At 31.6% G+C, this 116,626-nt stretch overlaps 9 protein-coding genes and 1 long non-coding RNA gene across 15 annotated transcripts in view; 4 read left to right on the forward strand and 6 right to left on the reverse strand.

Annotated features, from left to right (window-relative positions):
* The first annotated feature begins 1,699 nt into the window (after window positions 1-1,699).
* LOC101500876 (endoglucanase 5) lies at window positions 1,700-5,914 on the forward strand. The gene is made up of 11 exons (XM_004505659.4): window positions 1,700-1,997; window positions 2,203-2,415; window positions 2,520-2,720; window positions 3,003-3,089; window positions 3,171-3,335; window positions 3,718-3,841; window positions 3,961-4,124; window positions 4,371-4,704; window positions 4,810-4,854; window positions 5,138-5,194; window positions 5,294-5,914. The coding sequence occupies exons 1-11, from the start codon at window positions 1,794-1,796 to the stop codon at window positions 5,581-5,583; spliced, it is 1,884 nt and encodes a 627-aa protein (XP_004505716.1). The 5' UTR covers window positions 1,700-1,793; the 3' UTR covers window positions 5,584-5,914.
* A 1,652-nt stretch (window positions 5,915-7,566) lies between these two features.
* On the reverse strand, window positions 7,567-11,199 carry LOC101501205 (ubiquitin-fold modifier 1). The gene is made up of 4 exons (XM_004505661.4): window positions 11,076-11,199; window positions 10,906-11,003; window positions 8,322-8,354; window positions 7,567-7,911 (listed from the first exon to the last, which is right to left on the reverse strand). Exons 1-4 carry the CDS (start codon window positions 11,141-11,143, stop codon window positions 7,826-7,828), a joined length of 285 nt encoding a protein of 94 aa, XP_004505718.1. The 5' UTR covers window positions 11,144-11,199; the 3' UTR covers window positions 7,567-7,825.
* A 3,486-nt stretch (window positions 11,200-14,685) lies between these two features.
* On the forward strand, window positions 14,686-15,127 carry LOC140920944 (uncharacterized). The gene is made up of 2 exons (XR_012163708.1): window positions 14,686-14,824; window positions 14,930-15,127. It is a non-coding gene; the product is annotated as an uncharacterized lncRNA (long non-coding RNA).
* An 817-nt stretch (window positions 15,128-15,944) lies between these two features.
* On the reverse strand, window positions 15,945-20,569 carry LOC101501718 (enoyl-[acyl-carrier-protein] reductase [NADH], chloroplastic-like). The gene is made up of 13 exons (XM_004505662.4): window positions 20,335-20,569; window positions 19,111-19,424; window positions 18,546-18,655; window positions 18,358-18,413; window positions 18,190-18,274; window positions 18,031-18,078; window positions 17,623-17,697; window positions 17,429-17,540; window positions 17,064-17,115; window positions 16,923-16,974; window positions 16,758-16,815; window positions 16,514-16,612; window positions 15,945-16,417 (listed from the first exon to the last, which is right to left on the reverse strand). Exons 2-13 carry the CDS (start codon window positions 19,385-19,387, stop codon window positions 16,263-16,265), a joined length of 1,179 nt encoding a protein of 392 aa, XP_004505719.1. The 5' UTR covers window positions 19,388-19,424; window positions 20,335-20,569; the 3' UTR covers window positions 15,945-16,262.
* A 6,761-nt stretch (window positions 20,570-27,330) lies between these two features.
* Window positions 27,331-32,034, forward strand: LOC101502047 (uncharacterized). Of its 3 annotated transcripts, none has more exons than XM_073370147.1 (18): window positions 27,335-27,504; window positions 27,601-27,649; window positions 27,988-28,136; window positions 28,243-28,590; window positions 28,693-28,782; window positions 28,957-29,043; window positions 29,129-29,230; window positions 29,426-29,527; window positions 29,632-29,697; window positions 29,837-29,926; window positions 30,017-30,064; window positions 30,155-30,246; window positions 30,327-30,435; window positions 30,549-30,710; window positions 30,832-30,923; window positions 31,052-31,233; window positions 31,288-31,356; window positions 31,736-31,854. In XM_073370147.1, the coding sequence occupies exons 1-18, from the start codon at window positions 27,472-27,474 to the stop codon at window positions 31,762-31,764; spliced, it is 1,899 nt and encodes a 632-aa protein (XP_073226248.1). In that variant the 5' UTR covers window positions 27,335-27,471; the 3' UTR covers window positions 31,765-31,854. The 3 variants fall into 3 exon arrangements, with proteins under 3 accessions (XP_027191583.1, XP_073226248.1, XP_004505720.1); XM_004505663.4 differs by having other exon boundaries at window positions 27,337-27,504; window positions 28,243-28,368; window positions 28,474-28,590; window positions 31,052-31,356; window positions 31,736-32,034; XM_027335782.2 differs by having other exon boundaries at window positions 27,331-27,504; window positions 31,052-31,356; window positions 31,736-32,034.
* A 1,997-nt stretch (window positions 32,035-34,031) lies between these two features.
* Window positions 34,032-49,562, forward strand: LOC101502578 (uncharacterized). Of its 4 annotated transcripts, none has more exons than XM_012717251.3 (25): window positions 34,032-34,193; window positions 35,452-36,051; window positions 36,149-36,273; window positions 36,402-36,496; window positions 36,606-36,860; window positions 37,365-37,452; window positions 37,765-37,816; window positions 39,372-39,437; window positions 40,714-40,865; window positions 41,057-41,127; window positions 41,227-41,421; window positions 41,558-41,596; window positions 41,816-41,923; window positions 42,565-42,654; window positions 43,025-43,100; window positions 45,981-46,077; window positions 46,163-46,232; window positions 46,321-46,497; window positions 46,597-46,719; window positions 47,224-47,307; window positions 47,660-47,844; window positions 48,057-48,195; window positions 48,463-48,522; window positions 48,790-48,861; window positions 49,090-49,562. In XM_012717251.3, the coding sequence occupies exons 2-25, from the start codon at window positions 35,480-35,482 to the stop codon at window positions 49,201-49,203; spliced, it is 3,105 nt and encodes a 1,034-aa protein (XP_012572705.1). In that variant the 5' UTR covers window positions 34,032-34,193; window positions 35,452-35,479; the 3' UTR covers window positions 49,204-49,562. The 4 variants fall into 4 exon arrangements, with proteins under 4 accessions (XP_012572705.1, XP_012572706.1, XP_027191016.1 ...); XM_027335215.2 differs by lacking the exon at window positions 34,032-34,193 and adding an exon at window positions 34,265-34,417; XM_073370039.1 differs by lacking the exon at window positions 34,032-34,193 and adding an exon at window positions 34,398-34,455.
* A 1,413-nt stretch (window positions 49,563-50,975) lies between these two features.
* LOC101502895 (MAP3K epsilon protein kinase 1-like) lies at window positions 50,976-70,109 on the reverse strand. The gene is made up of 24 exons (XM_004505665.4): window positions 69,852-70,109; window positions 69,040-69,174; window positions 68,438-68,458; window positions 67,137-67,210; window positions 66,930-67,020; window positions 66,761-66,844; window positions 65,591-65,692; window positions 65,080-65,211; window positions 64,806-64,877; window positions 64,215-64,318; window positions 62,761-62,848; window positions 62,231-62,605; window positions 60,565-60,906; window positions 60,426-60,470; window positions 59,253-59,432; window positions 59,063-59,146; window positions 57,200-57,291; window positions 57,029-57,112; window positions 55,801-56,630; window positions 55,062-55,450; window positions 54,843-54,977; window positions 53,525-53,931; window positions 52,351-52,465; window positions 50,976-51,427 (listed from the first exon to the last, which is right to left on the reverse strand). The coding sequence occupies exons 1-24, from the start codon at window positions 69,909-69,911 to the stop codon at window positions 51,266-51,268; spliced, it is 4,203 nt and encodes a 1,400-aa protein (XP_004505722.1). The 5' UTR covers window positions 69,912-70,109; the 3' UTR covers window positions 50,976-51,265.
* A 6,221-nt stretch (window positions 70,110-76,330) lies between these two features.
* LOC101503230 (GTP-binding protein BRASSINAZOLE INSENSITIVE PALE GREEN 2, chloroplastic) lies at window positions 76,331-80,692 on the reverse strand. Its single transcript, XM_004505666.4, has 4 exons — window positions 80,532-80,692; window positions 78,038-79,459; window positions 77,722-77,889; window positions 76,331-77,274 (listed from the first exon to the last, which is right to left on the reverse strand). The coding sequence occupies exons 2-4, from the start codon at window positions 79,271-79,273 to the stop codon at window positions 76,891-76,893; spliced, it is 1,788 nt and encodes a 595-aa protein (XP_004505723.1). The 5' UTR covers window positions 79,274-79,459; window positions 80,532-80,692; the 3' UTR covers window positions 76,331-76,890.
* Window positions 80,693-84,710: 4,018 nt separating this feature from the next.
* Window positions 84,711-90,567, reverse strand: LOC101503546 (phosphoribosylaminoimidazole-succinocarboxamide synthase, chloroplastic). Its single transcript, XM_004505667.3, has 13 exons — window positions 90,376-90,567; window positions 89,899-90,222; window positions 89,697-89,798; window positions 89,152-89,281; window positions 87,673-87,765; window positions 87,511-87,599; window positions 86,802-86,882; window positions 86,623-86,712; window positions 86,440-86,529; window positions 86,287-86,337; window positions 86,159-86,205; window positions 85,155-85,212; window positions 84,711-85,079 (listed from the first exon to the last, which is right to left on the reverse strand). Exons 2-13 carry the CDS (start codon window positions 90,214-90,216, stop codon window positions 85,020-85,022), a joined length of 1,209 nt encoding a protein of 402 aa, XP_004505724.1. The 5' UTR covers window positions 90,217-90,222; window positions 90,376-90,567; the 3' UTR covers window positions 84,711-85,019.
* Window positions 90,568-105,221: 14,654 nt separating this feature from the next.
* Window positions 105,222-116,626, reverse strand: part of LOC101503873 (uncharacterized) — a 26,118-nt gene continuing 14,713 nt past the window's right edge. The window contains exons 8-15 of the mRNA XM_027335771.2: window positions 114,600-114,718; window positions 108,608-108,731; window positions 108,441-108,509; window positions 108,241-108,367; window positions 107,911-108,025; window positions 107,578-107,768; window positions 107,374-107,486; window positions 105,222-105,681 (exon numbers count right to left, since the gene is read on the reverse strand). Of these exons, the coding sequence (XP_027191572.2) occupies window positions 105,415-105,681; window positions 107,374-107,486; window positions 107,578-107,768; window positions 107,911-108,025; window positions 108,241-108,367; window positions 108,441-108,509; window positions 108,608-108,731; window positions 114,600-114,718 (1,125 nt within the window). The 3' untranslated portion in view covers window positions 105,222-105,414. The remainder of the gene's footprint in view (window positions 105,682-107,373; window positions 107,487-107,577; window positions 107,769-107,910; window positions 108,026-108,240; window positions 108,368-108,440; window positions 108,510-108,607; window positions 108,732-114,599; window positions 114,719-116,626) is intronic.

Raw genomic sequence — 116,626 nt, forward strand, 5'->3', positions numbered from 1 at the left:
AATAAAAGTAAAAATATATATATATATATATATATATATATATATATATATATATATATATATATATATATATATGTGTGTGTGTCTGTGTTTGTGGGGTGGGGGGAATAAATAAAAACACACAATATAAAATATTTTAAATTTTTATTTTTAAAAAATTTTGATACATACATGTGTTTTGGAAAACTTGAAAAATAAATTCTAAACTCTAAAAGTTCAAATTTTTTAAAACACACTTGTGTATTGGAATTTTTTTAAAAAAATTTCTGAATTATATTTATTTACCGAAAAATCTAAATACATAAAAAATTCTCACATATTTTTTGATTTTTTTTTTAAGTTTTCCGATATTCAAATTGAATTTAGTAGATAAAAAAAAATAAACAAATTAATTTGTATAAAATATATAGTAAGTGTACCCTAACAATCTATTAAGTAACCAACAATCTTGTAATTCCTAAGATACCTCTCTCAAATTTTATTTTTAAAATTTTTGCATTTATAGTAAAATACTTTTTACGAATACAATATTTTTCCAAAAAATAATAATGTAAAGAGAATTTTTACAGTAACAATCATAAAGATTTATAACTTTTACGTTTGTTATTGTACAGATGGCTTTTACATGAAAAAATATAAATTATAAAGATGACTTTCATGATATATTTATTTTTTAAAAATGAAAGTCACTCTTCCTATATACAATTTTTTTAATAACCAAAACATTGCAAGAGGTGTTTTTATCTTTCGCACGGTAAGGTTGGGGTTGACAATTTTCCTTGATTTATCTTATATCAATATTTGTGTTACTCCAATTCAATATATCTTTCATTTTATGTTTATGGGTAAATACATCAAAGATAATTCAATAAATGTATTATTATTTTTATTTTATTTATACAATTTTTTATCAATATTAAATAACTAAATAGGTCAATAATAGTATTGGGCGTGAATTTTTCTTTTTCCGTCTTAACCCCATTTCAAGGAAAATAACTTCAATAACTTAAAGTTCAATTAATTTTATTTTAACCGAAAATTGATAATCACTTAAATATGATCACTTTAAATTTAAATTTTTTATAAATATTTAATCTCATTCTAAATTTCTTTTTAAAAAAATGACATTTGAACAGCTAATCTAATTTTACTGTTTTTGAGGGAGCAAAATTAAAAGACACCTATGTTCACATAGTAAATTTATGAGAATTAACTCCCCAGAAGTGTTAAAAGCCAAGTAGTTGTGTTTATCAACAAAAAAGAAATGTCAAGTAGTTAGACCCATTTAAAATATTGGACTACCTATTATTGCCGGCAAAGGCAAAAGCACCAATCTAGTTATTTATTTAATCTTCGACCAAAAAAAAGCTATTTATTTCATTCTTATATATATAATTTAAAAAATTGTGTTTTCTCCATAGCATGATATATATTCAATCAAAATAGATTTTTAAATTTTTCCCCTGATATTGGAAAACAAAAATAAAGAAACATTATTGTAAAATCCTATACTATATTATACTAAATTAATTCTATGCAGTATACACATTGGCACGTCAAAACGTGGGAGCCTCTTCCAACTTCCTAATGTTTTTATTTATGTCAAATGTCAACCCAAACGTGATGGCTACCACATACATACTTGAAAACTCTTTCTTTCCTCTGGTTGTTACATAAGAGCTTATATATATTGCAATGTATGATACATAAGTGAAATCATAGTTTATAAAGTCACATTTTCTGAATTTAATTCACTGAGGCATATAAGCTAGCTTCAAAATTAATTAACCATCATGAAGAACATGAACATCTCTTTCTGCATGCTTCTCATGGCATTACTAGTTCGCTTAGGTGGAAGCATACCCTACAACTATGGTGATGCCCTTGACAAAAGCTTGATGTTCTTTGAAGCACAAAGGTCTGGTAAATTACCATTTCAACAACAGCGAATCAAATGGCGCGGTGATTCCGGTCTCAAGGATGGAATTCAGCAAGGAGTGAGTACCCTTTTGAGATTCAATGAGTATAAGGAACTATTTGAATTGAGTTATTTGAATTTATCTATTGACATAAACATCTGTGAGACTGTTTGATAGAACTTATAGAAACAACAACTTTTGTTATATAAATAGCTTATACATAAATGTAATTTCCTTATTCCAATGAGGGTTGTTTTGAACTTGGATTTTGTGATTGTTACAGGTAGACTTGGTGGGAGGGTACTATGATGCAGGTGATAATGTGAAGTTTGGGCTGCCAATGGCTTACAGTGTCACAATGCTTGCATGGGGAGCTATTGAGTTTAGTAAGGAAATTACAGACTTAAACCAAATGGGACACACACTTTGGGCTATTAAATGGGGAACTGATTACTTCATCAAAGCACATACTCAGCCTAATGTTCTTTGGGGACAGGTAAAACTAGTGCAACAACTAAAAGAGTATCCATTACTTCATCAAACCAAAACCTCAGCCTAATGTTGTAGTAAAAATTATTGAATTTCTCTGCAAAATTTCAGGTGGGGGATGGAGCTTCTGATCACTACTGCTGGGAACGTGCTGAAGACATGACTACTTCAAGAACTGCTTACAAAATTGATGAACAACATCCTGGCTCTGATCTTGCAGGTGAAACTGCAGCTGCATTGGCTGCTGCATCCATAGCTTTCAGGCCATACAACTCTTCTTACTCTAACCTCCTGCTAGTTCACGCCAAACAAGTGAGTAGAGTACTAACAACACACACTCATTAGTCATTATATTAAAATTATTTACAACACTTTAGAAAAATACATGACTAGAGCAAAAAACTCTAGATTGTAAGAGGCACTTTCTTGTGGGAACCGAAGGGTTAAGACTACAAAAAACTCAAAATATGATATTTAAAGAAACTAAAGGATAACCGTTTTTGCTTGAAACTTTTATCAAAACAAGACATGATGTACAATTCTCTGATTTACACTCAATGTTTTGAGTTATTGACAATCTTCTATCTGTTGCAGCTCTTCACATTCGGTGATAGGTACAGAGGTCTATATGATGAATCCATAACTAGTGCTCGGCAATTCTACGATTCTTCTGGTTATTCAGTGAGTACACATTTATCTTTCATTTCTTTTCTTTGCTCTTATTAGTATCCATACATATCTAAATCTACTTCTTTGATAAAGGATGAATTGTTATGGGCTGCTGCATGGTTGCATCGAGCAACCGGTGATGAATACTACCTAAAGTATACAGTGGACAATGCGGTGTATATGGGGGGAACTGGCTGGGCAGTGAAAGAGTTCTCTTGGGACAACAAATATGCTGGTGTGCAGACCCTCCTATCAAAGGTAATCAATTGTGACTTGCTTCCTAACAAAATACAATAATGTCTATTTTTGGATAAATTAAAGTATCTTTGCATGCAACTGCCGAGACCAGAGATCCATTTAAGGGATTAACTTCTTCCAACATACAATAATTTCATTTGATTTGAGTAATGGAGCTGTTTAGTGAACAAAGAATTTTGTTGTTGTGGTTATGAATCCATGAATTTGTATATGTGTGATTACTACCTTTTAGAAACTCATTCTGCAGAAAAAATTTATGTCACCCCACACCAAAGTTAAATTAATTTAAGCAATGCAGTGGCTTAAACTATTTACTGTATATTACAAATTATGGTTCAAAGAATTATGCAATAAAAAATAAATAATCAAATCCAAATTGCAGGTATTACTAGAAGGGAAAGCTGGTCCATACACCTCTACACTAAAGCAATATCAGGCCAAAGCAGATTATTTTTCATGTGCCTGTTTGCAAAAGAATGATGGTTACAATGTCCAGAAAACTCCAGGTTAGTTGCTGTAAAACATTGACTTAATTCAACAATCACTTGAACTCCTTTTCAAAGTAAAAGTAAGAGAAAAGTATAATCATATGATTTTATTTTTTTGCTTGTGTTTTTACTACCAGGTGGCTTATTATACGTGCGTGAATGGAACAACATGCAGTATGTTTCCTCAGCTACATTTCTTTCAGCTGTTTACTCTAATTATCTGTCAGCTGCAAAATCACAGCTCAACTGTCCTGACGGTCAAATTCAGCCTCAGGACCTCCTCAATTTTGCCAAGTCCCAGGTATCTATTGGAATCTTTTCAAAGTTCAATGCAACATTAACTGTTGTTTTTTTCAATAATACGCTTAACATTCTATTGCAGAGAGAGAAGGTATTATAAAAAGACAAAATTTCATTAAAAGTAACAAAATTTATTTGTCTTCTTGGTTTGTAAACAACCTTAAAATGACATATAAAAACGAACAGAGAGAGAGTAGTTTACTGCATGATTTAGTATAACTGAAACTGTGAATTTTGGTTGACACAGGCTGATTATATCCTTGGTAAAAACCCGAAGGATACGAGCTACTTGGTTGGATATGGACCGAAGTATCCTATTCATGTTCATCACAGAGGTGCTTCAATTGCTTCAATCTCTGTTGTCCGCTCTCAGGTTGGTTGCACACAAGGATTTGACGCATGGTATAACCGTCCGGAGCCAAATCCAAATGTCATCTATGGAGGCCTTGTGGGGGGTCCAGATAAAAATGATGGCTTCTCTGATGACAGATCCAATTATGAAGAAACTGAGCCTACACTTTCAGGATCTGCTCCCCTTGTAGGCATCTTTGCTAAACTGCAAAGTTCATATGGTAATATAGGTGAGGATTGCATATGAATATCACCATTCTGTACTAATATCCTCCTTTTGTCAGCTTTTTTCTATATGAAACCTCAACCACTCTTCTCCTACTTGCTTTACACAGGTTCCTACCATCAGGAATCACCACTGCCCCATCAAAATACACCAAGTGAGTAAGAGAAAGGGTCTATACTAATATTGTCAGTTGTGTATCGGGAAAAATAGCAATTTGTTCAAATACTATTGTGCAACAGTGTTATAGTGCAACTATAACCACTAATTGACAACCTTTTGTACTAAATAGTGTATCGTGAAACAATAGCAATTTGTTTAAATTTAGAGAAGCTGTAGCACTATAGCACCACTATTTAACAACATTGGTCTATACTTTGATTTTGGAAGTTTCTAGTTACAACCTTAGCTCTACTAATTTGACATCCATTGCTTGACAGGTACAAGTACAACAGGCCTTTGGAAAGAGCCAGCACCTAAAACTAAAACACCAGAAGGTGAGATCCACTAAAAAATATAATACAGGCCTTCAATCTCGTTGATTTTCAATTTTCTTGATGCAAACAATGGCTTGGAATGATAAGGTACTATTGCAGGTGCCCCAGTTGAATTCCTTCACTCAATCTCCAGCTCATGGACTGTTGGTGATACAACATATTACCGACACAAAGTGATAATCAAGAACACTTCTATAAAGCCAATATCAGATCTTAAGTTGGTGATTGAAAATCTCTCAGGCTCTGTATGGGGATTGTCTCCAACTGGAGAGAAGAACATCTATGAACTTCCTCAGTGGCTCAAGGTCTTGAATCCTGGTTCTGAATGTATCTTTGTTTATGTTCAAGGTGGACCTCAAGCAAAAATCTTGATTCAAAGCTTCCACTAATCATTTTGGTAGACATCATAAAAAGCCTTTTTTTGCACACTATGACAGTTAAACTTCTGTCATTTCATGGTTGTAAATTTGTAATACCAACTTGTCAATCAAAGTCTATTCCTTAGGTTCTTTGCCTTATGTTGTTAGAAGGAAATCAATTTTTTATGACAATGAATGTTGGATAGTTGGGTCAGCCATCAGGTATGGGAGACGAAAAGTAATTTCATGCAGATTGGTTGCAAAATAGGAAAATGTTTTTGTAGAAATTTCTGAGTCTTTTTAGTACTCAAACCTTTCTCAATCAAACATGGGAGTTGGTTACATTACCTCCTGTTGGTAATTTATAAAGTCGCCATCTAAGTATGAAATTTGTTAATATGTTTAGTAACAATAGTAAAAGTCTCATACAAATTACAAACCGAAAAAATACAAGGCAATGGACTCATTTAGTCCTGCTTTCAAAAAATAACTCTTTTATTCTTTATTTTTGGCTGAACTTCCTTTTTAGGTTATATGCTTTAGATTAGATAAATAAATATCTATCTTCAAAAGTTTTCCCTGTTGATTTAAAAAATTTAATATGTATTTTAGTATGGGATCCTTAAAAATACAGAGCTAAAATGGGGCTTTAAAACTCCCGGGCTACTTTAGTATTTTAGTACTTTTTTTTTTTTATAGAAAAATTAGGAGAAAAAAAAAGCCGCTGTTGGATACGAATAATACTAGCTTATTCCTCTATTGATTCATTCTTCCACGAAAAATCCCATTGTTGAAACTTTCTAAACATGGATCGAGAGACGTGAAACCAAAAAAGGAAAGTAGGCACATAGGAGAGTGAATAAAATGGCACGTGCAAATCAAGGAATTTAAATATAATAGTTGTCTTTTAATGCTCTCAACTCGCATAATAGCACCTCTCCACTTATTTACTTGTGCCTTGTAATTAAGACTTATATTTTAAGAGAAAAACATACAACAACAAAATAATCCTCTCTTTTCTATTATTTGTACATTTGATTAATTTCACAATATATATATATATATATATACATTATGATATTATTGTCATCTTGACGGATCTTCTTTGGAGTAAAGACTACGACATCTCCTATATTTTTTTAAATTATTTTTTTTATAGATTATTAAAATAATAGTGATAAATTATTAAAATATCTTCTCACCTCCGTGGTTTTGAGAAACACTTCGTTTCTCCCTTCTCCACTCTCTCTTATCTTAAAATTAATACTAACAAAATATAAGAAAATTAATACAACAATTTTTATATATCGATAAATTATATAATATCAAAGGATAAACTAATTAATAAGATAAATTCTAACACTTTAGTTAACAACTCAACTATTATCTATTAACAATTTTTTACATATTAACAATTGATATATGATATAATGGGATACTATATTTTAATTGTGAATTTTTTTAATTAATTTTTGTTTTTTTTTAGAAATGACACGATGTTTGAACATAAAAAAAAATTGATGCGTTTTTCAAGAAGAAAATTTTCAACAATGACGAAAATCATAAAATAGATATATCTTATTTGATTAAATTATGTGAAATTCTAAAAATTTATGTGAATTGTGTGACTGAAAATTGTAAAATTTGTAAAAATAGAAATTTTAACTTTTCAACTTATCGACTATGTATAAATTGTGTAAAATTCTAAAAGAAATATATATAACTTTTAAAAAATTCAATTATAATATTTTAGTTAATACTTGTTGCGCACCAGGTCTCCCGATATCTTGTGCAAAGATGCGCCACTGATTGTCATGATATGGCCATGTCTCTGCACTTTTCCTAAACTACCATCTAGCTCATTCCTACTATAAAAAAAATAAAAAATAAACGGAGTAATTCTTTAGTATTCTGAGTCACAACATGCCTTGGCTATGCTCTCATCTGGGAAGGAAAATGGTAGGGTTCGTGGGTGGGATATAGTACCACGAAGTTTAAAACTTTAACAACGAGTTAGAAAAACATTATATTGCAGATCAGATGAGAATCTTTGAGAATAGCTAGATGATATATTTTCGCCTATTTCCATTACAAAGTCACTTGCTGAATAATCTTGCACAATCCTCCATTACAAACATACTCGCCATGCTATTCATTATTAACTAAACTTTGTCAGTGAAAATACACCATTAATATCAATTACAGGGATATCAATACAGCACTGGTGTTTATTCAACTACAACAGTCTATATAGATAGATAAAGTGGTTAACTCAGACTTCCAGTAACATCTCAGATGCACCAACTCTATCACGCGGAATCAGACGAAGTTCTGAACCATGCTTAAGGAAGACATTTCCTGCAGAAGTGTCACAATACAGCATGTTAGATAAAAAAAACATATATATTCCTTCTAAAGAAATCCATGAACTGCATTACAGAACATAACCAACCATTTGAAGGATAGTACCAAAACCAATGTCAAAATGTTGGAACAGGATATCAAATTATTCCAATTCCGGATATTTAATCAAATCACAGAGAAAAAAAGAACTGGGAATGCAACATTCTGCTTGTTTTTGGTTGGTGGAATAATGACCTAAATTAAGATTTTTAGAAGAAAACTGGTAACAGAAAATATGATGAATTTTTTAACAAACTTCGATAAAGGTATGCAATGTACCAAAATAGAAGAGGTATGCAAACATATTAGTAAGCACAACAAAAATAAAAAAGCAGGCACAAACAGAAAACCATCCAAGGATATACCTGCACTCTGCTGAGGATTTATCCCAACACCATCTGCAAGCATAGTAACAAGTAAGAGTTATAGCAAATCTGCATTTAATAACACTACAACATAAATATGAAATAATAGAGTAAATTATCTCCCTCTCTTGCATTGTGTGTTCAACATATAGATAAACTCCCTCCGTCTCACAATAAGTGTCACTTTAGCAAAAAAAATTGTCTCAAAATGAATGTCATTCACAGTTTTCAATGTAACTTTAATTATCATTTTCCTACACTACCCTTCAATGATTATTATATACACAACTTTCAAAACATTATTATACTTTGCATTGATAATAGTGAAAAACACACCAATAGTTAAGATGGGTAATTTAGTAAAATGACTTCTCTTTTTCTTCTAATTATTGCATTTATTAATGTGTGCAAAAATCTTAAACGAGGCTCATTGTGAGAGAGTACCATCAATTATTAAAACACCCACAAAAATCCCTTGCATTTACGCAATGCACTAGGATTAACTCCAAAAATACTGTTAGTCCAATAGATTGGTTAATGATAGAGCAGAAATATTGAAGTAGAGATAGAACACTGATATGGATGAAGGATTATTATTGATGATGATGGAATATGGAAAATGAAATACAATTCCAGAGCAAAAGCTCCTCAGCGGAGAAAATGGTTATTCTCTCACTGCCTTACCATGACGGTACTGATTTAATGATTAGTTAATTCTACCATCCCCCCCACTCACCCTCTTTATTTGGGAGTATTATAACAGTCACACACTCACATTTTTTTCCTGACTTTCTTTCTTCTTTCTCCTCTCATACACTTTCCATGTTTTGGGCCTAAGCCCACTAAGACCTCCCTATTAATTAACGTCATTGAACCCTCTTTTTTAGTTACGGTAATTTATGGGGAGCATTGAGAATCACCAAGAGAGGAAAAATGCCGCTAAGCAAGACATTCATAGTTATTCATTGCTGCTTAAAAGGTTCATTTACATTATTAAAGATCAACACATTCATCTCTTAAGGAGGGGAGCATAATTATTCAAAACAGTGAAAAAGAAGCATGATTGATCATCTGGTACGGAAAAGGAATGTAATTGTACCCTAAAGATTTCAATAGAAGTTGCTTATATTAACTCATTGAAAGAATGGAATTTCTTGTTTAGGTTTAATCTGTAATCTAGAATTGTTTATATTGAATTATGAATGACAACAAGAAATAACCTCAGTATCTCTCTTTCTGCCCACGGAGAAGCAAGTTAAGTCATAAATCAAACAAAATAAACAGCGTACCTAGTTTAGTCATTATCAAGTTTTAAAAGTGTACAAATGCAAAAACAAAATGACATGTATACAGAAATTGACATGCCAATCTAGAGATGACAGTAATGTCTAGGGAAAAAAAAGATATATTTAGATTTATACACTACTTTTTCGAGAAACAAGACAACCCAAAGAATGGAACATTAAAACATTAAGATGTATAACAGATCAATATTTAAAAAAATTCAGTACAAATTCAGTACAATCGGAGATCTAACTAAAAGTTTTGACGAACCTATGAATCATGATGTTCTTTTCATCTTCACAACAAAGTTTACCTTCTTTTACTTCATTTTCATATTATTAGGGTTCAAGGGATTAAAGAAACAACTTCTCCAAAATAATGATCAAGTTTATTTTTCCACAGAGGAATAGAGCATTTGCACAAATGGTTTCATTTCATACACCTCAGGTTGTACCCAGTGCACTTACAAACACCTAAATATTAAATCATTCCCACCCCCAAAATGTGGAATAATTACGGTTTCTACCATACTAGAAAAAATCATATTCCTAATTTGAAAAGCTTCCAACGAATATAAATGTACTTCAATGTAGTCAAATAACGGTTATATAGGCCGTATATTGCTATAGCATAGCAGATTTTGAACAAATTATTGGATTTGGCTCTTCTAAAGTGGGTAGTTAGTAAAGTGAATAAATCAAATATTAAGATTGTAACCAAAATTTAGATAACATTTCAAAAGGAATTTCATGATTATTTCAAAAACTTAGTTTTTTTTTCTTTCAGTTTTCCTTCTCTTTCTCAATTAATGAATTCTTAAAATCTAAAACTCAAGTTAAATCCTAATAAGTTCATAACAGTGAATTAGTAAATCAATCTTTTCAAACAAATATCACAACACCCTAACAAGCACGGCATCACGATTTCTAGCATCAAAAAATTTTGTAGGTTCTCCCTAATTGTGTGACCTGTGCTAAGGTTCTGATTAGACATGTTAATTTTCGGCCCTATTTAGGGATATACTATGTGGTACAAACTATTATCAATTCGTTAGCTATAAGTAGCATAGCACAATGGAATTGGAACAAAAGCTATTCTCCGCAATTCACAAGACAAATAATCCCTACGTCAGATAAATCAATCTCAGTAATAATCAAAAAAATGAAATAGTCCATTCAATAATCAAGTTCAAAAAGCTTAATCTATCAAAAATCACAGTAATAATAATAATAATAATAATAATAACTTTATAATTAAAAATCCCGATGAATTTGCAATTGGAAATGATAAAAGCAATTACCATTGGTGATAATAGCGCTGGTTTGTGGAGGAACCTTGAATTCTTCAGCTGCAAATTTGAGAACGGCGGTGAAAGGTGCAGCTTCGGGAACGCTGAACCTGAAATCGTGAAAAGAGGGAAAATTAGAAAATTTGATAACGGTGTAATAAAAAAGGAGAGAAATGACGTACACTTTGAAGGGTAGCTTTGGATCGGAAGTGAGAGTAACTTTGAACGACACCTTTCCACCGTTCGACATCTTAATTATTTCACCACCAAAAACAATGACGCTACCTTGTAGACCCAATTTTAATACTTTAAAAAAATAAAAGCAAACTTTAAATTTTGTTTAGTTGAGACAATTTAAAAGATTTATGAGACAAAATTTATTTTAGTTTTTGAGAAAACTATTAAACCCTACTTAGTATTTGAAAAAAATAAAAGCAACTTTAATTTTTATAAAAAATAAGATGGAATAATTTAATCTTTATTCTTTTTATATTTTGTTTGATTCATCAAGAAAGATGAAAGAAAAAAAGGAAATAAAAAGAATAGAAAATAAATAAAAAATAAAATAATCGTTTAATATTTGATATGAGATAAAATAAAATAAGATTGTGATGAAAAAAAAAAATATGTTTATTTATAAAATAAAATAAATGTTTTTAAGAAAAAATAAATATCATAAAAAAATATTTAAAAATAAAAGTATTATATTATAATCAATAAAAAATTATAAAGTATAACAGAAAAATAAAGAGAATAAAAATAGAAAATAAATTATGTAACAATCAAAAGAAAAAACTTCAATTTGATAAACTTTACATACCATGAGTAAACAAATTTTAAAAAAATAACATTAATAGATAAATTACCGATTATAGTTTTGTTTTCTATTCTTTTAAGGTGAAATACTTTGAATTGAGGGAAATAATTTAGAAAATTATGCATTATTTGCTAAAATAAATTGTGCTTTTACATCTTCCTTTTATTTCCTTTTATTTTCTCTTAGAAAACTATGTTTTCAAACACAATATTTATTTTTCACTCAAAGCACCATTTTAAAAAAGTGAAAACTTAATTAACGGGGTAGATTAATTTTTCAATGACTTATTAAAAAAAATTAAAACGGTCAAATGATATATTAAATTAATAAAATACAACAAATTAGACAAAATCACGAGAATAAAACTTCATCTACACACTAAAAAACCCAATAAAACCACAAAAAATTACATCAAGCAATGAATCGGGTTAGACCATCTTTTATTAAAGGCATACCCAAATGCATTTCATTTATAACGAAATCAACACCAATAAAATAGTTTAACACGTTTTATCGTCTCAATAGTGTTGAACTTTTTCTGTCTGAATATAATATGATTCATCATTTTCTATATAGTCCATATGCACGCTAGACAAAGAAGATTGAAAAAATGTTGATCATTTCTGTCAAGATCACCTAACCCCTCAAATTTTTGAGCATGATGTAAAACAACATTAGACATAGGACTATCAATGTTCAACTAGGTAAGAATGTTTCGTCAAATCAAATAAATAAAAAATAGATGCCCACCCATGCAAAAGCTAGAAGAACCATCCAAAATACCTCTTTTTCAGCAAATTGTCTTACCTAGATAGTCGATTGTGCAACAACCTCAAAGCTAAGAGAAACAAGCACCTTTAAGAGTATCATTTTATTCCAAACAATATCACCAGAGGGAGAGTGATTTACAAAAGTGTTTTGCATCAATCTTTGATAAACAACTTTTATAGAGTACACCTCACATGTAGTACTTTTCAATTACTTGAATCGTCAACTCGATCCTGCAAATAAACATTATCAAATAACGAAGCACACTCTTCTACCAACTCCTTTTACCATTAAAATAGACTACGACGCCACCCATAATCATCTCCCCCAAATTCTCACCCTCAGTCTAAACAGATATGCCACTGTTATAAATTTAAAACGCACAACTCCAAATAATTTATTAAACCTACTACATAGCGGTCCACCTTCCAATCACGGATCATACCAAAACAAAGTATTCTCACCATTACCTACTATTCTTACTAAGTTGTCCGAGAACCATTGATCTCAACTACCCCCACCTCGAACATCTAGACGTCTAATATCATTCCACCACGACGAATCTTGAAAAGTACTACCTCCCACTACCCCATTCAAACAACCATACTTACAAGAAAAAACCTTAAACCACAACCTACCCGTATCCATTTTAAACCTCCAACACTATTTACCCAAAAGTGCCACATCGAACACATGCATATTACACACATCAATCTCACCTTGCTCACACTCACAACAAATTCTATCTCACTTGACCAATGAACCTTGCGGCCCTCCTCACTACCACCATAAAAAATATTTAAATAGAGATTCAATTTTAGAAATGGTACCTGGCGGAGCCTTGAAGAAAGAAAGAAAATAAGCCGACAACGTAGACATGACAACTTTAATGAGAACAAGGCGGTCACCAATAGACAAATTGCAGTTCCTCCATCCAAATAACCTTCTTCGAATTTTTTCAATCACAGGATTCCAAAAGGATAGCTTTCTCGGATTGTTACCAATAGGTAATCCAATGTATTTAAACGGAACCTTCCCAACTTTGCAATTCAATAACTTCTTTGCCTCTACAAACCATGATTCATTAACATTCACACCAACCAAAAGACCTTTATGAAAATTAACCTTCAGACCTGAAGCCAATTCAAAGAGTAGTAGGTTGGCCTATGTGGAAATATATGTGTGATTACTACCTTTTAGAAGCTCATTCTGCATAAAAGATTTATGTCACCCCACACCAAAGTTAAACTAGTTTAAGCAATGCAGTGGCTTAAACTATTTACTGTATATTATAAATTATGGTTCAAAGAATCATGCAATAAAAAATAAATGATCAAATCCAAATTGCAGGTATTACTAGAAGGCAAAGTTGGTCAATACGCCTCTACACTAAAGCAATATCATGCCAAAGCAGATTATTTTTCATGTGCCTGTTTGCAAAAGAATGATGGTTACAATGTCCAGAAAACTCCATTGCTGTAAAACATTGATTTAATTCAACAGTCACTTGAACTCCTTTTCAAAGTAAAAGTCAGAGAAAAGTATAATCATATGATTTTATTTTTTTGCTTGTGTTTTTACTACCAGGTGGCTTATTATACGTGCGTGAATGGAACAACATGCAGTATGTTTCCTCAGCTACATTTCTTTCAGCTGTTTACTCTAATTATCTGTCAGCTGCAAAATCACAGCTCAACTGTCCTTAGGATCAAATTCAGCCTCAGGACCTCTTTTCAAAGGTATTTATTGGAATTTTTTCAAAGTTAAACGCAACATTTAATGTTGTTTTGTCAATAATACGCTTAACAATTTATTGCAGACAAAAAAATAAGTAGAATAGGATAATAAATAGTTAAAGGTATTATAAAAAGACAAAATTTCATTAAAAGTAACAAAATTTATTTGTCTTCTTGGTTTGTAAATAACCTTAAAATGACATCTACAAAGGAACATATAGGGTAGTTTAATGCGTGATTTATTATAACTGAAACTGTGAATTTTGGTTGACACAGGCTGATTATATCCTGGATAAAAACCGGGAGGATAGGAGCTACTTGGTTGGATATGGACCAAAGTATCCTATTCATGTTCATCACAGAGGTGTTTCAATTGCTTCAATCTTTGTCATTCACTCTCAGGTTGAATGCACACAAGGATTTGACACATGGTATAACAGTCAGGAGCCAAATCCAAATGTCATCTATGAAGGCCTTGTGGGGGGTTCAGATAAAAATGATGACTTCTCTGATTACAGATCCAATTATGAAGAAAATGAGCCTATATTTTAAGGAGCTGCTCCCCTTGTAGGCATCTTTGCTAAACTGCAAAGTTCATATGGTAATATAGGTGAGGATTGAATATGAATATCACCATTTTGCACTAATATCCTCTTTTTGTCAACTTTTTTCTATAAGAAACCTCAATCATTCTTCTTTTACTTGCTTTACACAGGTTCCTACCATCAGGAATCACCACTGCCCCATCAAAAAACACCAAGTGAGTAAGAGAATCGGTCTATACGAATATTGTCAATTGTGTATCACGAAAAATAGCAATTTGTTTAAATATTTTTGTGCAACTATAACAGCTATTTGACAACATTTTGTACTAAATAGTGTATCGTGAAATAATAGCAATTTATTTAAATTTCGATAAGTTATAACACTACTATTTAACAACACTGGTCTATACTTTGATTTTGGAAGTTTCTAGTTATACAACCTTTGCTCTACTTCATTGCTTGACATGTACAAGTACAACAAGCCTTTGGAACGAGCCAACACCTAAAACTAAAACGCGAGAGGTGAGATCCAATAAAAAATATAATATAGGCCCTCAATTTCATTGATTTTTAATTTTCTTCATGCAAACAATGGCTTAGAATGATAAGGTACTATTGCAAGTGCCCCAATTGAATTCCTTCACTCAATTTCCAACTCATGGACTATTGGTGATACAACATATTACCGACACATATGATAATCAAGAACACTTCTATAAAGTCAATCTCATATCTTAAGATGATGATTGAAAATCTCTCAGGCCCTGTATGGGGACTGTCTCCAACTCGAGAGAAGAACACCTATGAACTTCCTCAGTGGCTCAAGGTCTTGAATCCTGGTTCTGAATGTATCTTTGTTTATGTTCAAGGTGGACCTCAAGCAAAAATCTTGATTCAAAGCTTCTACTAATCATTTTGGTAGACATCATAAAAAGCATTTTTTTGCAGAGTGATTTGATAGTTAAACTTCTGTCATTTCATGGTTGTAAATTTGTAATACCAACTTGTCAATCAAAGTCTATTCCTTAGGTTCTTTGCCTTATGTTGTTAGAAGGAAATCAAATTTTTATGACAATGAATGTTGGATAGTTGGGTCAGCCATCAGGTATGGGAGACGAAAAGTAATTTCATGCAGATTGGTGGCAAAATAGGAAAATGTTTTTGTAGCCCATGTATATCCCAATAAAACCATAGAACAAACGTTTTTATTCCGTTCATAAATATATGACCTACACTTCTGAACACATAACAAATAGATAGAAAGGTTTAAAGTCTACAAGACAAAAACTGCAAAAAAATAGCCTACAAAAAAGCAAACCAAATACTCAGTGGAGACTACATTATCTTAGTGTGTGTTTGAAAAACAATTTTTCCACGATCACAACTCACGTTCGTACAAAAGCTACATATTGGAGAAGTTGGTCAACGTGCGTTCAGCACCATACCACCATATTTCTAAACATACTATTAGACGGGCAGTGAGTAAGGAGTGAGACTTGCTACTTAATGCTGGTCCTTGGGAATGTTCAGGTCTTCAAATATGGGACTGTCAACTCCTACGCCCATAGCATTCAGACCATTGTCAACATATAGAACCGTACCCGTGATAGCCGATGCTAAAGGTGACACTAAGAAAGCAGCTGCATTTCCCACCTCCTCTGTTACACACGAAAATTTGACTCAGATGTGCAAATAATCAAAGATTGAAGATGAACTGGATGTGTTACAAGGAACAATCCTTTTGGAATTATTACCAGCTGATAGCTCCTTCTGTAGAGGTGCATTGGCTATTGAATAATCAATCATCATGTCAATGAATCCAATTGCTTTAGCAGCACGACTTCTTAGCGGACCTGGAGGAAAAAGACACAACATGTTAACCACAGGAACTAAATTCACCAACATGTAAACAATCAACCTTGTAGGAAATAATTAACTTCAACACACAAATTCATTATCTATTAACACTTATAGATAAAAAGAGAAGTCACTAGTTACCAGCAGATATAGTATTGACTCTAACTTTGCGCTTTCTACCAGCTTCAAAAGCAAGCACCTGAAAAAGCATGAATTATGCCGTGATTTTAAATACTCGGTGACGGGAAAAACTGACAACTAAAAATTAATGTGTCATAGTGAGTTTGAAAAAAGGTTGAATCTTACTCGTGTATCACTTTCTAGTGCAGCTTTTGCAGAGCTCATGCCGCCACCGTATCTGTATTATCATTTAGTTCATGAAAACAGACAATATAAACTTTATGATATATTGAATTATAAGGACTTGGTAAAGCATAATCAACATACCCAGGAATGATCCTCTCTGAAGCGATGTATGTGAGAGAGAGTGAAGATCCACCTACAAACAAATCAGAAAGGTAAGATAAAATGAAAGACTAAATAAGTTACTTAATTAGAATTTGGACTAATAGTGTGTTTGGAAAAATTAAATATCACCATGAGTGTTTAGTTTGCAAGACTGAAGATTTGTACTAGCCTAATATCAGATGTAGAATAGGTTTTGATACCATATTAACTCAATCTCAAAATCTAACTCGAGAAATGAAGGTTATCCAAACCTTATAAGGATTACTTCGGTCATTTCTCAAAACAATTGGGATCCAACCAAATGGAAGCAATAGAACGGAAGCATTATTAGATAAGGTACATGCCTGGGTTCAAGATTGGAAGAAAATGCTTGAGTAAGGAAACATAGGAGTAACTAGATGCAGATAATGCAGCAAGATATCCTTTCCGAGATGTCTCCAACAGTGGTTTGGTCACCTATAACAAAATTAACAGCATAATAAAGGTGGAGTCTAAAGTCATAAAGAAACTCCAATGCTTATTACTCTATTTACCGTACCTCTGGTCCATTGGCAAGTGAGTGCACAAGGATGTCTATGCTGCCAAAGTCTTCCTTAACAGATTCAGCAACTTCCTGAAAAGTAAGTGATGAACATAAGTGATAACAAGGCTAGTCTTCTGCAGTAGGAGCCAAAAAAGCTCAAGAACCAGTTCATATTTATATACAACGCTAAGCTTAATACTTCATTTTGAGTGACTGGATTCTTCAAAAGCCAGAAAGAAAATACTCTATGCTTAATTGCCCAAATGAAAATCATGTATTACTTAGAAAGTAATGAATCATCTCTATGACTTGAGAATGGAAAAGTATCATAGGTTCAGGCTTGGTCGAGCACAGAGGTAAAGAAGAAGACGTTAAAAACAGAGCCAAAGAGCAATTTGACCAAGCATAATTAAGTCTATATACCTGAACTGTCCATTTGCTGGATCCAGCATAGCGCTTATTTGCTTTTATCTATACAATTGTCCAGAAAAAAGAAAAACAATCATTACGAGGATAGAAATTATGACATGCATGTACTTCAGGTCTTTATTAAAAAAATGAAACTAGATATCTCTTGTTTACATCTGCTGGTACATCCTCAAGATTGTCAAAAACAGCATCCAAGGGATAAACTTTGGTAATTTGCATCAATGATCCATCGGGTAATCTGGAAAACATTGTTTCTTATTAGCAAGGTGATACGTCACATTGTCTAACAAACAAAATCAATAGCAGTATTTAATGCCATACACGCGTGATTCATCAAATTTCCCACGTCGTAAGCTGGACTCAAAGATATTCAGTGCCTACAGCAATGGTTCACAATTAATAAATGCATCACTTCAAAAGGACTGGAATACATACACAACAGGTATGACTCAAAAAGTCGGCAAACAGATAGGTACCTATTTTTTATCCAATATAAAGTAATGACTTACAGGTACCCATGTGCCGAGAAGAATTTCGGCTCCTGCTGCAGCAAGAGATTTTGCAATTGCCCATCCATATCCATTGTCATCAGCCACACCGGCAATAAAGGCCCTTTTACCTATAAATAACGCTATTTTCCGTAAATCGCTAGTTCTCAATAGTCAATGACAGCAATATCTATGACAAGACAGCCAAAAAGAATTTGACAGTGAATATGAAAGAACACTTGCTTAATTTGGCCGAATTTATCAACAAAAAGAGATACATCGATATTAGCTTGCTGTTTATATTTTGTACTATTATATACATGCGCCTCAGTTGCAAAGGCCTACTTTAAAAAGTTTTTACAGTATAAGCAATGGTTCTTGAGAGACTCGGAGAATATATTTATATTATGTATTCTGAAATCTGACTTGCACACCAATTTTGGGCATAGTATAAAAAAAATTGGTAGTTAATGGGGAATAAGAAAGATAAGTTCTATAACGTCTAAACAGTAGTTAGACGTCGTTGAGACATACATTTAAGTAAAAACATAATAATTACAGTGACCATAAATAACTGAAAAATAACCTTTCAAATTAATTGGCAATCCTGAAATTGGACTTTTTTCACTAGACTCGGACATTGCCTTCGTTGTAACTTTGATAGATTTTGTGGATGATGACGTAAAGCCCCGTTGAAAGGGCTGCACCGATGCAACATGACATGCACTTGCAAATTTATTCCATGATCCAACCTTGGACTTGCCACCAAAAACCACAGTGCTCGCATCGGCAATTCTTTGTGATGAAGGAATGCATGATCTTGACATTGCAATTTGCAAGCTAGAAAACGATGTTGTTGCCATTTTCAATGTGTGTAGTATGGCAGAAGTGACCCTAAATCTACATAAGGAAACTGCATCAATAGTTGTACCTTTAAAGCACCACATCAAAGACTTAATTGATTTCTCATTCTTCAAATCCAACACTTAAAGATGAAAATATATAAAGAGGAACAGGAAGTTCCAATACCAACAACTTAGGGGTCCATTTACTTTGTGAAAATATTTCCTACTTTTCATTTCCTGAAACTTGTGAATGTATTACTTTGTTAATAAGGATGTAAGAGGCTTTTGAAGTAAACAATTGTCTGCATTTCTAGAAACAGTGAAAATGTCAAAAAAAAATTGTTCTCATTATTTCCAGAAATGTATCTTCATTAATTAGCATTGCATCATCTCTTCGTACCAATTGTTATCTTCAAGAGTCTCTTGTCAAAGTAAAATGAGCGTAAGTTTTAAGAAATGAAAACAGAAAATGTTTTGACAAAGTAAACATAGCATCAATCAATACCTTAAAAACATTATAGAAAAGACACAACTGATTTTTCATTTTTCAAATCCAATACTTAAACATGAAATACATGAACAGAAACAAGAAGCTCAGGTTATATTCTATCAAATAAATACATTGCAAAGCACAAATTAAAAACCACAATTAAAACCTTTTACATACAACCAGGGAGAACCACAATTAAAAACAAATAACTTCTAGGGTATTCAGAGCCATCTATTGATCAAATAATTTCCGAGATCCACAATTTTGACTAAACTGAAACTAAACCAAAACAGCAATAAAGCTTAGTACAGTACAGAATGCAGCAAAATGCACCTCGAATCCAGAAAAATAACAAAACTTTAGCTCATATTATATCGTTGAAAGACAATTAAAAAATACCCAATTAAGCAAAGTGAATAAAAATTCAATTTTTGGATAAAACCCCAGAATTCGAAACCAGTAGACGAAAAGTTACCGGATGAGTAGTAAAATTGGCAATGCAGGGGAGAAAAATTAGGAGTTGGAAGACCCTTCTTGCGTTGTTAGATTAGAATGAACAATAAAGATAACAACAAGCTGAGGAATGATGACATGCTATAGTCTGCAATGCAAAGAGGGAAACTTCCAAAGTGTCGAAATGTTTATGCTTAGTTAGGCAAGGTTTTTCCTCTGTGTGAGTGAGTGCAATACTACTCCAGTCTCTCACGTGCGAAGGACAGACCTCGATTACCACACGTTTCAAATAAATTATTATTGGGTTTTTTTATTTATATAAAATATTTAAGAATTTTGTATTCAATCTTTGTAAAAATATTCTTTTAGGAGTTTTAATTTTTACTATTTACTTCTATTATCTTTTAAATTAATTTGAGACCCGTGCTATGAATGGGTGAGTTTTTCGAAAAAAAAAAATATAAAATTATAAAATAAAATAAATATATATATATTAAAAAATTTAAATAAATAATGAAGTAGATGTGAATATTGTTTTAAAGGTAGTTTTATTGTATATAAAATATTTAAAGAAATAAACATTATTTCAATTGACAATATAATCAATTAGACTTTTAAAAGAAATAATATTTAATACTTCTACAGTATGACTTGTATAAAAAATTAATATATATTGTTAGAGATGGAAGTCCAAATTCATAGACCTGAATAATATTCTAGTATTTTAGTGTAAAAAAGATCTAAACAATATTGTATGATACTAATATTATTTTAATGGCAAATTCAAATTATTGTTTATTTGAAATTATTTTAATTATATTTATTTTGATCATTTATCTTTTATATTTATTTTTTATATTATAGTGTAAAAGAGACTTAAATAATATTTTTTTATTTTTGTCTTTTTTTTTCGTCTTTTATCTTTATTTAATATTCATTTTAGTTCTTAACAAAATTACAAATGTGTATCATTTTATAAAACATAAAAAATTAAAATAAATATTAGATAAAACATAAATTATTAAAATGAAAGATAAATGACTAAAATAGATAAAAAAATCAAAAATCAAAATAATAAAATATTATATATATTAATCCATAATAAAAATCATTATTTTCTTTCTTTATTTTTCTTGAGAGGCGTCTAACACGTACTCTATTTTGTTTCAATTTTTTCTAATAGATTATAGTTGATAGCAAATAGAGGATATAAGTTAATTGAATTCAATTAACTTAAAAATGAATAATGAGATAAAATTATATTTTAATTAATTAATAAACTTATATTATTAATTTTTAAAATATTTAGACATTTGTATTTAAAATTTATTAATCGAATAAATTTTATATTTATTATTAATAAATTAATTTTTATCTGCTAAAATTTTATTTTAAAATATAGTCACTATTGAATATATTGATTTTATTTATTTGTTGAGTTGTTGTTATATCATTCACTAATTAATAACTATAATATTTTTGTCAAATTTATATGTTTGTTTGTTGAGTTGATGATGCAGTGTTATTAAATGGCAGATATTGACTCAAAAAAGTGTAGCATGTAGATTTTGAATTAAGTCTAAATATTAAGTTTTCAAAATATGTTGATGTATATAAACATATAAAATATTTAATTTTGCATAAATTGTGAATGTAATGTTTTGTATCCATCATTCAATCAATTAAATCAATATAGTTTTTTATGAAAATATTTTAGAAAAACATAAAAAAGAATCCCATTATAGTGCAATACGATTGAATGTATATGTAAAAACAATTATATTATTAGTGTATAAAAAACAATATTGAAAAAAAGACACTGGTATACAATCGTATGGATATTGCCTTAGGTGGTTAAGGTGTAATTTGGAATTGTATTGTCATATATTCAAAGTGCTGAAATTCACTTTGGGTAATTATGATATGATTACTAGGGACAACAATGGGTAGGGTGCTATAGCATCCGTCTCTCTGTACTCACGATTTAAAAAAAATATTTATACTGTGTTTGTACTATATTGGGTATTAACTTTAATACCCGTACATTTATCCTTACCTTTACCCTTACTAAGTACCCTTCTCAAAACCATTACACACGTTTTAACTAAAAAAATAGATAAATAAATAATATTGTTGTGATTAAATTTAAAAGTTATTCAAATATTTTAAATTCAATTATAAAATATTATAAACCAAAATATTTTTTAAGTCAAAACATTTCAAATGAACACTCGTTACAATACATATTCAAATATCCATAATAATATTTTATGAAGTTGCAAGTCATACGACAATATTATTTGAGATAATGGATATAAAGTTGCAAGTATAATTATAAAGTCGCGATTAATAAAACATAACTATTATTTATAAAATCACAAATTATTTACCTATTTATCATAATCAGATTCTTAAAAATTTTGCAAATGTCTATCTTTCAATAATAAATATTGTAGTGGTCAATTGATATTAGTAGATGTTAAAACATAAAATAAAACAATTAATTACACTAAATACTAATATAATAAATAAATAAATAATATATTTATATAAGTGTGGGGCGGGGTGGGTATGATAGTACCCGGCACTCATACCTCTTATTTTTGCGGGTAATTATCCTCATGTCCATACCCATTATGCGGGTTTTTACTTTATCCATTGTAAGTTTTTTTTGCAGGTATCTATTGGGTCTGAGTCAAATTGTCATCTCTAATTATTAGATTTGTTGGGCTGAAATTAAAATGTAAGAGAATTTGATAAATATTATAAAAATAATAATAATTTAACATAGCATTTTGTGATATTTTGTAATACTTTCAGTCACTAGATGGAAAAGTGACATGTGTTGTGATTTGTGAATAAAGCTCGGAGTGTTTAGCTAACCAAGTAATTAATGTAAATTCCATTGCATTTGTATATAATATGGATATTTAAATTATTTTTTGATATATGTGTCTAAAACATTATAAACATTTGACAGAGAAAAAATTATATTTTTTTCATAATTGATGAAATTGAATATGAATTTTTAAATATAAAAAGTTATAAAAAACCAAACTAACGAAAATTTGCATATGTAAGTATAATTATGAGTTTTATTTTTTTCAGACTTCTAGCATAACATACAAAGTGTTTTTGAATAACATCTTGTTGTATTGGAACTTTGTAAGATAATTTAGATTGTAACGAACAAGTGGAGATGAAAAGTATTTTATGATGTAAAAATCTTATAAGTGAATATATTTAAAGGTCGTAATTCATGTGAAATATTTAAGAGACAATTAGTGTAATTGTTTGTGAAACTTTTTGACGATGGAAATTGTACGACTATGTATTTGAAGAAGAATTGAAACACACTAATTAAATGTTAGGAGAATGGTGGGACAAAGATGTGGTTCAGAGACGTGGATCAGAAATGTGGTTTGGATGGGGATCAGATAATGAAAGTGTTAAAAACAAATAATTCAATGAAAGTGGATATGAAATGGATTTAATGGTCAACAATAACTCAAAAGCACGATACATGAAGTGTAGGATATAGCGAGTTGATAATATATTCATGTGTTTTACTTATACCTACAAGACTACAACAAGCAATTCCACGCATAAAAATACTTATTGCATAAGTGTCCATCCAACTATTAATTGAATGAGCAAATATCAGTGAGTGTCTGTCTATATTAATACTATTCGGTAAAAAGAACAAACAAAAAAATCTAACGAGGGCAACCCAGTGTTAGATGGGTGTCTCACATCGTTTTGCCTTTATATAAGGTCTTATCGCTAACTTTTCCACAACATATGTTGAATGACGTCATCAAAAAACAAATAAATAACTATGCAACAAATATTTTTAACAACTCTTTTTTATTCGATTAATATTTAATTTCAACAATTATGAATTTTGTTCGACAATTATTTCATTATTAGTATGAAAATATTGACGTTTATAATATGATATTTCTATAGTATTATGTGATAGTGATTTATCTTATAGTTTTAAAATGTGAATATAAATTATGTAGGTGGTGCCAATATGCTCTTATAGAAATTAATGAAAAAAAAAAATAATCATACGATCTAAATAATATTGTTATCTCTTTTCTTCGAATACCTAGTATTACATGTATTGTTAGAGTGTTTGTTTGTTTGGTTATCTTATGTGTCTGAAGTAACTGTATTCAATGTTGGAGGACTATTTTATCACGGAGACAGTGAGACCGTAGACTGCTAGACATTTAAGGCATAACCGCAAAACATTTTAAATAGAGCAGTTTAGTATGCCACTCAGCATAAGTTTTGTTGGTGTTGGATGTTTACAACAACAAAAGCCTCAATAATATGTTATTGTTTGGTGTTAGACCAACATTTTTAAGAAGATTCATTATTTATCATGTATGTCAAGTACATTGTTGTTGTGATTGATCTCAACAAGTCATTTTGGTTTGTAGGTATCCATTTCAAGGAACTCTATATAATTTGCTCATGAGTTGTTTTTAAAGATATGTTTAATGTTATTATATTGAAGGGACTGCACTAATTAATAAACGACCTCTTATACGAAAATAATATAAGAACATCCAGAAACATAAAACTGAAGACATTCAATTGGAGAATTTGAGCACTCGAGCTATTTTTAAAGACATATTCACTTTTGATGTCATTAATTCAAGAGACAACAACAAAAATGCGATGAGAATACCAATAATCAGATCCCCCAAGTTAGTTTAGTTCTTATAATTGCGACATAAGTGAAATCTATATTGTTTGTGGATCTGAGAGGTGGTGGACAAATATTGACGAAATGCATCACATTTGCCATTATAATTATTTTACTGTTTATAATTAAAAAAATAAAAAAATTGGACAATATATGTGAAATTTAAGTTTATCTCTCGAAAACACTAATTCTTAATAGGGTAAAATATGTATTTTGTTCTTATTAAATTAAAACATTTCAATTTTAGTTTATGTGAATGACCGATACCAACGATTTGCAATAATAAATATTTCAACAAACTCTATTAATAAACTTTGAAACATTAGTATAATCACTACAAAAATGTAAATTTTGGTAGCCTCGACCCCAAAATTATGCCTCAATAACTGAGCAAGAGTGAATATTAGTTGCAAATCCAACCAAAAAGCTACTATCATAATCTCTTAAACCTCATATACGAGCAATCAATTGACCCAAATCGTCAATAATCAAACCTTATTTATTAAACTTCCCACTACTTGAATTGGGAAACATTCACAGTTCACCTAAAGTATCACCCACATGATCATGGTGTTCCAACACACAAGGAATGCTTTGATCAATATTAGTTGCTTTGTACTTACGTATTTGGATAGCCATGATATTTGAACGAACTACATGTTAAAACACTTTATTAATGCCGCTAGATGTTATCTAATACCGCAACAAAAATAACTTGTCTTTATTGCCCATTAATAAGAGTCTAATCAATAATGTTAATTCATAATGTTAGAGAAGGAATTATCAATACTTGCGAAAATGGTGTTCCAAACTTGTTGAGTATACGAAGAAGTCCAAAAAACTTGCACATTGGTTTCAACTTAATTATTTCACAAATGGTACAAATTGGAATCAATCTCGTCTTAATCGACTACTATTCATAAGTAAAGTCTCTTGAAATTTTTTTGACAACAAATATTGGATCCTATGAGGCCCCTTCAAATATTAAACAATTTTGAAGATAATATGAGAATAGCTATGTTTAACGTTGATTATAGTTGCATAGGTAGTGACATAAGAGAAGTTATCATCGCTAGTTAACTAGGATGTGTAAGAGGAATAATACTAGTAGAATTAAAAACAAGTAACATCCCAATGCCATTCACAAAATTGAGCAACCATTTTGATAAATTTGATTGGAATGAGGAGCCTCACTTTGGAACCCCACAATTATGAGTTCACAATCATTTAACACTTTATGAAAATAGTTTTTGCCTATACAAATAAATTTATTTCAGCCTCTTACATTTCTTTTATTCACATAGACAACACTACTTTACGTGTAGTTAAAATATTCTATAATTACCCAAACTCCTTTGAACATCAAAAAACACATTCACAATTTCATCATAAATTAAAAACCAATACTTAATATTACGAGAACCATACATATTCGTTACACGGTTAAGATTGTTGATTTTGCCACTTCACTCTCTTATTTTTGTATCATATATATTTTTTAATTGTTATAGTATTTTTTTTAATTATAAATTTGAATAAGCTTGCATGCGAGTATAATATGCATGTTTAATATTTGTAGTTGGAATTTTATAATTTTAAAAATATTCAAACAACAAAAAGTGTTTTGATTTAATTAAAATATTATAAAATAAAAATATAAACCCTTTTTAACATGCAAATCAACTCATTCATCATAAGATTAGTTCGATTTAATTTTTTGAGTCAAATATTAAGTTTGGTCAAAGTCAATTTATACGACCATCTATAATCTTACTCAAGAAAATCATTATTATTTTGCTAATTTGTATTAATAGTCTGTTTGTTATAATTTTATTTAAAAAAATATTATTTTAAATCACTTTTTAGATTTTTTATTTATTTATAAAAAATTTCAACAAAAAAAAAACTCTTAAAACTACCTCAGATGAAAAATTATTAAACAACTTATTATAAAAATTGTTTTTAATAATTGGTTAACGTAATAGTTTCAATTTTTTGAAATATCTGAATTATAAAATATTAGAATCTACTTTTTTGTAATTCAATCAATTTTTTTTTAAAATCGTATCAAATTAATCTTATTTTATATTGTTTTTAAAATCGTATCAAATTAATCTTATTTTATATTTTTTTAAAAATACCTTTTTTACAACAACAATTGTGTCAAACTCAATCGGTAAGCGGCAACCTAATCATAAAACGCACAGCATCATTGGCACGTATTGTATGTGTGCCCGAAAGCCCAAATCCAAAACCCTAACCCCTTAACCACAAAGCTAGTTACCGAGAGTGAAACTCGCATATAAAACCACTGCATCCCTCGCCTCTCAAAAAACACTCACACTCTGCTATTCCCAAAACCCTAATTCTCTCAGCCGTAGGGTTTTGAATAGCTTCCTCAGCTTCTTTCTTCAATTCTTCTCTAATCTTTCGTTTGAGATGGGCAAGTCAAGCAAGAAATCCGCCACCAAGGTATGCTTTTCAATCTATCGTTGATTTCTCTTCTTTTACGTGTTTGTGTTTGTTGTAATTCTTACTCATCGTTGTTTTTCTTTTGTTCCTTTGAAGGTTGATGCTGCTCCTGTTGTTGTTTCTCCAGTGAAGTCTGGCAAGAAAGGTACCGACAGTTCATCTTTTTTTTTCTTTGCTTTCTTGTTTTATTTGTTTTTTATGAAGATGTTATTTTTACTCTGTTTTGTATTGATTTTATTTGTTTTGATTCACGAGTTTTAATTAAAGATCAATCTTTTTACTCCGTTTGGACTTGCGTATGATTTTGTTTTGGAGTTTTTCAATTGAGGTTTCGAACTTGTTTTCTTTTTATCTTTAAAGTTAAATCATACGTGTGTTTCATGTTATAGAGTTGTAGATTGTGAATTTATTGGTAAATTTTCTGGCTGTAATTTATTTTGAAGTTTCGGCTGTTGATCCCTTTGTTTATTTTATTTGATATAGCCAAGAGACAGGCTGAGGATGAAGTCAAGCAAGTGAGTTCAAAGAAGCAAAAGGTTGAAGAGGTTGCTGCCAAGCAAAAGAAGGAAGCTCAGTTGCAAAAAGTTAAGGAGAGTAGTTCTGACGACTCTTCCTCTGAATCTGAAGATGAGGTATTGTAGTTCACTGCTGATGCATATGAAATATTTAATTTCACATGTCTCAATTATGGAATTGTTTATTTTTGTTGTAATTGACTGACAAATTTTTTTGGCTCAGAAACCTGCTCCTAAGGTGGCTGTTCCTGCTAAAAAGACACCAGCTAAAAACGGGAACTTGAAGAAAGCCAAGCCAGTTTCTAGCTCTTCAGAGGAATCTTCTGAGGAGGAATCCTCCGAAGATGAGGTATTGGACATTTTGAAGTCCATTGCAAGATACGCCATAAATTTACTATATAATTTTTTGTTCTATTTTTCGAATATTGATCTTAATGGTACGTTTTATGTTCAGAAACCTGCACCAAAAGCTGTTCCTTCCAAAAATCAACCTGCTAAAAATGGGGCCGCGGCAGCAAAGAAAGCTCCCAGTTCTTCTGACTCATCTGATGAAGATTCTGACGAGGAAGAAGTGAGTATCTACTTTCATAACAGTAGCTGAACATTCAACTTTTATTATCGACTTTTATATTTGTTATGCATTGCTTAATTTAAACTTTTTCATCTTTTTCAGGCTCCAAAGACCAAGGTTGTCCCTGCTGCAAAGAAGCCAGTTGAAAGCTCTGACAGTGATAGTTCTGAGTCTGATTCTGACGAGGACAAGGTAATTACTTGGAGATTGGTTTGATATTTCTCACTCATCATAATTATTGTAATATGAACAAAAAATATTACAATTAAGTGATTGGTCTATTCAGGAACCGACATTTGTAATTTTGATACTTTCGACAACAAGCTTTTGTGTTTTAATTCAATTTATATATTATTTTTGTTGCAGAATAAGAAAAAACCTGCAACTACTATAGCCAAGAAAGTGGAGACTAGCGATAGTTCAGATGATGATTCAAGTGATGACGAAGACAATGTAAGTTTTTTTATTTTTATTTTGTAATGATGTTTATTTTTTAAATAATATTGAATTATAACGTTTTACCTTGAATGATGTATAGGAAACAAAAAAGCCTGTAACTGCTGTGTCGAAACCTATTGCTGTTGCAAAAAAGGAGGAAAGCTCAGATTCTGATGATGACAGCAGCTCTGATGAAGACACCGTAAAACTTCTACTTCTTTCCATCTATTTTATGTGTCTATATTGAAAATTAAAAGGAATAAAACTAATCTTATTTATAATAAGAAACCTACTACTCGAACTTTATTGTTGGAAACATGAAGTTTATTCGTTTTTATACTGTAGTTGAATTATTGTCTAGTGTTTTTATGTGGCAATTGGCTTTTAAATGTTTCAGAAAACTGAAAAAGTTTCTAATGGAACCAAGAAACCCTCATCTGTTCCCAAGACTGTTAAGAAAGAGTCTAGTGACTCAGAGAGTGATTCTTCTGATGATGAGGTAATTCATGAACATGCTTTATAGTTTTAATTTCTGCATGTAACGGTTGCTAATGGTTTATTGTTTTACAAACCATTAAATATCTGCTTTTGTTTCAATAATAGGATAATATGAAAGTTGACAAGGATGATGATAGCTCTGAAAGTGATGAAGAGCCACCAAAGAAAAAGGTAAAATTTCTTGACATCTAAAAATGAATGTTTTTCATAATTGTTATTTTTTATTTAGTCATTTGTTATGGTTGTAAGTTGGATTTAGTTGATTTTAGTTTTTCATTTAACACATCGCTATTTTTTTTTGCTAATACAGGCTGTGAAAGAATCAAAAGAAAGCAGTGATAGTTCTGATGACAGTGAAGATGAAAGTGAGGAGAAACCAGTCAAAACTCCTCAGAAAAAGGTTGGTATATTTATGTTTGTTCTTCTTTATGTTAAATTTGGCGATCTATGTGTTATATTGTAATAATTTGTTTATACTAATGTTAAACAGATTAAGGATGTTGAGATGGTTGACGCTACCAAATCTGCAAAGAAAGCTGTAAATTCATATGCACTTTTCTTTTTTTGTTCCTTTCAATTAAGATAATTGATATTGGTATTTATGACTTGACCTTTTGTTACTCTGCAGCCTAATACCCCAGCTACACCAAATGAACAGAGTGGTGCTTCAAAGACACTATTTGTTGGAAACCTGTCATTTAATGTGTCACAAGCTGACATGTAATGATTTTTCTTAGTTGTAAATTTTTGGTATTTTACTAGATGTACTATGTATTTTATCTAACTTTGAAAATTATCAGCGAACATTTCTTCCAAGATGTTGTTGATGTTCGTCTTGCTGTGGATGATGAAGGAAGATTTAAAGGATTTGGTCATGTTGAGTTTGCAACACCAGAGGCGGCCCAGACTGTAAGCCTTGCTTTCTCAACTTTTGTTGATGTTCTTCTTTTGAAAGTCGTTTTTTTATTTGGAAGCTTGTTTTGTATGATGTTTATTTGATTGAATGTGTTTTCTATTATCAGGCACTGGAGTTGAATGGGCAGGATTTATTGAATCGTGCTGTCCGTCTTGATCTAGCCAGGGAAAGGGGTGCTTTTACCCCTAACTCAGCTCCCAGGGGACCCAGAGGTCAGTCTCAAACAGTATTTGTCAGGGGTTTTGACAAATCTCAAGGCGAGGATGAGGTGATTTTATTTTGCCCTATCTGTTTTTGCACATTCAGTTTGGGTTCGCCCTTGATGATTTTATTGTTTGCTTGATTTTTTTTGATAGTTGTTTTAAACAACATTCGTTCTGTATTTTCAGATTAGAGCTAGTTTGGAGGAACATTTTAGTTCTTGTGGTGAAATTACAAGGGTGTCAATCCCTAAAGATTATGACTCTGGTTATGTCAAGGGGTATTTTTCTTTTCAAAAGTCTACACTATATGTTCTGCTGTTGGCCATAATGCTGTGTTAAAACTGTACAATATATTGTTATTGTCAATAATACAAACTACAATCTGACTTCTATAACTATGATACAGATTTGCTTACATGGACTTCAAAGATTCTGACAGTCTCGGCAAAGCTCTAGAACTACATGAATCTGAACTTGGTGGTTATACTTTGTCGGTGGATGAAGCCAAACCCAGAGAAAGTAATCAAGGTTCAGGAGGTAGAGGTGGAGGTCGATTTGGTGGAAGGGACAGTGGAGGTAGATTTGGTGGTGGAAGGAGTGGTGGAAGAGGTCGATTTGGTGGAAGGGACAGTGGTGGTAGAGGAGGAAGAGGTGGAGGTGGTAGAGGTCGTGGATTTTCAAATAGACCAAACCTTGCTGCAGAAGGCACAGGTATATTTCCTTGTTAAACGATCTTGCATTTCGTGGCCAAAAATTGTTTTACTGAAATTGCTGCTGTATTATGTAATAACTGCTGACAGGTCGTGTTATGTTTTTTTGCTGTCATTTGTTTAAAACAATTTAATTTTGTACAATTTTGAAACATAAATCATCGTTGCACACTGATATCATCAATCACGTTTAAATTGTCTGCGTCTTTATTGTTGACTAGAATTTGATCAATTGTTCTCGTGTAAAAAAGATACATTGGGGTCAGGTAGTCAAACTAAAAAGGATACATTGGGGTCTGCTAGTCAATCCTAATATCATATTTGTTTATGTTCTCATATTTGTTTCATTTTCTGATAATTTCAATTTGTCATCTGTTCAGGCAAAAAGACCACTTTTGCTGACGACTAGGGATGCTTCTCTGTGTTGATGAAAACGTGTCTTCCGTCTTGTTGCTGAAAACTTATCTTCTAATGTTTTTTTAATTTTATTTCTAGAACTTATCGCTGCTCCGTTTTTGTTATTTTTAGTATGATTTGATTAAGATATGTCTGTATGGGAGAAATTTTGTGATCGATAGTAGTATCGGAATATGGATTTTGGCACTCAAACGTCTATGTCGAAGTTTGGGTTAATTATTCAATTGAATCTTATAAATATATTATGTTCCATGTTTATCTATTCATATTTGCTAGATTATTTTATGTCTAATGAGATAAATATTTTTAAAAAGCTTAAAACAAATTTTGTTGAAGATTTCATAATTTAGCATTGATTTGTGCATTTAATTTTTAAAATAAGTTACCAGTAATTGTTATAAACTTCAACGATCTTTGATGAACAAGAAAATGTAGTATCACAATATAGTGGAAGATTTCACAATTTAGCATTAATTTGTACATTTAATTTTTAAAATAAATTCCCTGTAATTGTTTCATAGCTTCAACGATATTTGATGATCAAGAAAATTGTTAAGCGTTTCAAGAAAAGCTTATGTTGAAAAACCTTTTTTTTTCTAACTCATGAAAATTTTCTAACTCACCGTAAGTAAATGAAATCGGTTATTAAATATAGTGAAATTTTTTATTGAGTAGTGATGAATTAATGGATCAAACAAAGAATTATATTATTCAAAACGGGTCCAAATGAGATATTCCGATTGTTTAAACGGTTCAGATTAAGGTTTAATCGGTTGAATGAATATTCAAATATTCCGAACTTCATAAATTATAAAATAATAATTTAAATATTCAATACTAATCTCGAAATGAGATTGAAGTTATCGTGAGAACAATTTTACAAATATTTATAAAACTTAAAAGTTATTTGATATTCTTATTAATTAATTATTAATTAATGTATATTTATTTTAATATATTCAGAACTTCATAAATTATAAAATAATTATCTAAATATTCAATACAAATTATAAAATAATAATCTAAATATTCAATATAAATCTCGAAAACATACGTTGAGATTGAAGTTATGTGAGATCAATTGCACAAATATTTATAAAATTCAAAAGTTATTTGATACTATATTCATTAATTATTAATTAATGTATATTTATTTTAAAAAATATAAATAAATATCAATTATTAGATTATGTAACTAGTTATTTTAGATTTATATTAAATTTTGTATGATGGAATAATAAATTTTACTAAATAAAAACGTGTAATTTGACCGTTGAATTATGAAGTTGATTTGATCAATAATATTTTTTTTTTTTTTTAGGGTTGAATTGGATAAAATTCATAGTTATCAAATTGAATAACTCATATAATTTCTCCTGAAGTCAAGGAATATTCACCTATGTATTTACATGTATTAATAATGAAACCTCTTAATTATTTGTTTTAAAGTCATAATGGATCATACCATTATCCCACTTTAAAGGATTATTTCTTAATTTTTAGAGTAAAAGGCACATATAATTGTAAGGTTTGGAACAAATTTGCTATACAATCAATACATTCTAAAATTTTATAATTGGATTTTATCTTTTATTTCATGTAGAATTATTTGTGCAAATTTGATTTCTCTTGCAATTGAAAGTGTAAAATGCTTTATATTTCAATTAAAATTGTCAATTAATACTAAGATAAAATAATTTTAATTTTTTTTAAAAATTGTGAAACTAAGTGAATAAATTGAATAAGGATCCGATATTAAACAAATTGATTAAGGTTCAATTGAACAAATTGAATAAATTTGTGACCTTAAACAAATTGTATGTGAGAATAAAATTCTAACAATTTCCGATTTTATTTAACCTATTCACGCAATATTAGGCTTTTTTTGTGTCTATTTATAAATATATTTTGAGATAGATAAACTCTCAATAAACAACAATAAAAAAATTTCCATAAAAATATATTTGAAGTTTCCGTTTCAAAAAATATATTTTAAATTCCTTTCGAAAGTATATATTCCAAACGAAAAATATACCTTCGGGTCAAAATGGGATAAAAGAATAAACCATAAAAAAAGGGATAAAACAAAAACGGGGGTAGTTGAAAAAATGGGAGTACCAATAGCAGTGTTCTTCATACAAAGAAGAGATGATCCAGGAATAAATGGGCCAACTTAAGTTGGGCCTAAGATAAACCTGGGTCAGCAACAGACCTACGACGCACGAGGGGAACCAGTTACAGTTTCACAAACACTGTTTGCACTCACAATTCACAACTCATTCACAACACACAACACACGAAAAAGAGCTTTTCCTAATAAGTTCTATTATCTGAACCTCAACGTTTGTCTCGCACATTCTTTCGCCCTCATCTTATGGCCCAATTTTGACCTCGTTCTTCACAAACAACAAATCCAAACAGGTCTCTTTCTTCCCCCTCCCCAATGTATTCTTTTGGTTTCACCTATTTATCGATGTTTTTTTATTCTCCTATTTCTTCTTATTACATATGATTTTTTTTTTTAATATTCTGAGTTTTTTTTGTTGGAGCTGCAACGAGGAGCTTTAGGTGGATCTTGTGTTTTGTATTTTGAATTGAAACATTAAGTGAGTTTTTTTTGTTGGAGCTGCAACGAGGAGCTTTAGGTGGATCTTGTGTTTTGTATTTTGAATTGAAACATTAAGTGATTTGTAATTTTTTTTTTATACCTATTGTTATGATTACAAAAATATTTAATATTGTATTTGGATCTTTTATGAGGAAATTTATGTAATTGTTGGCACTTGTAGAATGTGCATTTTTTCATAAGGTCCTTTTGTATCAACAGGGGGATTCATGAATTGTTTCCTTTTCAGCCGAAGATACGAATACAATATATTTGACGTTTATAAATAACAGTATTGTTTGTTGCTTATGTATGGCTTACTTTGATTTTGAAATGATCAGTGTATACTTTGCATAACTGTGCTTTATATTCTCTATGAGTGAAGTGGACCTGTTAATTTAGGCATTCCCTATTTGTCGACTCTGAATCAGAGTCGAGGATTGGAAATTTGGAACTAGGAGTTGGATTTTGTCATGTCATTGTTTTGTTGGCTTAGAAGTTGGCAGTTCTATATTTTGGAATGAGGGTCGTAGGAATTGCCATAAACTCACAATAACTTATCTCCAGTTATATTATCAACCTAATCCAAATAAGTAATATATAATTTTTATTTATCTGTTTAATTAGTCTTAAAATAGAATATTTAAGAGTTGAAGTATCTAAACTAAATTTAATGAGTATTTTTCTTGTTTTTGTTTTACTAAGTGAACATCTGTGATCTCAGCATTACCTTTACTTGCATGTGATGTGAGTTAGAATTTTCTACATGAATGTTGCTTTTCAATGAACTAGTTCATTTGTATGTGAGGTATTTTTTTAGTAACATTATTTCCTAATGAAATAGAGATGCAATATAATGTAGTGAACACTAGTATAGCAATTCACTTTTGGTGTTGTGTTCTATACGATCACAATGTATACCAATTCTTTTTCCTGTTTTTGCAGATATCTATCTGATGCTATGTGTGTGAATTGATTACCATATTCTAAGTTGCAGTTTAATTATTAGAACTACTGAACTCTCAGTTTTATGACTATGAATTATCTAATGGATTGGATTCTTCTGCATCGCAGTTAAAGTTGGAGAAAGGCAGTAATTTCAATGTACTTGAGGAGAATACAGTGCAGAGATCGAAGATGGGCTTTGCTGTTGCAGCCATCAAAATACTTCTTTAGGCCTAAATTCTCTGATCATCATTGCTTTCAGTCTTTGTCACCTAAGACCACCGTGAAAGAATATTCTTCACACGGCGGTATTTTCAGAAGACATCTTTTAGGTTCAGATTCATCTAAACATAGTTTTGCTGGTCTGAACAAAAGGCCTAGTTTTTCTCTTAGGAGTACTCAGATACAAGCTTTTAGTTCCGAAAGCGATGAAAGTAGTGCAAGTGAGAATAAACAAGTCCATGTTAATGATGGAGCTAATTTTGATAAGGGGAAGAATCAGCTAGAGAAGGCTGGGGAAGATGTTATTAAATTCAGCAATGCGCATGCACGTCTTGGAGAGCAGGATCAAGAGGAATGGCTTAACAATGAGAAGCTTGCTATAGAAAGTAAAAAGAAAGAATCACCATTTTTGACACGAAGAGATAAGTTTAAGAATGAGTTTCTAAGAAGAATTGTTCCATGGGAGAAAATAAACATTTCTTGGGACACATTTCCTTATCACATCAAGTACCTAAACGTTCCTATTCACTATTCTTTTTGTGATTTAATAACTTTTCGTATTTGAAATTTATTGCGGACTTATGTCATACATTTCCATCTGTAGTGAGCATTCCAAAAATCTTCTGATGGAATGTGCTGCTTCCCATTTGCGACATAATAAGTTTACTAAGTCTTATGGCACTCACCTTGCATCTTCAAGTGGGAGAATATTGCTTCAGAGCATTCCCGGTCTGTAATTTACTATACTATTTTTGTCCTTGCTTACTCTTTTTAATTAATGTTTACTCTGGAAGCTTTTTCACCTGCATACACAACTCACAAGAATCGTAATGTTTATGTTGTCTTTCTATTTTCAGGGACTGAGCTCTATCGCGAGAGATTAGTTAGAGCTCTTGCACAAGATTTACAAGTTCCACTGTTGGTGCTTGACAGCAGCATCCTTGCTCCTTATGTAAGTTCCGGAAGAAATTAGAAGTCATTCAATGGTTTCTTATTACAATAGTACCGGTGCTATAAAGCAAAAATAAAAATAAAATTATATCATCTGAATTTTTATGCAGGATATTGATGATGATCAATCATCAGACTATGAATCTGATGATGATAATGCAGAATCTGGAGAAGAGGGTGATCTAGAGTCTGAGAATGATGATGATAATGATGCTAGTAATGAAGAAGAGTGGACAAGCAGTGCTGAAGCGAAGTCAGATGCAAGTGATAATGAAGATGCCCTAGCAACTGCTGAAGCAGCCCTTAAAAAAGTTAAAGCCGCTGTTAAGAAACTTGTCCCTTACAATGTTGAAGAATTTGAGAAGGTATATACAGTTATCTGTTTTCAAATAATGGATTTTTTTTTAATTTATTTAATTTATTTGGATTTTGTAGCTGTGATAAGATGAAGTATCTGGTTCTGGTAACCTTGGAAACTTTTAGTGCGTAGAATTAAACTTAAGATGATGGATGTTTAAAGTTGTGGTATTCTGATGCCAGTGTTAATTTCTACTTATTGATGAATTTGTGTTAAGGGAGGTTGAAAACGAGTATATCATGATTTTTTAGCAAACTCCAGTTTTTTAGTGTTAAATTAAACTTTAGTTGGATTGTAAGGGTAAAGGTTAATTTTTTTTGGCAATTCTGTGAGTTAGTCTTATTTAAAATAAAGTTTAATGTTATCATATATATTTGGTATTAACTTTCTTAAAACTTGTGTTCGTCTTCTATGAAGATTACTTAATAAGCACTAGTATAAAAACTTTGAATTCATTTAGTTATGACAAATAGTTTGAGATCTTACATCCTACCCTGAAATCTTATGGCAGATGGTGACCGGAGGAGAAGAGAGTTCTGCATCTTCTAATTCTAATGATGCCAAGTCATCTGATAAAAGTGGATGTGAGCTCAGAAAAGGTAACATTTTCAACTAGGTGGAACTTTGATCATACATATGATCTTGCTGTATACGATTTTCTACTTTTCTACCTGTAATCCAAACTAAAATGTTAATTGTCCTCATTCTAGCAGGGATAGTATTGTACAGCTTGATTTGTATTTTTGATGGAAGTTAATGATAGTTTTGAATGTCATTCTGGTCTGATGATATTGAACGAAGATGTTGAAAACTTCATATAATATAGTCTTCTAAGCTATTTACTTTCATTTTCCCATTTGTATCAACATTCATATAACTGTTTACGTGACCGCCTTGTTACAAATGTGTAGGTGATCGTGTGAAGTACATTGGGCCTTCTGTACAAGTTACGGCTGATGATAGGTAATGAAACAATTCTTCCTTCTACCCTTAGGATGGGAGATGCTTACTTTGTGTTCCTTTGTCTCGTACAAATTTCATTTTTTGTCGTTTGTGTTGAGACATTCTTTTGATTTATTGAAGAAAACATGTAATGACACACGAGTAAAGAGACCTCTTATTGATGGAGACGTTGCACACTAGAGAACTGCATAAACTACTCATTGGAAGTGTTATAGGCTATACTTACAAGGATTCTCAATGAATAGTTGGGATTTAATGTTGATGAAATCAAAACTTGGTTTTGGATGAAATTCTTAATTCCCTAGTTGGATGAAATGTATTATTTTCTTTTTCTGCCTGTTGGCTGTTGCTTTGGCAGTGGCTACGAAGGTGGCTCTAGTAATTGTTGAAAGTTCCACAATGACTACAGAATAAAGATATGGCTTAGGTCTTATAAAGCTTGGGAAGTCTTCACCTACTAAGTCGGTTTTGCGGTGTTTAGTTATGCTCCAAGCCCAAATTCTGAAATGGTATCAAAGCCTTTGCTAGATCTTTTATTGGGCTTAGATCCCTGTTATTCCACCCTCATTTGTCCACACCTCAGATGTCCCAGGTGTGATGGTGTTTCATGTTATTCCGACAAATCCGACACATTAGTCCACATTTTAGATGTCTAATCTTGAGTGTGAAGGGGTGTGTTGAAAGTTCCATGTTAGTTTTGTGGAGTTGAATTTGGTCCCAAGCCCAAATTCTAGAAGCGGTATTGTTGAATGGCGGTAGACTTGACTTATATGAATCCCAAATCTATGTTTTATTTTTTATTTTTTATTTTTTTTTTATTTTTCTTTTTTAATTATGTGAAATGGGGGAATTTTATCCCAAGTGTTTTCCTATGCTGATTAATTTCAATATATACGATTTTTAGGAACATGTATCTTGTGTTTCTTTATTACGAGCCTATGGTGTGCCACAGTCCTTTAAAGAACTAAAAATAGAAGTTCTTCATATGATAATCTGATTTCTAAATAGTCTATTAATTGTTTGCATCATCAAAGTGTGTATATGGTTTCTTGGACTTCTTTGTCCCTATCTTTTAATCTTGTGGTGGAATTATGTATGTCAATAATTGGTAAATGATTTTATTTATGTCATAGTTTTGCTTTAAATAATGTTTCATACTTTCATTTTTACATGATTACAGTAAGTTCTAAGATTATCTACTTAAGTGTGTTTTATGCAAACTCAGGTAGTGACTGCAAGTCATGTAATTATTAACTTATGAATAGTTGTAGTTTTGGTGACTGTCTTGGAACATAGTAACCAAGTAGCTATGAAGCCCATGTTCTGTCCAAAAACTACATTTCAAAATCTTTATTCTGAGTGAAACATGAAATGTAATATAGCTCGGAAGATAGGCACTATAAGACAACAATTCGCAGGTTCACAAATATTTGAAGTGCTGCAGGTGTGATTCTAGGAAAGTCGCCCTAGCTCTTCCTTGAGAAACCAATACGTCATCCCCATAGGCCTTTGAGTTAGCACTCACCTGACATTGTCATATATAATTTTATCACAGGATCGTACTGGGGAAGATACCGACATCTGATGGTCCAACTAATGCGTATACTATTATACATGGCAGGTGGGTTTATAAGTCTTCCATATGTGTAGAAGTCAAAACTGTTACGTGCCTCTTTCGAACCTTTTGGCATTTTCCTAAAATTTATTTTTGATTTAAATGTTTAAACTGCTTTTTTTCGGTGCCGACCAAAGCCCGGTCCAAAAAGAATGCAATTCCAACCCACCTAGGAATTTTATAGTGATATGAGTATGTTGGAAATCAGTATTTAAATTGTAAATTGTTGTGAATTCGAGTTAGTAATTGGTTGTATTGGGATCAGGTTGCGCAGTTACTCCTTATATTTTCCATTTATCATAGCTAATTACTTCTATTATGTTCATGGTTCGGTCTATAGTTTGCCAAAGGTTGAACCGTGATAAACTCTTTATCTATTTCTCCTCTCCCTATTATTTTACAACACAATTTAACTTATGGCTAACAGTAACTTGTCATGTCAATGCAATGTTAACATCAATGCTGACAATCTGCTTTAGGTTTCTGCTTCTATTTTGGGTGTGTGAAAAGTTTATGCTTTTTATTGCTATCTGATCTGATATTTACCTATTAATCATTTTGTCGGGTTTTTTTACTTAATTTTACATTGAATTGGGATATATATGTCATCTTATTTCCTTATTTAATTTCTTTGAGGAAATTATGTGAGTTCCTTTGTGAAGTGATGGGGCACAGAGTCAGAACAATATGAATTAGGAATAAGTTTGTATTAATAATTTTTTCATTTTCTTTATGCATCTGTTGAATAGTTTGATTATTCATTTGAATATTTTATCAGGGCAGAAGGCATAATCAATGGCTTGCATTTTGATGTGTATTTTTTTTATAATTCTTGTTATTTATTGGTATTACAAATAAAATTCCAAAGGATGAAATGTCTTGCCCTAAATGTAATGTAACATTGCTTTCTATTTGCATGTTGCAAATTTGCAATATTCGCAAATTGTGATTTTATATATTGCTTCTTTGGTCCCGTTGTATGTTTTTTCTGCATGTATTTGTATTTTCCTTTTCTGCTGACCCTACTTATTGGGATAAGGCTTAGTTGTTGTATTTGTATTTTCCTTTTCTGGTCATTGATTTTATATTTGATACTAAGGTATAATACTAATTGGTAGTAGGATGTATAGGATTCATTTTATTAATTTCACCCTTTAAATTATTTTATATTGATATATACACAACGTATTGCATGCAAATGAGAATTATAGGTTTCAGAGATGCTTATATAGCTTGCCTGTTTTGCTTTTTTGGAAATTAACCAACTGTGAATATATTGCAGGCCTTTAAGTAATGGTCAGAGAGGAGAGGTATATGAGGTTAATGGAGACCGAGTTGCTGTCATCTTGGATGTTAATGAAGAAAAGGCCAATGAAAGTGAGGTGGAAAACTCTAACAATGATCGTGCAAAACCACCAATTTATTGGATACATGGTACATTTTTCTTATTCAAAACATTGAAGAACTTCAATCTTAACTTTTAAAGTCAGCTTCCATATATTTTCTATGTTTAGTTGATTGTTAGGACTTCGAAAATATTGTGTCAGCTCTTATATAGATTTTTTAATCTAAGATTTTTATGTTTTCAAACTAAGACTTTTAATTTTTTATTTATTTTCAAACAGTTAAGGACATTGAGAATGATCTTGATGCTCAGTCACAGGATTGCTACATAGCAGTGGAGGCTTTATGTGAGGTACAGTGTTTTGGTATTTTTCTATGTTTTGAAATCTCATAATAAGAGAATCAAAATCTTGTTTTAATGATAGGTGACCCATGACTGTTGCTTTTGCAGGTTTTGAATACCAAAAAGCCTCTTATAGTCTATTTTCCGGATAGTTCACAGTGGCTGCATAAATCAGTTCCTAAATCCAACCGAAATGAGTTTTTTCACAAGGTTGAGGAGATGTTTGACCGGTTATCTGGCCCCGTAGTATTGATTTGCGGGCAAAATAAAGTTCATTCAGGAACAAAAGAGAAAGAACAATTTGTAAGTATCACTTACTATTTTTTCGTCATGAATTAATATATTCTAAATGTCCGGCTCAAATGCATTTTATTTCATTTAGCAAATAATATCATTTTAATATTAACTTTCCTCTTTGATCATATGCAATGTTTGACAGACTATGATACTTCCAAACTTTGGACGTGTGGCTAAGCTGGTAATGTTTTTTTTCTCTTTTTTATAAATTTATGCATTCCTTCCAATTGTCTATGGTAATATAGTTTTGGGTTCAAATTATGCTTCTGTTGAATCACTTTCTGTTTGAATATGGATTAAGAAATCAGTGGTCAATAAAATCATAATAGTTGCATTATTGAAATCACCAAAATTATCTTTTTGGTCCTATTATTAAATTCCTTTTCATATTTGTCAACAGCCTCTTTCTTTGAAGCGGCTGACTGATGGGTTTAAGGGGGGAAAGACATCAGAAGATGATGAAATTAACAAGCTCTTCTCTAATGTTTTGTGTGTGCATCCACCAAAGGTAATTGTTTTGTATTTGCATCCACATAAGGTAATTGTTTTGTATTTGCATCCGCATAAGGTAACCATCAAAGGTAATAATTTTGCTATACTATGAAGTACTAATACTTAGAGGCTTCTGACACATGTCAAACACCAATATTAAACATTTAAAATTTGAACATCTCAGATTCTCAGTACACTATCCCCACCACTGTACAAACAATTACATAAATGGCAATATACAAGTATCATGGAGGAAATTTGTATTCATTATCAAGACAAGTCAGACATATATTTGGAATCATATCATAATAGAAGAATAAATGGTGTATTTGCATCTGTATCTATGTTTCTAAATATATCTTCGAAAACAAGGAACAACGTGGAAGTAAACAATGCTTCATTGTTGTAATTAAAAGTAAATGAAAGTTGAAAATAGAAACATTTTCAAACGGAAATTTCATATCGGTTTCACTGTTGATTGTATTTGTGTCTTCTTTAAGGTTTTAGATTGAGGATTATTAAGCTATTGACATTATTTACAATTTGATAAGAAGGATTTGAATATGTTGCTGCTAATTTTCTTTTTGGTCTGCATATCTATCTATCATCTGCGTTGTTTATGTCTTGGTTTCATCTATTCTGTATGATGCATTACAGGATGAGAATCTACAGACAGTATTCAAAAAACAACTCGAGGAAGATAGGAAAATTGTGATTTCACGTAGTAATTTGAATGAACTACGAAAGGTGATTCTTAGTTTTCTGAAGCTTATATTGTTACTTTGATGATATATATGTATGTGCAGTGTCAAATATGTTTTGTCTCAATAAAATTGTTGTACGCAGGTTTTGTTTCTTGTTTAGTTTTTTTTTGTTCCTTGAACAAAATAAAAAAAAAATGTACTTTTAGTCTCTGGTGATTGGTGAGGGACTAAAAGCACAATATTTTTGTTAATGCAGGGACAACAAATAAAATGTAAATAGAGATCAATAATAAACTGTCATTTTCGTAGAGGCGAAATATATATGTCAAGTGTGTCTCCCTTGGAGTATGTTTTATATGAATGCATTTTACACCATCAATATTAAGCATTTATAGCTGGATTTTATGTTGCAGGTTCTTGAAGAATATCAGTTATCGTGCATGGATCTCTTGCAAGTGAATACTGAAGGAATCATTTTAACAAAGCAAAGTAAGAGATTAGCTAATTTCAAAGCTGTTTCACTTGTTTTTGTTTTGTTTTGTGCTTTTTTCTTTTCTTCATCATGGACATTTTAATCACAATGGATGTAGTGGTTGTTTTACTGAATTAGAACACTGATATGAAATTGAGTGATGACTAAAACAAGTGGCTCAAAAATAAGCTTTAATGTTTGATCAGTAGTTCAAATATATTTGTTAATTGAGTACTTGATTTAAGTATTAGTAGTTCAATTGATTGGTTGGTTGATGATTGATGAGATGGACACCATAAATTTTAAGCTAATTTTGAGTTTTTCGTTGTTTTTTCTTCCTCATGTATTACATCTTTATCTCTTTCAATGTTGATCAACTTGAAATAGTTTCCACCTATGAAGCACCAACTCTGACATAGGCACTGGACATGACACAGACACCAAGACATGATGAAATAATCCCAAGATAAAGAAGAGGAATCATGTCTCTTAAAACTAATAGTTAAGTCCTATTGTATTTTAATATTTAAAATATAATAGAGTCGACTTTATCTAAAGAAGTTATTTTTTTCTATTTTAAAAACCGAGAAGTGTCAATCTATGAGTACGTGTCAGGTCATTCTCTTGGCCTGTGTTCTAGCCGTGTCTGAGCCACAAATTTTTTTAATTGGACACTGATAACGGGTTTTCGACACCCGTTCTAGGCGTGTCCGTCTCCGAGATATGTCCACCATGAAGGTTTATAAAATATTTTATTAGAAAGAAAGGGAATACAATTGTAGAGCAGTAATCCTCTTAAAGATAGTAAGGGGAAACAATAAGCATCATCTCAACTGAACCCTGCAATCCCTTTGCAATACTGTCAATGAAAACTTCGGGAAAGACCTTGTTTCTTTAAACCACAAGGAGGATAAAAATATATTTTGTAGTCTAGCATCTTGTCTAAACCATGTCAATGTCAAAAATACTTAGTTTAACTACATCAAATTAGTTACTTATATCATCAAAGGATCGTAGTAATAAGTTCCCTAAGTCGTAGCTCAAGTGGTTGAGTTGGAACACCTGAATGAGTTTGAGAAGGAGATCCTATGTTCAAACTCCAACTACTAACATAACATACTAACGGTTGAAGTTGTGGGATTTTAGAGAGAAAGAGGAGAGAAAATAATAAGGGTTTGAATATTATTGATAATAGTTTAATGCTTACTTGATTACAAAAGACTCAATATTAATCTCTATTTATAGAGAAACATAGACTCAACCCTAAATCAGGAATAAATCATAATAAATAATGAGATATTCTAAGATATCTCTATGAATATAATTGATCCTAGAAAATAACTCAAGATACTCTAATATAATATAAAAGATATTATAAGATATTTTATAATATTCTAACACTCCCCCTCAAGCTAAAACTTACTAAGTTTTAGCTTGTTACAAGAAAACAATGTTTTGATCCACAAAATAATAAAAAAAAATGGAAAGGCAACTCAGGGATGCAGGTGAAGTCGGAGAGAATTGCTGTAAATACAGTCTAGCCAGATAGCTGGAATGATCATCAGCCTGAGAGAAATTCATGGCAAGCAATTGAACAAAGCAAGGTCCGTTCTTCTAAAAACTGCATTTGGAAGCTTCAAACCAATAATATCAGAGACTCAAAATATTTAAACTTGAATTTGCTTCAAGGAGAGAGAGACATGCTTCGGGGAGAGAAAGGCAAGGCCAATACATCTGGGACAAATATAGGGCCAGTGTATTTGGGACAAATTGCCAAACTGTATGCATGTGGCTCGGAAGAAAAACATAACAGATTTGAAACCAGAAAGGAAAACTCAATCTAAACGATTGAAACATTATGTCTGAAGGCAGATTGACGCGCCTGAGCTTGAGGCTGTTGGTGGCGGCGGGTGAGATGAACACAGCAAATCTTGGAGGCACATGAGCATGCGTGGAGCAACTTTTGACCTAAAAAAATCTGGATTGTGTAGATTGGGCAATTCTGCACACAATGGAAGTGGTTGTGTCGGAAAACTTTTCCAACAATGACGGTCGACAGCAGACGGTGACGACAGATCTACTCGCGTGAGAGATTAGCAACGCGTGAGAGCGTGTGTGACGGCTTTTGGCGACACGCTTTCGGGCATGACCTGATCTGAAGATGATGACGTTGTTCGCAGGAAAATTTGCTGAAAATAGTAGCAGCGGCGGCAATAGCGAAGTGAACGGAAAACGAGCGAAACGTGTCGAAAACGAGTGAAACATGTCAAAATGTTGGAAAAGAGAAACTATGATTGTATTCCCTAACTGTTGGAAACTCGGCAGCGGAATAAAGGCGGGATCATTCAAGGAGGATCGAAATAGGCTCTAGATACCATGTTGAAGTTGTGGGATTTTAGAAAAAAGGAGGAGAGAAAATAATAAGGGTTTGAATATTATTGATAATAGTTTAATGCTTACTTGATTACAAAAGAATCAATATTAATCTCTATTTATATAGAAACATAGACTCAACCCTAAATCAGAAATAAATCACAATAAATAATGAGAGATATTCTAATATATCTCTATGAATATAAATTGATCCTAGAAAATAACTAAGATATTCTAATATAATATAAAAGATATTATAAGATATTTTATAATGTTCTAAAACTAACATTTGCCTATGAAAAAGTTTCTTAAGGGATATTGTGAAGGAATTTTATAAAGTTGCAAGTTTTTAATGAGATGTACAACATTTAGTACATAGGGAACTTATAAATCGTTACTCTTTACATTAAGTACAACATTTTAATCTTTAGCACGTTCCCTATATAGGCACTCATTAACATTTGCCACAGTCAAACTTCATGTATTTACATTTCATGACTTGTGTCGTTTAATTTTGTTTTCAGAAGCTGAAAAAGTTGTTGGCTGGGCAAAAAATCATTACTTGTCGTCATGCCTGCTTCCTTCTGTTAAAGGAGAAAGATTGTGCCTACCTCGCGAAAGGTATATGTGTAAATCGTATCATTCTATTATATATATTTAAGGCAGAATTTAAATCTCATTTGCTTGTTCATTCCCTTGTGTGAAGTCTTGAAATTGCGATCTCAAGGATGAAAGGCATGGAAACTATGTCACGAAAACCGTCTCAGAACCTCAAGGTGGTTTATTTTTTTGTAACTTATAAGTAATCCTAAGTTCAGGGTCTTTTTATATGTTGAGTTTGATCACTCAAATATTTGGTAACAGAGCCTTGCAAAGGATGAGTTTGAGAGCAATTTCATTTCAGCTGTTGTACCTCCTGGTGAAATTGGGGTGCAGTTTGATGACATAGGGGCTCTTGAAAATGTTAAGACAGCACTTCAGGAACTTGTTATTCTTCCAATGAGAAGGCCTGAGCTTTTCTCTCACGGAAACCTGTTGCGGGTAATGGTCCTTGTTTCTTGTATGCTTTCTGAGTGCAACAAAATCAATTTTGTTCTTTTCTTTTGTCGTGTGTAATAAATTTGAAGATACATATTTCAGCCCTGCAAAGGAATATTACTTTTTGGTCCTCCTGGCACTGGGAAAACTCTTCTGGCCAAGGCACTTGCAACAGAAGCCGGTGCAAATTTTATCAGCATTACCGGTTCTACCCTTACATCAAAGGTAATATTATTATAGTTCATCTGCCCTTTTCAGTTGATAAGTTTATTGCAACAAAAATTTGGGCATTGGTCTAAAGTAGATCTTAATAACATTTACATCAGGAGGACTGTGCGAGTTCTCATAGTCTATAACATGTTATTTGTATTAATCCTATTAAGTACCTCCGTCTCTCATAGTCTATAACATGTTATTTGTATTAATCCTATTAAGTACCTCCGTCTCTCATAGTTTATAACATGTTATTTGTATTAATCCTATTAAGTACCTCCGTCTGATGACAAATTTGACCATAGTGGAGCATAGATGAGTAAGAAAACATTCCAGAGAATCTAAAGATGAGTATACTTAAGTATAAGCCATTGGGTCTAAAGTTAACCAGTTTTTATATTATCAAGTTCCTTTTTGTTTTTGCATTAATTTTTTTATATGAATTGTTTCAGTTGTTTAAGGGCGCATGAGTTTATTATGTGATATCTATATATATTTGTTTCTTTGCTGATACAGTGGTTTGGAGATGCTGAAAAACTAACCAAAGCGCTTTTCTCATTTGCCAGCAAGCTTGCACCTGTCATTATATTTGTTGATGAAGTGAGTGACTGAATGCTTATCTTTTCTCGTCTTTAGTTTTGCTTTTTGTAAACATGCATGGTTTTCTAGAAATAGAATGTACTTGTTTCTGGTACATTGAATTTTGCAGCTTTAAGGATTCCAAAATTCTTAATATCTCCATTTAAACTTGTTTTGAAAAGAAAAACTAATATATGCCAAAAAGTAGTTTCCACTTTCTAGGAATGCACTCTCAAAAGAGGAAAAAAACCTGAAGTAAACTGGCAATCTTTCATCTTTTGTTAAATAAGTTGTATGGAAGTCAGTGCTCTATCAGTTTATCTTACTCTATCATGACTTAGAAAATTGATTTCTGACTAGAAATATATTGTAGGTTGACAGTTTGCTTGGTGCTCGAGGTGGTGCTTTTGAGCATGAGGCAACTAGAAGAATGAGGAACGAGTTCATGGCAGCGTGGGATGGATTGAGGTCAAAAGAAAATCAACGAATCCTCATTCTTGGTGCAACAAACCGGCCATTCGATCTTGATGATGCTGTTATTCGTCGTTTACCAAGAAGGTAAAGTGTAAGATTACTCTGAGAAATATTTGCTGAAGGGTGAAAACAAAGTGACAACAATGAGATTATTAGTGAAAACAGGAACTAGAAAAAATATAAATCTTCTGCTCAGTTATCACATTTTTAAAAATAGTGAAAACAAGTGACACTTTTGTAATTATTAGTGGAAACAAATTACACTTTCTTTGCTAACCGATCTTGCATTTGTCTAGGATATATGTTGATTTACCAGATGCTGAAAATCGAAAGAAGATTCTAAGAATATTCCTTGCAAAAGAAAATCTCAATCCTGAATTTGAGTATGGGAAACTTGCTAACTTGACCGAAGGATACTCTGGCAGTGATTTGAAGGTAAACATCGTCAAGTGTGACTAAATAGGAACTGCTACATTTCATTCACCATACTGGACCACGTAAGGAATTGTGTGTGGGGGGAGGGTTCACTGAGAATGCCCCGTTATATTACCTCTCATCCCTTAGATTCCTCACATGATCGAACATAATGCCTAATAATATTAATAATATTCTCATGCGCTTCTTTTGCTTCAATGCATAATATTCTTTGGTTAACCGTCTCAAGTCGTATATCTCATGCTGCTTCATTCTTATATTTGGCAGAACCTATGTGTTGCTGCAGCATATAGACCTGTTCAAGAGCTCTTAGAAGAAGAAAAGAAGGTATATAAGTGTGTTTCTTAATTGATAAACGCACAATAAATAAACTTGCTCGGATTTCTCGCTGTGATTTCAATTTTTCACTTCATATATTAAAAAATTTCACAACCACAAATGCACATTCATCAACATATGTCGGGAAAATTTATAGTTAAAAATGAAAAACCTCCAATATGGGAGGGAGGCTGACTTAGAGCTGCGGCGTCGCTGCCACTTACTCCGATTTGTTTGGATGCTAACTAACATGATGCTATCTTTTGGCTTGCACAGGGAGAAAAAGATGGTACAACTTCGGTATTAAGGCCTCTTAATTTGGATGATTTTGTGCAAGCAAAATCAAAGGTATATAACATTTGATTTGTGACACTTTTTAATGCAATTTCCCTTTGTTTTTTAAACATGAGTGTTTGATTTAAGTTTATTGTTTTTGCTTGTTTTAACCATTTTTAAAGCTTATTGTACTCTTATTGAACCTCTCTGATATCTTGAGGTCTATTTAGTTTAAGAAATTATTTTATGTTTTTCCTTAGTTTTCGAAATATGAAACAACTGAGCCGTTGAAATGTGTAGGTGGGTCCGTCTGTTGTGTATGATGCAACAAGCATGAATGAGTTGAGGAAGTGGAATGAAATGTACGGTGAAGGCGGTAGTAGAACAAAAGCACCAATGGGATTCGGGGGCTGATTTGGAAGGAAGGGTTCTTCTATTACTAACTTATCACCAATGCTTGTTATAGCAAAGCAAGTTGCGCAAGTAAAAGTGGCAAAGGAGCTCTAGATATATTTCAATTTACACTTTTAAATAGCTTCTGCCAAAATATATTTATTCAGTATCACCTTTTTGATGTATCCTCTAACTTTTTTCATATGGTTCAAGGTACCTCTGTTTTGCGCGGATATATTGAGTAGTATAAGTAATAATATATTTGTAATGAAATGTAGGCAGCCTCTAATTTTGTGTAGGAATATTAATATATTACAAGTTAACAATAGGGGTAATTTCCCCAACTATTTATTTTTTATGTTAGCAATGTTTTATAATTATATATCTTTGTATGGCATTGTTAGATTTCTAATAATGTTAGTTTTGAGATCATTGATACAAGTAAAGAGCAAGACTGAGGATTTAATTGTATTGTAATTGAGAATTTCTATTGAAAGATTGTTACAAAAATGGTATAGGCCTAGGCTAATCAAACAATATTAAATGAAATCTATTCCTTAATGCCCCCTACAAGCTCAGCTTAGAGTGAAGGAGGATCACACACAATGAGTTTGGATCTGAATTCTTCAAATTTAGCAGGAGAGAGATCCTTGAGCATGATATTTGCACAACCCAAAACTGCTTTTGAATGACCGTTTTACAAACAAAACAAATCAAGTTCCATGTGTTTTGTGCTACCATGTAGAGCTGGATTATGAGCCAAGGCAGTAGCGTTCATGTCACTATGAATGGTTAGAGGCGAGAATCGAACAAGTTCAATCATAAGAGATTGGATCAACAACAATTCAGAGGTTGCCAAGGCAAAGGCTGCGATATTTAGTCCATCATGATATAAAGTAAGATACAAGCAACAAATGTAGAATCATCGGGATCCGAGCCCCAATCAACATCACATAAGACGTTCAGAGACATGGGAAATGTTGAAACAGGATTGAGATGCAGACCCCAACAGCTTTAGAGGATGATCCTGATTTGGTTACTGGTGCTGGGTTTGGCTGAGAGGATAAGTGGGGTAGAGGCTTGAGTACATTTCTATTTTCACTCCACTACCTTGCATACCATTTTTACAAACTAGATTACAAAGTAAAGTTCCTAAACCTGCATCCAAGAACATAACGAATCCTATGGATTGAACAAATAGCATCAAAACAATTAGCATCAAAACAAAACACATTGCACCACACAACAGAAAACATAACGAATCCTATGGATTGAACAAATACATAACTTTAAAAGTTTCTCCATGACACTACACAATACATCCAGTATATTGTGGCGAACTAACAAAAAAATATCACAGCAAGACTTTAACTTCAATCCTTGTCAATCTTAAAGGAACCAAAGCATAAGCTGGTACTCTCTGCTCCAAGATCCTTCTAACTTTCTCTTTGCAGTAGAATCCTCAACCAACTCATTGTCTCCCAAAGAAATAGGTCACAAGAATTCCAAATTCAATTTGCTAAATTGATTCAGCCTCGGGCCATAGGCATTGGCGTAACATATGCCTCAGCATGTGATAGGCCATAGCCCATTGTTGGCCAACCTCAAAAAGGGCACGTAGGCTAGTCTAGTTGGGTCTAGGCATGTATTGTGTTGTGTAACATCTTATCTAAGATTTAATATCGAAGAAACAATTTAATGTTACATAATCCAAAAGGCATTTACTCGGTAGTTTATCACTAATTCAAGCGATTATTTGTAAGAAAAAAGAACTAAGGGAATAAAAAAAATAGTTCCTTAAAGCAATACCTTTATATTTTTCCATCTCGTATCCATACTAATATACATAGTTAGTTGGCCATAAAAAACCGGCCATTGAAGCTTAAGAAATCAGCCACCCTCTAAAATACCACCCAAAAGTCAAAACAATGTATGCCAGCCTATGCTATTTTTTTCACTCAACCAAACGCAACAAAATAAGCAAACCAAATAAAGGGGAAATTTATATACAACAATTAAATACCTTTTCCCCCCAATGAAATGAATATACATACATACAAGAAAATGAACATCGAAAACTAATTTACAAAACAGTGTTTATGTGTAGTGCTTTAAGTAATGAAGTTGCCATCTGTTTGACCAACACTTGGCCATCTCTGCGTTCCCCTATTAAGTTTTGAAGTTTCTCGGGTAGATCGTTCTCCACAATCAGCTTCTTGGGCTGAGGGTGATGCTCATAAACAGCCTGCCAGAACATTTGTAAGACATGTAAGTATAATTGCACATTTGTAAGCGATACGCATGTATAATCTCTTTCGGGGCAAAATCCTGTTCGAATACAAACTTGTATGTTGCATTGATACATATTTTAAACTAAACCATGTGAACATTAAAATAAAACAATGTTCTAATCAATCTATTGAATGAGATAAGTACTGTGTCTGTCTATTCAGCCCGCACATTTAGATATTTATACTAAGCAAATTATTATTTTCAAGACAAGATAATAATCAGCATATGTACAATGAATAGTATAACTAATACTACTCACTCATTTCACATGCACTTCCAAGCCAACATTTTATACATGTGTTGTAAACATTTAATTCTAACACACCATATTTCAGAGAAGGGTAAACTATTCTTTCTGCAAATCATCTAAATATCTATCGGGATAAAATGATAGAAATGTTCACTATTACTCATTACCAAACATGTATACATTAAACACTTGCACATTTGAATTTTATATGACGATAAAAAATAGGAGTATATGAATAAAGTAACGAAAGGATCGAAACTTTTCTTGTTACTTGAAAAACCATAATTTAGACCCCCGAGACATCTTATCAAGGTTTTGAAGACAGCATTTTTTCATGTTTGTTAACACTAAACTGGGATAAATATATATGCAGAGAAAACAATTTGTCAAATGAAGCTCTCATTGACTTATTTTATCATACATTACTATCTGAAGTTCTTCACTAGATAAGAATGTAATTTTGAACTGATTCAGTATGTTAAGCCACACACATGAACCGGAGTAAGTTCATCTTAGCTTTTCACTATGATTACTGAAGAAACAATGCAAAACCTAGTTAACTCTATACCATGGGAGGTGTGGTAGTACCCACCAGAAATTTTGTAACAAGTATCATATATACATACCTTTATTAGTCTGAGTAAATTAAGACGAGCTATAGCATCCTGATGATCAAGCCTTGCAATGAGTAATGGCGTTAATCCATTAACAGCCAAGGTAGTATTGATCCGGGCAGATTTTCTGCAATGTCATTATTATATGATGACATTAAATAAAATAAAAATCCAGTACAAAAGAAAGTAAGAATGATAACATTAGGAGGAAAACATAGGGAATGATATTTGGCTAAATACAATATCACATAACAAAGATCTCTAGGTACTTCTGTGAGCTAACATATCTGGATTTCTGACCTTTCCCCCCTAGGAAATTATTGTAATATCTTCCTTTCCTTCTAGAGACCTTTCCCCCCTAGCAAATGTGAAATTTGACTAGGAAAAACCAAAAAGCTCAACCCCACCCTAGTTAACCCCTCCCAGATATCAATTAGAGAGTAAGACTCTACAATATATATGATATAAAACCATCATTATTCCTTGTGCACTCTAAGGGTAGTTTCCAAAATTCTTATTGATACTGTTGTTTAACTTTTCCTTATTAAGGTAGCCAGACTCGCTATCCAACCTAACCTACTTCCACCCCTACATCTTAGTTTTCTAAGATTTCCTAAAAGCAAGTTACTAATGATTCTCTAGCCTCTATAAGGCCCCAGCAAAAAGTGGGACACCATCTTGGCCTTTCTGCTGAGCTCATCTATGGATGGACAAGCACACTCTTACAAAAATCTAAAAATCTTTTATTTATTTATTTGCATGCCAGATTAATTCAGCCCACTTAGAATACAAATTATTCAGCCTAAAGGGCAGATAAGGCAGGGTATATAAAAGATAAGAAGCTAAATGATGTTCCCACCCAGTTTTCCCTCACCATCTCTTACTTTTTCTATAGTAATTATACGCTACTTAGTACACACTACATATCATCTAACCCATTGCCTACTTTGGTAGAATCTTAGTTCTTTCTCCTGCATCCATCCGTTTAACTAATTAACTAATACAAGTAAAATACTTGTGCATCCTATATTCATTAGCCTCATAATAGGAAAAGGGATTTTGGTGCAACCCTTTGTTTATAACCCATGAGTGAAAAACTATTTTATCAAATAATAAAGCATTAAAGGGACACAGAAAACCAAATACTTGATTGGACAAGAGGAGAGAAAGGATTTAGAAACTATACGTGATGATTTTCAAGAACGGCTCCAATATGTGTACAAAATGCTGCTCTGGACAACACTGAAAGAACTTTACAAGCTTTTGGACTGCATCCTTCTTCAGCAATGCTTGTTCAACCTTCCTATTATCATTGTCATGGGCTAAGCAAACAGCAATTGAATCAAGTGCTGTTACAGACCAGAACTCATCCTCAAGAAGGTTCAAATAGACATCCAAACCACCATGAGCCCTTAACTGCTCCCTTGAGTTGCGAGATGCATGAGCCATGTCACACAAAAGAGGCAATGCATATTGTTTCAGGGGAGAATTTGATGTGATGAATTGCATCAGATGGGGGATGATTCCATTTTCAGCTGCTTGTTCCTGTCTCCTCTTATTTATCTTGCATAAGTTGAACAATGCATTCAGGACCTATGAAAGAGAAATATAAGATGAGATTCAAGCCAACACCACAGAGAAAGATACAAATACCCACACCCGCACCACAAAGCAATATAAAGAAGGAATAGAAAAAATTAAGCATTTAAAAACAAATCTGTTGACTATAATTAAAAGTCATTATTTCCTTGTAGATTGTTTCAGTTACTTCGTATTCTCTAGATTTTAGGGAATGCTGATTCCTATTCTTTGTATATATTAATATATTATATGATTGTACTCATGTGATATACACAATGTTCTGCATTCAGATTGAAGCATTTCGATAAAATCAAAAGCTACAAGTGAAATGAAATCAGAAAAAAGCAGTCCAAAATAAATCTAGAACATGCTAGACTTATAGTACTGTTGGCACTAATTTTTTATTTATTTTTGGAGTAGCAAAAGAACCTCTGTAGTTGCTACATGACGACAACTAAATTTATTTGGACGTATTTGGAAGTAGTGTAGGAAGGGGAGAAAGGATAATTAGTTGGGACAATTAGGGAAGTTACTTAGCAAGAGGATATTAGACAAATAAATAGGAGATGGAAAGATGAAAGATATCACTCTGTATACTTGATGACGTGTGTGTGGAAAGGAGAGATCCTTTGTGAAGAGATGGCTCTACGGAAGAATCTTATTCTCCATTTTCTGTTCAGGTTGAATAATACACTTCTATTCTTTTGATTCATTCTATCTTACTTTCATTTCAATTTCAATAGGTTCCTAACAGAAAGTTAAGGAGAAATATATTATGCTTTATAAATTTTTTACCTACCACTAGTCCACTACCAATCAATCACGTGATGAAATAAGTTTTTCAAATATTGGAGAGAACAATAAATAGCATTTATGCCCCAAAACTAAATTTTAACAATAGTAAGAAGGTCAGTAATACTCACCTCATGATGTATCTCTGATACAAGAGACCCTTCTTTGAGTTCAAGGTTTGGTATCAAGTATTTAATTGCTTCAGCACGCTGAAGATTTTCTAAGCAATTTGGATCAGTTGACAGGTGATTAATACACTTCAGTATCTAAAAATATGCCAAATGGAAAAATGGTTAGAAAATATGCAGTGGGATATAAGCTAAATTACTAAAGGATATGTTGCGTTGTACCTTCAACAAAATAGGCGGTTCTACCCTATTAAACATCTGGAAAAGTCGGCTGAGCAAGCTTTGGCTACACATATAAGACTTCACTGTTGTGTCCGCTTGTGCAAACTCAAGCAGAAGATCTGCCACTTTTTCAAGGTACTCTTTCGCAACTTCTGCATTCAATGATGAAACCATGTGCGAAAGTAGTCCAGACGAAGTAGCACTACCTGGTCTAGCATTTAGAACACCTGAACCAGACAATACACCTGATGCTGTCTGAGATACGATCCCAGATGTGGAAGCAGCTCCTTCACTAGAACCAAATGTCCCTAATTTCTTGGGAGTGACTCTTTGAGACGCTCTAGCACTGGAGTCAAGATTTCCATTTTCCCTTCCACGTTGAGAAACATCTGTACAACCATAAAAAAGTCCACAGATACACAAATAAAGACAGCAAACCACAAAGAAAGCAGAAAATTGAATGTAAAAAGAGTTTAAAAAAACAGCATTTCTGTGTTGGCCAATATTCTGGTCTCTTCCCCCTGTGTGCTGTGCTCTATTCTAGATTATTCAGCGTCAGTAACTAACTAAGTTACCTTCAGTAAGTTACAGTTAGGTATTTACTATTGTAATTAGTTAGTAATTCAGTCATTCAATGAAATCCGGTTCACTCTCACCATTATAGAATTGTAACAGGTAAATTTCTGCTAATTATTCATTTAAAACATCTTCACCAAAAAACCAGATAGATCTTTATTACCTGCAAATTCTGCCATCAAAAAGTCCAGTTCACCATTTGTTTTCTTCTCAGAGGCATGTAACAAAGGGAGTACACTTTCATGTCTTTCTAACCCTGAAAACTGACGTACATATTCAAGCTGTCCAGAGTAACGTCCAGATGGTGGCTCTTTCTCCAACAAGCTAAGAAGAGGCCTAACTTGCTCTTGCTGAGCAGCTCCTGTTATGGATAACCCGTTAGAGGAAGTTTCTGTCAATTTTGAAGGCCTATCTGTTGATGTCCTGTTGGCAGAGATACTAATACGTTGCTGTCTGGGTTCAAGATCAGCTCGAGATGGGTCACTTTTCCAACGATCCACATTCTCTCTCTCTTTCAATGTACCTGTTGAAGATTCCCTGGATGCTAGATTTGAACTCTTCTCTAGTGGCACAGCTTCAGCTGCAGGATTGCTTGATTGGGGTCTATCAACATCCATTTGGTAGTTAGCATCTGATCTTCGAGGATTGGAGAATGAAGAATGTGAAGGCTCTAAGTGATTATCAAGTACTCCGCGCCTTAATTTAGGGAGATCTTGCTGATCGGCTGAAGAGAGCAATGCCTCATTCTGACTGAAAAAGGGATGTGTAGGATCCAAGATACCAGAACGTGGCCGTTGAGTCGATCCATCGACTAAAAATCCACCCCCAGTCATAGATGCTAATCGCGTTGACTCATTTAAGCTATAAAGTGTATTTATAAGCCTGAGGAGTATACCGTTTTTTGCAGCTATCCGGCAAAAATCATTTCTAGGCGTTGACTGCTGAAGCTTAAATACCTGCCACATGCCATCAATAGCCAGATGAACCATCTCCCTGAGACAGAAATAGAGTAGTCAGCTTTCATTGTACAAAATATGAGAATTTATTGCAAATTATAAGCTTATACACATGCAGGCTAGAAGAAGCAAATAGAAAAAACAGAAAAGTCTGTTTTGTGTTAATGATAAAGGAACTAAATATAAAACAAATGAAAAAAACAAATCTTAAAATGCACCATCCTAACACTCATCACGCAAAGAGCCTTATGTGGTTTCAACTTTCAAGATAATCCCAAATGTGATACTTTCTTTCCTAAAAATAGCATCAGACAAATGCATGCCATTTTCTGTTCCAATACCACATCTTGGCATACCCATAGCCTTGTAAATTATAATCTAATGTGAATTACACAATTTATATTTAAAAAAAAAAAAAAAAAAAAAAAAGCTAACCTGTACTTGGCATAATCAGCCTCGAGAAATCCCACCAAAACAGGTATTCCACGGCAAGCTATAAACATTTGTAATGTCAAAGAACTGCATCAAGTATTAACAATGAATTCAATGCCATATTTTCAAAGTACAAAATCCACGTAATAATGACAAATAAAATACACTTGATACCTTGACTGACAAAGCTGCTGTAAAAAATAAGCTGCTTCCATACGAATCTCTCGGGGACGATCAGGTACAGCAAAGCTCATGACTGCAGGAATCTACCGATATATTTTGCATTAAATATAGCTGAACCAAAATATTTGAGGACATTTGATAATAAAATCAAGCATAAAGAAAACCTATAATTAAAGCATTCTAGTTACAATTTTTTGTCCTCTTGAGCTTTGTTGCAAAACTATACATAATCTGTCCAAACCCCATATAAAAGGAGCAGGTTGTGTTAGGCATTTGACAGCCAATGTAAAACTTAGTCAAATCAAAATGACATGGATGGAAGACGTGATTATGTTAATGCTAGGTTGTGGAACAAGATACCTTTAGCGCGATTAGTGCTAACACACCTTATGTAGTGTAGGATTATAGGTTATGTTTGGATTGATGGTATGAGATGGAATGGCATGGAATAAATGTATGTTCAATTGTTTGGATTGCTAAAAACAGAATGGAATGAAGTGAACATAATGGAATGCATTCCATCACTTACCTTCACTTCTCTTCCCCTCCAATTCGGGAGGAATGGGATGTAATCCTCTTTTATTATTCATTCCATCCTAAAATATCCAAACAATGAAACGGATGTTTTATTCCATTCCATTCCGCTCCACCCCACTCTATTCCACTCCATTCCGCTCATTTTAACATATCCAAATATAGCCATACGAACACATTAAGGTAAAGTTTTGGGAGGATTTAGAAGGCTTAATTCAGGAAATACCACTAGGAGAGAATATTTTCATAGGCGGGATGTAAATGGTCATGTAGGAAGTGTATCTAGAGCTTACAGCTTACAAGGGTATGCATAAGAGATATGGCCCAGAGGAGGTAGATGTGGAGGGTAAATCTATTCTAGATTTGTTTCCTTTTGATCTTTCTATGGCCAATATGTGCTTTAGGGAATGAGAGGTGCATCTTATCACGTACAAAAGTGGGGCGATATTCTCTCAAATAGATTGTTTTCCTATTTGAAGAAATCAAATAGAACAATTTGCCTGAACTGTGAAGTCATACATGGAGAGAGATTGACCACCCAACATTGAGTCTTGGTTATGAACGTAAGAGTTAAGGGGAGAATGAAGAGAAGAACCATGATAAGGTTTCACAGATCAAGCGGTGGTATTTGAAGGATGAAAAACAAAGGATCATCCAACACAAGGTTTTGGTAAATCAAGAGTACTTGGTCTAAGGGGGTAAAGAATCCTAGTGGGAGGATGCAAGGTAAAGTTAGGGATAAAATGGAATGATAAAAACATGATCTTAATGTAAAAAAAGCTGAAAATTGGGGAAAATATAAGGAAGCTAAGAAAGACCAAGAAGGTAGTGGGCGAGGCAGTTGGGCTATACAATATACTTGTTGAGGTATGAAAAAGTCTTGGAGGTTGAGGCATTCGTTGGCTCAAAGTTTTTTAACGAGATTATGCGGTCAAAGAAAATGTCAAATGGATGAAGGAGAAGCAGTTTAACTATGATTTATAAGAAGATTGCTAAATAACACCAGCACACATAATAACAACAAAAGCAGCATGTCAATGATAAACAAATTAGAAAAAAATTATGAATTAAATAAAACTTAATCCAACACTTTATAGGTTTATTTCATAAAAGACTTGTAAAATTCTTCCTGAAGATTTCAACGCTATAATTTCAAAATAATAATTATGATAAAAAATACTGTATGGAACCAATAATTAAACGGATGAGCCTCCCTATCATTAATTAGACATCTTTTAATGGAAAATTTAACCCAACAAATAAGGAAAAAAATAAAATAGTGATATAGGGAGAGGAGCATAAAACATACACAGGACTTACCAATCCAACAAGACAAGCATTTTCTTGAAAATCAGTGTTGTCTTTAATTATTTGATTTATAAGCTGAAGCACAGAACATATGACCTGAAACATCCATTGAATTCAAGACATTTTCAACCCAGTTACGTATTTATCAGCTATGCCATTCGATAATTAAAAGTCAAAAGAAGTATCAAGATGGACAGCATACACGTGTTTTAGGAACTTCTAACAAGTCAGTTAGAGGAAGTAAACCATGCTGGGTAACAAAAACAATCTTCTGCTCTGAGCGTTGCTGAAATATACCAATAAGTTTCTGACAGGCAGAGACAATTACGTCTTCTGATTCCTCCGGTCTTAATGAACCAACTAATTTGCTGAACTCAACGGCCTAAAATATAATGGTAAATGGTAAATGCTTCACAAATGCAAGTATCACATACAAAAACACTGGGAGTGAATAGAAGACAGCAAAATGCAATTTTAGGTGGCAGAAGAAGCAACTTGAGTTACTTTTTCAGTTAGAAAATAATGTATGGACCCCCTAAACCACAAACCATACACAACGCAGTATAATAGTGGAAAAAGGAATATGAAGGGGACGCTCAAAACCAATCACACCAGACAGAATTGTTTGACCCCATAGGAAGAAAAAACCATGCAGTCATTTTAATAAATGGTTTTATATATTTTTAGTCCCAATATCATTGAAAATATGGAAATTTTGGTCCCCATCAAAAGTAATAAGTATATTTTTAGACCCCCACCACTCCCTTGTCAAGGACTAAAAGCATTCAATTTTTGCATTTTTTTGGGACTAATTTTTTTTTAATAGGGATCAGAAACATATTTAACATTCAAATAAAGGACACCAAAAGGATACATCACTGCATGAGACATCACAAGAATTGGGGATAAAGTAGGGAGTAAAGTTCTTTTTGTCCTTCCCTCGACGTCTCTTCTTGCCTTTTACTCTACCACTCTATTCCATTGATAAGATCATTGTACACCAAAGATATGATGTATGTCTCACACGATGGCCATATACTAAACTATAACCATGGGTCATGGTGTGTATGCACGGAAGAAATTAAAATATAGATGGGATGTTAAACAAGAACAAATCCAATAAAAAATTTCCATGCCTAGGCTCTAATATACAAGGTATACAAACATTAGCCACTTTCTATGAACAAGTGTATTCTGCCTTACATTCAATAAAGATATTGATACGCCCAAATAGAAAAACAATTTTCCACAACACTCATGCACATCCAAAACCTAAAATATAAACTAAGAGAAAGAATATATGAGATAATAGAGCAGAGCACACTACACAAGACAGGTGTATGTTATGCAGAGGTCAGAGAATAAGCCTTGGTACCTGCAGAGGAAAAAGGTTCTCTCCAGGAAGTTTTTCATCAAATACCTGATAAAAAGACGAGACAACAAGTTAAAAGGATATAAACATGGGATTTTAAACCGAAAATAAAGAGATTAATTATGAAAACTCACAGACATACCAAACCATCTATATCAATCACATCGTCTTGTAAAACACCTATCATCACTCGGTGTAAAAGGTTCCCACCATTGTTTGCCTGTCCAATTTCACTCTCTTTCTCCCATTGCTTTCGTGCAATTGTAGCCCTCAACTCTTTGGCCAGATCCTTTTCCCCTCCATCAATCATAGACGCACTGCCTTTAGCCATATGTGAAGTCGATGTAGATGTGGATGCCTCACCTACAACCTCCCCAGGTCGTTTATCTAACGGATGAAATAAATCATCCAAGTAGGCATCTCCTGGAGGGTCACTAAATCTACTCAGCTCATTTCCATCCGCAGGGTGCGGTACCTTCATTGCCTTCAGATTGCAACCAGACAAGTTTAGAAAATTTAATCTTTCAAAAAAGTATAACATGTTTTCTAGACGAGTTATAGTATCAATAGTTAAAATAGTGAAGCTTTAAGCAACCACAGTAGACTTTATCCAATCTCGTGTCTAGTAGCTGCAGAAAAAATTGTCACATACATTGGATAAAGAACTACCATAAGTATAGCTCAAAAGACTTAATGATCTATAACTCAATTTCAAAGGAACAAAACAAAAATTGATGTCTGAAAAAAATTGTTTCTCTACAAGGGTGGATAACATCAAAAGAAGGAAAAGCAAGTCCAACAAAAAAAAGTGCATGACAGAAACTCATCTAAGGTAATTCTGTCATTTAATATGAGCCAACAGGTATATTTGCACAAAAAGAATCAAAATGAAGACAATCCAATGTAAAATGAGAAGAAAGCTTACAAAACAGAAGGAAAAGCAATTAAAAGGACCATACTCTAAATGAATTTATTGGAAGTTTGGTTTCCAAAAGAGCACTAGTGTCATTTGATCTGCACAACCCATCTCACTTAATGGGGCAAGGCTAGGTTTATTATTTTAAACGTATTTATGTGTGCAATGACGGATTCATAAATTTTAAGTAGCGAGGGCAATATTTACATATTTATATAACATTTCAATTTTTGAAAACATAAATAAATGCATCAGAATTGTTCTCTACAATTTTTCTTATCACGAAACAATGAATGACTGTCATGTTTAATATTATAAAAAATATCACATCACTTGAGTAACTAAACAATTCTTCAATTATCAATCTCCTATATGGATTCCCTAGATTTGCAACCGATTCTTGATGATATTCATAGCAGAGAAAGCTCTTTTAGCTATTAGTTTTCATTCGTCACTAATATCAAAGATGGAGAAAAAAAATAGAATAAAAAATAACTCTATAGGCACATATGTCAATAAATATACAACATTTGGTCTCCAAAATTTTATAGAGATATTACTATTTACTAATATTTCATTATTCTTAAAATGCACTGTCAGAGAGAGCATACATCAATTTTTTTTTTTCTTAAAAGATGACAATCTACTGCAAAAATCTCAACGTGAAAATTCACTAATAGTTGTTTTTAAATTTATAGTATACATAGAGTTAAGGGGGAAGGTTAAAACTTTAGTGGGGGCATTTGTTCCCACACCACTGTGTATAAATCTGTCCCTGTATGTGTGTGCACGTGTATAAATATATATGTATAATTGAAATAAAATAATCAATAATAACCAAGTCAATAATCAACAAATCTTTCAATCAGCCATAGCACATGGAATGCTTTACCTTTGCAGGACCTTTATCAAGACCTCTTGGTCCAAAACCAAATGATTTTTTGCCAGTATTGATAGAAGCATCTTTTCCCCCAACCTTACTAGCCATTTCTCTTGACTGTGGTGATCCAACTTCTCCATTCATCATGATGTCATGAAGGTCATTAGCACTTGAAATTTCAAGATTACCAGTTGGCTCAGAATTACCCACTTCTCCATCATAAGAGAGTTTGCTAGAACCAGTTTGTTGAAAGGACTTCTCGTGAATGGCTAAGGTAAGAACCTCATCAGATGGGACATCATCTGACTTCTTTCTTCTTTGGTTGGGAAAATTAGAATCCGAAGCACTTTCATCTTGAGATCTGCTGCTATCAGCCGCCGCAGTGCCCTACAACATGCAAATTGAAGTTGAGACTATAATAAAAATACAATCCAATTGCTCCCACTATGTAGATTCATTGTCTACGGTTAGTTTCAATTATTTATCAGCTCCATTAGAAAAGAGAGAAAAGCATGTCCTTACAGCTTCCCATCAACACTGACCTCTTTCTCCACAGAAGAGTTTTCACCTGCAACCTTATGATCACCATCAGAACCTTTTCCATTTGCAGAATTATCTTCCTCTATATTTCTGCAAGAGGTAGCAGCGTTCAACTAAGAACTATAACAATTAAAGAGCTAAAAGTAAATGCCAGTATAGAATAATTCAAAAAGTAAAATCCAACAATATATACATCCAAAAACTAATTAACATTCCATTTCTTCAATTAGAGAAAATTTATCTTCAAAATTACTACCATATTTGGCAGGTATCATTCCAGATTTAATACAAATCCATAGCAGAAAACTTATAAAACATACACAACATGATTGACATTTTGCTCTCATTCTTCTCAAAGAATTTTAAGACAAATTAGAAGTTTATGAGTATAAGATTTCAGAGAAACTGAATTTGATTCTGTATTAATAAAAATGATTTTGACCCTACTGTCTTGTTATTCAGTATTTATAGAGTAGTCTAAATCTAACTAATAACTGAAACAGTTATGTAACTAACTCAGACAGATAAAGCTGTCAAACAGCTAAACACAAGTAAAGAAAAGAAAGAGTACATTCAGAAGTAGATTAAACGAGAAGTGGTATTCTCTGTTCTCTCTCACAATGAGCAGCTATCCATTGAGGAATGTCGAAACAGAAAATTATTATGTCAAGCTATCTGTTACAAGAATGAGACCAAAGTCTTGGGGTTTGTTGAGAAAATGAGAAAAGCAGAAGGATTACACACACAATGTGTAGTGCCTGAAGTCAGGGTATTCCCATAGACATGAATGTGAGACTAACCCCTCAGATAGGGGTAAAGCCTTGTCCGATCAACATCTTAGGGAACGAGTCATGTAGGAAAAGGCTGCATAATTCATACTCTAATGCTCACTAGCAAGATTCTTGAGAGGTTAGGATTTCTCAAGCCTTACAAGGACTAATTTTTTCATACCTCTAGGTAATGTGCAATCTCGACACTCTCTCACACTCAGGACTGGACACTTGAAGCGTGGACAAAATGTGGGTGGCCCAATAACAGAGATCTTAGCACATCCCGTTACGCCCAACATTGAACATCAGGAATTTGGACAAATATGGGTGGCCTCATAAGAGATCTATGATAGAATCTGATAACATCTTAAATATACAGTAGGCCTAACTCAACTCCAAAAGCTAGCTCAAGAGGTGATGACTGTGTCCAAACCTTATAAGAACTAATTTGGTCGTACCTCTAGTCAATATGGGGCCTGAGCACATCCCCTCATGTTTAAGATTAGACATATGAAGTATGGACAAAAAAAGGTGGCCGAATAGACAGTGCAGCATCACTTATTATGAGTATAATTTCAGTAGCAATAATGTGCTTTGATAGATACAAAGTTAAACAAAATACTTAGTAGGCTTGATTCAACTATTATAAATAACATAATATGGCAATAATATCTCACGCTGTCTACCTTAATGTTCCACTATGACGAAGAGAAGACTGCAAGGCACGTCTACAGTTTTGAATCCAGGGGTGAGACAACAGTGTTTTAGCATCAGGCCTTTGTCTAGCATCCTGACATGTGCAACAAAATGGTATATAAAACAAGTTTTAGTCAACAATTTAATCTTAAATTATTCAAAGTCTGCATCAATACTAGTATCCAACTTGCCTATTCTACAAAGCTAGAGCTAGAAAATTATAGAGACAATAACGACAACATCACTTCCTTCAATCCGGGGAACAAATATACAAATAATGCAATAACATTCATCAAGCTAAAAACTGATGAGGAATTAATGAACAATCTGACACAAACTATATGCTACAAACAAAATTCTAAAGCATAACATAACACCTTTGAACTATCTATTTCTTGTATATGGAGAATAGTACAGAAAAAAAATCCTTTAACAGACAGCAATAATTAACCCATGTCAGAAGGTGGATGGGGATGGGCACAAAGTCCAAGGTAGATGGAAAGAATACACAATAGCCTCCAAGCTAAGACACCGTGTGCATTAAGAAACATTTCCCCATCAATAGTTGAGAATCAGTTTACCTTCTTAAAGCATTGATGCAGAAAATCAGTAATGTCAGGTGAGAGGCTATCAGGAATTGGAGGATGCTCATCCTGAAAGAAAAGCCGAGAGATGCAAATCAAATTATAACTGTAATTGAGCAGATTGCATGCTAGCATAAAATGCTCCAACTATGAACTCAATAGTTGCAAAACCAAGTGCAAATATAATTTTCTAGACAAATTCAATATGAAACACAGGTCCAAAGAACCTTCATATATTTAGGAAACAATGAATAATAGTGCATAAGCAAACCTGAACAATACGGAAAAGAGCTGGCATAGGCTGCAAATCGTAATAAGGTGGGACACATGTAAGAAGCTCAATAACTGTACAGCCAACACTCCAAATGTCAGAAGCTGCACAAACTCCTGACATTTCTATAACCTGGAAAATCAAACCAAAAGTATCAATGTGTGCCCCTAATCAAGCACAATATATCTCGTTTTGAGTTTTTTCTTTAATTCAGAATCCACTTTATTAAGTTATAAATTGTCAGCAAGGTGCTCTCGGCTCAAATTAACTGTTTTTTTCATTAAAATCAAATGCATTATAAGCATGAGATAAGGAGCACAGTACATCTGGGACAATATGAAAAATTCTCCTAAAAAACACAAACTGAACAGTGAGGCAAAGTTGCTAAAGAATGCAACAAAGTAATCTAATCTCTTCAACTACCAGTCTGGTCTTAGAAGACAGTTTAAATAAGGAAATGATCACAAACTATAACCAAATATTTAGCAGAATGATATCACACAAATAATACCTCTGGCGCCATCCAGTATGGTGTTCCAACAACTGAATGAGTATTAACATCAGCCTCTGTTAATTTTGTTGCAACACCAAAATCAGCAAGTTTGACAAGGCCCTGAAAGCGGAAGTTAAGAATTTTGTGAACACTAACGCAAGTTTTCTAGATAGATCTAGAACAAAGAGAAAAAACAAAACATAGAGCATGGAAAAATATCGTGGGACCACGAATGATGTGAAAGGAAACCTGTGGTGACACTGTATTACATATAGCAGTCTGACAAAAGATTTGTCCATAAATGAAGAATTTACCACAGATAGTTATAAAAGGTTGATGGATAAGAAATCCTCAACAAAGACTACAAAACAAGAGAAAACGGACAAAATAGGGGCACTCCTAAAAGAAAGTCAAAGAAGAACTGCCCAGTCTCTTTCTATTAATGTTTACTCTTTTGTGAGCTGTTTCATTTTCCTTTTTAATAACTATGGAGGATGCCTTATGCTCCACGTGCCTAGTAATTTGCTTCTGTTCGTATTAAAACATATAAACAGCATTATGAATTTAATGCAAAATGCTTAGAGTGATAATAATGCTCAAAACAAGGCTAGGCGTGGACTCTATCCGTTTCTCTTCTAATTTCCGCTGCCTAAATTTGTAAGTAACAGGATTTAAATTCAAAATGACTCAGTCCATAAATATTTAATTTGTTGGTAAAACGGATCAGTGGACAGAACCAGCAGCAGCTCAAGCTAAATAGTCACCCGCATTTTTTTTGAACTATAAAAGATAATATATCACCACAAACAAGACACAGTGGAGAAGCACCAGAAACCAATTAAAAAAAGCAAAAGTTGCAGCAGAACATGAAAGAAAAAGGCAAGGATAATACAAAATGTACTTTTTTCACCGAATGATTCAAAATGTAATTACACACTGGAAATCCACTCTCCAGTGCTCAACATGGTTAAATAGTGATTTTAGATTACTAAGAACAATCATCTACAGCCAGATGCAATGCAATTAATTAGATCCAAATAAAAGAAGTAACTGTATGTTAAGAAAATTCACCTATGAACAGATATATATGCCTTAACATAGCAATGAAATCAATTTACATGTACACAACCACTAGAGTTTCCTAAAACGCAAGACCCAGTATGCCATATGACCGCAAAAAATAGTTACCTCTTTAGTTGTCAATATATTTGCACCCTTAATATCCCGATGAATAACACCTTGCTCGTGGAGGTAAACCAAGCCTTCCAACACCTTTCTCATACATAATACTTTTATTATGAAATTCAAAAATAGCCAAATCATGGAAAGACATTGATGAACAGTAAAACTGACAAACCTGGGCAATGTAAACTGCAACCAATGATTCTGGAAATGGTCCAAATTTATTTGGCTTGATAATATTTGCAAGTGAGCCGTTCTCCACATACCTACGAATTTGCAAGCAATAGGAAGCAAAATCCATTAACTACTCTAAATAGTAAATACCCTTCAAATGATGCCATGATTAAATCTTCAACATTGTAAAAAAGTTGAGCTCACTTACTCAAGAACTATGTGCAGGTGACTCTTTGTCTTCAAAGAACCAAGATATTTTACAATGTTTTTGTGGTTCAAATTCTGCAAAATAATAATAATCATCATTTAAAAAGCAAGGTATCATATAATAAGTTTGCATGTTCCATGGGTGCTCAAAATCCCAAGCTTTTCAGAATAGTTCCCAAGCCAAAACTAAGACAATAAACTATTTATTATTACAGCATCAGCAGACATGGAAAGGTAGTATAATAGTCAATCACGGGGTACCACCTCGCATCATGGCACTTAACCATTGAAACCATCACATCATGTCACATTTTAACAGATGCAGTTGTCATGGCCTGATATCACAAGCCACAGCCATTGCCCCATTACATTCTATGACAATGCAACAACCCGACTTTGCCCTTATTTCTATAGTTCCCTGCCCTCTTTTTGAAGAATTTTGTGATTCAACAAGCAAGTTCTTGGCACAAAATTTGAAGAATTGTGCACGCGGGGTGGGCATGCATAAGAATTTGCACTATGAAATGTGTATGTTTGTTAAACGACAATAACAACAGCCTTTCGCCACTAGGTATGGCTGGCTACATGGACAAATCGATGTCATAAAGCATGTTGTGTATTAGGCCCAAAAATAGACCAATTACCTTGAAATCATATATGTAGACTATCTGAAAAATATCTTACCACATCATTATTCTATCATAAAATATATCTTAAACTGTCTCTTAGAATTAGTTTCTATCTTTCTCTATTTTCATGATTCTTTTATGTATTAATAAGGATTAGGTATCAAGCATTAGTATAAATAAGAATTAGAGCATTGTCTTAATTTTTTATATAGAGTGCTTTGTCTCTATAATAACATCCAACACATCATTCACGTCAATATTAATATAATGTCATTATTCTGATTATTCTTTTTCCTCCTCCCTTGTGCCTAGTAAAAGACAAAACTTAGTAACCAGTGCTTTGTCTTCTATAATAACACAACGCATTATTCACATTGATATTAAAATAATTTCATCATTCTTCCTTTTCCTACCTTTCATATACCTAGAGACTAAAATCCTATAACTTCACCAATGTACACTATCAATTAATACCTATTTTTCCAAACCTATCAGTTTACGAGTGTTTTTAATGCAAGAACAACTGTATCATGTCATTCAATATCATTGCCTAAAGCTCCAGGCACAATATATACATGGGAGAAATGGAGCAAATAATACCCGGAGAGCTATGAAACAAATAAAAAATCAACTGATGATGTAGTGCAAATCTAACATTGAGGAGAAGAATTACCTTTAATAAATCAATCTCTTGCTAGAAACATTGAGGCATCCATCCAATAACAGTGTAGTCACAGGTAAACACCACCCAAATTAGTGGCAAAAAAATGCATAACAAAAAAGAAAGCAAGAATATAAAGACATTACAAGCTAGAAGAAACCGAATTTAGTTTGCTAGTTGTTTTATCTGTTGCAAATATATTTTGGGAATTTAAGTGTGCTTCAAAAAGCCCTGCATACAAAGTAATGGACTAACGTAGGGCCATACAAGTGAAATAACCTATGACACAGATGATGATATTTTCCTGGAATCAATCTCTCTTGCAAATAACTCCAAAAATTAACCAAAGTTAGCATTTGGCAGGCCCTAAAGTTTTCGGGTTTTCAAATTTCATATGATTTGCACATAACTCCCTAGTAATGTCACTTTAATCCTTATTCACACTCACAACCTGCCACCCCAAAGACACAACCCCTGGTGTGTCTCATTTCAATTAAGACTAAAATTAAATCCACCCTGTATATGCATGCTATCAGGACCTAACCATTTATAATTAATAACCACCATAAAAAATTTCAAAAAGAAAACATATGATATTAAAACACATTTTATACCATGATGATGTTGAGATCCTCCTGAGCAATATTCTCCAAAGAAACCTGTTTAATTGCAACAAAATCTCCATTCTCCAGGTCCAAACCTTTGTAAACTCGGCCATAAGCTCCTTTCCCAATCTCATCTCCCAGCATCTGTTCCAAAGCTCACAATGCAAACAAGCAGCACAATCAGCCATTCAAAAATCAAGCTATTAAACAAGCCAACCACATGCAATTTCAAAATTGAAACAACACAAGATAAAACAAACATTAGCAAATGAAATTCACCAATTACAGCATATATAATACAATTCTTCCAAGTGCATTCCCTATTAAACGCTCTCAAAACACTTACAAATTTAACCAAAAAGATCAATCAACAATTCAGCAGGAGCATCTCCCACCGTTCCACATTACACCTTCACCCTAACACCAATCCAATGCCGCTACCGGCTAACTACCATCAGCTTGCGTTCACTTACATTACTAAAACTCACATAGCCACCGTAAAATACGAAGTTTCAACTACTACACTAGCAACCTTGCCGTTACTACGGTCATTTCATAATAATCGATAGCTTCATCGTGCGACTAATCAAACTAGTAAGGTAAAAAATCGCGCCAAAGTTCTCTAACTTCAGCAACAACAACAACTTAAACCTTCCACTAATTGAATTTAACAATCTAGAAAGCAATAATTTAGCAATTCGGAGTTAACATAACAACGACGGCAACATTTTGCAACAGCATTTCGTTTTTTTTTTTTTCAATTACGAAAACATTGATTAAGATCGACGGAGAAATGAGAGTGGAGGGTAAAAAAGGCATACATATTTGTTGTCTAGGGTCTTGGATTTGGTGAAAGCGGAAGACGTGGACTGACGCGACATCTCTGCGAAACGGCGATCGGAGAAATGAAACCCTAGAGAGAGAAAACGTCCATGCCGATTGGGAGCGACGCCGGAGAGAGGGACGTTGCTGCTCCGGTTAGATTAGTTAATTAATTGTTTAATAATGAGAGTTGTTTATTTATTTATTTATTTTAATTATTATAAAATAAAAAGAGAGTAAAAGAAGAAAGTGGAAGTTTGAGTACAATGGATGCTTAGTTGTAATTTGTAAAGAACGGTGAAAATGGAGTGTACCACATTAACAAATACCAATGCCTTATCATATTATGGCTAGTACCTAGCTGGCAATGTGATGTCTTTCTTCTTTTCTTTTAACAGAAATATTACAACTTTTTTATCAATGAAAAACTACAGTAGAAAAAGTATTTCCTATATAGACAATTTCTTCGATTAAACATCACGTTACACAATATCTCATTTTCTGGTATATTTTTACGCAAAAAATTAAAATTAAAATTCCACAACAGCTATCTATTTACAATATTCTACATCACAAATACTTAGTTCTGTCGTTAAGCTTTTTAGAAAGAAAAAAATGTTCACAACAATTTAAATGGTTACTTGTGACATATTAACTATTTATTGGATATAACTAATTACAATTTTAAATTTCATTAACACTTCTTGTGTGTAAGAGATATTAGTTAATTTTAAAGTTAAAGAAATCGTTCAAATTTTCTTGAAGAAGATGGTTAATGTCATTTTAATAATAATTTCACCATCAGCAGTTTTTTTATAAAAAAATGAGTTGCAATATTTTTTATATTTATTAATCAGAATGTAATTAATTACATATTTAAATTATATTAACTATATAAATTTTTGTCAAATTATAATGTTAATTTTTTATGTCAAAATAATATTTCTCTATTTTGTTATAAACTCATAAATTGTGATTTGCAAATGCTACTTTCCAACTAAACTTTTTTTATTGCAAATAAATTAAAATAAATATGTTTTAAAAATACTAAATTTATTATAGTAATTAATTAATCTAAATGTAATAACATTTAAGAAATTAAGATATCAAAATAATATTAATAATGTTTTATTGAAAATATAGAAATGATTATTTATTAGCCAGATTATATACTATAGAAATGACTATTAAGTAAAATATGTTATTTTTATATCTTCTAACTTAAAATTAAAATAATAATAATAACAATAATATAATTATATTAAAAAAATGGATACTATAATAAAATTGAAAACAGATATAGTGTTCAAACTATAATTTTTTCACATTTTTTTAAAAATTAATTAATAAAAAAGTCGCAGGAGTGTACGGTTGATACACGAATAAATGTCTCGGATCAATTAATTAGTTAAAATTAATATTTTTTTATATCTTCAAAAATAAAAATAATTATAATTTATTGAAAAAAAATCATACACGAGATAAATAATTTTAATTAAAGATAGGTTAAATAATTTTTTTTTCTTTCGATTTGGTCTTTTATTTTAATTTTAAGTGACAATTTGATCTTTTGTGTTTTAAAATCTCAACAATGTTATTATTTTTTTTACAAAAATTCATTAAAATTTTCAAATAAAATTCATAAAATTAATTATATTCTTCAATATAATACGAATTTCATCAAATTCGTAACTCAAATATTAAAATAAGCTCGTATTTTTATTCTTTATTTGATGTTGTTAGAGATGAAAATATGAGTTTATTTAAATATTTAAGTTATGAATTTGATGAAATTGCATTATATTGAGGATGATAACTAATTTCATAGGTTTAGTTTGAAAATTTTAATGATTTTTTTTGAATTTTTGCAAAAAAAGAAAATGATAACATTGTTTACATTTTAAAACATAAAAGATCAAATTATCACTTAAAGTTAAAATAAATGACCAAATTGAAAAGAAAAAAAAAATAAATGATTAAAATGTTAACTGAAATTAAGTTAAGGGAACACGAGTACTGCTTAACCTTAATGAAAATTAGTTAAAATTAATATATTTTTTAAGTATCATCGGCATAAATATGAATATAATTTGCACTGAGTTATTCAAAATTGTTTAACTTGAACATTTTGTGCATGAGTAAATGGATGTATAATGAATGTCATAACTGATTTATTAAATTTATTGAATTTGTACATATTTCTTATGATCAAATAAGAGGTTGTTTTGTGTTTTTAAAATGGACGCTCATGGAATGTATCATAAGTTACGTTTCTATAATGTTATATTTAGTTCAATTATAAATCACATTTATTAAAAACTACATGAATAATTATTAATTTTGTTTGATTAACATTATTTATTATTAGAAATTATTTGAATTTAGTTTATTTAAATTTTTATAATTATAATCATAGACTAAATTTCCACATTTTAGTTATAATTTATTATTCATTTCAATCAAATTTTGAATAAAATTATTCTCATCTATTTGAATATAAGAATGAAAATGCTATAATATTTAGATATATAGATTTATATACGTAGAAACCATCTAACATATTATATATATAACATTGAAGACGATAATCTAACATCAAAATATATGTTTAATGATATTTGAGTCAAATAATTTTAAACAAATATTTTAAATAAATTTATTTAGACGATATCGTATGGCACAAGCTATACACTAGTTTATATTTGTACGATGTATTTCGTAAATCCTTTTAAAAGAGAAAAATCCAACGTATCACCGTAAGATTTTGGTAGGATACTATGGTACTTAATCTCATATCCAGAGTTTAAAAAAAATACTCATACATGTCTTAGTCTCTATATCATTTTGGGTATCAACTTTAATATATGTACCATTTGGGTATCTAAGTACCTGTACTCATACTCATTATCCACACTTTAACTAAAATAGATCGATAAATAAATAATATTATTGCAATTAAATTTAAAAATTATTCAAATATATTAAATTCAACCATAAAGTATTATAAACTAAAATATTTTATAACTCAAAATATTTCAAATGAACACACATTACAATACACATTCTAATATTCATAATAATACTTTATGAAGTTGCAAGTCCTACAGCGATATTATTCAAGATCAATAAAAAAAATTGATAGAAAATTGCAAGTATGATTATAAAGTAACAATTAATAAAACACAATTATTAGTTATAAAGTCATAATTATTTGTCTATTCATAAAAATCAAATTCTTAAAAAGTTTACAAATATTTATGTTTCGATTATAAATATTATAGTGGTCCAATGATATCAATAGATGGTAAAACATAAAAAATAAAATTAACTAAACTAAATACTAATATAATATAATAAATAATATATTTATATTAGTGTGCATATGTGGAACGGGGTGGATAAAATAGTACCGTATCCATACTGTTTAATTTTGCAGTAATTTTCCGGTCCCAAGATTTTTACGTCGTTGATTATTTTTTTTTTGCAAGTATCTATTAAATCTGACTCTAATTGTCATCCCTATCTTTAGGTATGAGAATATGCTAGGCCGTCCTGTCAGGGCATATGGCCTGACCTACTTATGGTCTGACCTATTTAATAAAAAGACTAGACTTAAGCTATTTTTAAAACATATTTATTTAAATAGGTCAGACTCAGACTTATAAAAAACCTATTAGGCCTGTCATGCCGACCTATATATATATATTATTATTTATTAATGTTATTTTTTATTATTATATAACTAATATTATTTTCTATTTTAAATTTTATCAATTAGACAATCATTCAGTAGTCATTCCATATTTTCGATAGTTGTTCTATATTTGGTAGTCGTTCTAAGTAGTCATTCAATTAGTCAATCACTCATTCTATATTTTTTTGAGAGGTAATAATGGTTGCGTTATGTTTCAGAAAAAAAATTATTCTTTAAAACTAAAAATTATTTTTTAGAATTTAAAGGATATTTGTTTTAATTTTTTTTTAAATTATTTTGTTAGAAAAAATTATAGACCATATGTCAAACTTAAGCCTAAAAAATTAATCGTATGCTATATTTAGGCTTTTTAAAATCTGACCTATTCCCATCCATACCTATCTCTCATATGCGAAGTAATTGATTTGCTTCCACATAAGTATTTGCTTCTCATTTTTTTTTATTCTTGATTTTTCTTATTTTCAAAACATCTTAATATTTTTCTACATCGTATTTTATCCTTTCGTTTCTTTATTGTATTAATTATATTTAAATAATTGTTTTTCTTTGATAAACATGTTTTGCAGTATTGAATAAAAAAAATAGTTATGAATACTATATGATATATTTTTTATTTTTTATTAATATGATTTTAAGTTTCATGTTAGCCTTTATTTGACATTTAACTTAATTACATATTAATAATATTTATATATAAAATGTGTCAATAACGTTTATTCTAAAATTTATTTAGTCAAAAAAATATTCATTTATTTATCAATAGTAATATAAAAATAAATTAATTGTAAAATATAAATGATATATTCTGTATAATTTAATTCAAATATTTATGGTGAAATAATTTAATTCAAATTAATTAGTGAATTTAATGTCATTCCAAATAAATAAAAAATATAAATACTTATCTGACAACATTTTTCAAATAAAAAAAACTGCATGTTTAATTATACCTTTAGAAAAAATAAATTATTTCAAACACCACATCAAAAACAATAATGGTTATATTTTGTGGGTTTTAATATGAACAATAATATTTTATATTAAAATCATGTTTAATACACAAACATAAAAGTGTAAAACATATTTTATAAGCAATTACCGCTAAATCCATATGTTGAAGCAATCAACAAATTTTATAGTTAAAAATATTTTTTAAAAAAAATTCAAAAAAAAAAAATCTTTAAAATTTTGTGAATTTAACGGGACGTTTTACTTTTTTTTTTTTAAATTTCGACAAAAACATTTTTGATTTTTTTTTTAATTTCTCAATAAAAAAGTTGATTTTTTAATAAAAAATTATTTAAATTTTTTCTTAAATTTTTATATTTGAGAAAAAAATTCAATTTTCTTCAAGATTTTATTTTTTCTCGCAAACTTTTCTGGGTAAAAATGTTTTAAATTTTTTTCAAAAGAAAAATAAATTTCAAAAAGTTTTAAAGAAAAAAATATCAATTAATAAAATATTAAACTCTACAAATCTTTTCACTTAAATTCAGAAAAAATAATAAATTAAAGTTTTAAACAATTTATTTTAATATAATATTAAAATCTTAGTAAATGATTTTTTAAATTCAAGATTTATTTCACAGTTCTTAAATATATTAAGATTTTTGATATTGTGAAATCCATTTGCGCAGTTATTCGATGTGATGATCCTTATGATATGACTACCTTGATAACCAACACCTCAACAAAAAAATAATATTTATATCTAAAAGTAGGTCGGTAAGTAAAGTATTCTTTTACCCTTTAAAACAACACACCATAAACAGCTCGTTTGAAAAGGCCTTCAGTTGAAAATACAACATGATCATAATTGAGTTTAGTGCTAATGTTATAATTAATAGTTGATGATAATGTTTATAGGAAATGAATGATATTTATACTCTATTAATTCGTTCAAAAAAGGCTTAAAAAACCTGGTGCTAATTCTTCCATCAGTTACGTTTACACTAATGAGAATTAATTTGAATTGAAAATTAGTTAGCGTAAAAAATCAAATCAGATTGCAAATGTAAGAATTAATATCAATAATAGAGTAATAGATTACAAGTAATATTTCATTCCTTTGCATCTATAATAACGTAGCTTAGCATTGTCATTGTTGCAATTGAAATCTATAACGTAAATTTTTTAGATAATTATTTTTTCAAATCCAATCTAATTTTAGTGCACTCCAATTCAGTCACGTCTAGTTAGTTTATGGTTCCATTCATATATCTTAATTTATGTAGTTGATTGCATTAGTTCTTAATGTGGTACCGTATGTGGTGAATCTCTCTAGGTATGTAGCTACATTACACGAGTTAGGAGTCTTCATTTAGTGTTCAATATTCCGATCATTTTTTGGATATTTTCGCTATAATTCTCTGCCTATCTAAAAAAATGCAGGCTATGTATAATGTATGTAAAGTCTAAAAATATATTAACTTTATAATATATTTTTTCATTGAAAGTCTTATAATATATTATTGTTCAATTATCCACGTACGGTTGTCATCAGGCATATCAGTTGATAAGTTTGTATTCATAATTATGTGAATACCTCTACAGTTTCACTTTCTTCTTTTTCATATCTGATCTATATTCAATTTAAACAAATTATTTCAAATATTAGTTTTCAATTCGTTACACCAATTCAATTAAGTTTCAAGCTTTATGAACTACAATAATTCAAATTTAATAAATCACTTAATCCAATATTCAACTTTGATATTTTTCAATTACATGACATTATAATTAACATTTCAAAATATGAGTCAGTAAAATTAAACTTCCAGTGCATTGATCTACGATCTAGTGTTAATCCACAAAAAGTTAGTTGTAGCATATAAGTCATACTACAATATTTAGCCCCACTGCTGGATTGTGCTACAAATTACAATTCAATGTGAACCACGCACACATTCTACTAATATCATTGGAGAATATATTGCATATATATCTTCCTTTTCAAAAGTCAATGATTGAATTGAATTTCTCAAACGAGAACCAATTTAGGTGCAATGTTAATTAGCTCATTAAACCAACTCAGCTAACTCAGAAGGATCCAAACTTTGAGTGTCAATTCTGATCCGCAATAATAGAATAAAAAACACAACATAAATTATTTCTGAAAAATTTAGGACACCTCTTTGAAAAATAAATGGAATACGAAACTGTCTTATGCCACACTGATCCTCACCACCATCACACATCACTCCCATTGCTTGAATCAAGCCTGAAATTATGTGATTAGTTAGCATTTTGATTCATCTCTTGTATTGTATAGAAACTAAATGGCAATTAAATTCCTTTGGATTTCTTCAAAACTGACATCATCATTATATGCCTCCTTCAGAAGTCAACGGTGATGATTCAACTGAACTAGATAGCAATTTTGAGTCAATCCGCTTCGTCTTTTTGTCATTTTGTTGACGTGGCTTATTTGAAGCTCGGTCAGACTGTGAGACAATCTTTGATACGGTAAATCCTGTAACTTCAAAAGTATTTGATCTATAGGGTATCAAGGAGTTGCGTTGAACAACATCAACTCCTTCATAAGTCCAAACACCCAACTCTGCTTCTCCTTTAAGTCCAATGGCAAACCAACCAAGGCCAGCAGCAGCAATGTCTACAGAACTCGAGTCCCAACTGTTTCCACTAACATGAAATTCCCTTTTCACCCAATTCCCTAATTCTTCAACTCGTTTCTCTCCAATTGGTGGCTGAACAAAGGAAAATTAAGACTGGTGTTATACAAGAGGAAACTGTAATGCACGATGAATAATGCTTATGAATCAAAAGAGAAACTTGTTCTTTTCTTGCAACATGATTGCACTTTATCTATGCATAAAAAATTCACCATTATAAGCAATATTATGGCAATGGAATGTCTAGATATTGCTTAATATTGTTTTATAGGTAATTCTCTGAAAATAATTTCAGCAAAGTAAAAAGAAATAAATGGTCCTGAATATTTGGACCATGTCCATCAACAGCATTTGATACACACTTTTTTGTAGTTTGGATGTAATGAGTAATGACTAAGAGATAATTCAATTATTTGTAACCCAGACAATGTCAGGAAGACACTTGAAAATCAGCTTATAAGCCTCGTCATGAGTAAGGAATTGCTTAATAAGAAGTCAATTAAAAATGAGCAAAGAGAATACCTGTAACTGGCATCCAAAATGGTCTTGAAACATTTTACATGCATTTTCTACTTTACCCATATGCAGAGGAAGATAAGGAGATGCCCACACTGTGACATAGATAGTATCCAGGGACGTTTCTTCTATATCCAATCTCATAAGACCAGCTATGTGAATCGAATGACCAGCCTGCCACAATCAATTGGTAAAAGAATGAAGTACAACAGATTGTAACAACACACAAACGATGAAATGACAACAAAGCGCAAATTAACATACCTATGTAAACAATAAATATTAAAGTCAGCAACACAAATTAGTATCGCAGTGCACTAACCTTAATTCTATATGTCCTAGGTTTCAACTCCTTGGTCATGTAAACAAGCTTTTGCTCTTCTCTCATCAACCTTGTTGTAATCTGGTAAGGATGGAGAAGGCCAGGTGTATCAAATAATTTTGCCTGACTTGGAAGAACACCCTCCACTCTTACAATGCCCAGTGTAGTCCCTGGAACAGGTGCTTCTGTCAGATGTGTAATCTTCCCTCCAACATACTTGCCTATAGAATTTATTAATGTACTCTTTCCTGCATTCTGTGCCCCAACAGCCCATACATTCCCTCTAGATCCAGCCAAATCAACTATGTCATCCACAAGATTCTTAAGTCCCCAATCTCTGAGTGCACTCACCATGTGCAAACTAGTAATCTTAATAATGCCGCCCTCTCTAGCTCTTTGCCTAATCCAATGCTCCAATCTTGTTGGTGACAATGAGCTAGGCAATAAGTCAGTCTTTGTAACCACAAGTATGACTCTAGGCACGTTCCCTGATTTACCCTGCTTCCACGCAGAATAATTATCTTCAATTGTCTTAGAAACCAACTTTGCAACCTTCCTCGGAAATGACCCATCAAAATCCACTGCATCCACAACCATAAGCACCACCGAACGGGTCCCAGTTGTTGATGCCAACTTCCTCCCCACTGTATGATCAAAGTCGAAATCTGGTAGCAAATTTTCCACAGTTGGATCCTTCACCTTCCCATAATGCCTCAAGGAATGACAACGTGCACATACCACTGGCTTTTCTTGCTTCCTGGTCAAATTGGCATCACTATTAAGCTTTTCTGGTTCAATAACAAACCCTTTTTTAACAGTATTAGAGAATTCAGGCTCTTGTGCAACAGGTTCAAGATGGGTATGCAATTTATAATTAATGTCCTTCTCAGAGGGTTTAATGAAATAACCAGGGTGTTTAGGGTTGGAATCTTGCATATAAACCCCACAACCAGGACAGACATGAAAAGATTGAGAAGTGCCTTCGTCATAATTACCCTCACGGGAGAGGGGCAAATTTTTTTTTGGCGCTGAATCTGCAGGTTGTGAAGAAAAATGCCTAAACAAATTACCTGATCGATGTGGCAAAATTTTTGAAAGTCTATGGAGATGGGGGTTTGAGTCTGGTGTTAAGGTTATAAAAAGATTCGACTGCACATCACTTTTGCACTCAGAAAGGAGTGATAAATAAAAGAGCGGCTTAAGCTTTGAAGGGGAGAAATTTCTAGCTACAATCATTTCTATCTGTTTTCACTTTGAATCTAAATAAGGGTTCAAGTCTCTGGAATTAGAAGTGACTATTTGGCCTTCCGCTATAAAGATCTCAAGAACTAAATCCACCACAGTTCCATACAATACTTCTTTGCAGAGGAAAATTAGTTGCTGAATGGTGTTCTCATCATAAATTCAAACGAAGAACTTTAACTGCAATATTAGAACAAATAAAACATATTACCAAAATAATTAATTAATTGTAACCACCACGTCAATGTTCTTAAATTTCAATTGATTTAAGTAGTTTTGGAATTAGAATTTCAAATCCTCAAGTTGAAACCACAAGCTTCCATATAGCAATAGTGACTTCGAAAAATACCAATAAGAGCGATAGAGGCAATATAGCTAATTACACAAGCCAATAACTAATGCAATGGCAACCTGTTTTACCTGTACCCCCACCCCCTTGAATTAAATGATAACTAGAAAAGCATGTCACGGCCACTTCAAAATCAAAATGCCCCCAATATAAGATTTTATCTATTTAATTGTTGTTACCTTCACATAGTTCAAATGTGTGCATAAATAAAATCACCAGCGGAAAAGAATGTGCCAACGTGGGCAACAAAGCATGCTGAAATTCAAGCTTTAACCATTGGATTTAGAACTGTTATTAACCATGTTTTCTTTCCTTGTACCTACCAATTGTATACAGTCTATTCCTTGTTTGGTTTCATTCTACCAATTTTATAAATGAATGAAATGCTTATATTTGTAATTTTAAATTAATTTTTTTTTTGTAGGTGGTTTTGGGTCTTAACTCTTGAGTTTGAATATGAAGACATATGAACAAGCAGGGGTTGATACAAAGGGGAATACTTCTAGCACCAGGGACGGTCCTAAGATATTTGGTGCCCTGAGCGAAGTGTAAAATTAAAACCTTATAATCATTATATTTTTTCTTGCAAAAACTTTAATAATTTATTCAGTATAATCAACATTCTTTAAAAAATCATTTGCAAGTCACGATTTCAAGGCTACGGTGCAAAAACCACATGGAAATCAATCTCAAAATAAGATTAAAAAAATCCCTTCTTCTCCTCCTTCACATTTGAAAAAAAATCAACATAGTAGAAGAACAATAATTCAATGAAACAACACACCAAGAAAACAATAAAAACAAAACTAAAATGTTCAAAATAAGAATCAAAACAACCATTGAAACAACATAAAGGAAGAATAAATAAGAGAAAAAACATGATAAGGATGAATAGAAACGAACCAGAACTAAACGATTGAGAAAGAAGGAAAGAAGGTGGTGGGTTGCCGGAAAACACCGCCGGAAGGTCGGTGGTGTTGAGTGATGGAAAAATGAGGATCGTTTTGGGGTTTTGAGTGAAAGGGTAGATGGAATAGAAGTGAGGTTAAAGCACACAACAAAAAACAAACCTATTTGTATGGTTTTTAATTTTAATACAAACAGATTTCAATTTAACTTAAAAAATAACTATTTTCAGTTTTTCACCCATTTTAAACCCACATGTTTTATATAAAAAATATTATTTTTAAAATCGAAAATTAGAAATTCGTGACCAATGTATTAATAACCACGATTAATACTAATGTAGAAATTATGTGGGTATTATAAAAGTAATTAAATGTTATCAAATAATTAATATTATAATTTTAATTTAATTATTAAAATATCTGTAATGATTTTTAATTTTTAAAAATTAATTTTATTATTGAAATTGTGAAAATTATTCTATTTTAGATAAATTTTAAGAGGTCTGTGACATAATTTTAACTTATTATTTGAGAATAGTTTAAATTCTTCAAGATAAAAATTTAGTTGGATATGTTATATTATTCAAGTATTTCTATTAAATGAGTGAGTTATTTTATATACAATATAAATAATGAATCGTAAATAATTCATGGGTAGATTTAATGTTTGTACTGCATATATGTATTATAATTATATGGATTTATTATAATATTTTTTGATGTGAATTATACTATTTTTTTAGAAAAAATATATTCAATCTTTATTTTATTGTCAGTTTCAATACAAACAATAGTGCTCTGCATTTGTCCGAATCGATATGCAAATCTAGTTTTTCTATATATTTTTCCAAATATTTAATAAAATATTTTATTAATTCAAAATATAATCGATACATATATCTTCTCTTAGTATACTTTTGCTAAAATATTATTTAATAGAGTCAATATTTTACTATTAAATTAAAATAAGAATATAAATTTATTATTACTGTACTAGAAATAGAATGAGGTTGATCAATAGAAAAAATATTAATCGATTAGTATAGGTTTGCATTACAAGACTTTCTTGAATTAATTATATATTAAAGAAACAAAAAAATACAAAATTAAAATTCAATTTGAATATTTTTACATCAAATTATTTCATATGATATTTTTTATTGTTTATTTTGAAATTTTTTAATTTTTTAAACTCTACTTAAATATGTGTATATATATATATATATATATTAATTATTTCTAAATGATATTTACATTAAATTTTCAATTATTTTACATATTATGGTGCAGATATAAAACAAAATATCAAACATGACTACTCCTGAATTTTGATTAAAAATTTAATTTAAAAATTAATCTACAATTTAGAAATTCATTTATAAGTTAAAGATTTAAGTGTTACGATTTTTTTTATTAAAATATAATTTATTTTCAGTATTAGACAAATCATGTGTATATTTTATATTATTTTAATATAATTCATTTGGTATACAAATTATAAATAATATTTTTACAATTATTAAAATCTAAGATGTATTTTAGGAATTCATCGTCCTTCATTCTTTATGTATTAAGTATGACTCAGAATTGTGTATTGTGTATGTCATGTGATAATAAATATTACATATATTATCAATACAAATTGATTGTAAATTAAAACTCTCATTATCTTTATCCAAAAACAATGTATTTAGGTATAAACCATAAAACTCGGATACATGTTATTCGATACTCGGTTTGATTCGATACATAAATACATAAATTTTTTTAATTTAAAATACAATATGACTTAGACATGTTAATAAATTTTTTTATTAAAATATCATTCTTCATAAGATACGTTGCTGTAAATATTCATGAAGTATCAATATTGGATATGTATCAGATACAGGTATGTCTCTGTTTAGAGTGTCGTTACTTCACACCGTCTAAATCATTTCAATTTCCTAAAAAATTAATATTACCTCAATAAAATCTTTAATCCAACGCAATTGAAATGTGTTTGAATGAAAATATTGGAAATTATGAACAATTCAAATGCTTCTATTGCATTTCATTTATTTATAAATTTTGCTGTTTCGATTGAATAATTATTCAGTTGAACTATTTTTTATAAATTTCAAAAAATTTAAAGTGAAAATAAAAATAAATTTGGATTAAAATCAAGTTTTTTAAAAAAACTGAAGCATTATTTTGTAATTTTTAAAGACCAAATTGCAAAAAATAAATAAAATAACTACCTTGTAATATAAGAAAAAATTAACTACCCAACCGAAAAATATAACTACCAAAAAACCAAGATTTTATTTTCCACAAAATTTTTCGTCTTTCCTCTCTTATACATATTACTATTATACTTCTTATCAGAAATATTATTATACTTATTTACTCTATTTCTATTGTTTATTATTATCTATTTATTCTTTTTCCAACTATATACTCTTTTTGACCTTAAATTATCAATATAAAAAATGAAAACACCCATATAAAATCAATAGTAAAAGATCGAAATTATTCTCTCCAATTTCAACCATTAACTAATTATTAAAATAAATATAAGACAAATATTTATCATTGAAAAAAATATAAAATAAATATTTATAATTTATGCATAAAAAACACAAGGGACATTTATTTGTCGGTGCTAAATATTATAATAAAATACGATAAGTATTTGTCAATGAAAAATATTTAAATAACGCAAGATAAATATTTATTACGAATACATAAAAAATATGAGACATATATTATTTTGTGAAAAATATAAAAAATAAGGAGACACATATTTGCGGTTGATACATTAAAAAACACAGGGTATATTTTTCTTGATAAATATTAAAAAAAATTGGAACAAATATTTGTATTGATACATATTAAAAAAATACAGGATAAATATTTATAAATGATGAATATAAAAAAATACGAGTCAAATATTAACTACTGATACATAAAAAAACACGCGACAAATATTTGTCACTAATAAGTATTAAAAGCAACAGAATAATATTTCATATTATATAAAAAACAAGAGACACATATTTACCACTTATAAATACTAAAAACATGGCACAAATATTTATCATTGATACATAAAATAAGATTTAAAAAAAAATCTGATTGAAGTACTTATGACAACACAAATTTCTTGCTTGTTTATACGAAGGAATTTAAATTATTGAAAAATCTCTCCTTTTTAAATTTATATTTTTGACTCCCTCTCAATAGTTGAGATCCTAGTTCAGGGAATCAACACATTCAAGATTCAAACACCTATTTTTCAACATTTCAAAATTTGCATCCATTGTGTTTGCACTTAACTCCTTCAACTTTCAAAAAGATAGACGGCTTCTTCATTTCAGGATTACAGTTCACTAATTAACAGAGAACAAATCTTCTATCCTTCTAGTTTTGAATTTATTTATGGTAATGTAACCATACCAAAAGTATTGTTTCTCAAGTGATACAATTCGTTGTATGCTAATTAACCCACTCCCTCCATCCAAAACAAAAAGACAAACAACTCTTTACAATGAGATGGTAAAACAACCCTACATAAAACAAGGAAAAAAAGTACGTAAATGTCTCTTGTTAAGCAGTAGCAATTGAACTTTGTTTAGATGAATGTTTGTCCAAAAGATTAAAATTTTAAAATTGCAATGGCAAATATTGATTTTTAGATAAAATGATAACATTTTACATTTGTGTTCCACAGATTGCACCGTCGTTGTTATTCTATGTTGGTAATTTACAATATCAACATCTAAGTATGAAATTTGTTAAACATATAATATAAAAATATAACATAAGTGAACTTGCGGACATCAATTTTCATTAATATAAGAAAATGTAAACAAAAAAGTAAAATTATTTTTACACATAAAATAGGACATAAATTTCCATCAATATAAGAAAATGTAAACAAAAAAGTAAAATTATTTTTATATAAAATAAGTGTTATTAAGTACGAAAAATTATTAAAAGAAAGAAAACAATGTATGAAAATAGAATTTTTGACCAGTCAAATTTTAGCTAACATGAGAGTAGTGAGTGTTATTATTTAGAAAAGTTAGCCGATGCCAAAGAAGATTATTGTGTTTCTTCTCAAATATTGTCCGTAACAATAAACATTTTCCTATATACATACACCTTGCATGCAGTAAGGTATGAAAAGACGTAAACGAAGATCACAATATTTAGTAACAATAGTAAAAGTCTCATACAAATTACAAACCGAAAAAATTAACTGTTCGCGTGTAACAAGCAAAAATACAAGGCAATGGACGCAGTAAGTTCTGCTTTCAAAAAATAACTCTTTTATACTTTATTTTGGCTGAGCTTCCTTTTCAGGTTATATGTTTTAGATTAGATAAATAAATATCTATCTTCACAAGTTTTGCCTGTTAATTTTTAAAAAATTTAATATATATTTTAGTATGGGATCCTTAAAAATACAGAGCTAAAATGGGGTTTTAAAACTCCAGGGCTACTTTAAGGATGATAGTGCAGAAGCAACATTTCGTGATATTCGGTCGTGTATTGGCTCCTGCAAGAAGAAATAGTTAGGATAGAATTCTTTGCATTAGATGATTTACATTGAAAAGATTGATTTATACATTACCTTGGTCGATTGCACCTCAAACTTTGATTTTGTTATGGTCTCGTACAAGAAAATGTATCTGTCCAGCAGAATAGTATAATGCTCATTTAAATGAATAAAGGTACAAAATGGCGCACTCAAATATATTACAAGTTGATTCAAAAAACTTACATTTATGCAAAGAAGCATAAATCAGACAGACAAATCAGGATAATAGTATACCAAAATTGTGATGATCACTGTATCATGAGATGCTAATTGGTGGAAGCATTTTTGCATCACGATAGTATATTTGATTGATTTTAATTTGAAGGCATAAAGCAAGATATAAGGTCAGAGTTTTTCTTCAAGCCATGGATAAAAATGTTACTCTTTTATTTTCTCTCCTTCAGTGACAATATGATGTGTCAGAGAAGGGTAGAGAAAAATTCCTCCTAGTAATTTGGCAAAACATATATTCGCAACTTTTAATCTCTTCTAAGTCATTCACAAGGAAGTAACCAATCAACTAAAAATGTTACAAAAAATAACATAGTAATCTGTATTTTAAGTTGGTACCGATACAGGGCATTGATTGTTAGTCATCACAATTACATTTTGACATGGAAGAGCTTAGGAAGCTTGAAAATGCTAAGCATAAGCATGTTTGGACAATGAAAGCAAAACACAGTGGACATTAATGTTTTTCTGTTAGTTTGTAATTGTATTTTTCCTCTTTTCACAATCAAGGATCCCTTACCCTCAAATGAGTATCTTCTTTTAACTACATTTAAAAAAAAATGAAGATATACATGGACTGCTTCTCCTACTCCAAACTTACATACAAACTACACATAACAGTTACAAATTTGATGAATCAACACTCAGAATCCTTAGAAGGTTCTCATAAAAGAAAAATCAGAACATAACTACTGAATAACTAGCAAGTCCAAAGGAAAACAACACGCTTCTGGGTCATTTCTCTAAATAAGTTTCAAAGCAAAATATATATGAAGTGTAAAAGAAGCCAGGGCCAGTCGACATACCGCCAAGCCAATTCACTAACAAGATCTTTAGGAGCATCAGGAAGGACCTAAATAAAAGCCACCCATGTGATTTGATGCATAATTTAAATCTCCAGGACAATCCATTAGCAGTAGAAAATGTAAATTACCTCGTCTTCATAAGGGTTGCAGTGACTTTTAAACCACAGCCTCAAGAACTCCTAAAGAAACACAACGTTAATAGATGGAAGCCAAAGTATCCACTAAAACTCTACACTAGCAATACTCAATCTATGAAGAAAACAAAAATCCACATAAAATACCTTATCAACATTTTCAGGCTCAAGACCATTTTGAATGCGCTCCAAGTAAGAATTGGCAATCCAATATCTACTTGAATCAGGAGTATGGACCTGGTGTTCAGAACAAAGAAACTTTATCACATTTATACATTTAATATGTGAGTTGATGCGAGAACCCAAGGTGTATCAAAGATAGCATTCGACCTCATCAATCAATAGAATTGATCCATCATTTGCCTTCCCAAATTCATACTTAGTATCTACCAATATAAGGCCATGTTCCAAGGCCACTTGCTGCAAAGTCAAACAAATGGTAAAGTCAACAATGCAATAAAGCAAGAGATATGCATTTAAGAAATTCCTTAGTCAAATAAGCTTATTACCTGTCCATATTCAAACAAGCTTAACGCTTTTTCACTCGCCTCTTCATAATCAGCTCGAGTCATCAGTCCCTTTTCTATAATCTGCAATGGAAATGCAACAAAGAAGTGACAACTTGGGAGAAAGTTTGTTTATACAAGATTATCCATTTTCAAAAGCCTGGTTTTACACGTCACTAACTCAAAGGAGGTATATTGCATGAATATTCTGATAACCATGGGAACATGATAGGTTCTTAGTCATGCTTCCTTTTAGCAACTTACACAGTTGGTCCACCTTTAACAAGTAAATCAATTATCGTAATCATACTATTGCTCATTATTTCTTCTGAGCAGGACCAGCATCACTGATCTTGGATGACATTTTCAAATATATAAAATAACAGAAAAACATTAAAATACATTAATCTGAAGGAAAACGAAATTGATGATTTAGCACAACGATCCCTTTTTTAGAAAGGGGAACAGAAAACTAATATTGCAAGACAACATTAAAAAAGGCATGGTTCCCTATCTCTATAAATTTATCAATTCATTTTCAGTGGGGATAAATCAACTAGCCTAAATGGCTTGCTACTCTCCTACCACCCTAAGGTCTCCTTTTACATCCAAATTCATTATTTTCTTTCTTTATTCATTTCAACTGTATATGAAGCTCTACTACAGTTATAGCACAATAACAAGTATCATATGACAAAACTAGGCATCATACCTCATCTGGAGTGACTGGAACATCATGGTCTGCGGCCTTGGTAGTTGGAGTGAGTATATTCTTAGGCAACTTTTGATTCTTAACCATTCCTGTCATATGCTAATATTCAATTACACAAGGGGATAAAAGATTTAACAATTGCAGAAGAATTTGAAAACTCACCATCTGGTAGGACATTTCCACAGTAGTTACGAATGCCTTTATCGTAGACTGTCCATAAAGATGTATCCGTACTTCCAGTGACAAAACCTCTAGCTACAAACGAGCAACAAATGTATCAATGGATGGTGGCTAGAATCCTCTCTTCCACTTTTAAAATAACTCAAATATTTTACAACACTTAACAATAACAAGAATTTGAATTTCAAACAAAACAACACCTGGAACTTCGTACCTTCTTCCAAAATAATTAAACAAAAACGGTATGTCAAGCATATATCCACAACACATATTATCCTTTTTTCCCATGTTATCATTTTGACGAAAAGAACTAGTCATCTACAGCCAATATTAAAAGATATCTCGAGTCTAGTGCCATAAGAATGTGTTGAAGTGGTTCCAATTTAACATGTCAGTCAATCAACAAGCAATGTAGCTATCCAAAACGTCTAACAAGATGTCATGGTAATACATAACCATATTTTATTTTCACCACTCCCCAAACAATAGTATTTGGCTATTTGCATGTCCAATAAGAAATTCAATTATGTGATGATTCTGCACATCAGTTCAGCGGTGTCATAAGATAGCTCAATCCGACACACTAACTATAATTTTTCACATATCATTACAAAAAAATGATATAAAAAATACGGGAAAAATATTTATTACTGATAAATATAAAAAGCACAAGACAAATATATATGTTTTGATACATCATAAATACAAGACCCATATTTGTCACTTAATAAATATAAAATAAAAACGACAAAATATCTGTCATTGATACATGAAAACTGCACGGAACAAATATTTCTCAACAAGTAAATATAAAAAAATACGGGACACATATTTATCACCAAAAAATATGGAACAAACATGCCACTGATAAATATTAAAAAAACCACACATATTAGATATTTATCATTGATAAATATAAAATAATACGGAATAAAAATTTGTCATTAATATACAAAAAAATGAAGGACAAATATTTGTTATTAATAAATATAAAAATAAATTATGAGACAAATATTTTTCATTGATTAATTTACAAAAAACATAATAAATGACACATTATTGCTTTGTCGTTTCAGTTCTTTTCTTGCTCTGTTCAGCATTGTTATGTTCTTGCTCTGTTGTTTTCGTTCTTTTGGTGACTCTGTTTTGTCTGCTTTGTTTCTTCTGCTCTATTCTCTATTTTGTTTACGATTAGAATTAGAAACTGATTTTGTTGTTGGATTTTGGTTAGTAAGTACGATTACCCCTTTCATTTTGTTTATTTTGCTTCTTTTTTTTAGTATCTTTGTATACGGTTTGTATTATATGTTTCATTTATATAATGGTTTTTGGTATTTACAATAGCGGTCATCCCACTATCCACTATCCCAGTTTTAGTGTTCGGCACTCCGCGCCGCTATCTAAGATTGACAACATATAATCAGACATTAAACAGGCAAATAATATTAGCAAAGAACTCACCAACAAACTCAACAGGGAAAACTGAACATTTCTTTGCTATTGTAACATTTTTATCTGGAGCTGACACAACTGCATTAGAAACTATGTGTCTAGTCCTCTCAAACCACCACAGACTTGTTTCATTAAGAACCTGCATCAATCAGATTATCGAATGCAGCATGCTTAGTAACAATCACTCCACCAGGTAGAAATAATATTCAACAGAGCATTTGATAAAACACCAATTTAAATAGAAGGTAATACGATTGAACAATGATAGAACACCATGGAATGGATGATTAACAGCTACACTAATTTATCTATGCCACCTAATCATTCATTCATTTTGTGTGTGTGATCCGTAACATTTAGCATTTTTTACATAATTATGTCACTAATAATTTCTTAAACCATAACTGCAATGAGAAAGTTATTCCTACAATTCCCTATACTATCTGACCAATTTTCCATCACACAGTCAATTATGCAAACGATTCAGATGATCATCATCATTTTGTTACAAACACCATACCAAGTAAATAAACAGAACAGAAAGAATCACATACCTGGCCTTTAAAAGGAATGGAAGCAAGAACCCTATCAAATGCACTCTGACGATCAGTAGTCACTAAAACAAGATAATCCCCGCTATCATAAATATCTCGAACCTGCCAACATTACTTTACATTAAGCTTCCTATGAATCCCAAATACATAATAGTGATTAAAAAAAGTAAAATTAACCATGGTTGAAACATGTTATACTTACTTTGCCACGAGTTTTCGATTTGAGAGCAGGAACTGTCAAATGTAGGTTAGTTTCAGAGAGGCAATTAGAGAGGGAAGTCGTAATGGATTCAAGAACTTGGTGTTTGCGTGTGTTGTTGAGGAGAGTGTCTGGAAAAGAAGGTTGCTGTACGCTATCTTTTGGCATCGACGAAGCACGAATCGCAGGGATTCGGAATTTGATTGGTTTGAAAGTGATTCTATAATTGGAGCTAGAAACCGATTGCGAAATGAGATTGTTGAGTGGAATTTTAGTGTGGAGGGTATTGGAAGGGTTTAAGGAAAGTATAGAATCAACCATCGCTTGCTGAGAAGAGGAATACAAAACAAAAAATAATCAATTTGTTGCATTTAAACAGTAAAACAAAAACTGAAACTATTAAGAGATAAAATAACAAATAATATCATATGATGCAACTGGATGCAGTGAATAATAGTGTTGGACAAGAAATGAATATACCTTGAAGAATAAAATGAAACCCTAGATGGAGGGTTTAGCTAAGGAGATAGAGAAATGGAAGTGAGAGTGTTTGCCGTATGAGTAGTGCTTGGCTACGGCTAAATATAATGTTGCGGAAGAATATGACGGCAGTGAGAGTTTGTTTTAGTGAGAGAGAGAGAGGAGCTAGAGAAAAGAATAATTTAGGTTTCTTTGTCTCAGAAATGCAACTATTTTTGGTAAGAAAAATAAAAGAGAGAGAGAGATAGAATTTCCTAAGAAAATTATAAAATTTTAAGGCTTAATTGTTAATTGTAATTTTAATTTCATTTTAAAAGTTAATAATTCTGATTTTTTACTTTTTAATAAATAAATATATTTAAATAATATTTATTTCGGAAGTAATTGTAATTTAATTAATTATGTATGAATAATTGCATATAGATAATTTTATATTATATATTTGTATTTCACGTTATTTAAAATTATGATAAATCGCTATTTTTTAATTTAAAAATATGAATGATTAAAAATTTAAATTTTTAAAATAGAGGGATAAATTTCGTAAATTGATAAAAATAAATAAAACAAAACTACAATTAGACCTAATTTTAATTTTCTCAGGCCCGGTTGTTTTTTTCCGATTCACTTATTTGAACAATACCACACACTCCACACCTAAACCTATCATCCCCTCAAGACATGTGAAAATACAATTTTACTCTTCTAACCATTTATAATAAGTTTTAAAATTGATAGTTTGAGAAGTTTCAAATTTTTGAATTAAGGATTACATTTCGAAAATATGAAAACTTTCGACAATTTTCAAATTTAGAAAGTTTCAAAATGAAAAGTTTCGAAATTTTTCTATTTCGAAAGTTTTGAATTGATTGAAAGTTTAGAAAATTCTAGAATTTTCTATTTCGCAAGTTTCGAATTGTTCAAAAGTTTCAAAAATTATGAAAATTGTCATTTTCAAAACTTTCGAATATTTTGAAAAGAGAAGTGAAAAAATGAGAAGTTAAAAAAGTTGAAGGTTTTATAAAAGACAAAATTATATTTTCACGTTGATTCAAGGTAGGACAAGTTTAGATGTGGTTGCATGATAAAATCGTCCTCACTCATCTATACGTTTTTTCGATTCTTGCTAATGAATTGGTTGAAACTCACTTCAATTTCAATCGAATAGCCATTTTTAAAAATAAAATATTTTTAATAATTTAATAATTAAAATTAATTGATAATATAATTTTTTTAATGATTTCGTTATAAATATATCTATATTAATTTATTTATTATTCGCTAAGAGAAGCGTGATAACTACATTCAATTTTTATTTATTGAAATCCAAAATAAGGGTGTTAACAATGAAAAGAGGAAGAAGAGAAACAACCACTCTAGGGTTTCATAACATATAATGAACCAAACTAAAGTTAATAGGGTTACAATGAGTATATATAGAGGAAAATAGAAAATATCTAAAATACCCTTACTACTAATATATAATAATATTATCTAATATCTCCCCTCAAACTCACGATGCATTAACATAGAACATCGAGAGTTTGTCAACTAAAAAACGGAAACGTTTAATGGAATGCATCTTTGTGAACAAATCAGCAATCTGTAAAGAAGAAGAGACAAATGGTAGAGTAATAGTTCCATGCTGAAGATGATGACGAGTAAGATGACAATCAATCTCAATGTGTTTGGTGCGTTCATGAAAGACCGAGTTGTGAGCAATTTGAATAGCACTCTTGTTATCGCAGTGCATCGGAGTTGGCTCAGAAAGAGAGATACCCATATCAGACAAAAGCCAACGCAACCAAATTATTTCATCGGTAGTGGATGCCATAGCACGATACTTATGTAGAAGAGCGAGAGACAATGTCTTGTTTCTTACTCTTCCAATAAATAAGAGAGTCTCCAAGAAAGATACAAAACCCTGTGGTAGATTTACGATCAATGGTATCACCAGCCCAATCAGCATCAGAATAAGCTCGTAACTCCAATGAGGATGACGATGGAAAGAGAAGACTTTGAAATTGAGTTCCTCGAAGATAACGAAGAATCCGAAGAACTGCTGCCCAATGTACTGTAGTGGGAGAGACAACAAATTGACTAACAACATGAACAACATAAGCAATGTCAGGTCTGGTAATCGTAAGATACACTAAGCTGCCAACCAAAGTACGATACAAAGTGGAATCTGGTAAAGGAACACCATCCGAGGGAGCATATTTTACATTCAACTCAAAAGGAGTATCTGCTGCTATAGTATCAAAAAGACGAGCCTGATCAAGAATGTTGGCAATGTACTTGGATTGAGAAAGAAGGTAGCCTCTAGGAGAGTATGCAACTTCAATCCTCAAGAAATAGTGAAGAGTTCCCAAGTCCTTCATCTCAAACTATTTGGTTAACTACAATTTTAACTCATTGATTCCACTAACATCATCACCTGTAATAATCATATCATCAACATATAGAGAAAGTATAATGCGACAATGAGTGGTGGACCTTATAAACAATGCAGAATCATGTTCACTAGAGCGAAAACCAAGAGAAGTGATCACAGTAGAGAATTTCTCAAACCAAGCTCGATGAGCCTGTTTAAGACCATATAGAGCCTTTTTTAACTTACATACTTCCCCTGGATCATGAGAAACTCCTTGTGGAGGGACCATATAGACTTCTTCATGAAGTTCACCATTTAAAAAGATATTTTTGACATCCATTTGGGAAATATGCCATTGACGAATAGATGCAACTGCAATAAGAGTACGAATATTGGTCATCTTGGCTACAGGAACAAAAGTTTCTTCATAATCCATAACATATTGTTGAGAGAAATTAGCAACAAGACGTGCTTTGTAGCGCTCAACAAAAGTTTCTTCATAATCCATACCATATTGTTGAGAGAAACCCTTAGCAACAAGACGTGCTTTGTAGCGCTCAACTGACCCATCAGACTTAGTTTTGATCTTGTATACCCAACGAGACCCAATAGCACGTTTTCCAGGAGGAAGAGGTACTAATTCCCAAGTGTTGGTTTTGTGCAATGCAGATAGTTCTTCTGCCATAGCCTGCTGCCAAAGAGGATCAAGAACAGCCTCTTTATAGGAAGAGGGCTCAGACAAACTGTGAATAGAGGTTAAGAAAGAAGCAAACGAAGCTGAGTAAGTTGAATAGACAAAATCAGGTAACTGAGTAGACTTACGTTGACGAGAAGGGTAACGAGGAGGATCAACAATCGCAGGAGGTGGTTGGACAGCCGGGGGGACAAGAGGGATGTCATCATGTGGAGTAGTAGTATTTGTCCTGCAATTCTCAATAGTACAATCACTAGAAGCGCTATCATTAGGACCAAACGGATCAATATGGGTTAGTTCAGAACTCTTAGTAATCTGCGAATCAGAGGAAACAGAGTAAAAAGGAATGTGCTCAAGAAAAACAACATTACGAGATACATAAAGTTTTCTTGCATGAGGATCATAACAACGATAACCCTTTTGACCATCCCCATAACCAAGAAAAACACACATGGCTGAACGAGAAGACAACTTACTGCGCTCTACTTGAGGGCGAAGAACAAAACAAGTAGAACCAAAAACTTTCAAAGAATAGTAATCAGGGGTAGAAGCATATAATTTTTCAAAGGGAGACAAACCTGATATGATAGAGGATGGAATTCTATTAATAGCATGAACAGCAGTAAGAACTGCTTCTCCCCAAAACTCACTAGGAACTGAAGCGGACAACAAAAGGGAACGAGCAGTCTCTATAATGTGACGATGTTTCCTTTCAGCAACTCCATTTTGTTGAGGAGTATCAGTACAAGATGTTTGGTGGCGGGGGCCATCATAAGCAAGTACTTCAGAAAATTTATTAGAGGTATATTCACCACCTAAATCACAACGAAAACACTTTATAATAGAATTATGTTGAGTTTTGACCATTGCACGAAATATATGATAAATATCAAAAAATTCAGACCAATTTTTCATAAGATAAACCCAACAATAACTAGTGTAATCATCAATAAACGAAACATAATATCTAGATCCACCTTTGATGAGAACCGGTGATGGACCCCAAACATCAGAGTGAACTAAATCAAAAGGCGCATATGAAACGGAAACACTTTTACTAAACGGTAAAGCTGGAAATTTAGCAAGTTTACAACCACAACAATCTGAGATATCATAGGGTTGTAACTTTCCTATGGCTCCAGTAGAAGCCAAATATTTTAATCTAGAAGCAGAAACATGTCCAAGGCGAGAATACCATAAATAAAAAGTAGAAGATAAGGAATTCAAGCGAAAACTAGATAATAAGTCAGCAGTAGTTGTTGAGGCTGCAATATCTGGGAGTCGTAGTTCATCCAAAACGTAAAGTCCCCCCTGTCTATGGCCTGTCCCAATCAGCCTCCCGGAATGTGGATCCTGCACACAACAAGAAGTGGAAGAAAACGTAACCGAATAACCGAAATCACATATTTGACTAACAGAAGCAAGACTCAAAGTAAGATTAGGAATATAATAAACATTAGAAAGAGACAAGTTAGGTGTGGAGATAGAACCAATGTCTGCTAGTGGCATAGGAGTGCCATCAGCAGTCATAACCAACACAGACGAGACAGGTTTCACAGACACAAAAGATTTATCATCGTATGTCATATGATGAGATGATCCAAAATCAAGAATCTATATGGAAAGAGATATACCTGACATACCAGAGGAGTTCAAACCTTTAGAAGAGGTGGCAGACATGGCATGTGATTTAGTGGCAAGAAGTCTTTGAAGCTGTTCTGCAATATCAGATATTTGGGAAGCAGTATACAAAACCAGAACTAGAGCCAATGGTAGGAGGAGCAGAAGCAACAACATTGGACGATGGCCCCCTAAAATTCTTCTTATGTGCTCTACCCCCAATTTCGAACAACGTGTTTTCCAATGACCTTTTTCTTTGTAGAATGCACATTCATCATTACCAAGCCCAACTCTTCCTTGAGATGTTTTTTTTTTGAACAGGAGCAACAAAAACAGATGGAGGAGTTGAGAGAATTTCCTTATGACAGCTTTCAACTCAGGTGATTCCATAAGAGCCAATTGATCCCACAGATTAGTCATTGCCGAATAGAATTCCTGAATGGTCATACTGCTCTGCTTAAGGGCTCTAATATCACTTTCTAACTGATAACGTTTTGCAAAGTTAGACTGAACATACAAACGTTTCAAGTGATCCCAAATCTCTTTAGCAGTATCATATTTTGCTAGTTGTACTCCTATAGACAACTCAACAGAATTATTAATCCAAGTAATAATTTTTGAATTACTAACATTCCATGTTTTCAGATCTTTTGCATATTGAGTTTCATCCTTTTTATCTGTAGGCTTAACAGAAGTTCCATCAACAAAACCCCACATATCTTTTCCAATCAAAAAAATTTTCATCACATAACTCCAATAAGAGTAATTTTGTCCATTAAGGTGAACACTAACAGCTTGAAGAGAATCATCCTTAACACCAGCCATAACAAATAATGACAGGAAAATACGACAAACACAATCACTGAGACAAAGTAAATTAGGGATAACCTGGTGCTGTGCGAGCACGATTTCTCCCTCTCCAGATGTCGTTTCGTCGATCCGACCGTTGAAGACGAAGACCTAAATGTTGCGAACCAGCTGTCCAAACATCAGCCCGATCCAATGGTTAACGAATGCGCAATCGATGTTTTTCTGAGACTGATTTAACAAAATCGGGAATAAGGTTACTCTTCTCTTTTCTCTTTTGGTGGTTGTCTTTCCTATCAAAATAGTCTTTCTCTTCTCTACGGTAGATCCCAAAATTAACCAAAGCTCTGATACCATGTTAACAATGAAAAGAGGAAGAAAGAGGAAGAAGAGAAACAACCACTCTAGGGTTTCATAACATATAATGAACCAAACTAAAGTTAATAGGGTTACAATGAGTATATATAGAGGAAAATAGAAAATATCTAAAATACCCTTACTACTAATATGTAATAATATTATCTAATAAAGGGCATGTTTGGAAATGTGAGAAATAACTTTTATAAATACAAGGTGAAGTGAAAATTTCAATTCATAACTTCTATAAAATCACAATAATTTTTAATTGCAATACAAGAAATTAAGTTGGAACACAAAAGTAAAGAAATGATAAGTGTCAGTTTTTTTAATCTAATAAGTGTAAATCTTCATATTTTTTTCTTTCTTTTTTCTTCATCAATTTGGGTATTAATAAAAAATATAAACAGTCTATGGATTAATTCAGCACCAAGTATATAAAGGGGTGTCCCTTTATTCATTTCGAGTCAATAATCAATTGATATGAAGATTAAGACCCATTTACTACATATTAAAAATATACAATTTCGACTTTTAATAATTTATAGATTACTTTTTGGAGATTCTTTTAAATAAAATAAATTTTATCTTGTATTTGTTTAATATAATAAAAATTATTTTATTTTTACAAAAAAATTCACTAAAAATGATTTTTACGATAAAACTAAAAACATTTTCTCATTTTAAATATTCTTTAAGCAGGGCCTAAAGTAACATATGGGTCGATTTGGATTATTTTCTAGAAAAAGAGCTAATCTAATTAACATATATACCATAATAGATAGATATTAAAATTACAAAATGATAAATACAAATTATATTTTAAAAAATGAAATAATAATAATTAAATTTATATATCTAATTTAGTTTTATTTAAAAAATAAATAAAATTATCGGTAAGTATTAACTCAAACTGACAACATTAAGATTACTTTAAAAGCAATTATAAAATAATTCTTAATGTCATTTTAATAAATAAATAAAACACTCTCACTTTTCTTTTTTCGATCATATTAGTACATGTCACGAAAAATATATTTTAAAACATCTACAAATAATAATTATATCCTAAAAAATAATATGTATAATTTTAAAAGAAGAAAAATATACCATTTTTAATATGAAATTTATATATTTAATACACTAATAAGTGCTCTAGTACATGTTATTATTTTACTTTTATTTGATCATATTGCCTTCATTTATATTCAGACATACTCACATAGCTCCCCTATTTTCATCGTGCAAAACTCTAATTAACATATGCAAACACTTCTCATTTTCTAGATGATCTATTTATAATAATATAAAAAAAAAAAAAAAAAGATGCTCTATAAATAATGAATCTTTTATATTGTTCACACCTCATCAATTATTCAATAACTTTGTGACTCTATCTGTTATCAATACACATAAGTCACTTTATCATAATTCTTCCTTCTTACAACTAAAGTTTTCATTCTTCTTGCCGGAATAAGCTTCAAGAACGTGACATTTCTGACACATCATCATCTTCAAAATTCTTTTCTAATATTTGTTTTCAAACTTATCGTTGTTTTCTTTTTCAAACTTCTACATTTGGGGTGTGGAAATAGGAACACACAAGGTGGTTGTAAATGCTTATTACCACGATTGTGAAGTTTTCCTGCAGAATGGTTGCCGACGAAATTGCTCCGATCAAAAATTAAAAACAAAAAAATATTTTGGTCTTTTATTTTATATAAAATAAATTTTTTATTCCTCTATTTATAAAATTAATTTTATCATCTCTTATTGGTATATTATTTGGATTTTTTTGTCCTCACAAGTTTTTATTATATGACACTATCAATAACGATATGACATTGATATGACATTTATATATATTTGTAATCAACCTAATTAAAATATTTTATTATATGACACTGTCATTAATGATGTATTTAATTTATATATATATATATATATTAAAATACTAAAAGTAAAATAAAATTTTAAATATTTATATAAATATTTTAAAATTTTAAATTATTATTGAATAAATTAAATAAACTCTAAATTTTAAATTATAAATAAAAAAATAAATTTATTTTTAAATACAAATAAAATAAATTTAAAATGAATTTAAATATGAAAAATAAACTAAAACATTTTAAATAAAATTAATATTTTTTTAATATTTATATAAATATTTTAAAATTTTAAATTATCAAAAAAGTTAAATAAAATAAATAAATTTCAAATATTATTTTATAAAGTTTATTTTTATTTTTAGATATTTTAGTATTTATATTAAATAAATAAGTTTTTGATATTTTAATATATAAATAAAATTAATAACAATAATGATGTCAAGAATATTTTATGTAATTGATAAATGTCACATAATTAGTGAGAGTACTATATCATTAAAAAATCATTAAAAATAGTGAAGGACAAAAAAAAACTCAAGAATTAATTCATATGGGAACCAAATAACTAATTTTAAAAACAAAAGGAATAAAAATTTAGTTTTGACAAATAGAAGATCAAATGTACAGTAAAAAATAAATTTGTAAGTTTTATATAAGGTGGTAAAGCTAACACAATGGTGGTCATGGTTTGCTGAGTAACAGTTGATGATGACAGGAAATTTCACTTCTATAAAAATACATATTTTCAGATTTTCTCCTTTTGAAAATCTACTTTAACACAAAGATCGAGGAAAAATAGGAGATGAAGGATATGCATTTTGTTTGTCCAAAGATGATATGAGAGAGGCAATAAGGTTTAGAGAGAGAGAGTGAATTATGGTCTCTTAATGTTTTTTCAATTGGAAAGAGAAAGTAAACATTATCTTTTAGTTGATAAAAAGTTAAAGAAAATAATAGGTGACAATGTAGAGTTGGGTGCATGCTTCTGTCAATGGAGTATAGCAAATAATGTTCGTATTAATATAATTTCTATAATGTTCGTATTAATATAATTTGTAAAATGTTGGTATTAATAAAATTTAAAATAAAAAAGTATTTTACAATTTTAGTATTAGTTATATTTTTTTAATATTAATATTAAGATATATTTTTTCAATCGTAATTTAGGTTATTCCATCTTCAATATAAAATATAGTCTTTCACGATTTAATTATTTTAAAAAAATGTATTTGATTATTAATGTTTATTTGAATATTGTATAAATAAAATAAAATGGTTGCAAAAATATAATATGTTACTATACACAGGACAAGTTGTCACCGATGATATTGAACTATCATGTACAAGATAACTTTTTCCTAATAAAAATTGAAAAATAATTATCATATACAATACAATTTCTCACGCATAAAATTGAAACATTGTTGAGACAAAATCTCTCAAATGATTTTAATGATAACAAAATTACTTAAGAGATTATGATTGTGGTTAATGACTAACATGTGCTCTTGAGTATATTCATATAAGATAATAGGTTATTAATCATTAAGGCAAAAAGAAGGAAAATATGATTCTGGCCTGAGGATGAAAAACCACGTGAGGATGACATATGATCAAGAAAACCACGTGAGGATGGGCTGCAAAGTGGAAAAATCTCCAGATCTCCCCAAGTTGTGACCTCACTAGTACAAATGCTTTTATTCATTAAAGAAATATATAACTAAGTCAAAGTAAAAGTGTTTGAAATAAAGAAGTTAGAAGGCCAAAAGGAAAAAAAACAAGAATAGCTAGATCTAAATCTAGTATGCAGAGGATGGCAGAATAGGCCAACAAAATTGAAAGCAACTTTTCAAGCACATGCAAAGGCTAAAATCAGACTATTAAATGTGTTTGCATGAATATATACATAAAGAAGTCAAGTTGAAGAAAGACAACTTGAAACAAGCAAAAAATGGAAGATCACATGTGAATGCTAATTTAAAGGCTAAGCTTTCTCTCTCTTGTCAACATCACCTCAAAAGGTGAAACCAATCTAGACCTTAAAGTCTTCGAAAAATGCAGCTCACATGGTCAAATAACAGCTGTGCATTGCCGATAAACGAGAATTGACAAGGACTTGTCAAGATCAAGTTACAAGAAAAGTGAGGATGGCTGTAATGGCACTTCCGTAAATATGATGAAAAACTTGGAATTTTTGAAATAAGCTCCAACGGTCATCAAGGGCTTGGATCTCTATAAAATGCAAACAAGCTCTCCATTGGAAGACATACAACACAATTGCACAAAAATATCAAGCATCTTAAAGCTATCAAGAGCAAATCACATCATCACTTCTTACTTTCTTTGACCCTACACTATATCTTTGTATATCCTTTGAGAAATTATTAAGTATCAATCACTCTCATACTACTTTGTAATTTCCTAGCGAGTGAAGCTTGGAAATATTTGAAAATTGATTGTAAGCTTGGTGAAGCTTGAGAATACACAGTTTGTAATCATCCTCAGCGTGAGGTTGATCTGTTTGAAAGTTAGTGAAATCTCACAAGGGTGTGAGGACTGGACGTAGCCATCTTTGGGTGAACCAGTATAAAATTGTGTGTATCTCTCTCATATTCTTCTTTTACTCTTTTGCTTAAGTTAAAACTAAAGGGTTGAAAAAATCCATCCTCAGTGAGAGGATAGTTTTACAATCTCTTGAAAATTATTAAACAGCAAAATCCCTATTCAACCCCCCCTTTCTAGTGATATTTAGCTACATCAATTGGCATCAGAGCAAGGTTCTCTAAAAATTACACCTAACAGTGTAAGAGAAAAAGATCCAAAAAGAAAAATGTCAAAAGCTAAATATATTCCTGAAGGAGGATCATCCAGCCGACCTCCCTACTTTGATGGTACAGATTACTATCACTGGAAAGGTAAGATGAGGCTATTTCTCATATCACAAGACAACAACATGTGGTCTGTGGTGGAAAATGGAGATCATGTCATTAGAACCAACAACACAGATGCAACCTCCAATGAAAAACCTCAAGCACAATGGACGGCGGATGAAAATGCAAAGGTACTCCTAAACTCTAAAGCTCATTTATTTCTAACGTGTGCTTTGAGCAGGGAAGAATATGATAGAGTTGAAGAGTGCAAAAACGCTAAGGAGCTCTGGGATACTCTAAGGATCCATCATGAAGGATCAAACCATGTAAAAGAAGCAAGGATAGATATGGGAGTAAGAGATTTCGAACTATTCAAAATGAAGGAGGATGAAACTATTGATGAAATGTTCTCAAGGTTAACCATCATATTGAATAACTTGAGATCTCTTGGAAAGGTATACTCCGTTCAAGAATGGATAAGAAAAATTCTAAGAAGTTTACCAAAAGAATGGAGGCCAATGGTAACTGCCATTACAGAAGCAAGAGATTTGACCAACATGAAATTAGAAGATTTGGTTGGAACTCTAAGAGCTCATGAACCATTGTTGTTGGCTGATAAACCAAACAAAAAGGGAAGAATGATTGCTCTAAAAACCGGCCAAACTGAAAGCTCATCCTCCAAGAAGAATGAAGATGTCATAACAAAGGAAAACGCAGAGTATCCTCTGTCTGAGGATGAGGATGACCTTGTTCTGATCTCCAGAAAAATCCAGAGGATGTTAAACAGAAGATGACAGAACAGAGGACCTCCTCAAAAAGAAAAAATTGACAAAAGTCAAATAACTTGTTATGGATGCAACAAGATGGGACACTATAAAACTGAGTGTCCTCTCAACAAAAGAAACTCTAAAAAATTTCCATACAAAAACAAATCCATGATGATCACTTGGGATGATAGTGATGAGTCATCTACTCTCATACTACTTTGTAATTTCCTAGCGAGTGAAGCTTGGAAATATTTGAAAATTGATTGTAACCTTGGTGAAACTTGAGAATACACAGTTTGTAATCATCCTCAACGTAAGGTTGATCTGTTTGAAAGTTAGTGAAATCTCACAAGGGTGTGAGGACTGGATGTAGCCATCTTTGGGTGAACTAGTATAAAATTGTGTGTGTCTCTCTCATATTCTTGTTTTACTCTTTTGCTTAAGTTAAAACTAAAGGGTTGAAAAAATCCATCCTCAGTGAGATGATAGTTTTACAATCTCTTGAAAATTATTTTTAAACAGCAAAATTCCTATTCAACCCCCCTTCTAGTGATATTTAGCTACATCAAACATAACTATCATACACAATATAAAGTGTCAATAATAAGATTAAACTATCATACGTGATTTTCATCATAAAAATAACAAAATAATTATCACACGTGAGACAAATTATTGCTAATCAGGAACAATCCAATACATGTGGAGGATTAAAATGAATTTTTATAAAAGACATTCTAAAATCTATTATATAAAATAATTTATTAATTCATATAATTGATATAATATAATATTTATTTTTCAATTGATGATAAAATCAATTAATAATTAATTAATTTAATATTATTGAGACAATATCATATTTATATAAGATTTATTTTGTTTTAGTTTTGAAAATTTTATAATATGAAACTTTTTACCAAGTAAACCTTTTCTAGACATTTTGATTAAGTGAAATTTTTTGTTTTTATAGAAATCTATCGCCCGATTGTTTCAGTGGCCTTACTTGCATACCGATTTTGTTACTCTCATGAATTGTCATATATAAAATAAATTATCACTTATAAATTTTTAAAAATAACTATAATACTGAAGATAAATTGCCAATTATGACATTAAACTGTCACACACATGACAAATAGTTATTTATTTTTACTCGTAATAAATATTTGTTATTAATCAATTAATTAAATAATTTTATAACTCTAAATAAATAATACTAATAATATACTAATTATAATTTATTATAAAAATTATATAAAAAATAATTGTCACTAAATGATTAATTAAAATTAATATTTTTTAAATGTTATTAACAGAAAATGAAAATAATTATTATACATTAATTATAATTTTTTCATACTTCAATATTTTACAATTACAATTGTAATTTGCGTTTATCATTTCCCTTTGCCCACTATCCTTTACTGTATAGTTAAAATTCTCTCACCTAATAACTAACATTGTCATAAAAAAGAACCATCATCAAAATTCACAAAAATATATGAAAAAAAAGAACAAATTTTTTTCTACTTCAAATTATCCAAATTTAATATTTCACCACATGTCTATAAATTAATAAATAAAAAAGACGAAAAAATATTCGTCATTAATAAATATTATAAAAATATTAATAAATATTTATAATTAATGCATAAAAAATATGAGACAAATATTTATCAGTAATTAATATAAAAAATAATTAGACAAATATTTATGACTGATACATAAAAAAGTAAAAGATAAATACTTGTCACTGATAAATATTAAAATAAAATAGAATATATTTATAACTTATGAATAAAAATACATGGAAAAAGTATTTATCAATGATAAATACAAAAATTTACTGAACAAATATTTATCGTCGTTACATAAAAAAAAATAAAAGATAAACATTTGTCAATGATAAATAACACAAAATAAATATTTATCTGTAAAAAATGTAAAAAAAAATATTCTTTTACTGATATTAAAAAAATGAGATAAATATTTACCACTAATAATGTACAAAAATATGGAATAAATATTTTCTATTTATTATCAATTTCAATTTTATTGATTATTATTAATTATAATTAATAAATCTTTTATAACATATTAATATTTTTATTGATTTTTTTTATAATTATTATATAGAAAAAGTATAGTAACCACGTACTACCTGTGCAGAAGGATAAATATTTAATTATCAGCAACATGACTCCAACGTGCGATAGCTTTTTTTTTTCAATGCATGAGCTAGTCTCATCTCACAATTTTTCTTCACTAATGCATGTAAGTATGCATATTTCTTTCTCAGTTTTACATTTTCAACCAACTTTCTCTAAAGTATTGCAACTAACTTCTTTATATATTTAACTCATTTGATTGTTTTATAATTTTGTCTGTCTGCATTGCACAAACCTCTCTTTCAACAAACAAACCTACAAGAATTTTTCTATTCATCTTTACTTTCATGTAATAAAATTATTAACTAATTCAACCACTAATTTTATCAAATACTTTAATTAATTTATTTTTCATAAGTTATTTACCATCAACTGATGTATCCACCACCTTTGAACAAATAAAACCTTATATACAGGATATATATATATATATATATATATATATATATATATATATATCAACTTTTGACATAAATTTTGTTATCCAATTTTATCTCTCATTCAAACCATTTATTTACAATTTTTGTTATTTATATGGTGAAATATAATATAATTAGATACAAATGGAAAACCTTTTCCCACTACAACAAAATTAATAAATCAATTAATTCATTTTAGGGGAACGAGATCCTAGTAATTAAGAATTCAACTAAGAGGATTAATAAAGTCTAACTAATAATTATTTCATCAAGAATTCAAACTTAGATTCTCTCAAACAATTAATCATTAACTAAAATTCATTTGCGCTGAATTACTTCGTTAATTTATGTACAATATAATGTAATTTTTACTTTGTAAAAGTATTTTGTATTTTAAAACGTGTTGGGTTATTTTAGTGAAAAACTATTGAAGTTAATCATTGTTATAAAGATTAAATGAAATGCAAGTTAATAAATATGCATTTTAAAAGATAATAAAAATAATTTTTTTAAATTTTATTATAGAAATACATATGATTGTTCAATTCAAAACTCCTTTATCTTTTTAATATCGAACAAAATTTTATATTAATTTTAAAATAAACAAATCATAATACAAATATTCAATCATATTTTACCGCACTAGCAATAATCCTACTTATACTATAATGGCCAATAATTCACTGGAATCAAAATATAATGTTCAATTAAATTTATGATAACTTTAGTTCATATTATCTGTATATGTACTTTAAAAATAGTATTATGAGATATCTAAATAATGAGATTTAGTTGGACTTTGTTTATCAAAGTTTTTTACTTTGTGAATAGTTATAAATTAAATTATTTTAAAAGATACACGAAACTTTAACAACTACATACAAGTGTTGCGAAGTTTTTATAAAAAGTCAGAATATAGAGCAAAGATGATGAAATATATGTGTGCATATATATATATATTCATATATGGGCATAAAACGCACTGAGCACTCTAATTTTATGAGCACATAATATAATTCCATATACTAACCCTGAAGATGATTTGCAGTTTGTAAGGAACATGTAACCTCAAAAGGAACAATGATCTTTTAAAACTTGCCTAGCAAGATCAAGAGCCCCGCTCCTTTTGTAGATTAAATGCAAATTGTAAGCCGCCTCTCTGCGAAGGTCGCAGTAACCAGGTTTATGATTTTCAGAGATATCAATATTCTCATTGGGAAGTTTTGGAATTGGATAGTCTTTCTCATTAATAGCAATCACCTTCTCATAATATATTGCTGCCAGTGTCACAAGACCAACATGATGGTATGCCCGAGCTATGTTGTATAAAGATTCCTGCATGACTTAACAATCAATTACTTCCGTTTCACCTATTAATGTATAATAAAGTAAGAAACTCATGACAAGAATAAACTAGCTGTATTTGTTCATATTTTAATGTGTATTTGTTCGTATTTCATTTAAAGTGATTCCATGAATTCAAGGATCCATAGAGTGTAATTTCAACAAATCTGAGACAGTGATTAGTCAACAACCAATAGAATGTAGAAACCCACTCAAAATATTAAATCATGATCAAATTCTCATTGGAGATATTAAATGTTAAGTTGTTATCATGTATTTACATTAGGGTTCATATATGAGATAAAAATGCTATTGACTTGTGTCAGACTTCAGCTACATTTCCATCCTAGACCCTTTTGGTGACATTAGAAAAAAATATGAATAAGAACATATATAAACAAGTAAGAGTTTAATGGGGGGCATACATTGTCAGTGTAAACCGTTTTACACTAACAGCAAATAAAAACCGTTGATTTGGTAGTTTTTTTTGCATGGCAGTTACCAATCATAGGGTGGGATGATAGAATCAAGGGTGATTATTAGATGTCAATATAAAATTGGTTTACATTGACATTGCATAGCCTATTTTCTCAACAAGTAATATGGAAACTAATCTTAGGAGATAATCTAAGATTAGAAATTGATTGAAGGAGATAAACAAAGATAATATCAAAGATATTTCATATATTCAAACACTCTCCTTCAAACTAAAGCTTACTAGAAAACTACGCTTTAGCTTGTTCAAAAAAACAATGCATTTCTCTGCAAATAAAAATAATGGTAGGGAAGGCAACTTAGGGATACTACAGAGGTCGGGGAATATTGACATAAAGATAGGTTGCCCATATAGATGGGACGATCTTTTCAAATGTGGTTTTGAGAAGGAGAAATCTCTCTTTGCTAGCCACAGGATTTCTGAGGCTAAAGATCATTCCATCTATATGGGCAACCTATCTTTATGACAATGTTCCCCGACTTCTGCAGTATTCCTAAGTTGCCTCTTTTCCATACACAGGAAAAGAGGCCGAGGTCAAAGCATCTCAGTTAGAGAGCCTAGCTAGGTATTATTTTTCTTAGCGGAACTCAGTACTGAGGGCCCCTACTCCAATTACCACCCACACCTTTGACAAGTCCTCCTGTTTTACAACCACCTCTGGTGAATCCAATGCCTTAGGCGAGCTCAGTGCTGCCTGCATCAACCCTATCAACCTCTCTGCAAATTTGCAAAAACTCTCAGTGACAATAACTTTCTCTGGTGGAAGCAGCAAAGTAAGCTAGTTTTGAAGGGTCATCGCCACCATAGGGACTTGCATGCTCCCCACCCAAATTTCTTACCGAAGAAGATAAAGATGTCAGCAAAGAAAATCCAACACATACGCAAGGAACATGACCAACTTTTGTTGTCTTGGCTACAATCAAACCTTTCAACACCAATGCTCACCCAAATTATAGGATGTGTACATTCTTTGCAGTTTTGGGATCAGTTGCACAATAATTTCGATGAGCAAATTAGGGCAAAAGAAATATATAACCACCAGATAAGAACTAACATAGTATGTTGTAAATGAACCGAAATAATCCAATATATAAATAAAGTTGATACTTCCTTTTTCTTATTTTTATTTTAATGATTAATGAACATTTTCTTCTTAAATGGGCACAAGGAAATTCATGAAAACAAACCTGGCTGTTCTCACAGATCCTCAAATTATTGTAGAGGAATGCTAAACCTTGTACAACACACTGATGCCTGTTTTGAAGCCTGAAACCCAGCGCCACGTTGATCAAGGCCGTTCCTAAGAAACATTGATGAATAAGAGTTCAATTTCTGCTTGTTCTTGGCTAAGATAGCACTATACAAATGCAGCATGAAATGAAAGAACATACCAACACAAAGATTAACCAAGGGATTCTCGGGCAAAAGTTTATAAGCTTCAAGGTATTTTCTTGCTGCGTCTTGATGATGACTACATAGAGTAAACTGATGTGCAGAAATGAGGATAGGAGGCACACAATCAACAAATTTTCCTTGCATATTACGCAAAAATTTGTCGTGTCTCGTATCTCGGTTTTCCAATCTATCAAACGGGATAAAACAAATAAACAAAATTGTGGAAGAAATACGTTCTACATTTACTTGAGGCCATAAATCTGCGTCCTACTACAGCAGCAAATTAGGGAGCCTAACTAATGTTAGGTTTCTTGCATCCACAAATTTACCTAGATATGACCTTGTAGTAGCAATTCCAAGCTGCAACATTCTGTGGATGTTGTTGAACAATGTCTTTTACACAATCAAAACCATGTTTAGGATCTGTGGTGTTGTATGCCATTTCTGTGAACACAGAAGTGCTTAGTCAGCAAGATATGCATTTTTCCACCCTAGAACAACAAAATCATTTATCTATTCAAAATACCTAAAGCTAAAGAAGGAGAAATAAACAAACAAGCAGCAATTAATTTTTTATTTTGATTTCTTGAAACGAGAACAGTTGGAAGCATAGAATCAACCTAGAAGTAAATACAATCTAGTTAAAGTTCAGGACTTACGAGCTCCAAGAGATCGAAGCTTCTTACTATTCTCAGCAGACAGAGAAATATGAGCCGATCTTACAGTGATATTAATAATCTCTAATGCTTCCCTATACCTTTGCAAGGATGCTAATGCATTACACAACTGTACATCAATATTAATGGGTCACATACTAAAAAGGAAAGGGTATACAGAAAAAAGCGATAGAAGTACTAACATCAATAATTAACTGGTGATATTCTTCATCTTTGTGAAGATTACACAAGGGCGGTTCTGTGTTTGGTTTCTGGAAACATCCCACACAATATACACAAAATCTAGTTAACACATTATTAGAAAAAAAATTGTACCAGAAGTGAAAATAGACAACACCAAACAGATTACCTGAGGCTCATCATCTGAATCATCACTTAGCCAATCAATTCCAGAAGCTACTGCCTCGGCTTTTTTTTTCTCCTTCTCAATTGCCTTCTTCTGGAGCAACTTTTTTGCTCTGGAAGCTTTCAACCTAATTTAATAAAAAATATAAAAGGAGTTATTTTCACTGTGTCCAAATGTGAAGACCAAGAACATGCAAAAATGTCCACTATTATAGATATTGACCCTAAAAAAATTGTTCTGATACCTGCAAAGGATTCAATGAGAATATTGACAACCAATATGAAACATAAGACCCGTTATAGGGTGCAAAAGTAGTTTGTTGATACACCTCAAAAATAAAATTATAGAGATACGTTCTCCCTTATTTCCCCTTCTGTCATATTTGACCATGATATTGTATGCAATGATTGAGTAAACCGCACAGCAGTGAGGTGATTTAACCATGGTGTCTTGAAGTTGGATGTTAACGAGTTGTTGAAGTAAGTGAACGGAACTGACAGTGTCTAGGCTGCCGTCACAACGACTCTGAGATGCTAAGGTGGTCTAATATGGATCACAAATATTAAGTTTCCAGCCACAATGTTGTGAATGACAGTGGGGAAAACCAAGATGAAGGCTAGGAAAGTGTGGACGCGTGTTCTAAAAGAGACTTCAAAAGTGCCCAACAACTTTAGAAAGATGCATGGGTTAGACGTCTCCAATTCCCTAATCCCTTAGGCCCTTGCACAAGATGGCTGGGTACGGTTCGACCTAAATTCAAGTGGTTAATAACCATCAACAAAAGTGCTAACAGTCTCACATTGGATGTGGTATGGACCTAAAAATGTGTTTATAAGCATGAAGCATCCCTCACCTTACAAGCCGATTTTGTGGGGTCGAATTAGTTCTAATCCAAATTCTAAAATGGTATTAGAACATCCAACCACTGGGCCACCCCGGTCACACTCAAGATGTTTGGTCTTGAGCATGAGGTGTGTTGAGATCCCACAATGGATATGATATGACTCGAGAAAGTGTTTATATAAGTGGAAGACATCCCTCACCTAACAAGCCGGTTTTGTGAGGTTGAGTTAAGCACAAAATTCTAAGAAGTTCCACCAAACTATGTTTCTGTTTTGTTGAAGCTATGAGTTTTGGACAAGAGAAGAAGATAAATAATAAATACTTTGAACATGATTGATGAGTAACTTGGTACTAGCACTAATCCCTATTAGGGATCATAGTTATCAATATGAGATGGAAGCGTGGAATGGCCGACCCCAAATTTGGGATAGCATGTGGAAGGATGGCTGCTATTTGAACATTTTTTTGACAAAATTACACGATTAATACTAAAAACACATAATTAATAAAAAAATTAAACAAATTACTCAAAGTTCATGAAATATACATAACAATAAAAAGATAACTCGTGAAAACATAAAAAGTCAAAACTCGAAGAAAGAAAGAAAGAAGTTTAAGCCTCCAAGAATCAGTGTTCGAAGTGCTTTTACTTTGTGGACCTTGTGAAGAAGTTGACATGGCTGGCCTGAGGGGGAAAACACAACGAGGCCTACTCTGCTCTATTAGCATAAAACACTGGGACAAATTAAAAAATGCACCCTTAATGCGGCCTCTATTATATTCTCACAAAATAGAGGAGAGAAAATAAAAACAAGGCAGAAAGAAATACTGGGTCATGCAGAAAGTGATGCTTGGAGAAAAATGTGATGGAAATCATGAATCACGTTTTTTGACCACAAAACGATTACGTTGATGACACGGTCATGAAGCCAAGAGTCCCAGTGCTATACAAACTGCACTCGAGTTTTTCCATACAATTCAAACTCAGGAGCACGCTGAGAGAAATACTGCAATTGCATGTTTGAACAAAGTAGAATTATTTGTGTGGAAATCTGCCACTTTAAAACGGTTGATTAAGCATTATTTGTTTCCTAGAACAAGAGGGATTTGGTCATTATGTTGCCATCTCTCCTCATTAGTTTATTTCATTTTTTGTTTATTCAAATTTATGAGGAGTTATTGTATTAATTGTATTTCTTTTCTGATGAGGATGGTTGAGCGCCTACCTCCTCTATATATTCCTTCCCTGTAACCCTATTGTTAATATATGAGAACATTTCTATTATCTGATTTACTACATGGTATCAGTAGCAAATCTATCATTCTCATGATCAAATGCGACATGGCTACAGAAATAGAAACCAACATACTCAAGGAGAACAACAATGGATCCTTCTCACCTCAAGTCAACGCCAATCATGGTGTAACATTAGAGACCACCACTCATCTACCCATTACAGAAGATCCAACCTACAAAAATTGGAAGATCGAGAACAACATGGTCATGTCATGGCTAATAAATTCCATGACAAATGAAATAGGTGAGAATTTCTTGCTGTACACCACAACAAATGAACTTTGGAATGATGCAAAGGAATTTTACTCGAGCAAATAAAACACATCAGCCATCTTTGAGATCGAGACAACTTTGCAGGATTTGCGACAAGGAGATCTAACAGTCACACAGTTCTATAACTCTCTTACGCGTCAATTGGTAGCAACTTGATGTGTTTGAAGAACATAATTGGACCTGCTCGACTGATTCCAAGAAATACAAGGAGATTGTTGAGAGGATTTTTTTTTTCAAGTTCTTGATGAGACTTAACAAGAACTTGGATGAAGTACAAGGAAGGATACTTGGAACCAAGCCTTTACCAAGTATCAGAGAAGTCTTCTATGATGTACGAAGAGAAGAAAGTAGGAAGAAAGTGATGTTGGGAGAGTCCTCTACAATAGCTGCCATGGAAAATCAGTTAGCACTTGCTGTCTGAGGAGTCCACCATCATTCTGGAGATAATCGATTGAAGAACGGGAGGGCCCACCAGAGGTGTCTCAGGTGGGACATATATAATAGGCTATAGTGGTAAAAGAAAAGGTGAAATAGACTCTGGTAGGTCCATAGGAATAGTTGCCGACAAAAGGTTAGGAAGCGACTCATAGTATGTAACAGACTCAAAATGTGACATCAGCCGATATGAGAAATCGTCGACGAATAGGAGAATAATAACGGTAACCTTTTTGGGATCGATGATAATCAAGAAAGACATATTTTAATGATCGAGCTGAAAGTTTGTCAAGACCAGGAGTGAGATTGTGGACAAAACATGACCCGAAGACACGAGGAGGAAGTGAGTGAAGAGGGGTACGAGGGAAGATGATTGAGTGAGGGACTTTGTTATCAAGGATAGACGAAGGATGCGATTTATAAGATAGCACGCTGTTGGAACATCGCCCCAAAAACAAGATGGTACATTACATGAAGAAGGAGAGTATGAGTGATTTGAATAAGATACTAATTTTTGCATTATGTTACTCTATTTTGTTGAGGTGTATGAGCACAAGATGTTTGATGAAGAATGTCGTTAAAGGTCATAAAATTTTGAAATTGATGGGACAAATATTCACGAGCATTATCACTGCGCAAAGTGTAAATGGATACACCAAATTGAGTTTTAATTTCCTTATAAAATTGTTCAAAAATAGAAAATAATTTAGACCTATTTTTCATTAAAAATAACCACGTACAACGAAAAAAAATCATCTATAAAAGTAACAAAATATCTAGATTCGAGTGAAAATAGTACGAGAAGGACCCCAAACATTTGAGTGAACTAAAGCAAATGGGGACGAAGCTCGTTTATTGATTCGATCAAGAAAATGACTACATGTGTGTTTCCCTAACTGACATGACTCACAATGTAAGCTAGATAATTTGGTTAGATTAAGTACTGATTGTTGAAGTTTGGGAAGACTCAGATGACCAAATTGAGCATGCATATTAAGAGGAGAATCTGTGGCAGGGCATACCGTTGATGGGTTTGAGAGATAATAAAAGCCATTAGACTCACATTTGATATGAATTTGTTGTCCTGATACTATATCTTGCAAAGTAACATTGCGATTAGTAAATGTGACTACACAATCATGAGAACGAGTCAATCGACTGATAGAAATTAAATTAAATGGATATCCAGACACATAAAAGACAGATGTAACTAACAAAAAAGGGAGGATTTGGACAGTGTCAATCCCTTGAAACTGTGTTTGAGAACCATTGGCTCAGACTATCCTAGATAAATAACCAGAAGTAGTGAAAGAGCGGAAAAAAGCCTTATTACCAGTAACGTGGTCAGATGCAGCAGAATCGAGAATCTATGGGCTAAGATAAAGTGATGCAAACAGGTGAATTACCACTTTGTGCGGCCAAAACAACGGAACTCGAGTTCCGACAATATTCTACCTACCGAAGAAAATCTTCATAAGTAGGCATAATAAGTAAGCAGTTACCTAAAACTAGCACCGAAACAGTGGCGGAAGAGGCATTTTTTTTTTGCAATGAATTGTGCAGCACAACTGATTTGCTGAAAAATAAAATAACAACAATGAAGAAGGGATAAATCGGAAATGGGACACGGTTTACGAAAAGAAAAATCTCACTGAAGGACAGTGGGTCCCCAGGTAATCACGGTATAAGGTTGTCTCTCAATAGGCTCTAGATACAATGCTGAATGAGAGACATATGGTGAAATCGTGTGCAACGAAGTCAGTTTTATATAGACTCAAGGCAATAAATACAAAAATAAATATGAGATACTATCCCTATTTACATGATATGTAATAAATACAAAGATCATAAATATATTTTTAATAGGTGTAAATTTCCAAGAAATTGATTATGCAGCACTACATTGTTAGTTGAAAAAAGGAAATATCGGGACTAACCCAAATCCCATATTGAGTACACATATGGCCTGAACATAGTTTATATAGAGAGGCACCTCTCACCTTACAAACCAGCTTTGTAATGACGAGTTAGACCCAATAAAAAAAACGTAATATGATATCAAGAGCCTATCGATTCAAGTCATCTACCATTTATATCCACGCACCAAGCCCAATAGTGTTGGCATGAAGGGGTGTAGAGATAAGGCCTAAACATAGTTTATAAACAGAAGCACTCTTCACCTTACAAACCGGTTTTGTAAGGAAGTGTTAGACCCAATATAAAAATCTAATAAGAAGAAATAGATGAAATAGCTCAGATTAGTGGTATGTGCTGTAATGCACTGCCGAAACACAAATACCACATATGATATGAGTGGTATACAGATTTTGGCAAGGGAATCCTATAACTAATCAAAATATAAAATATGGTAACTGAGAGGCTATATTCAATTAAATCATTTTCAAAATATTTGTAAGAACAACAACAATAATAATTCAAAATGACAATTTTGGGCATAATAAAACTACCAACTCCCTTATAAGTTTTAGTATATATAATTCATTACTCTATTAATAACTCCCTAAACAAATGATTAATATTGTAATTATCTTTCAATTAGAAGGAACCGATAAAGAACAATCTCTTTAACCTAGTTTAGAATCCATGAAACCGTCCTTTAAAACACAGATCCAACTAAAACATGGTTTAAAAAAAATCGACACCGCTGACAGACAGTGGACCCATCTGGTGAGCACAAATTATGATTTCTCACTAGGCTTTAGATACAATATGAAAAAATGAGAACAAGAAAGCATTTGAGTGGATCCATGTGTCAGTTAGACACCAAAGAATATGACATAAATACACAACACACAAATATATATAGAACACAACGATTTCACCCTATTTTATTTAATTGTGTATTTACCCCATTTATAATCAAAATGATTGCAACAGTTGTCGATAAATCAATTAAGGCTCCTAATCAACAGAAAGCTATTAACTAGAACCAGTCGTCAAATTAATTACCATTAATCACATCAAATTAAGGGTCAACATTAGCTCACAGTCTCACACAACTTTCTTTAATAATTTTATATTCAAAAGCATTAAATGATAGATAATATAGTAACTGTGTATACACCAGATTGTGCTGTGAAAGTACAATTAAGAATGTGACGCCACTATGTCAGAAAGAAGACTCACAGATCAGATGCTGAAGCTAGGGGCCTGAATCCTTGAAGCAAAGTATCTGTTTCTGGACCACCCAGTAGCCTCACCCTTTTAATCAGATCTCTTTTAGAGAGGCGCTTTTTTGATGTACCCTACATCAACAACCAGCAAGGATGTATTCCCTTTCCTTTTTTATAAAAGTAGTAATTATTTAAGCAAACAAAAAAGAGCACATATTGGCAGAAGGCAAGAAATCCGGCAGTAATAAAAAACAAACAGAAAACAGTAACTTCAAATAGCTAAAAAATGGAAACAAGATGTTTGATCTTACACATATTCATTAGATATAAAGCCTACAGCCAAAAGCTTAAGCTCTAAGAATGAGTTGGCCCTTAATACATTATTAAAGTCTTTATGTTGCACTGATTCTTTTAATTATGTCATAATCCCAGAATACGATTTAAGGGAACCTGTGTTTAGTCCTTACTTCAAGCTCAAAGAGGTCTCATTTGAGGTGATGTATTAAAGATGTAAACACTCCTAGTCTAGCACCGAACAGGTAAAGCTCCTTAATCAAGTTGGTCCTCCAAATATATCAATAGAAATTCCTTGAACAAACAGTAAGTATAGCTCCAAAAAGAGGCCATAAACTCAATGCCATCACCAAAAGTGCAAGCACGCCACAAATAGACATGCTTGATAATAATTATGGTTGTTCTTTCTCTCAGTTATGTTGGGACTTAGATTAGAAGTTAGTTAGTTGGTTATGAGGTAGTTGGGACTATTGTGTATGGATAGGGAGTTATGGGTTACAAATAGGGTATCTTCTAAAGATTATAAAGTAGGGATGACAATGGGTAGGGTACTATAGTACCCGTCCCCATACCCGCGGTTTAAAAAAATACCCATACCCGTATCCGTACCTTCTTGGATATCAACTTTAATACCCGTACCCTTACCCTTTGGGTACATAAGTGCCCATATCTATTACCCACGCTTTAACTAAAATAGATCGATAAATAAATGATATTGTTGTGATTAAATTTAAAAATGATCTAAATATCTTAAATCCAATCATAAGGTATTATAAACCAAAATATTTTCTAACTCAAAACATTTCAAATGAACACTCGTTACAATACACATTCAAATATCCATAACAATACTTTATGAAGTTGCAAGTCCTACGGCAATATTATTCGAGATCTGTAAGAACAATTGATAAGAAGTTGCAAGTATAATTATAAAGTCACGATTAATAAGACATAACTCTTAGGTATAAAATCACAATTATTTACCTATTCACCATAATCAAATTCTTAAAAAGTTTGCAAACGTTAATCTTTCGATTATAAATATTGTAGTGGTTCAATGATATTAATAGATGTTAAAACATAAAAGAAACAATTAATTAAATTAAACACTAATATAATAAATAAATAAATAAATAAATAAATAAATAAATAAATAAATAAATAAATAAATAATATATTTATATAAGTGCGGGTAAGGGGCGAGGTGGATATTATAGTACCCGTACCCACTCCCATACCCGCTTAATTTTGCAGGTAATTACCCGTCCTCGTGCACATACTCCCCTACCCATTGTGGATTTTTTTTTCGGGAACCCTAATTTGAATTCTCTGAAGACGAGAAGCAACGGCGAACAGAGGAACGACGATCGTAACAGAGGAACGAAGCATCTACCCTACTTGGATCTAATGGATCGCAAGGCACGTGGTATATGTTTTCGATGTGGGGAACGATTCCACCCTCTTCATCAGTGTGCTGAAAAGCAACTTTGTTTGGTGATTATCGGTGACAATGAAACGATCAACGACGCCGACGAAGTGATAGTAATCGAGTTGATGGAAGATGAGAGGGAAACACCATTAGAGTGTCATTGTTTGAAGCTGTGCGAAGTGGAGAATGGGAATAACGTCAAGAAACCTCTCCCAACTACCTTGACTTTGCAGGGAATGGTGAAAGGAGAATGCATAATGATAATGGTAAACACTGGTGCTAGTGACAATTTTGTGACCCCTCAATTGGCAGCATTC

The sequence above is a fragment of the Cicer arietinum genome, chromosome 6 (genome assembly GCF_000331145.2).
Source record: "Cicer arietinum cultivar CDC Frontier isolate Library 1 chromosome 6, Cicar.CDCFrontier_v2.0, whole genome shotgun sequence".
NCBI classification, from domain to species: domain Eukaryota; kingdom Viridiplantae; phylum Streptophyta; class Magnoliopsida; order Fabales; family Fabaceae; genus Cicer; species Cicer arietinum.

Coding starts and splice junctions, on each gene's coding strand:
- LOC101500876 (XM_004505659.4), top strand. CDS start 1,794: ATGAAGAACATGAACATCTCTTTCTGCATGCTTCTCATGGCATTACTA. Junction 3,842..3,960: donor CAATGTCCAGAAAACTCCAG/GTTAGTTGCTGT, acceptor TTTTACTACCAG/GTGGCTTATTATACGTGCGT. Junction 5,195..5,293: donor TAAAACTAAAACACCAGAAG/GTGAGATCCACT, acceptor GTACTATTGCAG/GTGCCCCAGTTGAATTCCTT.
- LOC101501205 (XM_004505661.4), bottom strand. CDS start 11,143: ATGTCGAACGGTGGAAAGGTGTCGTTCAAAGTTACTCTCACTTCCGAT. Junction 8,355..10,905: donor CAGCGCTATTATCACCAATG/GTAATTGCTTTT, acceptor CTATGCTTGCAG/ATGGTGTTGGGATAAATCCT. Junction 7,912..8,321: donor AAATCCTCAGCAGAGTGCAG/GTATATCCTTGG, acceptor ACACTTCTGCAG/GAAATGTCTTCCTTAAGCAT.
- LOC101501718 (XM_004505662.4), bottom strand. CDS start 19,387: ATGGCAACAACATCGTTTTCTAGCTTGCAAATTGCAATGTCAAGATCA. Junction 18,079..18,189: donor TTGAGGATGTACCAGCAGAT/GTAAACAAGAGA, acceptor ACAATTGTATAG/ATAAAAGCAAATAAGCGCTA. Junction 16,975..17,063: donor TCAGAGAGGATCATTCCTGG/GTATGTTGATTA, acceptor ATGATAATACAG/ATACGGTGGCGGCATGAGCT.
- LOC101502047 (XM_027335782.2), top strand. CDS start 27,472: ATGGGCAAGTCAAGCAAGAAATCCGCCACCAAG. Junction 27,650..27,987: donor AGTGAAGTCTGGCAAGAAAG/GTACCGACAGTT, acceptor TATTTGATATAG/CCAAGAGACAGGCTGAGGAT. Junction 29,698..29,836: donor AAGAGCCACCAAAGAAAAAG/GTAAAATTTCTT, acceptor TTGCTAATACAG/GCTGTGAAAGAATCAAAAGA.
- LOC101502578 (XM_012717251.3), top strand. CDS start 35,480: ATGTACTTGAGGAGAATACAGTGCAGAGATCGAAGATGGGCTTTGCTG. Junction 40,866..41,056: donor ACCAATTTATTGGATACATG/GTACATTTTTCT, acceptor ATTTTCAAACAG/TTAAGGACATTGAGAATGAT. Junction 41,128..41,226: donor CAGTGGAGGCTTTATGTGAG/GTACAGTGTTTT, acceptor TTGCTTTTGCAG/GTTTTGAATACCAAAAAGCC.
- LOC101502895 (XM_004505665.4), bottom strand. CDS start 69,911: ATGTCGCGTCAGTCCACGTCTTCCGCTTTCACCAAATCCAAGACCCTA. Junction 68,459..69,039: donor AGGATCTCAACATCATCATG/GTATAAAATGTG, acceptor CAATGTTTCTAG/CAAGAGATTGATTTATTAAA. Junction 65,212..65,590: donor CATACTGGATGGCGCCAGAG/GTATTATTTGTG, acceptor TTGATTTTCCAG/GTTATAGAAATGTCAGGAGT.
- LOC101503230 (XM_004505666.4), bottom strand. CDS start 79,273: ATGATTGTAGCTAGAAATTTCTCCCCTTCAAAGCTTAAGCCGCTCTTT. Junction 77,890..78,037: donor CTAGGACATATAGAATTAAG/GTTAGTGCACTG, acceptor TGATTGTGGCAG/GCTGGTCATTCGATTCACAT. Junction 77,275..77,721: donor ATTTTGGATGCCAGTTACAG/GTATTCTCTTTG, acceptor TCCTTTGTTCAG/CCACCAATTGGAGAGAAACG.
- LOC101503546 (XM_004505667.3), bottom strand. CDS start 90,216: ATGGTTGATTCTATACTTTCCTTAAACCCTTCCAATACCCTCCACACT. Junction 87,766..89,151: donor TTTCCCTGTTGAGTTTGTTG/GTGAGTTCTTTG, acceptor GCTCGTTTGTAG/CTAGAGGTTTTGTCACTGGA. Junction 86,530..86,622: donor CAATTCTATTGATTGATGAG/GTCGAATGCTAT, acceptor TCTGAACACCAG/GTCCATACTCCTGATTCAAG.